The sequence below is a fragment of the Cornus florida genome, unplaced genomic scaffold (genome assembly GCF_030987335.1).
Source record: "Cornus florida cultivar Cherokee Brave unplaced genomic scaffold, ASM3098733v1 CherokeeBrave_3.0.0_Hap2_Chr10, whole genome shotgun sequence".
Classification (NCBI taxonomy): Eukaryota; Viridiplantae; Streptophyta; class Magnoliopsida; order Cornales; family Cornaceae; genus Cornus; species Cornus florida.
In genome coordinates, this window is record NW_026775580.1 from 79225073 (window position 1) to 79369251 (window position 144179).

The 144179-nt window shown below is 38.1% G+C and overlaps 2 protein-coding genes across 3 annotated transcripts; both read right to left on the reverse strand.

Moving 5' to 3' along the window:
- Positions 1-17460: 17460 nt before the first annotated feature.
- On the reverse strand, positions 17461-80953 carry LOC132278712 (uncharacterized). Of its 2 annotated transcripts, none has more exons than XM_059780570.1 (5): positions 80508-80953; positions 73773-73893; positions 18633-18691; positions 17955-18544; positions 17461-17866 (listed from the first exon to the last, which is right to left on the reverse strand). In XM_059780570.1, the coding sequence occupies exons 1-5, from the start codon at positions 80769-80771 to the stop codon at positions 17548-17550; spliced, it is 1353 nt and encodes a 450-aa protein (XP_059636553.1). In that variant the 5' UTR covers positions 80772-80953; the 3' UTR covers positions 17461-17547. The 2 variants fall into 2 exon arrangements, with proteins under 2 accessions (XP_059636553.1, XP_059636554.1); XM_059780571.1 differs by having other exon boundaries at positions 73773-73861; positions 80508-80715.
- Positions 80954-126135: 45182 nt separating this feature from the next.
- Positions 126136-132800, reverse strand: LOC132277927 (uncharacterized). The gene is made up of 4 exons (XM_059779768.1): positions 132325-132800; positions 132111-132209; positions 131856-132051; positions 126136-126291 (listed from the first exon to the last, which is right to left on the reverse strand). Exons 1-4 carry the CDS (start codon positions 132798-132800, stop codon positions 126136-126138), a joined length of 927 nt encoding a protein of 308 aa, XP_059635751.1.
- Positions 132801-144179: the final 11379 nt, after the last annotated feature.

Genomic DNA, 144179 nt, shown 5'->3' on the forward strand with positions numbered 1-144179 from the left:
TTCAGTCAAGGGCTTGTATGTTGCACAAGGCAGCATCTCTGGAGCTCCCACGGGCACCCGCCGCGCATCCGCGAGCGCCCGCGAAACCTGCCAGTGTACTCAGCCATCTGGCCCTGCCCGTGCTCTGTGTAGCACCGCGGGTGCCCGCGGATTCCCTCCATTGGATTTTAAATGGGCTTTCAAGCCCATTTATGCTCTTTTAACTCCTATTATCCCTCTTTACTCTCGCCCCCATCCCTCTCAAACCCTCAAAGCATCCCATTCTCTCTCCCAATTCCTCCCTAATCCTCTCATTCATTCATCTCACCCATCATCATCTTCCAATCTCCATCCTCATCATCCATCATTCAAGCTTGAGGGGATTGAGTCCTACACTTTGGGTAAGTGTTTCTACCTTTCTTTTTCTTTAAATTTTTGCACTAAGGAGGATGGGATTCTTGTTCTGAGGGATTGGTGATTGTTGGGTTGTGATTGAATGTCCATTACAGGTTAGAATTTTGGGGTTTTCGCATTACTAACCTTATTTTTGCTCTCTTCCCAATTTTGCTGCACACCAGGTGTTCGATAGAAGTCCTGAACTAATTTTCTTCCTTCTAATGGCTCCGAAAGTCGTTTCCAAGCGTGCTCGTTCATCTGTGGGCCTTTCTAATGTGCCTCCGACCCCAAATTGGGCTGAATGGCCAATTGAACCGAAGCAAGATTCAACATTGCAAATAATTTCAAGAACAATTCGGAGACCGCATGGTCCATCCATGAATTGAGGGCCCGTGGCCTCGCTTCTCTTTTCAAACCACGGGCGCATTCTTACTACCCGCGTGTGGTCCGTCTGTTCTACACCAACATGTTCCACTCATGTGCGGAACCGGACAAACTCAAAACCACCATTGATGGCTATGAATATGAATTCGACCTGGATGACCTTGCTATGGTTATGGATTACCCCTTGGTTTCATCTGTGGATGAGGCGGGCTTCCCCCTTTATGTTGAAGGTCCCGATCAGCTTACCTTGGCAGATATTGTGGGAGAAATTTGTCATGGTTTATTCACCGGCAACAGAACCACAAGCACCAATAAATCCTTCTTACCATGCCGGCTGTGGTTTCTTGATTCGGTCCTAGCCAAGAACGTCCTACCCGTGCCAGGCCATTCCGAGCGTAAGGGGGATTTTCTAAAAACACTCTACTATGCAGAAAAGGAGTATTGGTTTTGTGTCCCACAACTTGTCTGGGACCAATTGCTAAAAATCTACAATGAATTAGTCTTGGTTTGGTCGCGCACCACCACCACCTGGGCATTCCCATTTCCATACCTTATTATAAGGTTGCTAAAAAATGCGGGATTCCGAGCTTCCCATGGTGAGAAGAAAGAGAAAGATGTGTTGAACTTCAACCTTGGGGTCTGGAAGTCCAGCACAGTTTAGCTTCAGACGTCCCGTTAGGCCTGCATTGGTGGCGAGTTGGATTGGGGTGCTCTGGCTCCCCCTGTGGCTCCTGCCCTTCCTGCTCATGATGCCCCCGTTGCTCTAGCTGGCCCTTTTATACCGCCGCCGGATGTCATGACTCACGCCAACTATCTCGCCTTGAATGCTCATCTCGATGCATTTACCTTGCGTTTTGACGCCATAGAGGGTGCCGTCCAGAAAACTCAGGAGAATCAAGAGATTTTGCTGGCTATGCTCCAGTCATTGATTAACCGTGCGCCTGGCGCACCTGGTGCTTCCTCCTCTACTCCGATGGTGAAGTGATTTCATATTTTTCGTTTTATTTCCCTTTTCAGTAGTACTTTTTAGACTTATTTTGGGCCGCGTTTGGCATTTGCTTTTCAGTTTTTCTTTTGAACTTATAACTGCATCACTTTTGCTACTTTACATGGATTATAGTTTTTAGTCGAATAAATTGCAGTTATTTTTATTGAATTTGGATTTATATGATTCTTGCTTTGTATAGATGTTTTTTGACAGGTTTTTGAAACCAAGTTTGGGGGCATGCTCATGGAATTCACGAGGTGGCGTATTTTTGTACCACCACTCCAATCTTCTCAACTTGGTACTATTGTTTCTTTCCCCCTTTGTTCATTCTCTTTGCTTGTCCCTTGTCTTCTCATATTGAGGACAATGTGACATTTAAGTTTGGGGGTGCATGTGCATGCTATTACATTTTTGGTGCATGTGCATGCTATTACATTTTTGGTGCATGTGCATGTTATTGCAGTTTTGAAGATTTTTGCTCATTTTTTATGCTCGTAAGTTAGTAAAATCATATTGTTTAAAGTAATGATAGTGTAATCATGGAACTTTTTGAAGGTTGAAGCATGTGCTTAATACTTTGTGTATAGAAGCCAAGACAATTTTTTGAAAATAAAGAAACTTTTGAAATAAGCATGTTGATTCATAATCGGTTTGTATAAAGACTTCAATTAAATTTTCGTCGGATTTAATACTCTGTTATGCTTTACATTGCACATTTGCACACCGGAAACCTAATTGTGAGGCATGCAACCCAAATTGACCTTGATTGGGACTCAGTGATCTGAATTAATAACCCTAATGAATGGATATCCTTGGCAAAAAAAAATCAATGACCAGCTGAAGTTCGTAGCCTTTCCAACTCGAGTTATTAAGCCCTAGGAGTGTTTCTACACTTAGCACCCTAAAGTCATCTGGTTTGGGAGTTGTTGGCCTAACACTTGTTACATGGGTTGGTTAGAAAGCTTAAAGAACTTAGACATTGCACGGCTGTTCAAAAATAAATAAATCTGGTTCGTCAAAATTCGTAGCCTTTCCAACTTGAGTTATTAAGCCCTAGGAATGTTTCTACCTTTAGCACCCTAAAGCCATCTGGCTTGGGAGTTGTTGGCCTAACACTTGTTACATGGGTTGGTTAGAAAGCTTAAGGGATTTTCGACATTGCACAACCATAGTATGTTTCATTTTGAGCTAGAATAAAATTTTCAATAAACAACAAAAGTTGTATTGTGAATAAAGTTATGCCTTGGGGACCTCATTTAGAAGGAGATTTAATGATGTGAAAAGGTGTTCTTAGGATTGGAAAAAGAGGGTAAAAGCCGCATATTGGGAATTCGGCTCACTTTCACTGAAGTCAGAGTTTACATTATTCAAGAAATGACAATTGAAGTTTTTATATAGAACTTGATGATTGATGTTTTAAAGTTGATCTTATTTTGCCATTTTGTGTGTTAAGGCTTCATATATGCAAGGTAATCTGCTTAATGTCTATCTTCAAATTTTCTGTGTTCCAAATCATAGTTGAGCTTCTTCGATATTTTTGTTTCATGTTTGATGCATGTGTCAGTATTTCATTAGTCGTCAGTTTTATTAAGGTCTTTATTTTGTTTTGCTAAGGGACTAGCAAAATGTAAGTTTGGGGGTGTGATAAGTGCCGAATATTACATATTCAAGCGCCCTTTCTTGCATTAGTTAAGTCCATTATTAGAAGATAATGTACAGTTTTAATTCATTTGTGTATTTCTTTCTGATTTTAGGTATTTTGCCCGAGAATGATCAAAGAAGCGATTTTGACATCATTTGTGTTAAAATACGTGCGCCGTGTCAGGGAGTCATCTTTTGGATCAAACCTCTTCTGTTGCCGTTATTGTGAGGACATGGCTTAGTGTTTCAGAGTGGAAGTGTGTCTTCGCTCCAGCCTAAAGAGGCTTACAACAATAAAGCCTTGATGAAGTGCAGCTGCAAGCACCGCGGGCGCCCGCCGAATTCCACACCTCACTGCCAGGTTTCGTGGACCCTTGCTGAGCTCCTACAGAAGCCCCCGTGAACTCCCGCGGGCACCCGCCAGCACCTCGCGGGTGCCCGTAGAACTTCAGAAGGCAATTCAACTGCCCCTGATTTTCAGCTTTTTGGTCCCCTTATCTTTCTTTTGTGTGGTCTAGCTTCATGCAGGGGAGAGAGCTCGGGATTGTGAGTATGGGGAGTAGGTTTTGGATAGATAAAGGGGGGAAGGTGATCTCATATCATATATCTAACATTTTTGAGATCTAGGGAGGAGAGAAGTGTTCTTGGAGCAAGGGTGCAGAAATGGAAGGATATTCTTCTTCCTCTTCATTCCTTGTAGCATTAATGGGTAACTAAACCTCCATCTAGGGAGGTGATGAAACCCTTCCTTGTAAGCATGTTTAATTTTTGATTTATTTTGGGGAATGAAATGTATGTATGGCCAAGTTCCATAATCTAGAACATATTACAATTTGTAATGAATGTTTTTAATTATAAATGATCATGTTGAATCAAATGTTCTTGTCTTAGATTATTTATTCTCATGGTTATATGGCTGGTATTTTCATAGTGACAATGGAAACAAGATTATGGAATGGTTTTAATGGCATGGTTTTTGAGAAACTTGTTAATCCATAGCTTAAGACTTTCTTTTGATGGGTTAATCTTGCATCTTGATTCCATGTGCTTTTACCATTTAATTAAGGGTTTGATAATCTCTAGCTTAACGAGCATGTCTAAGGTTACACCATAGTCTAGGTAGCTCAAGCATGTGAAGCTTTGATAGGTTATTCTTACCTTGTGATTAAATGAATTTCTTAAAGATATTGTAGTAATTATGTGTTACTATGTATCATGGTCATGTATGTACATTAATTCCCCAAATCAATCATATACTTAGCATGTGTAAAAGGTAGGAGTGGATTCACTTCCCTAGACCTCTCTATCTAGATCTTCTCTTTCTAAACTCCTTGCAATTTACTGTTTTATACATTTCTCAATTCATAGCTCAAGTGACAAACGAACAAATCCTCGTAACCCCTTTATCATTCTAAAAATGATTGTAGACACCTAAGTTGCCATAAACTAGCAGTCCTAGTGATTCGACTTACCCGACCAATAGCCCTATTTTACAATGATTTTGTGCTATTGCAAAAGGGTTGAATTATAATTGATAGTCTAGCCTTCAATCAGGTTCCCTACATGGGCCCTTACTAGATGAATTCTCCTATCCAAGGAAGAACTTCGTGAAACAAGAATATATCTAAGGGATACGACAGATCCAAAGAGACAATGTCAAAACTTGACATAAAAGGAAATAGTTAGCATGCAACATAGCATTGGACTATCTACTCAAGGTGCCACATAAGCAAACAGACATGTTATCAAATCAAAACATGTTATCAAAGAAGACATGTTATCAAACAAAACATGTTTCCAAGAAGCATTTAAACACATAGAGCATGGCAACACAAACATGATATGCACCCAAAACCCGTCGTCCAAGGTATTCGAACCTGGACGCTCTAATACCACCTGTAACGACCCGGGTTTTGATTCAACCCGGTGGGTCAGTGATGAACCGAAGATTGACCCATTAACGGATCCAGATGCGAAAGCAAAAAAATGAAACAACAGTCTCCCAAGGCACAACACACCTTTGAGACCCTAAGATAACCTCCTATAAGGTCACAGAACCCAAATGAATAAAGTGTGGAAGCAAAACAAAGACAAGTCCTTAGAGATGTACGTCATCCCTAAGACATGGAAATGAACTTTGAAAGAGTTTTGAGGCTCAATGGAAACAAAACGAAGACAAGGGCATCAAAACCCTCCGAAAGAATGACCAAGGGTAAAATGGTCATTTTACCCAAGGAGGAAGGAAATTAACTTTCAACAAGTCAAATTAGATTAAAAAAAAACATTCAAAAATAACCTTTGGTAACTTCACATGAAGTCCCAAGGCCAAAGGAAGAGAAATCTCAAAAGAACCATATCCCGGTTCAAACTAAAACTAACACCCTCTCACTAAAATGAGGATATCTTGAGCTAGGAAAGGAATCTGAAACTAAAATTGGTACCATTGGAAAGCTGACTTCGACGCGGTCAGTTTAGACTCAAGAAGGGACCAATTCGGAGTTAAAACGAAGAAGTTACATCAGTTTGAAATTCGAAATCCAAAACTGAAAACTCTGGAAGACTTGAACCGGTTCAACTTTGGCAGTACGCCTAAGCTGAACCAAAATGAGACCTTGAACCGGTTCAACTATTCTTGAACCAGTTCAACTTGACCAGAGTTGAACTTAAACAACAGAAATAGTGTTTTAGCAGAAAAATAAGTTTGGAGCGCGGTTTTCGAGGTCAAGATGACATTTTTCAGGAAAATGTCGTGAAGAAACTCCCCTTAAAATCACATTTTCTATGTGACGAAATCAAAAACGGAATTTATTTCCCAAAAAAATCCCCAAAATGCCCTTGGGCTGAGTTTTTCAACAAAAAGGTGAAATGAGTCCATAGGAGGCTCAAACACACAAACAAAAGGGTTTTTCATGGAAACGATCATTCTCGCAAACGTAAATGATGATTTTGAGTGCGCGGGAATGGTCCGCGGCTCCCGAAAATGGCTGAGTTAAAATCCGACCTCCCAACGGCCAAAAAGGCAAAAATGAATTTGAAATGGAAAAATTTGAAAACCAAAATTAACAAATGACTTTAAATGACCATTTGGCCCTTGGCCATACTTCATACATGATTAATGAGACCCTATGAAAGAATGAAAATGGAATTCCCACACCCGATGCAAAAGTTATGACATAACAACACATGAATTTTCAATATTTCCATGTGAACTTTGAAAGCACAAGTGTATAGAATACGAGATACATGATATTGGCCTCCGGCCTCATCTTATACATGTTGAATACAATGAAAATGAGTGTACTTATGTACACTTTACTTATGTGGAATCAAAGAATACAAGTTTTGTCAAAATAAACAAAAGTAAACATGATACGCTAACATGTGCATATTCAATGTCATCAAAAATACTTCAAGACTTCTAGCATGTCTAAGAGTATTGTGTATCCCACAACAAAGCTCCTTTACTTGCAAAACACCCAGTAACTTCGAGGTGAATAAACAAGTCTAACAAGTTTATTCGTAGGGGATGAGCATGCATGACTCGATTTCTTTAAGATTTTTAAGACTAACATGATATAGTTCAAAGGGATCATGCCACCTAACGTCTATGTCAAAGTGAGACTCAGGGATCATCCTAAGTTATCATGGAGTATAAACAACAAGAATCATAATGCATATACATGTATGAAACAAGTCAAGGTTTGGGTAATCCAACGAACACGAGAAGTTTATAAGTTAACATGAATTACATTATCAATGTAGTTAAACAGGGTTTGGAATAATCCATACAACACAACAAGAAAGATGCTTGAAAATAGATTAACATGATATAGGTTCTTAAAGGTATCAACTTGCAATCTCGAATACAGAAACAACTAAGGTGATCATGCCACCTAACGTCTATGTTCTAAATAAGTCTAAGGAATCATCCTATGCCATGTTGAACAATCAAAACGCAAATTACAATTTCAATGCAATTTAACCACATAAAAGCATGTTATACAAAGCAACAAAATACAGATTCTTAAAGCTATCAGCTTGAAATCTAAAGCACGAAAACAACAGAAGTGGGTCATGCCACCTAACGTCTATGTTCCAATTGAATCTATAGGATTACTCTTAAACTACATTAGAACATCAAAACACAAATTACAATTTCAATGCCATCTAACCAACATTAGAACTTCTAATACAACGCGTAAAGCACAATTTCGCAAGGTTAACATCATGTAACTGAAAATGGAAAGACAAATAAGGAACAACAAGTTATAACATCATCTAGTTATCAACTTGAAAATGAAATGCGAAATCAAACAAAGTGGATACTCGAACATCAGTCGGATCAGGCCGACACCTTAGTTACTTTAGGGTTACTAGCCTATGGTAAACCTCCCTATGTGCGCACTAGACTATATAGAGGAACTATCCCCCGTACTAGAACCACGTCCTAGCCGTAGCCAAACAACGACATCCCCAAGTTTCCAAAATCAACAAATTGTGCAACAACGTATATATCAGTGTGTATATACAAGATAATCAACTATCCACCTTGCACAACCAAATTTGGAAACCTATACAATACATGCTCTAAGTCCACAACTAATATGATATGATGAATGTCGAATCTTCAGTGTGCAATTCGTTACACGCTATGCATGAAAGATGTTAAATACGAAATGTGCAAATCATTACACAAGGCAACAATATATTCAATAAGGAAAACATATTCTCATGAGTATGAACATAGTAACTATGTTATCCAATGCTCAAAACATAACCAAATGAATATACAACAACAAGATAGAGCTTTAATTAAATCATGCTAATTTAAATCCCAAGGTTCTAAAACAATTTCTAATAGTCCCAAATTAATATATGCTAGTAAACAAGTCATGATCAATACAATTATCAAGTTAAAATCTTAATTAAGCTAATGGGACCACAAAATAGATTTTTAATGAATTCTTTTAATTAGAATATCTAGATTTTCAAACTTAACCAAATGCTCTCAATTTAACATATCTTAGAGAACATGCCAATGACTAATGTAATATCACATTACAAGCTTATTTCATGCAAGTTACACCTATGTAAATTAAATTTTCACTAAAGTTAAATATAAAATAAAGGTTGCAATTCTCATGCAATTAATCCCAATTTAATATATGTGAACAACCATACCAAAGCTTAATTTTCTAGCATGCCACAATTCAATTCCAAGTTATATATCACCATGAGGATTAAATCTTAAACAAGGAAATTAATTAAATGAAAGGTTTCAAAACCTCACCGAATATTCTAAATCAAATATATGTGAAGCTATATGGCATGTAGATCAAGAATATTAAGTCGGAATTCAAATGGAGTGAATAGTGCACTCGGGACAAATTAATTAAAAATTACTAATTTTCAAAACACCTCCAATTACTTTCAAATTCAACTATGTTGAAGAGTATACTAAGGCCAAATATAATATGCTATCACACATTGATTTCAAGCTAGTTAAGGCCACATGAATTAATATTTTATTCAAGATAAATATTAAATAAAATCCTCATTTCTTATCCAAATGCTCCAATTTTAATATATGTTAATCAACATATCAAGGTGTAATATAATGTCAAGCCACAAGTTTGAAACATGCTATAACTCACCGGAAAAATTAAATTTCATACTAGAAAATAAATAATCAAAAATTCTAGATTTACTATCCAAGCATGCAATTGAGTTGAATAAGCATCACAAGCATGTAATAGAGCAAGAAAGTAAATTATAACACCCCCTACCTCAATTTGAGATGAAAATCCCAAATCCCCACCGAATTTAAATGGCTCCGAATCCGACGAAACTCCTAGGTTTTGTCGGGGACAACACGATCTATATGAATCCCCAAGAAACCCCATGAAAATCCAAACTTGACCTCAATCCTGAACTCAAAATTTGGTCAGAAATGGTTTCTAATAAGGGGTAATGGTAGAGCACGACGAGGGGAACAACAAATGCTAAGGCCGAAGGATTTCCACCAAGGAAAAGTGATCTAAAGGAGGAAAGAGAAGGTGGCAGCCATGGGAGGGAGCTTGGCCGGTCATGGGAGAGGAAGAAGAAGAGGAAAATTCTGATTTTTCTCTTTAAGTCCCATATTTATAGAAAAACCCTAAAAGTGCCCCGAAAGGGCCCCGCCGGATCTGGAAAAGTGAATTTTGAGCAAATGCGCTCAAACAGCAAAAATTCGTGAACAAAAAAATTCTAAATGAGAAAATATGAATAACGAAAGAAACAGTGTCAAAAACTGAGTCCCAAGCAGAAAGTTATGCCCCGAACAAGTTCGGAGGCAACCGGGTCCGGAAACTTTGAAACTGGAGAAAAATGACCAGAATGGAATTCTCCATGACTTGATGAAATGTGAAAATGAATCCCATACGAGGATCTAGGCTCCAGACGAGGCATTTTGTAATAACTTTCGTTAATTGCACAATGGCCCCTGTAAAAAGGGTTAACTGCGAAACTGTCCCATAATGAAAATATCTTCCAAAAGATATTTACTTAGATACCCCTAAAATAAAATATCTTCAAAAGATATTTATGAAAAACACCCCAAGAAATGAAAAAGATTCTGAAGAATTGTGCATCCATGCCCCTATGGACACCGGGAGCAATCAGAGTGCTTTCTTGCAAAAGTAAAGATAAGTATTTCGAAGAGAACACTCAAGATGAAGGCACGTGAAGTCAAAAACTAACTCTGAGCATGAAAAGTGAGGTTGTGCCAACAATGTGACAAATGGGGAAAAGACAGAATAGGGAAAAGGACGACAGACGCATAGTGTCCGAAAAGTGAAAATGCGAAAATGACTCGGTCCTCAAAGGAAGTTGTCAATTCACATGAAAGAGTCTCAGAAACCAATTCTGAGCACTCGAGATGACACTAAACGACACAAAATAGAGCTCAGAAAAGAAAATTAAACGAAAAAAATTCATTCGTAAAATTTTAAGAAAAAAGAAAAGGAAGCAAATGACCGGGTCGTTATATTATATATATATAGATATGTGCCATGATATAAGCTTGAGTCTTAGGATCGATGGCTAGGGTGCGTATATTGCATTGGGGTGGTATCTGGCTATAGTGGTTGTAGTGTGCCATAGTAAGCCTAAGTACTCATGCCCACTATATATGCGATTTACATGTTGCCTTCTATTCAGGTTGAGGCCACCCTATAGTCCAGTAGGAACCCTTTAGTGTGTATCTATATATATATGGACTATGTAGTTATTGTTGGATTGACTGGGGTGTATATGTTTATGATCTCTGCTTGGATTGTAGTATAGTACAACTTGTTTTTGGGTCTGACCCACCTTTATTTTTCAGGAGTTCGTCAGTTTCGGTCTTAGAGCTTGTTCGTGCTGGGCAGAGATATCATTCACTCTTCCGACTCTACGTAGGACTTTTCTTCATGTTTTAGCACAGGATTTCATTTCATTTAAGTTATTTTCAATTGAGATATTATTAGGGGTCCTCTAGATGGATTCCTGAATTGTAATGATATTAGAGGATTTTGCTATTTTTATTTTAGAGGATTATTTAATTATTAATTCAAGGATTTATTATTTAGTTTTCTTTCAGCTTTAATTATTTGTTCTTAAATTCATTTTGTATTATGTGCTTGTCTATATGCTTTAATTATTTGGTATCCATCGGACCTGTGCTCGGATGTCAATCCCTAAGTATCTCTATCCCTGATCTTCTCTTCATTTTAATTTAGTTTGTTTTACTTTGATGTTTGTAACAAACAATCAATCAAACACTTTTCCTCTCACTAAATCAAAATAATATTAATTGGACACCTGAATAATCACGACAGTCTCTGTGGTTCGACACCCTCTATAGAGCCCTATCCTGCAAGGATTCATGCTATTGCGAGTGGTTATTATTGTACACATCAATTTTTGGCACTGTTGCCGAGGACTGTGTAACGATTATTTAATTTAAAAATTAGTATTAGTTTAATTCTTAGTTTTTAGGACTTTCTGATATCCCATCTATTTCTTTTTCTTTTAAAGTGTAAGATTTCGCAGCGAGGACGAAGATGCTAAAAGGATTGAAGCTTCGGTTTTAGAACCTGTTGTGAGTTTTTGCTGTTTTTCTTTACTTGAAATTTTTCTTTTTGTTATTGTTTTTCATGCAATTGAATTTAGTGCATGGTTGGTCGTTGTTCATTGTTAGAACCAATAATTGAATACAACCCTAAATTAGAGAAAACTCTTAGGCAAATTAGAAAACTTAAACAGAATTCTAAATTGTTAGAAGAATCCTCTAGGACAGACATGACTAATGATACTAATGCACCAAATGGAGGTCGTGTGCCGCAAGCACCTATTCCTCCACCACCACCACAATTGATGGATCTCTTCATTCCCACATCATATACCACCCATTCGTGCTTTCAATTTCTGGACTCTAATGCAACCCACTTTGAGATCAAGCCTGCTATTATCCAAATGCTCTTACATTCCATGGGTTTGCAACTGAAGATCCCTATAAGCACATAGATGAATTTCTGGAATTGTGTTCAACCACCAGGTGGCTAAACAGTGCCTTAAGGTACTGTTCGGCAGATTTTTTAAAAAAAGGTTATTTTGAGCTCTTTTTAAAAAATAAAAAATAAATAAAATTAATTAAATAAAAATATATTGTTTAGGCATTGTTTGTCAAAAATAAATTTTATTTGGGCCAAAAATAAATTTAAAAAGCTTTTTTTGTTTTTCCCTTCAAATTTATTTTTTTGCTTTAAATTTTAAATGAGTACCACAAACAATGCATTTGGCTGTTAAGGCACTCTTTGGCTGACACAAATAGTGCATTAACGGTTATAATTTTTTTAAATATATATAAAAAAAAAAATTTAACTCTTTGTAAAAAAAATAATTAAAATTACAAAGTCATTAACTTATTCTCATAGGATTTTGTAATCCTTATTTTCTCATTCCAATTCATTATTTTTAATCTTAAAAAATCATTACATAATAAAAATTCTAGTACACGAAATGTCATAACATCTTAAAAGCAAACAAATCTGAAGTTGTCTCTCTGTTGTCGATCTGAAGTTGGCGAGAGAATATGTGTGCTGCTAAAACCGATGGGCATTGACTTAAAATGGGAATCGGGATTGCATCCTCCAGTGACGGAGTCCATCTTCCAACATTTGTGTGACGCTCATCTTTAATGATCATATTGTGAAGGATGCTGCACGTTTTCATTATGAGGCGCAAGTCATCTTTCTCCCAGTTGCGCACTGGTCCTTGCGTTATTGCCCACTTGATTTGCAATACCCCAAAATCCCGTTCCACATCTTTCCTGCATGCCTCTTGTTACTAAGCAAACAATTTTTCTTTTCCGGTGGTTGGGTGCGGGATGGTTTGCATCAAAGTTGCCCACTTAGGGTATATACCATCAGACAGGTAATATCCTACTCTATAGTGATGTTCATTCACTACATAATTAACCGGAGGTAATTGGCCATTGACGATACCGTTGAATATCGGGGAATGATCCAACACATTTATATCATTGTGTGAATCCAGCATTCCAAAGAATGCATGCCAGATCCACAAATCTTGTGAGGCAACTGTTTTCAATATGAGAGTATTCTTGCCAGATCGTCCCTTATGTGTTCCGTGCCACTCCATTGGGCAATTCTTCCACTCCCCGTGCATACAGTCGATAGAACCAAGCATACCCGGAAATCCTCTCTACTCCCCTTTTTCAAGCAGCCGTGCTATGTTGGCTTCGTTGGGTGGGCGTATATACTCCATTGCATACACAACAACAATAGCATAGTGATCGGCTGCACAACCATATGCGAGTATACGAACAACAGTTGTCATCTTCTATATAGAAGACAACCCCAGACGACCAGTCGCATCCTTTTTTTGGACAAAATAGTCATCATAAGCTTTAACATCATTAAGGATACGAAGAAAAAGTTCTCATCGCATCCCGAATCGCCTGTGAAAGTAGTCCGGTGGATATGTGCAATTCTCATCAAAGTAGTCTTTCATTAGCTGATAGTGGTTTCCCTCTCGGTCACGATGAATGTGCCGCTTCCTTTTACGGACTTGAAATACTTGCTCAAATAACTTTAGCCTCACTGAATTCATAATCTCATAGAATTCGTCTTGATCCTGTTGAATCAATGCCCCAAAAGGGTCATCTTCCGAAGAGGAGACGAGAAAGATGAAGAATTAGAGTCTGCCAAAGGAAAAGCTTGTTATGACAAAGCCATTGGATTTTCAAAATTGAAAAAGATGGATAATGATGTTTTGCAACATTAGAGAGAGATGAATGTAGTGATCATTTTTAAATGAGTAAATGAGTATTCATTATATAAGATGAAAAATATAGTTGTTACGAATATAGCCGTTAAAAATATAGCCGTTTAGAAAAAGTTAAAAAAATAATAATAATTAATTTTAATTTTTTATTAATTTTTTTTTTTTTTAGAGAGCGAAAATTCAGAGAGCCTGATGGAGTGCATGTTTGTGGAGAGCGAAAACTGCTGACGTGGCTCTTGAAATTATTGACGTGGCTCTTGGAAAAGCTGATGTGGCATTTTTAGAGAGCCAAAATTCGGAGATGCTGATGCAGATGGCCTTAAGAGAGTTTGTTTTTAGAGAAAGAGATAGGCGTCTTCATGTGAGTGTTGGGGGTTCTAGGTCGCGTGTGCTATTGTGGGATAATTTGCAGAACATGCCGTGGGAAGAAGAGAAAATAAATTGGGGGTAATAGAACCTAAGGGTAATATGGCCATTTTATAAAATTTGGTTAACGGTTCTAATGGATAGAAAACGGCAGGGCGGTGATTGAGCTCAAGTACTAAACCTTAGGGGAGATGAAAGTAATAAGTCTTAAACGCTCCATCCATGTAAGATTTGGCCAAACCTCACGGAATTTACCCTAAAAACAAAATACCTTTGGATAAATTAAAAACATTTGATAACTACGTATTTTTTAATTATAACTGAAACCTTTCATAAAACTATGGCTTAAATACTTAAAGATTGGGCTCAAAAGAACAATTAGATGTTGAAGTGGTTGACCCAAATCTTTCATAATGTTGTAAACTACAACGTATGATAGTACAAAATTATCAGAATTGTGCCATAAACATGTAAAAATACGATAAACAACAAAAACCTTTAGAAGTTGGCTCAAGCTAAGATTTCAGCAAAGTGAATGTGCAAAGAGTCTAGTTCGGTTCCAAGCTAAAATGCAACCGAACTGATCTCAATGATTCCTAAAATATTGGAACTGGAAGCATTGAGGCTTGGAATCAGTGTTATTAAAGGCCCAAGGTGCACCAAGACGTTAAAGGTCATTTGGAGTCTAAGCACGAGGTGCACGATAAGGCGCATGCTTGAGTGAAGTGAGGTGCACAATTTTGATAATTTAAACTGCCATAATAACATTCATATCTCATAAGTCGAATCATTATTCTAAAAATTAATATCAAGTATAAAAAGTAAATCCATCAACTATACAAGCATCCAACAACTATAAAACAGAGCACAAATTTGTTTTCTTAAAAGGAAAGCAAAATGTGTTTTTTTGAATGCCAAAATAAAGCACAAAAAGAAATAAATATGTTTCAAAAAAAATGTTAAAAAAAAAAAAAAAAAACAGAACCAAAAAAAAAAAAAAAAAAAAAGAAAAGAAAAGAAAAGAAAAGAGAAAGAACTGAGGTGGCTTCGTCGTTCATTTCCGCAACTAAGGCTTCGTTTTCGTCTCACAATCTCATTCTATCGCTGTTCGTCTTGGGCTTTCTTTTTTATTATTTTTTTTGATAAGTTAAATGTTAAATACGGTTTTTTTTTTAATTTTTTTTGTTAAGTTGCCAAAAGTACCATTTTTTGTTTAAGAAATATTAGTGAGGTGTTCCTCACAAACAGGACGAGGCGCAACCGAGGCACGCGCTTCACAAACAGGACGAGACGCAACCGAGGCGCGCGCCTAATAAACATCAGTGAGCCTGGGATAACAAAAAGCGCTAAACCTGAGCCTTGCGACTAGGCGCGCCAAGGCTCGAGCCTAGGCGCACCTTGAACAACATGCTTGGAACCGAACCAAACCGAACTCCGCGGTTCTCATTTGAAATAATTTTTATTATCATAGGAAAAATTGATAATTATTTTTATTATTTTTTAAGATAAATTTGTGCACTTGTGAATAGTCTTATCTTTGTGAAAATGTTATATCATTATATATTAATATTATAATATATATATATATATATATATATATATATATATATATATTTAGCCTATGGGTCGGTTCTAATGGACTTGGAAACAAAATCGTAAACTAACGGTTCCTTATTTTGGAACCGAAACCGAACCATAAAATAATCGAACTGAAGTGACAGTTCGGTTCGGTTCGTACCGCTGATTCCAGCGGTTTTTTTTTATTATTATTATTTTATATACACCTTAGAGTGAATAACTCATAATCATGTAAGGGGCTGTAGAAGTTTGGTTGAAGCTAAGATTTTGGCAAAAAGTGAATTACTCAAAACAAAAGGGGCTGGATGTGTTTGGGGGGAGGGGGGGGGGTGGGAGTTGGGGGAATCTCTTCAACTTTAAAAAATAAATAAAAAAAATGGGAGAAAGAAAAAAAAAAAAAAATACAACTCAACAATTAATATAAAAAGTTTTGCATCTAAGCACAATAGATTAATACATGTATAAATGCTACATTGATTTTTATATCGACAAATGAATTACTGGGCCGACATTCGGCTATTTTGTCATGATTTAGTAATTCAATTGTCCATATCTATTGGACTGAGTTAAACTAAAAAACGAAATCAGTAAATTTAAAGTTAACCAATTTTTTCCTATCAAACATGGATCAGCCTCATCTTGATTTTTAATCTTACGTAATGTTTTATCACAAAGTGCATTCAATCAAATGAACACAAGGAGTGCAACAATTATTAAATCATCTTTTTAGAAATATTTTTGATAAATTAGCTTCCAATATCATCCAATAGGGATCATCCTTCGTATGAGTCTCAATTAAGTTATAAATTAAAATTGTTAGCAAAAACCATAGATTCGTTGTGTGTGAAATTGTGAATCTCTAAAACCTTAGTGCTTTCAAAATTTTATTTTTATTAAAATTATTTCTTTGTGATCAAACAACCAATTTCCATCACACTTTTAATAATATTTCTTTGCTTTCCCTAATAATTGTTGTTTTCCACCTCGGACTCACCAAGTATATGTTACTTTGCTGCGTCCTGCACTTGGAAGCATTATTGAAGTCGTAGAGACAATGATTTTTTATTTACTACTACAATACGACTCTCGTTTTCTCAGAAAAATATTTACAGCTTTGCCCAATCGTATCCGGAAGCATCATGCCGTATCCTATTTTTTAACAAATATTTTAAATCCAGGATACTTTACAGCAGTGTCAGACATTTATCCACGGCGACCCGAGGAAGAATGTGTGCTTCCTAGATTGACACTCGAGTACTTCATTAGAAGAAATGGACTACAAGTGTAAGATGCATGAGACAACTTTTGTCAAAACAATCAATTCATGCTGTGACTACTTTAACAACAAAATTCAAAATTCCATAAGTCAATTGAGGTAATTTGCAACAGTTTGTAAATTGAGGATGTTTGTTGACAAAGAAAATAGTAGAGGGGGGTATTTTGCAATTTTTTGAAACTGCAAGGGGGTTTACAACCATTTGGTTTATTAAAAATTCAAATTCACCAACGGGCCAGTAACCTAGCGGTATCGGCCTCTTACTTCCCAAAGGGAAGTCAGGGGTTCTCTAATTTAATTATTAATAATTCCTTATAATTAAATTAACCCAAACATACATATATCTCCATAAATACATAAATATAAAATCATGAGTATTGGTGACTGTAAGCCCCAAGACCTCATTCCTATATTTTCTTCTACCTTTCTAGATTGCTTTCTACTTGTATTAATTTTAATTATGGACCAAGCTTGGGCCAATTAAATAATTTTCAGAAGTACCAACTAGGGAAGAAAAATTAATTAAAAAAAAAAAAAAATTCAAATTCAGATTACAAAACCTTTTCTCTCAAATTTTCCTACCCCTTTCTCACTCCTCAATCTCGTCCAACTCCTACCAGAGTGGTTCTCCATCAGCAAATTTCCGCAACAGATCTCCCGGAAAACCAATGCGACTCCTGTTCTCTCCCTCAATATCCTCATCGCACGATTCTTCAACTTCATTCCTTTTTTCCAGGGCGATCTCATATCGTGGAATCTTCCATTGATCACACTTGACTTGTGTTTCATAACCTTTGTCGCCTGTGGGAAAACTCTGTCCCATAGTCAGATGTGAAGCTATATAAGCAACTCTTTTAGCTAGCCCATTTCCTTGAGAATATCGAAACGAAATTTCATATTTGTCAAATTTTGACAACAAAGTAAAAATTTCCCTGCATAAAAATAATTTTTATATCAATATAATTGGAAACGGGAATATAAAATTAAAGTCTAAACTGAAACTTTATACTAAAAGCTTACAAATAAAGTTCCCTATGGTCAAAGCGTAGATGCTGAAAACGACTTAGCACGTTGAAAATTATTTTATGGTCAATCTCCAAAATAATGTTCTTTGCTTCCGATCTCCTTTGTAGAATTTCATATATCCCATGATGCACTCCAAGTATGAAAGCTTCATCTCTAGATGTCGCATCAGGAAGTGGCTTATGGAACCTTTCCAAAACCATTCCCCAAGAATCTCTGAGTACTTGTCCACAAGAAGCTTCTATGGTCCCATCAAGATTTTCCTTAAAAAACCCAGAAACATTTAACTTGTACCACCCGTCGAATGGTGGTTGCCAAGAACAGATGATTACTGGGTGTTCTAATACAGTAAAAGCACAATTCTCCAAAACATAAATTTGTTGCTTAAACATGTAATTATAAATCCCTTTGTTGTACTTTCCAGGAATCCTATAGAACCACCACATGAAGTCTTCTATTGAGATATATCTCAACTTGGAACCCCCAGCCACATTCCAATCAGTGTTGCCCTTTTTGTACAACCCATAATTTTCTAATATTATGTTGTGCTTCTCCACAAGAAAAAGATGTTTGAAACCACTTAAATCCTGTTGTTTAATGGTCAAACAATATATATAGTTAAAAGAATAATTATAATTATATAAAAAATAAAAATTATAAAGATGTTGAACTTACGGATTTTGGAGGCATTCCTTTCTTGATGCGAAGGGCAATCTCCGCATGTTCAAGAATTCCTAAGGAGACATAATATAAAAACATCACTAAAATATAGCAATGAATAGAAAAACTTTTTAAACACATGAAGCCAAAATCTTTCTTGATTGTTTTTATGTATCAAGCTCTGAACAATATGTTTTCATTACGGACTTCCATCTTCATTTTTCTAAACTAGCAACGGAACCAAAACAAGCATGGAATTTGATTTTTGGGAATGATAGCAATAAAAGCTTGTAATTTGACCTTTACAACTGGTCATTAGATGGAAATTCTCCAATAGATGTATTAATGCCTGCTCAAAATGTGAATCATAGTAATCAAGAGCGGAGCAAGAGTAAGAATAGGGCTGCAAATGAACCGAGCCGTTCATGGAAAACTTAAGCTCTGCTCGTTAAAAGCTCGGGCTCGTTCGTTCAGTAAATGAACCAAGCTCGAGCTCAATTTTCAGGCTCATTTAGTAAACAAGACAAGCTTGAACAATGTTAAGCTCGGCTCGTGAGCTCGTGAACAGGCTCGTTTACATAAATATATATAATTATATACATATATATGTATTGTATTTTAAAATAGCCAAAATATAGAAATCTAGCCAAATTCATATATATTTTTCGTTTGTCCATTCATTGGCCCAATTAGTATTTGGGCATTTAGAAACTCATTTAATTTAGTAGCCCACTGATTAAATCATAGATTCATCTCACCTGTTGGATTGACATTTTAATTTCTCAACGATTAGATAAAAAACAAACCCGAAAAACTAGCCGTAAGATGTTGCGACATGCTTCTCCAACCCCACTAGCGTATCTGCAACGGAAATCATGTTTGTGCACCACCCTTCTACTACTCAGGTGACTGTCTTCTACTCCTAGTGCGACATAAGGTTAGGTCTGTTTGTACCCCTTCCTCTCCTCCCTCTCTCTCTCACTTGATTTCCTCTGATAATATTGTTGATAAATATGATATATGGAACATTGATGAATTTAAAGTTGGTGAAGGAGAGTATATGAAGAATATGGAAGATGAGTGTTTAATATGGAACTGATGGTGGCGTATTTCTGTTCCAAAATGATTCCTCAATTCAGTTGATTGATATATATATATATACACACACACACACATACACACCCACATACAATCACAAGTCGAGCCGAGCTCGAGCCTGGCTAGGCCATGCTCAGCCGAGCCAAGGCCAAGCACCTCTTTGACTTGGGAGAGCCAAGCCTGAGCTGCCTAAAGCTCGGCTCGACTTGGCTCATTTGCAACCCTGAGTAAGAATTGACTTCGAAGCAAGCATTTCCCTTTTAGTCGGTAATGAATGAATACGCAGGAGTCCGTTGATGAGAAGAGGCTAGGGCTCGAGCTCAATTTTCAGGCTCATTTAGTAAACAAGACGAACTTGAACAATGTTAAGCTCGGCTCGTGAGCTCGTGAACAGGCTCGTTTACATAAATATATATAATTATATACATATATATGTATTGTATTTTAAAATAGCCAAAATATAGAAATCTAGCCAAATTCATATATATTTTTCGTTGGTCCATTCATTGGCCCAATTAGTATTTGGGCATTTAGAAACTCATTTAATTTAGTAGCCCACTGATTAAATCATAGATTCGTCTCACCTGTTGGATTGACATTTTAATTTCTCAACGATTAGATAAAAAACAAACCCGAAAAAAACTAGCCGTAAGATGTTGCAACATGCTTCTCCAACCCCACTAGCGTATCTGCAACGGAAATCATGTTTGTGCACCATCCTTCTACTACTCAGGTGACTGTCTTCTACTCCTAGTGCGACATAAGGTTAGGTCTGTTTGTACCCCTTTCTCTCCTCCCTCTCTCTCTCACTTGATTTCCTCTGATAATATTGTTGATAAATATGATATATGGAACATTGATGAATTTAATGTTGGTGAAGGAGAGACTATGAAGAATATGGAAGATGAGTGTTTAATATGGAACTGATGGTGGCGTATTTCTGTTCCAAAATGATTCCTCAATTCAGTTGATTGATATATATATATATATACACACACACACACATACACACCCACATACGATCACAAGTCGAGCCGAGCTAGGCCATGCTCAGCCGAGCCAAGGCCAAGCACCTCTTTGACTTGGGAGAGCCAAGCCTGAGCTGCCTAAAGCTCGGCTCGACTTGGCTCATTTGCAACCCTGAGTAAGAATTGACTTCGAAGCAAGCATTTCCCGTTTAGTCGGTAATGAATGAATACGCAGGAGTCCGTTGATGAGAAGAGGCTAGGGCTCGAGCTCAATTTTCAGGCTCATTTAGTAAACAAGACGAGCTTGAACAATGTTAAGCTCGGCTCGTGAGCTCGTGAACAGGCTCGTTTACATAAATATATATAATTATATACATATATATGTATTGTATTTTAAAATAGCCAAAATATAGAAATCTAGCCAAATTCATATATATTTTTCGTTGGTTCATTCATTGGCCCAATTAGTATTTGGGCATTTAGAAACTCATTTAATTTAGTAGCCCACTGATTAAATCATAGATTCATCTCACCTGTTGGATTGACATTTTAATTTCTCAACGATTAGATAAAAAACAAACCCGAAAAAAACTAGCCGTAAGATGTTGCAACATGCTTCTCCAACCCCACTAGCGTATCTGCAACGGAAATCATGTTTGTGCACCATCCTTCTACTACTTAGGTGACTGTCTTCTACTCCTAGTGCGACATAAGGTTAGGTATGTTTGTACCCCTTTCTCTCCTCCCTCTCTCTCTCACTTGATTTCCTCTGATAATATTGTTGATAAATATGATATATGGAACATTGATGAATTTAAAGTTGGTGAAGGAGAGACTATGAAGAATATGGAAGATGAGTGTTTAATATGGAATTGATGGTGGCGTATTTCTGTTCCAAAATGATTCCTCAATTCAGTTGATTGATATATATATATATATACACACACACACATACACACCCACATACGATCACAAGTCGAGCCGAGCTCGAGCCTGGCTAGGCCATGCTCAGCCGAGCCAAGGCCAAGCACCTCTTTGACTTGGGTGAGCCAAGCCTGAGCTGCCTAAAGCTCGGCTCAACTTGGCTCATTTGCAACCCTGAGTAAGAATTGACTTCGAAGCAAGCATTTCCCGTTTAGTCAATAATGAATCAATACGCAGGAGTCCGTTGATGAGAAGAGGCTAGGGAAAGCTTGAACCCAATTCTTACAGTGATGAATATGACTGCATCTCCTCAACAGGGCTCTAACTGCATCTCATGACAACCCAGCCTTCATCGCTCCTACCAAGATGGACTAAAGATGGACTAAGTTGGCCCTCACTTAGCCAACAGCCCTGGAGGGGTTTCCTCCACAACACTTTCAGACCATTTTTTTCATATGAACTCAACAAACTGGACCGAAGCCCAAGAAAACAACAAAGGAAAAGGAGCAGCTAGATTATGCTGACTCTGATGACGAGTATGAGCATGTACAGAAGGAGCAGGATCTGGTGCCAGTTCTGAAATTGACTCATTCTAGCAGTGGCCCAAGCCAGCCAACTGAGCAGGAAGTCAAATACGCACTTCTCATTCAAACTAACCAAAGACTTTTTGTATCATTAATTGGGGATTATACCTGATGACGTACTACTCCCTCAACTCTTCGATCTCTATCCCCAGGGTATATAATATGAGATTGCTACCTTATTTCCTAATGATTGACTTTCTTCTGCATCAATAGACATTATTGCGAAGGAAGTTCTCATTTGTGGAAGATGGGTCCGAGGCTTAGCAATGGAAATCTCCTTATTATGAGTAGAGTCACTGCTAGCTTCTTCCTAGAACTGTGGTCAAAGGTCAATGAGAAAGAGAAAGGCTTGCTGATTTTGATAGACCATCAGACGGCTGGAAGTGAGCTCGGCCGCTCTAAGCCGAAGTCACTCCATTCCTATTTTCTGATCTTTCTCTGCTTCAAATTTCAAATAGAGGATCCTTGTCAGTGGGAGTAAATCTGTCCAGAGATGCTTAAAACCCCCATGCCTCTCACTTTTGATCCGAGAGGTAGGAGGAACTTACACGCCAACAACTCACAATCACAAGTTTTTTGACATCTTTGTGTGCCGCCTCAGCGCTATCCTTAATTAAAAGCCCACCTACTGAGTCTGAGCATGTACAGAAGGAGCAGGATCTGGCGCCAGTTCTGAAATTGACTCATTCTAGCAGTGGCCCAAGCCAACCAACTGAGCAGGAAGTCAAATATGCACTTTTTCATTCAAACTAATCAAAGACTTTTTGTATCATTAATTGGGGACGATACCTGATGATGTACTACTCCCTTGGCTCTTCGATCTCTATCCCCAGGGTATATAATATGAGATTGCTACCTTATTTCCTAATGATTGACTTTCTTCTGCATCAATAGCCATTATTTCGAGGGAAGTTCTCATTTGTGGAAGATGGGTCCGAGACTTAGCAATGGAAATCTCCTTATTATGAATACAGTCACTGCTAGCTTCTTACTAGAACTGTGGTCAAAGGTCAATGAGAAAGAGAAAGGCTTGCTGATTTTGATAGACCATCTGACGGCTGGAAGTGAGCTTGGCCGCTCTAAGCCGAAATCACTCCATTCCTATTTTCTGATCTTTCTCTGCTTCAAATTTCAAATAGAGGATCCTTGTCATTGGGAGTAAATCTGTCCAGAGATGCTTAAAACCCCCATGCCTCTCACTTTTGATCCGAGAGGTAGGAGGAACTTACACACCAACTACTCCCATAGTCACGGGTTTTTTGACATCTTTGTGTGCCGCCTCAGCGCTATCCTTAATTAAAAGCCCGCCTAATCTAATTGTTCTAGCTAAGGAACGGAGTGAGGTCTCAACGAGCCTACTTTTTAAAAAGAGTTTGGTAGGGTCATTCAAGCTTGTAGTTTTGGGTGTGGATCATATCGAGCTCGAACCCATTCTGCTTCCACAAGCTTTTCTAGAGGAGAGATGTTCGCAATTACAATTCTTAGCCCCTTCTGGAGATGGGAATTACCTGCCCCACTGGGGAAGAGGAGAGGGGATATTCCGTTCATAAATCAATACATGAAAGTAAGGGATCCATGAAGCAGAAAAAAATGTGGCAAAAGGCAAGTCCCGAACCATTCAGCTCCTTCTTCAGGGCATCCCAAGTCTCGATCCGGAGGTTTATCGAAAAACTATCTTACCTATTGAAGACTTAATGGAGAAATAAGTGGAGGAAAATCTTTTAGTAATTGATGTTGTTTCCTATTATTGAAGATTTGATGTTATAGAGTAATCAGTGGAGAAAAATCCTTCTTGATTCCTATTTTCTATCTCTTTCCATTCTCATAACTTCTTCTCCTATATAAAGGAGCCTCCACCATTGTATTGTTTATGATTTGAGAGAGTATTATAAAAGTGATGTAGCCCTTTGGGCTCTTTGTACTGTGGATGTAAGCCCTAGTGACTGAACCACGTAATATCTGTGTGTTTTACTTATTTTATATATATCTTCGCTTTCGTTTTATGCTTTACAACATGGTACAAAGCCTAATTTCTCTTCCTAGGTCCGGACACATATTTTGAGGTATTTCCTTCGCATCTGAAATGTCGCTAAGGGTTTCTCGGTGCTTTGTGACTTGTTTGGGCTGCCTGAGTAATGTTATTTGCCTTTGCCATGTCTCCGGCAGTTTTTATTGACTTGTTTGGGCTGCCGGTGTGTTTGGTAGTATTGTCTTCGCCTTTGCTGTGTCTCCAGCAGTTTTTATCGACTTGTTTGGGCTATCGGTGTGTTCGGTAGCATTGTCCTCGCCTTAGCCATATCTCCGGCAGTTTTTTGTTCACTTGTTTGGGTTGTCGGTGTGTTCGGTAGCGTTGTTCTTCGTCTTCTCTCTTCATTATTCACACTTGTTACTCGTCATCTCAATAACATGTTGGGCATTAATGCTCCAACTTGAGGGGGAGTATTGAAGATTTAATAGAGAAATCGATGGAGGAAAATCTTTTTGTAATTGATGTTGTTTCCTATTATTGAAGATTTGATGTTATAGAGTAATCAGTGAAGAAAAATCCTCCTTGTTTCCTATTTTCTATCTTTTTCCATTCTCATTTCTTCTTCTCCTATATAAAGGAGCCTCCACTATTGTATTGTATATGATGTGAGAGAGTATTGTAAAAGTAATGTAGCCCTTTTGGGCTCTTTGTGTTATGGATGTAGGCTCTAGTGGCTGAACCACGTAATATCTGTGTGTTTTACTTATTTTATATCTCTCTTCGCTTCCGTTTTATACCTTACAACATTACCTCCTATATCAACGGCCAAGAAGTTTGCAATCAAAGACTGACTTCTTTAACAACACCTTTTGCATCTTTACGAAGGTTGATTCAGGCCAAGACCGTAGGAATAAAAAAAAAACTTCACATTCAGGAGCTCACTACAAGAAAAATGATTATTTACAACGAGGTATTTACAACATGCAAAATTACACCTTGTCAAAAGGAAATTTTACAACATGCTTCCATGTATGTTGTCAAATTGAAAAACATACAACGTTTTGAGCATGTTGTAAAGTAATTTGAAATTTTTCCGCACTAATTTTAATTCAATTTATCGCGCACATATGTCTGTCGCCAGCGTCTTAAGTATTTTTGTAATTGCACGACCCACGACTCTCTTTCATCTCTCTTCCTACTGCCTCGGCTCTCTTTGTATCCTTGACATACGCAGGGGCGGAGGGAGGGGAAAGGGGGGGGCCCTTAAAAAAAACATTTTTTTTTTACTATATATATATTTTTTTGATAAGTAAAAATATATTAAAAAAGCGTTCAAAGGGGAACGCGTCCCTAATACACAAAACAAAAAATGGACCTAAGGACCAATAGAGTCCAATAGATTAAATAAGTCATCAATTGAAGAGCAAGCGCTTCCTCTTACATAACAGAAAAGAGAATGAAGAATATGAATTTTTAAATTTGCTAGAGATGATTCCTTTCCTTTAAAATTTTTGTTATTTCTCTCTCTCCAAATACACCACCAAACACAGTGTGGAACTATCCTCCAATAATCACGGGCATGACCTTTGACTGGGCATCTTCTACATGCGTTAATCAATTGTATAGAGTGCTTAGGCATTACCCAATGAACGCCAAAAATGTTGAAGATGAGATTCCAACAATCGTACGCCACAAGATAGTGCATAAGAATGTTATCCACGGACTCACCGTCTTTTACATAGACAGCACCAGTTAACAATGGTGTTACCTCTCTTTCTCAAATTATCCAATGTCAAAATCTTTCCCCAGGTGGCAGTCCAAACAAAGAATACGACTCTAAGTGGAGCTTTAGAGTGCTATATAGACTTCCATGGAAAATCATGACCAACGAAACTGGACAAACACAAGAACATGGATCGGACACCATATCTACCATGGGTTGAAGGGAGCCACAAAATATCGTCACAACCTCTGCCAACACCCTTCTGTCTATACAACAGATCCAAAAAAACGCATGCTTCTTCCATCTCCCAATCGTGAAAAGAACGCCTAAAATGCACATCCCACTGCTATCAAGCCGATAACAGTTAATTACGTAAGCGTGCTTATTTTCGGCAATACTATAAAGTCTAGGAAAGGAATGAGACAACAACTGATCTCCACACCATAAATTTTCCCAAAATCGAACATGCCTACCATCACGAACCTTGAATTTTATTTTTTTTGATAAGTAAAGATGTATTAGAAAACATTCAAAAGGGGAACGCATCCCAAGAGCTATACAAAAGCCGAAAAGGCAGAAACAAAGAGAAAAAGGGACAACTTATAGACCCAAAGACCCAAAAAGTCCATGATTTTATCAATAGATGAACAATCTCTCACCATACCCTAACTAAAAAGAAAACAAATAATAGAGTACTTTAACGCCCCAATGGGTATCTCCTCCCTAACAAAGGATCATTTATTCCATTCTTTCCAGAGGCACCACCAAATACACAGAGGAGTCACCCTCCAGAAAACGCGAACACAAGCCCCCACCCTTTGGCCCCTCCAAATATCAATCAAGCCCCATGAGATTCGGGGCATAACCCACTAGACGCCAAAAAGACCCAACATAAGACTCCAACAGTCATGAGCCACTGGGCAGTGCAAGAGAAGGTAATCCACAGACTCTCCATCGATCATACACTGACAGCACCGATTACAATGATATGTCTTCTCTTCCTCAAATTGTTCAGGATCTTACCCCAAGCAGCAGTCCAGGCGAAGAAAGCCACCCTAAGAAGAGCCTTCGAGTGCCAAACCGTTTTCCACAGGAAGGAGGAGCCCTGAAAACTGGAAAGACAGAAAAAGAAGGACCGAACCTGAAAAGTCACCTGTGAAGAAGGCACCCAAGTCGAGAAATCCGACCCAGTGCCATTCACCTCCTGTGGATACAAAAAATCCAACAAGCCATTAACATCATCCAACTCCGAATCATAAAAGGCTCGTCGGAATTGAACATCCCAAGACAACCTACCGCTATCAATGCGATAGCAGTTAGCAACCAAAGCATGACTATCCACAACAATCTTAAACAACCTTGGGAACCGGCGAGACAAAGGAAGACCAAGCATCCTCCCAAAACCGGACATTCCGTCTTTCCCGAACTCTAAATCTAATATGCTTAGAGAACTCATCCCATCCCTTCCTAATGAAATGCCACACCCCCACGCTGACAGCAGATCTAGCCGGCCTAGCAGAACAACCCCCTCTCTCCTCCCTAAACCGACATGAAACAACCTTCCTTCATAATCTATGTCTTTCCCCGCCAAATTTCCAGAGCCACTTGCCAAGGAGAACCCTGTTGAAAGGGGCCAATCTCCGAATCCCAAGACCTCCCGACTTGAAGGCTTGTAAACCTCCTCTCACCGAACAAGATGATACTTAAACTCCTCCCCCCGACCGCCCCAAAGGAAGTTACGTTGAATCATCTCAAGTCTCCTAACAACAGAAGAGGGAATCACGAACAGCGAAAGGAAATAAGTTGGAAGGCTGGAAATAGTGCTCTTCACCAACGTAACTTTTCCTCCCTTCGAAAGATATTAATTTTTCCACCCAGCCAACCTTCTCTTGAAGCACTCAATCACCGGGTCCCAACTTCCCACCCTCCTTGACGAGACGCCCAAAGGCAAGCCCATCTCCTAAACCACCCCCACAGGGACAAGCACACTCTTGCCCACGTTATTCTCAAACCAGAAACAGCCTGAAAACAAACCTTCTAAATGAATTTGAATTTAATATGTGAGGAAAAAACATCCCAACTTTTCCGAATGAATTTCCATGGGCTAACGCCTCCCGTAACAGAGACTGGACGGGAGGATCAACCCCCTCTCTCTTCCCCAAAACGACACGAGACAACCCTTCTCCACTAGCAATGTCATTCTTTACCGAATCTCCATAACCACTTTCCTAATAAAGCTCTATTAAAAGGGACTAGCTTTCGAATGCCTAAACCGCCTATTTTCAAAGGTTTGCAAACTTGCTCCCAATTAACAAGATGATACTTGAACTCCTCTCCTCTCCCACCCCATAGAAAGTCCCTCTGAATTTTTTCAATCCTTTCAGGAGCAGATCATGGGATTTGAAACAAAGATAAAAAGTAGGTGGGAAGGAACGAGAGAGTACTCTTAATAAGAGTGACCTTCCCCCCCTTTGAAAGATACTGTTTTTTCCATCCTGCCAATCTCCTCATACCTATTAATCACCGGGTCCCCACCCTCCTAGAGGAAACTCCCAAAGGCAATCCCAAATAAGGAAGAGGAAAAACACCCACTCCACACCCTAGAACTGCAGCTAAGGAGGAAATATCTGGAACATCCCCCACTAAGACAACCAAACTCTTTCCAACATTGATCTTAAGCCCAGAAACCGCTTGGAAACAAACAAGAATGCACGTCAAATATCTGAATTGAGAGACATCGGCATCACAAAAAACCAAGGTATCATCCGCAAACAACAAATAGGAGATCTCTATCTGATGTGCAACATCTCTGTCGAATCTAAACCCCCTGATGTAACCCAAATCCTCTGCTCTTCTCATTAATTTGCTCAATCTCTCCTGACAATAAGGAATAAAAAAGACTACTTATCAAAAAATAAATAAAAAAAGACTATAAGGGGTCTCTTTGTCTTAAACCTTGCAAGTTCACAAAGAAACCAGTAGGAGATCCGTTCACTAGCGCAGATAACATAATAGACGAAATAAAAGTTTCGATCCATTTTATCCACCAATCTCTGAACCCCATCCTCCGAAGCAAGTAAAGCAGAAACTTCTAATTAACATAATCATAGGCTTTCTCGATGTCGAGTTTGCATAAGATGCCAGGAAACCCCCCCCCCCCCCTTCCTTCCACCTAGAGTCAACACATTCCCCTGCAATAAGAACAGAATCCAAGATTTATCGTCCTCCAACAAAAGCATTATGTAACTCTGAAATAATTCCATCCAAAACATTACTCATCCTAAGAACAAGAACCTTGGCAATAAGCTTGTACATGCATCCCACTAAGCTGATTAACCGAAAGTCCTTAATATTAGATGCACCGCCCTTCTTAGGAATAAGGGCAATAAAAGATGCGTTCAATGATTTCTCAAATATGCCATGAGAATGAAATTAGTGAAAGGTGCCCATCACCTCACTGCACACCACCTCCCAGCTCTCCTTGAGAAACCGCATAGTAAACCCATTTGGTCGTGGAGCTTTATCCCCATTACAACTTGATAACGCCTTAAGCACTTTTTCTTCAGTGAATGGAACCTCAAGCCTGTCACTATCTAGCGCAGAAATAGTATTAAATTGAAGACCATCAAGCTTAGGTCTCCATCCCAAAGTCTCAATGTAAAGCTGTTAATAGAAAGAAGCTATTCCCCCCCACATCTCATACTCTCTCCACAACTCTGAACCATTCACACAGATACGCCCGATGTGATTACATCTTCTGTGAGCGTTAGCAAGCCTATGAAAGAATTTTGTATCGCGGTTTCCTTTTAGCCACAATGCCCGAGATTTCTAACGCCACGAAATCTCCTCCATAGCAGCAATCTCAGCAAAAATCACCTAACAAGAGGCTTTCCTAAAGCGCCAAGACTCCACATCCTGCCCCAACTAATCAAGACGATCAAGCTCAGCTATATCAGTTAGAAATCTATTCTTCTTCCATTCAAGATTCCCAAACACCTCTTTGTTCCACCTCTTAAGCTCAGTTTTGAGAATCTGAAACTTCCTAGCTAACACAAAGCTAGCAGAGCTTGTAAAAGTTGCCTCCCCCCACCAAGACTTGACTTTCCTTTGGAAGTCCTCAGATCTCAGCCACATATTTTCAAAGCGGAATTGATCTCAACCCTCCGTAATCAAGAACTAAGGGCACATGATCAGATGTCACCCTAACCAGAGTTGCCTGAATAACATTCAGGAATTTCTCTTCCCACTCCCCAGAAATCAGGAATCTATCCAGCCTTAAAAAAAGTAACCGGATCCCTGCCATAAGACCAAGTAAAGGCTGCCCCTTCCAGTGGCAGATCAAATAGAAAGTGATGATCAATAAATTTTGAAAATTGGGTCATCTCCAAGGACCACCTACCCCCTATGGACCTCTCAAACGGAGACCTAACAGAATTAAAATCCTCGCCTAAACACCAAGGCAATGACCACAATCCCTTAACGTAGCAGAGCTCTTCCTAAAAGGCTGGTCTGTCACTATCAATGACTGGGCCATAAACTCCAGAAAAGACCCAACTTAAATTATCTTCCTTCGTCTGGAACACACATGACAAAGAGTAGATTTCATTCCAAATGTTCGTCCTTGACAACCACCTTCGATCCCACGTAAGTAGAATTCCGCCCAAGGTGCCGGAGGCATTTAATGCTTCCCATTCCATGAACCTTCCTCCCCAAAGGCTCCTAACCACCCCGCTGGTAATAGAGGCCATCTTAGTTTCTTGCAAGCATACAACATGGGCACTCCACTTCCTCACAGCTACCTTGACCACCATTCTTTTGTCCGGATCATTTAGACCACGAACGTTCCACGTAATAATTCGTAACTTCATTAAGAACCAAAAACGATCATCTCCCCTTCTCCCCATTTCCCACTTCTGGTCCTTCCCCTTTCTTTAGTCACCCCATCCTTCCCCTCATATTTAATATAGGAAATGAGGTTCTTGAACTCCTATTCGCCTTTCCGATACGTTAAATGTTTTCTATTTTTAACTTCTTTTGTGCCCTGAAAGGTCTCTGTATTATCATTTGCTACCACTATTGCATGAGGAATGGACAAAGTTCGATCATCATTACCCTCTGAAGAGACACCCAAGGCTTCACTGACCACGCTAATATTCTCAATCACCTATTCCATACCCAGATCATTAGTCGTCGCTAAACAATCGGGCCGCACAACTGCCAAAGGTTCCACTATGTCCACATCAGTTTGATCCATTTCCATCCAAGGATAAAAATCATTAGAACAGACCTGCTGAGAAGAAACCCAATCTCCATTCTCTTCCCCCTCACTCTCCTTGTCGTTCCTGTACGTATTCAACTGCATATCCAACTCTATTCCAGAATCATCTGGATTAACCGTCATCAAACTATGAACGTCATTCGCCTCAGAATTGGATGGTAAACTGTTTAAACCTTTCAAAGCAACAAAAAGCCTAAGCTCTTTGAGCAAAGCCACAGTTGAATCGTCTGTCAACTTGAAGTGAAGATCTCTTCCCACGCAAACTGTCAACCCATTAGAACAACCTACACTTCCAGACGTATCTTTTGAAACATCAATCACTGACTCATCAATCCGTAGAACAATAGACCCAGAAAAATCCCACTATTGAACAGAACCATCCTCCACGCCACCACCACTTCTCAACACCCCACATAAAGGAGTAGAAGAAGAAAAAGGAGCAGAAAGAGAGCTTTGAGGATGAGAAACTGAGGTCAAACCGGGATAATTGAAGGTATGAGAGCGTGCTACCCACTTCTGTTTTTTATTACGGATCCATCGAGAACCATAGCGACCGGCTATACTTGCACTCATCTTCCTCCACTTCGCTTTCTCATACGAAGACCAGTGTCTATTAACAGATGACAAAATCCTGGGCGAGTCTCGCTGTGAAGAAGAAAGAACCTGAGACTGGCCTGGACTTGGGCTTGTCCTTCAATACTTAGCCCCAATGAAACATTTGGACCAGGCTTATTATTTAAAAAAGAGATGGATAAGGAATTGGGCCCTCTCTGTACCCATCTTTTAGTGTGGGGGGTCCGAGGCCCAGACCTAGCCAATACTCTATTAGGCTTGGGCTTGATGATCCCATTATTCAAACTACGCCTATATTGGCTTAAAGACTCACCCTTGGCCTGCCTTAACACCTTCCAGCCCAAACTACCACCAACCTCAGCCCAATCAGAATCACAGTCCCTCCCAATCTTATCACCAACCCCAAAATGAAGATAAGGATAAGGAGAAGAATCTGGAGATGCACCCCTAGTACCTCCACTACACAGCCCTTTGAACCTCTCTCTCCTTCAGCCATTGTTGGATCTCAAGCACCCCTTTCTCCCTTTTACTAAGGATCTTAGTCCATTCTTACTCCGTCATTAGATGTAACCCATCGCTACCTTCTAAACTCTCCGTTGAGAGAACAAGCTCCGGCAAGATTTTTTCCCAAATCGCGACCTTGTAGCAGAAGGTGTTATCATGAATGAACACAAACTTCGGACAAGCTGAACCATTTCTCACTGTGACCCGAATGCTTTCGGCATCCCTTGTCTCATCTGCATCAACTCTCACATATCCACCACATAACTCCCCCACTTCAACAAAAAAGGCTTGACACCATAGATGCAGAGGAAGTCCGAACAACCGAATCTGTTTGGGACCTCTGTCTCTAAGAACACCACAACAACCGACCCTGAAAGACCACTCGTCGATCCTCAAAGTTGCAGAACACCACTATCGTCGGCCTTCCTTCAACACCTGTTGAGCCTCTACCTAAGAAGGAAACCTGAAAACAAACAGCGAGTTGGATAAGGGCATTACCCCCACCCCACATGACGTATTCTATGCCCACGCCGCCCATTCCTCCACTCGACCACACCCCCCAACCTCCTTGTCGAATCGTCCAACCAGGCAAGATGAAAGCACCGTCTTTCTTCCTTCCACAAACTCCCCGTTGATATACAACGACAGCCCTCGGTGAGGAATCGCTGTCTTCACATCCACTCCAAGCGAGATCCTTGGTATCCTTGTAATCTCAAGGAAAGATTTCATCTCTAACCTAAAATTTCTGCAGTCGCCCCAATATCACCCCTAGTATGGTGAAATCGCCCCTAGTGACGTCATCCAAGCGAGAAAGTTACCATATATAAAAAATATATAATTAATTTAGACTATATAGTTGGGCCCCCAAACAAATTAAGGCAGCCGCAAATAGCCTCACTTTCCTCATTTAGACTCGAAGAGCAAAGAGGGTTTCAAGCCTTCAACTTCAAGGTGACTCTCAGACTCAGAACCATCGAATCATTGATCGTGATAGGCTGATAGCCTTGGCCCTTGGGTGATGAATGATGATTGCGAACCTCTGGTGCACCTCGGGTTCTTCTTTTCTCTCCCTTCATCTGCATGATTACATCTCATTTTTTTTTTTTTTTTTTTTGGGTGTCAACGTTTGCATTTAAGTTATAAACTGAATGCTAGCTTTAGAATTTCTTATTTAAAGATTCAATCATTCAAGACTTTCAAGTCAGTGGTGGATCAGTGGTAAAAGATTGAAGGGAAAAGTGGAAAACTAGCAAATTAGGTGGTTTTGGATTCAAAACCATGATGAAGCTATGAACTTGTAAAGTGAATTACACAACATTTAATGGGTGTTATACATGTTCTGTTGTTAATTCTTAGTACGTAGTAAGTCAGAGCTGAAATTCTTATTTTTTCCCCTTTTCTCTTTTCTTTTTTTTTTTTGGGTGTCAATTTTTGCATTTAAGTTATAAACCGAATGCTAGCTTTAGAATTTCTTATTTAGAGATTCAATCATTCAAGACTTTCAAGTCAGTGGTGGACTGGTGGTAAAAGATTGAAGGGGAAAGTGGAAAACTAGCAAATTAGGTGGTTTTGGATTCAAAAGCATGATGAAGCTATGAACTTGTAAAGTGAATTACACAACATTTAATGGGTGCTATACATGTTCTGTAGTTAATTCTTACTACGAAGTAAGTCAGAGCTGGAGCAAATTCAGTTTACAAATTAATGACATATATTTTTTCACCTCTAGGATGAATGGACTGAAGTTATTAAGGCCATGTTTAGTGTGCAAGAATGGAACGGAAATGATGTAGGAATGGAATAACCATTCTCATTCCACTGTTTGGATGCAAATAGAGAATGGAATAACCATTCTCATTCCTATGTTTGGTTAGATCAAATAAAAAGTTAGAATGGAATGATTTGTTAATTAGTTTCTCTAAAATATCCTTGATATTAATATATCAGTTATATTAAAACTGAACAACATATTCTTATTATATAATAAAATTAGAGAGCGATGTCCGTTTTGGATTGAACTTTGTGATAATGTTACAAATCAAGGCTGACCATCACGTCAAATTCACCCCACGCATCTGGTTATTTGCCTTGCTCTTTCTGAGCCACACGCTCTGAAACAACATCTCCACCCACACCAATCCATAAACAAGATTCACATAGGGTACACACCTGCCAGACACAAGTCTCCTTCAGGTTTGTCTCGAGCTGTCCTCATTGCTACTTTCTATATCAATTGTTTGATGGACATGGTCAGTGGCCAACAAGTCTAAGGCATAAGGATTGGCTGCAAAACTATTGGATCATGTGGCAGTGCAGTGTGAAGAGAGAAAGAGAAGAGAGAGAGAGGGTGTACCGTCACATAGTGAGAGAGGAGAGATGGAGAGAGCTAGATCTGTATGAGAAGAATGCCTATGGGTTTTTTTGTCTTTTCATTTTATTATTTTAATTTAATGGGAATGGAATCGCCATTCCACAAGTCCAGAAGAGGAATGGTCATTCTATCTAAAAGCTGGAATGAGCATTCCAGGGAATGGCCATTCCACTTTTAATGTGACACACCAAACAAGAGAAAGGGAATGAGAAAGTGGAATGGTCATTCCATTCCATCACACCAAACTAGGCCTAAGAGAAAACTGACTATGAATAGTGAATTTTTTTAGAACTTCCAATTAAGTTTATATATCTCACACTAAGAACTTAATAGGCCTTATGTGGGAAACTTTAAGCCTAACACTATTTTCTATTAATTGGGTCTTAATTTCATAAAGATTAATAAAGTTGGATAAATAAATTAAGTTATTTACTGAAGAAATTCAAACTCCATATCTTGGTGCTCCTCTTATATAAAATAACTAAAATTGTCTCTATTAATGAGCAAAGTTATTACAAGACCCAATGCATATATATAAAACAACTAAAATTATCTATTCCTTTTATTATTGCTTCTTTAATGCTTAAATTCAAACTCAATAATATATATATATATATATATATATATATATATTTACACATAGAAGTGTATCGTTGGCAATCTTTACCTATGCAAATAAATTCACATGGTTGAGAATAGTCAGAGTTAAAACAAAAGCATATTAGAAGCCCAAATGAAGGATAAGAAGTAAAACTACTACATTTTGGCTCTCTTAGAGTAATTTTTGTTATTATTTATATGCGACTTTTTGTTATTTTATTCAATACAAATTTATTTTGTGTCAGTGCATGCGAAAAAGATGTTTGATTCATTAAGAGTTATTACGACTATTAAATTGTTGCCATGAGTATAAAATTGTTGTTCTCCATAAAGGTATGCCTTAGGTATTTGGAAAGTGCATTCTCAAATTTTGCCATGAAGGATGGAATTTATTTTTTTGGAGAGAGTTTAGATCAAGGCCACACCGATGAAAAATCCCAAACGGGTTATTGCACTTTTCTTTTTTTGGTTTTATGTGTTGTTGCTTTCATTTAGGGTTGATTTACTGGGAATGATAATTTTTGGCTGAAATCAATCTTGAATTCAATTGGAATTAGTTAGCATGATGGGATTGTTCAATTTCATTTCTTGAAGATTGTTGATTGTTAAATTTAAATTCTTGAAGATTGTGTTTTTGTTGCAAATATGAAATGGGGATTGTTTCATTAATTTTTTAGGGTTTTGAAAGCTTTGATTGTTTACTTGAATTTGGAATATAGTTTTTGACAAAAACTAATTTTGTCTTTATTTCCTGTATTTGTTTCTTGATACAGAATATTAGGTTGTGGGATGGTAGAGGGATTATTATAGGACTAACATTTTGTTAATATCAGCAAATGAAGAAAGAGAGATTGGTGAGCATATACCCAAGGCAATGGAGAAAGTTGGCGAAGGTCTTATTACAATTGTTGTTGGTGAGCTTTTCATTTATTCATATTTTACGCCTAAAGTGTTAATGGTTATGCTTTTAAATTGTTCAATAGCTATAGGTATAGATTACCTTGCATTTAATATTATTATTATTTTGATTTTTCATCAGTTAAGTTGCTTTTTTCAGCTTACTATGATGTTCTTTCTTTCTGATCTCTTTCTTAGCAAAACAATTTTCCAGCTTTTACTTGGGTGTGATTCAACTTTGTGCAAAACTAATTAAATTTTTTTATGACTGACTAAATGTAGAGGTTAAACATTAATGAAACTAACCTTTTTTTTTTTTTTTTTTTTCATTTTTTTTTTTCATTTTCGCATTTTAGAGTTGAGTGGAAAGACCATTGTAGTTATCGTAAAGTTCATGAGACAGTTTGTTTTTCAGATTGTATGGAAACCACTGGCTAAGTGATTGCTTGCAAGTTGAAATTGCTGGTATTTTATGTATTTGCACTAGGCCATTAGAAATCACCATAATTGAAATTACAAGTTATTCGTCTTCCTTTAAATTGCTCAGATACATGCATTCATAGAAAATAATGTTGATTGGATGGCCTTCAATTGTGGTTTGTAAACTTTGTTGCAGTATATGATTGAGGAAATCTATTGCAATATTAATAATATGTTGATTATAGACATATATGTTGACAATAGTATATCAAGTTGATCGAACTTCTTTGGATACTTTTTTATATTATATCAAGTTGATTTAATTATTATATATCATTCCTTTTGCATGAACAAGATCACCCATTTTAAAGCTCTTGAAGGATCGTGGTTGCATAAGAAGCTCCGCTAATAAGTTCCAGAATCACTCGACATAATTTTAGCTGACTATCTACAGTTAATATATATATATATATATATATATATTTTGTTGTAGTTTGAGATATTGATTTTCATTGCAATTGATCTTGAACTAAAATTTGAATTGTTAATTGTTTGCATTAATGTGAAGTGCATGTTTAAGAATTTTTTGTAGTATATCATGTATTTTGCAGTTTGTTATGCTTGTATATAGTTATTTGATTGGTTTTCTAAATTATTATTAGCGTGTTAAGGGTTAAAGTATGTACAGGAAGATAATGGACGAAATTATTTTATTTATTATTTTTTTTTTTTAAAAAAAAAAATTACAACATGTAAGTGAGCCTTGTAAATATCCAACAATTAAGATAATTACAACGTGAAATAAGACCTTGTGAATATGTGCAATTATAACAAACATATAACCCTTGTAATTGTTTGTTGGGCTATTTACAACAGGCTTGAAACCTTGTTCAAAAAATTATTTACAACATGTAAAACACCTTGTGACTACAAACACCATTAACAATCCACTATGGAATGTTGTAGATAATACTTTTACAAGGGGTATCCTTCTTCTTTTACAAAGTATCTCACATCTTGTAAAAATGGGATACTTTTTACAAGATGTGAGATACTTTGTAAAAGAAGAAAGATACCCCTTGTTTCAAGAACACACTATTTGTACGTTGTAAATTACTTTTTACAACGCAAATGGCTTTTTGTAAAAAGTCAATTTCTTGTAGTGGTGGGAAGGGAGAGCTATCTCCGACCCAAATCCAAAGCAATAGCAACTGATACAGCTCTAAGATTAGTAGGTAGATCATGAGTAGTGGAGTCGTGACCCTTTCGCTGCAATTGATTTGGTTTTAGCTAATGCCCTTAGAATTGAACACCAATTCAATATTTCTTCAAAGAAGGCTTTAGTCACGCACCAAAATGATGACAAGCGAAAGTGAGTGGGTGATTTGGCTAAAGCTCACTAGAGTTGGCTGAATCCCATTCCCAGCATTTCTACGTGAAGAGGACTTTCTCAGTGGAAATTTAACTCATCACGAGACATACTGGGAAAAGAGCAATAGAGAAAAAGAAGCTGGCTAGCTATCGGAGTCGAACCGCAACACAAAGTCAATCTCTTGGGGAGCAAATGAACAAACCAGAAATCTTTCCAAAAACATTAATAAAACATTCACATTCAAAACTTCTAAGCAGAGATGACAACGACAACGAGGATGACGAGGAGGATGATGGCTTGGCTCTAACGCTCTGAGCCTGTATCCTATTTCGTTATGTAATTTCTCTCGATAACCCGTGGATACCCTTGCCCAGATGTTCTAGTCTTCCTTCTGCTGAATCCCGAAGGTTTCTACTTTCTGAGAACCCTGCCTGACATTCTTATGTAGATCTCCAAAGTAAGGAATGGAGTTTGATACCACATTGGAGAACGATTTGTGCTCGTTTGGATAGAGGTTTTTAGCTTGCAAGAAGCGGTTACTTCTATTGTTTTTTGTGCCAGGTGATCCTATCTTCGAGGGCTTCAGAAGTAGCTCTTCTCAGAGAATAATTCGCTGGGAAAGGCGTCGATCCGTCATCTTGCTTGTGATATAAGGGAAAACGGGCGTGCTAGGTCACTGACATATCCCTTTTGTCTTTATTTGACCCCCTTCTTGCCAATTCAGTTATTAAGAGGACACGGGATGGCCCTCAAAATTGAAGAGCTGAGGGTCGGTGATCAGATAGTCCAAATACCAGTATTTAGATAAGGCAAGAGTCAAAATGAGACTTTACATGAGTGGGTTAAGCTTTCTTTGTTAATAATAGTGATGGTTCGAGATACATATGAACAAAGCGCCTTCCTATACAAGACAGTTTTTGCTTCACTTGCCCCTGTGAGTGGGATATGGCATATGCGAATTCCTTCGCAAGACCTCTCGCTCAGTTCGGAAACAGGGGTAGCATTATAACTGGTACATCCATTTGGCAATCGCTACCATGAACATTAATAATCATGGACTCAGGGAGGAACTTTGTAGCTCAAGGAAGGGTATAGTAGTGTCTTTTTAAGCATTGTCTATGAGTAGTGTTCTATCGTACTACACCGGTCCATTCCTTTCAAGCTTGATCCCGCCCTTAGATTCGTTACGTTGTTCAACTGAACTCATTGGCTCCGCGCTCCATTCGGTTAGAACCTGGTTTGAGAAGGGCAATCAATTTGTCATTGATTGACACTAGAAACATTATTTGAGGTTTACTTGGGTACTAAAGAAGATCCTTGGCCTTTCATAACTTTATCCGCCATTCCATTTTGCATCACTTTATCCAGATAGAGGTGGAATCACTAAGCGTCTTGCATCCAACCCGTTGAAGCACCTGCCAACCCCAATAATAAGTGGAAAGCCACTGTCGTTGGTTAAAGAGTTAGGGACAAGATTGATCCTTAATCCTTAAATGGTCTTCTTGACCAGATGCTTACCAAATTTGGCACGGGAGGACAGACGAACCCATAAAATAGAGAATTTTTTGCTCAGCTACGCTACGTGGATGACTTGGGCCCGTTATGCTATGTGTGTCTTTCTTGGTTATGGTGAGACTGTCAGCCCTTAATGCTTGGCTTTTGCCTGCCGAAAGAAGCGGTGGAATGATTGAGAACAAACAGAGGGTTTAGTGGGAGAAGGCAGACACAGTAGCAGAAGGTGCTCGATCCAGTTCTCAGGTGCACCAAGCCCGGACCCACAAGGAAGATGCCAAGCAACACAAGACTACATAAGAAAGTTCTTAGAAGAGAGAAAAAGTCCATGACGAGACGGCACCTGGAACCACACGAAATGCACTTAACACCACCTTCACTCTGCCAACTAGGATAGGAATGTACTTTTCAATATCAGGCGTGATCTGCCTACTTTTGTCTTTGTGGAAGCCATATGAGAGCAATTTCTTCCTAGTGAATAGGCGGCTAATGCCGATGACTTTGATACTTTTTGGTTGTACAGCTTAGCTTGCCTAGAACACTAGAGAGTAGACACCAACCCAATCCCTAAAAAAAAAAAAGAAAAAAAAAAGAAGAAGATTCCACATCATTCTTTTCTCAATCCCTATCTCTTCTTCCATAAGGGGTGAGCACGAAGCCCCGTAAAGGAACAATAAAGGATAGAGTCAAAATGATAGGTTTGTTTTGGGAATTGCACTTTCCATCTGCGAAATGTTTACCCCCTTTCTCCGAAAGATAGACTTGGTCGCGGTTTGATGAGGCGGGCGTGCCAGAACCTATAACTAGGTTCAAAATAGTGTAGATGTGGTCGAACTGAGTGCATCCCTGAGTTCCTTTAATCGTGTAACCAGTGATCATGGCTTTATCAGGTAAAAAGGGGAACGTCCTAGAAGGAGGGCGCAGCGCTTGCCCTCCATCCCCATAGTTCCTTAACTTCTGTCTTAAAACGTAGAAAGGGTCTTCGTTAGGTAGATGTCACCTTATTTACAGATTCAAAAAGGATTCTGGTAGAACTAAATAGATTTTCTTCCTTAATCTCAGTTTAGTAGGAATTTGTCCGCCATCCTCAGGCCACAGGCATAGCTTTATATATATATATATATATATATATATATATAGGATTTTATAAAAAGCGCTCAAAAGGGGAGCGAATCCCAAAGAAACAAAAAGGCCAAAAAAACGTCTCAAGCCTTCAAAGAGGCCAAAAATGCCCCAAGCCTTCAAAGAGGCCAAAAAAAAATAACAATCTCCTCTACAGATCGATAATCTCTCCCTGAGACCCAACAAAAAAGAGTGAAAATAATGGAGAACTTAAGCATAGAAATAGGCTTCTCCTTTTCATCGAAATATCTCCGATTTCTCTCGAGCCAAATGCACCACCAAATACAGAGAGGCGTAGCCCTCCAAGCATCCTAAATGAGAGCCCTAACCGAGAAACCTCTTTAAGCCTCAATCAACCCTCTAGAGGAACAGGGCATAACCCAAGGGACCCCAAATAACCCAATCATCAAATCCCAACAGTCTCTAGCCATGCTGCAATGCAACAGAAGGTGATCAACTGTTTCCTCATCGTGCAGGCACAAGTAACAACGATTAACCACCACCTAATTCCTCCTCAAATTATCCTGGGTTAAAATCCTACCCAAGATAGAAGTCCAAGCAAAGAAGACCACCTTAAGGGGTACTTTAGAGCGCCAAATAGACTTCCAAGGGAAACCACAAGCACAGCTTAAAGGTCCTGGACCTCCACGTTGCTACTAAGCCCATGCTGATTGCAATATTTGAATGTTTCTGTCAAATCAATACCTTTCCTTCACTTGCCCTGAGATGTCAAGACGAAATTAACAACCAAAAACGGCTAGTAGGTAGGCAAACCTTTGGGATATCCAGAGCGGAAAGATGTTACTGCAGGGATCAGGATCATAAATTTTTCGCAATCATTGTTGGATTGTAAACCCTCCTCTGAGGTACGCAGAAAGTTGGCGCTCAGTTCTAATGTGTAATGCAAAGTGTCAAAAAGGAGAGGAGGACCCTTTTGCGAACGCGAGCTTGGGGCTTATCAGCAGTTCCATGGAAGCCATTTCAGTTCAAGTCGAATATCCCATTGCCAGTGGTCGATACGTTCCTTGATTCTTAGCTGACAGGGTTCGCACTCTTTTCTTCCTAGTTCGAAAGGGAAGCTTTGCTTTCCACTTTCCCAATTTAACACTGTGAGGGGACAACTAATAAGATGCTCTATCTTTTGGTATCCCATGCCTTAGATTTGATGATTCGAACCAACGTCTGTATTCTCCCACACAACCAGATACTCTCACCTATTATTATACGATATATCTTTGAAATAGATGATGAAGCTCAATTGATGAGATTTAGTTGAAGTTTTGAACTTCCCTCTCCCCTTTCCTGCTCGTAGGTTTGTCGATCAAAACTATCTGACTTGCACAACTTGCTTGAAATTTTCACCTTTTACGGTTGAGAAGCGGCCAGGGATTCCTCCAACCAATTCCTCGATGAGATGCTGGAAGACTTTAGAATAGAAATTCGAGGTGAAAATCACCCTATGTTAGGGAGTAAGCAGTGGCAAAGTAGCCAATTGGAATAGCTTTTGGAACAACTTAAACTGGTTCGAAAGGGAAGCTTTGCTTTCCTCTCTCACTATTTAACACTGTGAGGGGACATAGTTGTAGGATGCTCTATCTTTCAAATATTCCATTGCCAATGGTCGATATGTTCACTGATTCTTAGCCGACCGGGTTTACGCTCTTTTCTTCCTTAGTGTTATCAGTTCAGGCCAACAACTCCAAAACGAAAGGCAAAAAGAAGAACAAAAGAATGCCAACAATCAACAAAGGATTGAACGAACCAAGACTCGGAGCCCCTAAAGCCCCAACAAGTTATTTAAACCATGGATCATTGATTCTGGAACATCTAATCATATGATTGTAGTAAACTTTTGACGTCCTTGTGGTGCGGATCGCTAACAACTCAAGCAGAGAGAGCTGTGGATGGGCTTGACGTATCGGTGGATACCGCCAGTAATACTGGATGTGAGTGCGGCGGGAAAAAAAACTGTATGCATGAGCAGGGCTTAATCACTCCTTCTAGGGGATTGAGGCAGGTCTATACGAGCCTTATTTATTCTTACAATGCTATGAAGGTTTGTCCATCGTTCCCAAGGAGTGGTTCAGCATAGCTTCTTTCTTATGTTGGCAAATATGACGAAGCCGTAATGGCAATAATTTCAATGGACGCAAGTTGCAGTTGGGGAATCGGCCACCAATTCAATAATTGGCCTTCTCCGTCCCGTTGAAATTTCCTATTTGATCCCCCTCCTTAAAATCTCTTTAGCCGTATGAATGCCCGCGGCCAATGTGGCGTGAAGCACCACGTCATCTGTGTTGTGAATATGGTTGATTTCACTTGCCTCGCTTGTACGTCGGCCAATCATCCTTGTTGGCCCACAACATCTGGTTCGTACAGCCACAAGAATACAAGACAGCAGGCAGATCCAACCGAAACCCAGCAACATGAAGTTCACATTGCACGTTATGTATTTAACTCGTCCTCATGTTGTACACAGTCAAAGCATTGAATTGAGGCCTGGGCCTTTTGAACTGTGGAAGTGCCAACTCAGTCACTAAACTTGATTCTCTAAAGGAATGTTAGGGTGGCAATTGTTAGAATGTTTTATATATATATATATATATATATATGTTGGGTCATTATATAATTACATATAGTTGGTAGGGCCCTTGTGTTATTAAATAAGACTTGTATCCTTTATATAAGCCTACATAGGCTTATTAGGGCTTATGTCGACTATACAAGTTAATTGTCTGCTCTCTCTCTCTCTTTCTCTCTCTCATGATTTTGAACAAGGTATCGAGCAACACGAATTCATGGGTGTGAGAGACTGTAATTGTGTTGTTCTTGTATAAGATCGGAATCGCGATCGGAATCGCGTTTGTGGTGTTGGTGTCTTTGCCTCGTTCGTTGTCGCCGGCAGCTCATCGTTCACCGTCGTCAGATCTGAAGCCTCGTTCGTCGTCGTCAGATCTGAAGCTTGTTCGTCGTCGTCTCTGCCTCGTTTGTCGTCAGCGAGCTCGCCGACATCTACCGTCTTGATTTACAGAGGTGAGGTTCATCGATTCGCGTTTTTTGGCCGGAAGTTGTAGAGGTCGCTGACTATTGATTCGGCCGTTGCTTGTGACTGGGACGAGGTAGAGGTCTTGGTACTCATCTAACTAAAGATAAACTCAAGGAAACTGATGCTTCTTTTTATGCATGGGAAAAGGAAGATGCCCAGATCATCTCGGTGATGTTAAACAGTATTGAACCCCAAATCAGTTCAACTTTACTTTATTTGGATACTGCCAAGGAGATATGGGACAGATTGCAACAATTGTATTCTGGGACAGATAATATCAGTCGTGTTTATGAGCTCTGTAAGCAGTACTTCAATCTTGAACAAGGTAATCACAGTATAGAAGAGTATTATTCCTAAGTTATGAGAGTCTGTGAGGAGCTGAATATGTATCAGCCCCTTACTGCTGATGTTCGAAGTATGTAACAACAACGTGAGGACTTTAATGTTGTCCCTTTTTTATTGGTTTGTCATCAGCATATGAGTCTTTTCGTGCACAGATTATAGGCAGTCCCACACTTCCATCTCTTGCTGATGTGTTTTCTCGACTTTAGCGCGCTACACTTGCAAGTGACACCTCAAATTTGAATACTGGGCAGTGTGTTGAGCGTTCGGCATTGGTAGTTTCAAAGGGTGAACATAATGCTTACCGTGGAGGTCGTAGGGGACACTCCACATGTGGTGGTCGTGATTCACGGGGAGGACGTGGTCGTGGCAGGGAATTACGAAAATGTACTCATTGTGGTCTTTCTAATCATACTGTGAATTTTTGTTGGGACCTTCATAGCAAACCATCTAGTTATGCAAATCAAGTTTCCTCCTCTCTGAATAATGTTGCTTCTGGATCTCACAACGTAGTTGAATCAGATACGGTCCTTGTTCCACGTGATAAGTATACTCAGTTTTTATCTTATAAGCAAGCATCTAATTCATCTTCCACAGCTACCTTTACCCAGTCAGGTATTGCACACACATGTCTATTGTCTTCCACTCGCACTCCTTGGATCATAGACACTGGAGCATCCGATCATATGACGATGTTCTTCTCTTCTATCTGATTTTAATTCTGTACCTCCTTCTCAAAGTGTTACTCTTGATAATGGTTCATCCACTAAGGTTTCAGGTTTGGGGACAACTCAACTTAGTGATTCCTTGTCTCTCTCGTCTGTTTTATATGTTCCTCAGTTTCCCTTTAATTTAATGTCTATCAGTAAGCTTACTAAATCTCTCCGGTACATTTTATCCTACTTCTTGTGTGTTTCAGGATCTCAAGATGAAGAAGAAGATTGGTACGGGGCATAAAGCTGGTGGCTTATATTACTTTGATTTGGAGCCTTATCCTGTGACTCTTCAGTCTTCTCTGTCTCCATTCTAGTGGCACTGTCGTCTTGGTCATCCGTCACTTCAAGTTTTGCAGCGTCAAGTTCCTAGTCTTAGTCATTTGAAATTCTTGTCATGTGAAGTTTGTCAACTTAGTAAGCACCATCGCGTGTCTTTCAAGTCTAGGGTTAATAATCGTGTCTCTAGTCCTTTTCATTTGGTTCATTCAGATGTACAGGGTCCAATAAAGCATTCTTCAATCAATAAATTTCATTATTTTGAAACATTTGTGGATGATTATTCTCGCCTGACTTGGTTGTTTCTAATGAAAGATCATACTGAGTTATTTTTAATTTTTCAAATATTTCGAAAAGAAATCAAAACTTAGTTTGGATGCCCAATTCGTATTCTACGTTTTAATAATGCTAAGGATTATTCTTCAACCCCCTTTGATACATATCTTAGTGATAAAGGAATTATACATCAAAATTCATATGTTTATACTCCTTAACAAAATGGAGTTGCAGAACGTAAGAATCGACACCTCTTAGAAGTAACCCGTGCTCTTTTGTTTCATATGTGTATGCCTAAACGGTTTTGGGGTGATGCTGTTCTTACTGCCTGTCATCTTATTAACCGTATGCCGTCATCTGTATTAGATGGCAAATCTCCACATTCTATATACAGATGACAAATCTCCACATTCTATTTTATTTCCTGATTCTCCCTTGCTTTCTCTTACTCCTAGAGTTTTTAGATGTGTATGTTATGTCCACAATCTTGGTCTTGGTTTTGATAAACTAGACCCACGTGCCACAAAGTGTGTATTTCTATGATACTCTTGTTCTCACAAAGGTTATCGTTGTTATAGTCCTATTTCTCAATGGTACTTTATTAGCGCGGATGTAACCTTTTGTGAGTCCATCCCATATTTTTCAGATACTGATTCACTTTTTGATATCACTCCTGAGTCGCCTCTTCCTGCGGTTCCTCTTCCCTCACTTTCTCTTCAACCTAGATCTCCTTCGCCTGCCCCGTTATAGGTGTACACTCGAAGACTAAAGCCATCAGCTGTCGTGTCTCCTCTATCGTCTTCAGAGTCTTTGGATCCAACACAATCCACTGTGTCTGATTCCTTGCCTATTGCACTTCGTAAAGGTACTCGCTCGTGTGTCACTAATCATCCCATTGCTCATTATGTCTCTTATAATTCCTTATCGCCATCCTTCTCATGTTTTTCCTCTCAGTTGTCTACTACATTTGTTCCTAAGACTGTGCAGGATGCTTTGTTTGATTCGGGCTGGAAGAAAGCAATGCAAGATGAAATGGATGCTTTGCATCAGAATGGCACTTGGAATCTTGTTCCATTACCTCCAGGTGCCAACCCTGTTGGTTGTCGCTGGGTATATACTATGAAGTCCAGATGGGTCCGTTGAGCGTTTAAAAGCAAGTCTTATTGCCAAAGGTTATACCCAGACTTATGGTATTGACTATGATGAGACATTTGCCCCTATTGCTAAGATTTCTTCTATTCGTGTTTTGATTTCTCTTACTGCTAATAAACATTGGCCTTTGTTTTAGTTAGACGTTAAAAATGCCTTTTTGCACGGTGACTTAGCAGAAGAGGTTTATATGGAGTAACCACCTGGGTTTGTTGCTCAGGGGGGGTATCTTCACACTGTTTGTCGCCTTAAAAAGGCCCTGTATGGATTGAAACAATCTTCACGGGCTTGGTTTGGAAAATTCTCTGAGGCAGCATTAAAATTTGGTCTTACCAGATGTCAGACCGACCATTCGATATTTCACCACCGCACTAAAGTTGGCTTCATATTTCTTATGGTGTATGTAGATGATATTGTGATCACAGGTGATGATTCTGAAGGCATTGCTAAGTTGAAGTTTTTTCTACAATATCGATTCCACACTAAAGGCTTAGGTAAACTTAAGTATTTCTTGGGTTTTAAAGTTGCTAGATCCAAGAAGGGTATAAGTTTATCCAAACGAAAATAAGTGTTAGACTTATTATAAGAAACAGGTATGTTGAGTGGTTGTCCGGTTGATGCTCCTATCGATTCAAATACAAAACTTGTGTCAGATGAGGGTGATCTATTTAATGACCCAGGCAGATTTTGTCTCCTTGTTGGGAAATTAATTTATCTCACTATCACTCGACCTGATATTTCATATGCAATTAGTGTTGTAAGTCAGTTCATGGGAGCCCCTAGAATGCCACATTGGATTGTTGTTCTTCGGATTATCCGATATCTCAAGCAAGCTCCAGGTTTTGGGTTACTATATAAACCAAATGGTCATCTCAGAGTGGAAGGTTTTACAGATGCCGACTGGGCTAGTTCTCCTTCAGATAGGAGATCTACTACAAGCTACTGCACATTTGTAGGAGGAAATCTTGTTACATAGCGAAGTAAAAAGCAAACGGCAGTAGCTCGATCTAGTGCTGAAGCTGAATATAGGGCAATGGCCCATACCACTAGTGAGTTGACATGGACACAACATTTTCTAAAAGAACTTGGGTTAACAATTAAAGCTCCTACTCCATTGTTCTGTGATAATCAAACAACAGTTCACATTGCATCAAATCCTGTGTTTCATTTTTTTCTTTGATAAGTAAAAATAATCAAATCCTGTGTTTCATGAGAGGACCAAACATATTGAAGTTGATTGTCACTTCATTCGAGAAAAAAAATTACGTGAGAGCATCTCTACTCCATTCGTCAAGTCTGAAGATCAATTAGCTGATATGTTTACCAAAGCATTGGGTCATAACCGGTTAAGAACTATCTGTTCCAAGTTGAGATTATTTGATATATATTCTCCAGCTTGAGGAAGAGTGTTAGAATGTTTTATATATATATATATATATATATATATATATATATATATATATGTTGGGTCATTATGTAATTACATATAGTTGGAAGGTAGGGCCCTTGTGTTATTAAGTAAGACTTGTATCCTTTATATAACCTACATAGGCTTATTAGGGTTTGTGTTGAATATACAAGTTAAATGTCTGCGCTCTCTCTCTCTCTCTCTCTCTCTCATGATTTTGAATAGCAACGAATACCAATAAAGGATAATATTAGACAATCGTGTGGAAATTGGCCTAAGAACCGAAAGAACATCGGATGGAACAGCCAGAAATTCTAGCCCCTTTGAGATATTGTACCGCAGTATACTGAACACCAACCCAATACTCTAATGTAACCCTTTTTGTTGGTAGGTGATGTAATGTTACTTATAAAGAGTAAAGAGTGAGCATTAGCACTTCAAAATATCTTAAGCGATAGAGTTACATTATATTCTCTGCGCGAAAAAGAGGGCAAGGATAATTGTTGACATATCTTATGCGTAATTTTGTGTTAGCAACAAGTTGGTATGAAGAGGAGAAGCTTTTTGGAGGTAGCAAGACTACCATGCATTCCCACCACCTGCAAGGTTTCGAGGCTGCCGTCGGACAGAGGGCACAAGTTCAAAGTGGACGATGGCAGGGTTGAGAGAAGGAAAGAGACTCTTCTGCAATCATGCCTTTTGGTGATTTCCACAAAAGTGGGAAGCCTAGAGAAGACAGAAGAGTGGGTTATGAAGGTATGGAAGGTGACGAGTGGGGTGGGTGACTCCATTGTCGGACTCAGTGCTTCTATTCAGGATACCTTCTTGCATTGAGGCAAATAGAATTTTCAAAGAGGGATAACCAGAGTGGGGGAGAGGCTTTTTTAAAACTTGATGTATGGTTGCACAGAGTGGGATGCTCATATGGAAGAGCAAGGAACGAGGAATTCTATCGCATGGTCTGCAGCTCCATCTATGCTGGCATCCATAATTCATGATGATTGGAAATTTGTGTGGTGATTTTGAAGGTGTAAAAGCTGATGAAATGCTGAAACACAGAAAGAATAATCATTTCAGACGCAGACGGAGGGGAGATACCGACTTTTGTGATGGTGGAGGATGGGAAGTTGAATTATCAAGTGGTTGTGTCTGAAGAACCATGTCGAAACTGACTCAATGGCTAGCATCGGTCATAGATTGAGATGAGAAGTTCTTAATTCAAGAGGAGGATTGGTGGCAAGAGAAGGATGATGCCCAGCATGCAGAGGTAGTATGCCAGAAAGTGACGTCTCAGAAGTAGACGACGAGGGACCAGAGAGGCAAGGGACGAGGGTCTTCGCAAGCGCCTGGGCGGGAATCAAAACTTTCCTCTCAGAGGTGGAATGCACATCCCTTGGGTCTTAGGTTGGAAAAGCAATTGAAAGTGGATGAACTAGGTACTCAAAGGACTCTGATCTATGGTATGCTTCACCTAATCTCTGCCAAGCAATCCCGCACGAACCCCCAGAATTTGGAACGGGGTATCTGGAGTGTCGGTTAATAAGGTTCTTCACCATCGTAATGGCATTAAACTTTACAATGTTAAACAGTTTATAGATTTTTTGAATCCACAGAGCAAGCATATTCGACGAATTCCCATGGAACAGGGTCTTCGTTGGGTTTCGAGTCTTTCGACCTGTAAATCATTTGTGATTCAATGCAAATGGAAGAGAACTTTCTTCAAACAGTTGAAGATCCTAAGAAGACTAGACCGAGATCGCATTAATAGGGGCAGCATTGTTTATTGGGTTTAAGTCATTTAGTTATGTTGTAAATTTGTCTTCATTTTCTGTTTTATGTTTGACTTGAGCTTTAGTTGGGATATTTTTGTCATTTGCTTCTATTTAATGAGTCATGCGCCTATTGAGTGAATCATGTGACCATTTAAGGGCAGTTTTGTCTTTTATTTTGCTGGACAGAATAGTAGCCGTTAGATTATATTTATACGAAGGGTTAGGATTAAATATTTGTTAGGGCATCCCTTGTGGCTTATAAAAGGGTTGTTTCAAGTTGTATTCAGCAACCTTTTAGTATTATCAAAATATTCAGCATGTGTACCATCTTTCTACCTCTCCCTTTCTTTTGGGATTGGGTGTTTAAGATATTTTTTTAGCTTGAACTAGTTCTGTTTTCCCTTCTTACAGATTTTATTTATCTTTCATAGTTGATTGCATTACATTGCCTAATCAACATTTGGAAGGAATTCAAGCCTAGCCTGCTTTTAGGTCCCGGCCCTCCCCGCCATCATCATATTGGGTCGGATAACTTGTCAATGGGGCAAAAGGTGCAGAGGTCAACTAATCAAAAGGGATTGTACCAAGCCCAAACTAAAAGCAAAACCCATAATAGAAGAATATAGACACTAGCGGAGAGAGAGAAACGGCCTTCAACAAATGGGTCCCCAACGTAGCCCAACACTCAACTATGTTAAGAGATTTTTCCAATTGACCCATTGGAAGTAAGCCAAGCTGTGGTGGTGAGAGAGGAAGCTGAAGGCAACGAGATCAGGCTGTTCCAATCTTTAGCAGTCATGGGACCTGATTGGGAGGCTGAGAAGTTGTCCATTAAGGTAGCGGATGAGAGGGAAGACAGTTACTTGATGGGAAATTGGGAGGTCAAGAAGTTGCCCATTAAGACTGAGGAAAGAGGGAAGATAGTTAATTGATGGAATATATTGGGTCAGTTAGTAAGCGTTTGGGGTTATCTTTTGATGGGGAAGAAGAGAGGGCAATGGAGATTTTCCACACCATCGATGAAGAGTGGCGTCAATAGGAGGGAAAAATTAGCACGGTTTGGGGAGAAGGAATTGTATAGCCTAATTACATATGTCAACTATGACACGAGGAGTGGAACGGACACAAAGTAGGGGAAGGGGGGGAGAAAGTGGGAAAACTTCATTTACATATGAAGGTTCTCATTGTGCTTGGTATGTTCGGGGATAAAATGACCCAGACAAGAAAAAAATGGGTCAATTTGTTGCGAAAGTGGAATGCCCCAAGTTGTTTGTGAAGAAGAGTCAAAGTTGGCATCCACTTCCGAGAGGATAGTAAGGAGTCTTTTGGGTGGCTGGTTTGTAGAGTGGGAGGCACTTGATGTTGAGGATTCTGCATGAGGCATTTTGGTGTTGTGGAAGATGAGATGGGTATCCAAAGTGGAAACTTGGGAGGGGAGATTATTGGTTTCTTACTTATTCTCTCTTGAAGAGGATGGGTCCTTGTTGGCTCTCTCCATGGGTTTATAGGTTGGCGGAGGATGGGGTACAGGCTCTTTTGTGAGAGGAATTAGCTTTTGTTTATGGGTGAGGGAATTTTCCGTGGTGTGTTCGGTGGGGGCTTCAATGTGGTTAGATAAATTTCAATAGATCTACTAGGGAGAGGTGGACTTCAACTTTGGAGCAATTTTCGGAGTTTATCAACACACAGCAGTTGATAGATCCTACATTAAAGGGTTCTTCATTTACTTGATCTAGTGGAAGGGAGATCCCTACATTAAATCAGTTGGATATATTTTTTATTTGGGGGATGTGGCAGAAGTTTCAGATGTTGTTCAGGTGGCATTGGCTAGACCAATTTCGGATCACATCCCTTTGTTATTGAAAATACGTGGGCTTAGGTTGAAGAGTTAAAGGAGAGAGTGAAGCATTGGCACGAAGGGTATGAAGTAGAAGGTAGCTCGAGCTTTGTCCTTGTTAGCAAGCTTCACCTTCTAAAAGAGTATGTTAAGAAAAGGAATAAGGGTGTTTGGGAACCTTGAGTGGAGGAAGAACAAAATATTGATGGAGATTGTTGTCTTTGATGGTATGGAGGGAGCAAGAGGTTTAGAGAGGTGCAGGAGAGAGGAATGCAAACCATAGCACAAGAAAACTGCTATTTCATAACAGATTTCGTTGTGACAAAATTCTATGGCCATTCAGGCTTAAGGGGATCGAAACACAAAATCTTTGATAGGTTGGCCAATGCCCATTGAAGGAGTACGCATATTGGAGAAATCCGAGTGTGCGGTCTTGTGTGGAGCGAGGAGGATGTTAGTAGGGAGATTGTATCGTTCTATCAGCACTTGTATAAGGAGCGCATCGAGTAACAACCACTGATGGATGGTTTGGAATTTTATGTGATCTCAATGGAGGTCCTGGAGGATAGAGATGAGATAAAGAGACCACTCACGAAAGAGGAGAGAAATAAGGCATTGGGATGTGGTGAGGAGAGAGGTAATAAGGGCGGTCAACTCATTAGTTTAGTTAGTAGTGTGTACAAACAAATAGCTAAAGTCCTAGCCTTAAGGATAAATGAAGCGGTGATGGTGTAATTTCAAAGACCTAGAATGCTTTTGTTGGAGGGAGGCAGATATTAGATTCGGCTTTGAATGCCAGCGAGTGTGTGGAATCCATGCTAAGGAATAGGGCGTCGGGTATGATACGTAAGCATGATGTAGAGAAGGCTTACAATGCTGGACTTTATGTTGGAAGGTGTATTTAGCTCCTTTATTTTAGGAATTAGATTGATTGCTTATTGTTGTAAATTAGAAGCAGATTGTAGGACAAATAGATTGCTGTAAATTAGAAGCAGATTGTAGGGCAGATTGATTGCTGTAAATTAGGAGCAGATTGTAGGGCAAATTGATTGTTGTACATTAGGAGCAGATTATAAGGAGTTTTTTTACTTTTCCTTTTATAGCTTTCCCTCTTTCCCATATATAGAAATATACAAAGAACTTCTATCTAAAATTTTAACATGGCATTAGAGCAATAGTGTGAGAAAGGGAGAAAAGTTTCCCAGGTTTGAGCGATTCCCGCTGACCTATTCTCGTTGTCCTCCTATTCTTGGTGTCTTGGTCTGCAATTGCCTTGGACAACATCCTAGCCTCGATTCTTCACACCATATACACCGAAACATGTCTGCACTTACCTCTAAATCTACTGGTTCTGGTACAAGTCCCAATTTGTGAAGATGTACATCACGGAAAAGGGAAAGTTGGGGTACTCGACAGGAGAGAAGAAACAGCTAATATTGATCCTTCCTTCTCTACTAGGTTGAGAAGAATGCCATGTCGATGTCATGGCTTCTTAACTCGATGACTCCGGATATTAGTGATAGTTTTCCTCGACTTCCCACAGCTCATGCTATTTGGGAAGTTGTGGCTCAAATCTATTTCGATGGCAGTGATTCTTCTCAAATGTATGAAATGAGGAGCAAGGCAAATGAGACTCGACAGCAAAGGAAGACATTAGCTAGCTATTTTTCTGCTTTGCAGACTATTTGACAGGAGCTGGATTTTCTCCATCTGGGGGTACATCAAAGCTAAAGAAGAATATTAAGAATTAGAGGGCCTACGATTTTCTAGCCGACCTCGACCCAAGTTTTGATCAGATCATAGTTCAGGTTTTAGGGTACGATACTCTTCCCAATCGTCACAGTGCATATGACTATGTTTGGCGTGAGGAGCTCCGTTAGGCTACCATGCTTCCAGGTGTCTCACAGGAGAGTTCAGCCTTGACTACTGTCCAAACTCCAAGGACTCCTTCTACTGTCCAAACTCCAAGGAATCTTTGTTCTGTACACACTGTAATAAGGCTGGACATAATCAATAGACTTGTTTTGAGCTGAAAGGTTATCCAGGATAATCTGTTCCGTAAGAAGTGGGGGTGGAAACAAGGGAGATAACTCATATTCTAAAAGCACATCATACAACCTCAGATGCACAATCTTCTTTTGCAACCCAGCCACAATATTATTAGGCCCAAGTATATCAGATGATGAAAGAGTAGGATCTGAAGCTATCCTCAAAAGATGCTTCATGCAGCTCGGCCAATGCATGTAACTTTGGATTAGCCTTGAGCACATCTAGTCGTGTTGGGTCATCTTGGACTTATTATAGATTCGGGGACTACTAATCATATGACACATGAATCTAGATTTTTTTCTTCTTATAACACTCATCATAGTACAAAGAGTGTCAAAACAACAAATGAGTCTACTTCTATTGTGTCTGGGGAAGGTTCCACCTCCAACTTCTTCTATGTCTCTCTCTAATGTCTTACATATTCCATTATTATCTGATTAGTATTACTAAGGCTCTTAAATGTTTTGTAACATTCTTGATACTCATTGTGCTTTTCAGGGAGTGAAGATTGGTCTTAGTAGAGAAATAGTGGTCTGTGCTACATGGATATTGTTAGCATTTATGATACCGCGATTTATGGTATGACTTACCATAATAACAGAGATTTGACTATGCATATAATAGCATATATGATACCACGATTTATGGTATGACTTACCATAATAGCAAAGATTTGATTATGCTATAAAATATGCCATAGAATATGCTTTAGAATAAGTTGTGATTTGATTTTGATTTGATTTAGTTTCCTTTCTTGTAATATGAGCATGTGCTCATTTTATCTATAAATACTAGAGCTGTGAATGAGTAATCTCATTCAAGCCTTTACACAATTCTCTCATTTTTCTTCTTTTTATATTTCTACTTGGTATCAGAGCCAAGGTGGTCCGACTGCAATGAGGGCATTATAAATTCGGCACCACCCATTCGGGAATGGTCTAATGGCCATTCGGGAGATGTCGAGTAGGCAGGGCAGTCCGACCTCAATAAGGGCATTGCGAATTTGGCACCACCCATTTAGAAATAGTCTGAAGAGAGATAGTTGTTTCTTTTTTATGGTCTGAGGATACATTACTGATTCTTCCATCTGTATTGTTTAAACATATGTATGAAGGGAAATGGTTTGATTCTTCCATCTACATGTTTTAAACATGTGAAGGGAAATGGTCTGAGGAGACATTATTGGTTATTTACGGTCTGAGCAGACATGATTGGTTGTTTATGGTCTGAGGAGACATTGTTGGTTGTTTATGGTCTGAGCAGACATGATTGGTTGTTTATGATCTGAGCAGACATTGTTAATTGTTTATGGTCTGAAAAGACATTTTTGATTTGTTGATCGTCACTTCATTCGAGAGAAGATCATCTCTGATCAAATTTGCACTCCATTTGTCACAAGCTCTCAGCAGCATGCAGACATTCTTACAAAGGGCGTCAGCAAAATTGTGTTTGAGAATGCATTGTCCAAGTTGGGCGTTTCAGATATCCACACACCAACTTGAGGGAAAGTGTTAGCATTTATGATACCACGATTTATGGTATGCCTTACTAAAATAGCAGAGATTTGACTATGCATATAATAGCATATATGATACCACGATTTATGGTATGACTTACCATAATAGCAAAGATTTGATTATGCTATAGAATATGCCATAGAATATGCTTTAGAATAAGTTGTGATTTGATTTTGATTTGATTTAGTTTCCTTTCTTGTAATATGAGCATGTGCTCATTTTATCTATAAATACTAGAGCTGTGAATGAGTAATCTCATTCAAGCCTTTACACAATTCTCTCATTTTTCTTCTTTTTATATTTCTACTTGGTATCAGAGCCAAGGTGGTCCGACTGCAATGAGGGCATTGTAAATTCGGCACCACCCATTCGGGAATGGTCTAATGGCCATTCGGGAGGTGTCGAGTAGGCAGGGCAGTCCGACCTCAATAAGGGCATTGCGAATTTGGCACCACCCATTTAGAAACAGTCTGAAGAGAGATAGTTGTTTCTTTTTTATGGTCTGAGGATACATTACTGATTCTTCCATCTGTATTGTTTAAACATATGTATGAAGGGAAATGGTTTGATTCTTCCATCTACATGTTTTAAACATGTGAAGGGAAATGGTCTGAGGAGACATTATTGGTTATTTACGGTCTGAGCAGACATGATTGGTTGTTTATGGTCTGAGGAGACATTGTTGGTTGTTTATGGTCTGAGCAGACATGATTGGTTGTTTATGATCTGAGCAGACATTGTTAATTGTTTATGGTCTGAAAAGACATTTTTGATTTGTTGATCGTCACTTCATTCGAGAGAAGATCATCTCTGATCAAATTTGCACTCCATTTGTCACAAGCTCTCAGCAGCATGCAGACATTCTTACAAAGGGCGTCAGCAAAATTGTGTTTGAGAATGCATTGTCCAAGTTGGGCGTTTCAGATATCCACACACCAACTTGAGGGAAAGTGTTAGCATTTATGATACCACGATTTATGGTATGACTTACTAAAATAGCAGAGATTTGACTATGCATATAATAGCATATATGATACCACGATTTATGGTATGACTTACCATAATAGCAAAGATTTGATTATGCTATAGAATATGCCATAGAATATGCTTTAGAATAAGTTGTGATTTGATTTTGATTTGATTTAGTTTCCTTTCTTGTAATATGAGCATGTGCTCATTTTATCTATAAATACTAGAGCTGTGAATGAGTAATCTCATTCAAGCCTTTACACAATTCTCTCATTTTTCTTCTTTTTATATTTCTACTTGGTATCAGAGCCAAGGTGGTCCGACTGTAATGAGGGCATTGTAAATTCGGCACCACCCATTCGGGAATGGTCTAATGGCCATTCGGGAGGTGTCGAGTAGGCAGGGCAGTCCGACCTCAATAAGGGCATTGCGAATTTGGCACCACCCATTTAGAAACAGTCTGAAGAGAGATAGTTGTTTCTTTTTTATGGTCTGAGGATACATTACTGATTCTTCCATCTGTATTGTTTAAACATATGTATGAAGGGAAATGGTTTGATTCTTCCATCTACATGTTTTAAACATGTGAAGGGAAATGGTCTGAGGAGACATTATTGGTTATTTACGGTCTGAGCAGACATGATTGGTTGTTTATGGTCTGAGGAGACATTGTTGGTTGTTTATGGTCTGAGCAGACATGATTGGTTGTTTATGATCTGAGCAGACATTGTTAATTGTTTATGGTCTGAAAAGACATTTTTGATTTGTTGATCGTCACTTCATTCGAGAGAAGATCATCTCTGATCAAATTTGCACTCCATTTGTCACAAGCTCTCAGCAGCATGCAGACATTCTTACAAAGGGCGTCAGCAAAATTGTGTTTGAGAATGCATTGTCCAAGTTGGGCGTTTCAGATATCCACACACCAACTTGAGGGAAAGTGTTAGCATTTATGATACCACGATTTATGGTATGACTTACTAAAATAGCAGAGATTTGACTATGCATATAATAGCATATATGATACCACGATTTATGGTATGACTTACCATAATAGCAAAGATTTGATTATGCTATAGAATATGCTTTAGAATAAGTTGTGATTTGATTTTGATTTGATTTAGTTTCCTTTCTTGTAATATGAGCATGTGCTCATTTTATCTATAACTAGAGCTGTGAATGAGTAATCTCATTCAAGCCTTTACACAATTCTCTCATTTTTCTTCTTTTTATATTTCTACTGATATAAATTGGGCTTCGGATGGAAAAGCAAATCAAGTAGTTGGCAAGTCAACATCGGAAGAACAAATTTGGTTATGGCAAAAAAGATTAGGACACCCCTCATTTAGCTATTTGCATTAGTTGTTCCCGTCTTTATTTTTTCTAATTTTCATTGTGACAGTTGTGTGTTAGCCAAACACCGTCAAACTTCTTTTCCTTTAAGTTTTAATAAAAATCATGTGCCTTTCTCTATTATCTAAAGTGATTTGTGGTGGTCATCACGTGTTTAGTTTCTAAATGGTTTGTTTCCTTCATTGGTGACAGCACTCGTGTTTCATGGATCTATCTGAAAGAAAAGAGTGATGTTTTTCCACCTTCGTCTCCTTTCACCGAAGGGTTCTTACCCAGTTTCACACAAGTACAGGTTTTACGATCAGATAATGGAAGGGAGTATTTTAAGAAAGGTCTTATGCTGCGTTTGGTGTACAGGAATGGAATGGAATGTAAGTGGGAATGGAATGGGAATGAGAATGGAATGGAATGGGAATGAGAATGGAATGGTCATTCTCATTCTATTATTTGGTTGTAAATATGAAATGTGTAGGAATGGAAAGATAATAATCATTCTAGTGTTTGGTTAAACCAATATAAAATTTAGAATGGAATAAATTTCAAATTAAATTCTCCAATATATTCCTCTTAGTAACAAATAAATTAAATTAACAAAATGACATTCTCTAATAATTTTTTTAAAGGAAATGGTGGCAGTGGTGGTGGTGGATGGTGTTGACGATGGTGGTGGAGGTGGAAAGTGGTAGTGGTGTAGATGGTGGTGTTGGAAGGCGGCAGTGGTGGCAATGGTGAGAAGGCGACGGTGGTGGCAATGGTGGTAGGCAACGGCGCCGGTGGTGGTGGAAGGCGGCAGTGGTGTTGGTGGAAAGCAGTGTCAGTAGTGTTGTGGTGGTGGTGGTGGTGGTGGAAGGTGATAGTGGTGTAGGTGGAGGTGGAGGAAGCCAATGAGGTGACTGTGGCAGTGGTGGAAGATAGTGGAGGAAGCAGTGGTGGAAAGCGGTGGCGGCGGTGGTGGTGGTGGTGAAAGGCGGTGGCGGTGGTAGAAGGCGGTAATGGTGGTAGAAGGTGGTAGCGGTGGAGGGCGGTGGTAGGCAGTGGCGGTGGTGGAAGGCGATGGCAGTGGTGGAAGGCGGTGGCAGTGGCGATGCTAAAAGGCGGCGGTGGTAGAGGAAGGCGGTGGTGGTGAAAGGTGGTGGCGGTGGTAGAAGGCGGAGGCAGTGGCGGTGGTGGTGATAGAAGGTGGTGGAAGACGGTAGCAGTGGTAGTGGTGGTGGAAGGCGGTGGTGGCGAAATTGGTGTAAGGCGGTGGTGGCATTGGAAGGAAGTGGCGATCGAAGGCGGTGGCGGTGGCGGTGGCGGTGAAAGGAGGTGGTAGTGGTGGTGAAAGGCGGTGGTAGTGGTGGTGGAAAGTGGTGGCTATAATGAAAGACGGTGGCAATGGTGGTGGCGGGGGTGGAAGGTGGTGGAGGTGGAGAAAGGCAATGGCGGTGGTGGTGGTGGAAGGCAGTGGCGGTGGCGGTGGCGGTGGCGGTGGCTGTGGCTGTGGAAGGTGGTGGATGTGGAGAAAGGCAATGGCGGTGGTGGTGGTGGAAGGTGGTGGCGGTAGCGATAGCGGTGGTGAAAGGCGGTGGTGGTGGTGGAAGGTGGTAGCGGTAGCGATAGCGGTGGTGAAAGGCAGTGGTGGTTGCGACAAAGGAAGGCGGTGGAAAGCGGTGGACAATGGTGAAAATCAGTGGCGGTGGTGGTGGTGGAAGGCGGTGGTAGTGGTGAAAGGCAGAGGTGGTTGTGGTAGAGGTAGTGGTGGTTTTTAGACTTGGAATATGAGGGTTTTTTGGGAAGTTGATTTTTTTAAAAATAATTTACTTCAGAATGGAATGGCCATTCCATAGGTTTAGTTGTGGAATGGATTTTCATTCCAATGGAATGGTCATTCCCATTTTAATTTGCATACCAAATAAAGGAATAGTTGAAAAGGGTATTCCATTCCATTCCATTCCTGCACGCCAAACGCAGCATTAGTGTCTATTTTCAAGTTCATGGCATCATTCATCAAACTTCATGTGTTGATACACCCCAGCAGAATGGTGTAGCGGAGCGTAACTATAGAGGTTGCTAGATCATTACTCTTTGCTACGAATGTTCATAAATCTGTCTGGGGAGATGTTATCCTTACAGCAGCATCTCATTAATAGAATGCCTTCAAAAGTCCTTCAGTTCCAAACCTCCCTTCAGTCCCTATCCAAAACACACTCTTTTCCAACTCTTCTTCACATCCCGCCCAAATTATTTGGTTGTGTCTGCTTTACTTATATTCACAAACAACTTTGGAGAAAGCTGGATCCGAGAGCACTCAAGTGCATTTTTTGGGGGTACTCTGCCACACAAAAGGAATACAAATGCTATTACCCTCTTTCAGCAAAGATGATTATTTCCACAGATGTTACTTTTGTTGAATATGAGGTTTTACTGTTCAGGGGGAGATTTAGACGCTTCTCTTCATAGGGAGAATTTGGGAAATGAAGAGAAATCTTGGGATGTGATGCCACTACCTTTAACCAACGTATCATCATGTGCTAGAACTTCTGCACCGACTTCGAAGGAATTCCTTGAGCCACACCGACTGGTATACTCAAGAAAGGAGAAGACAAACAACTCAGCCACCTCTTGATCAACACAATAACCAATTAGGCGCTCCTATGACGGGCAATTCTGAGGTAATTCCTTCTTTTGAACTCTCTATTGATAATCCTATTGATGAGTCAAGTCAGTTACCTATTGATCAACTTGATCAATCACATATGATACTCATTAGTTCTTGAGAATCAAGCTCATTATCCCACTCGGGAAAGAAAACCTACCACTCGTTATGGCTTTCCAATTGTAAAATATCACATCACTCATTATGTGTCTTCATCTTATAAAATATTTGCAAACCAGTTGTCCTACGTGTTTGTCCCTCATAAGTTACATGAAGCGCTTGATAACCCGAATTGGAAAGCTGCCATGATTGAAGATATGTAAGGTTTTCAAAAAAAAATTTACAAGGGAACTAATTGAGCTGCCAGAGGGAAAGAAGACAACCGGTTACAAGTGGATATTCACAGTGAAGCAACGCAGATGGTTCAGTGGAGAGGTTCAAGGCAAGATGGATAGGTAAAGGTTATACCCAACACTAGGGGATAGATTATCAGGAAACATTTTCACTGGTGGGGAAGATAAATACTATCAAGCCCTCTTATCCTTGGCAGCAAATCTGGAGTGGCCTCTTCAGCAGTTTGACATGAAGAATGCATTTCTTCACGGACATGGACTTTCCTCCTGGCTTTGCTAATCCCTCTAAAAGAGGTAATGTATGCATTGAGGAAATCCTAGTGTGGGCTCAAGCAAATTGCTCTGGCCACGAAGAAGTATAGATACCACCAAAGCTAGTCTGATGACACTATTTTCTCATTCACTTGGGGGTAAGATTATCATCTTGATCGTATATGTGGATGATATTGCGGTGACGAGGAGATGGGTAAGCTGAAAGCAAATCTGGCAAAAGAATTTGAGATAAAATACCTTGGTTCTCTACGATATTTTCTAGTAGTGAAGTTCTTACGTTGAAGCAGGGAATCTTTGTTCCCCAAAGAAAATATGTTGCGGACTTACTGGCTGAGACTGAAATGTTGGCTTGCAAACTGTTGATACAACTGAGCAGAATCACAGATTAGGTGAAGGGACAATGATACACCTGTAGAAAGTTAGTTGAGAAGCGAATATATTTGTCTCATACTCGCCTTGACATAGCCTATGTCGTGAGTGTGGTAAGTCAGTTTATGCATTCTCCTTGCGAAACACATATGTTGGTTGTACACACGGTGGTATTTAAAATCTGCTCCAGGGAAAGGTCTGCAATTCTCCAACCATGGCCATCTCAAAGTGGAAGGATATACAGATGTTGATTGGGTAAGATCTGTAATAGATATAAGATTAACTTCAGGATACTGCACGATTATGGGAGGGAATCTAGTCACTTGGCGTTGCAAGAAACAATCTGTTGTGGACAAATCTAGTGCTGAAGCAGAATTCAGAGCCATGGCTCATTGTATATGCGAGATGTTGTGGCTGAAGGCTTTGTTAAAGGGGCTGGGCTTTAGTTTTAAGGATCCGATGAAGCTTTTCTATGATACAAAACTGTCATTAGCATTGCTCATAATCCAATTCAATATGATTGTACGAAACTTGTTGAAATGGATAGACACTTTACCAAGGAGAAGTTGACAGGAGAATTAATTTGCACTCCATTTGGATAGAACATCAGCTTGCAGATATTTTGACAAAGGGAGTGTCAAGTAGGACTTTCAATTTGGCACTTGACAAACTCGGCCTTCGAGACACCTATGCTCCAGCTTAAGGTGTAGTGTTGGAAGATGTACTTAACTCCTTTATTTTAGGGATTGGATTGATTGTTGATTGCTGTAAATTAGGAGCAGATTGTACAACACGTTGATTGCTGTAAATTAGGAGCAGATTGTAGGGCAGATTGATTGCTGTAAACTAGGATCAGATTATAGGAGTTTTCTTTTTTTTTGATAGGTTAGATTATAGGGAGTTTTTTATTCTTCCTTGTATAGCTTTCCCTCTTTCCTTTATATACTTGTACAACAAGATGTAAACATATTAAGGAGATATAAATAGAGAACTTCTGTCTAAAATTTTATCACTTTATTGCTTCATATGCTAGAGAGGATGGGCTTCAAAGCAAGGTGGAGGTGGTGGATTCGATTTTGCATCTCTTTAATGAGGTCCTCAATTTCAGAGAATGGGGTCTCATCTTGATTCTATGGTAGTTTTTGAGGGTTGAAGCAGAGGGACCCCTTATCCCCTTTACTACTCATTAATGTGATGGAGACATTCAGCAAGCTGATGAGGAGACCGGTGGGTTTGGACAATATTACAGGTTTTAGAGTGGGCAGGGATACATCTTCACAGTTGAAGATATCCCATCTTTTGTTTGTTGATGGCATAGTCATCTTCTGTGAGGCGGGTGAGGCTCAGTTGAGGTACGTTGGAAGTGTTTTTGTATGCTTTTCGGCTCTGGCCTAAAGGTCAATCTGGGAAAGTGTGTCATTGTATCGATGGGGGAAGACAAGACTCTTTGTTGTTATTCTGGGGTGTGCATTGGGGGCTCCACTGACGAGGGTGCTTCGTGGGATACACTCATTAGATCGGTTCAAGAAGAAACTTGCAGGGTGAAGAACCAATAACTATTGAAGGGGTGTTACTCTCTTGAAGAGTACCCTTTCGAGTCTTCGAACCTACTTTCTCTCCCTGTTTCAGACTCCAACCACCTTTGTTCAGAGAATGGAGAGATTACTGAGGAAAATATTGTGGGGACGCAAGGGGGACAGTTCAAGTAACACACTTTCAATTAGGGGCAGATTTGCAGGCCCATTCAAGTAGGTGGTATGGGGATTAGAAGGTTGGACTTGTTCAACAAAACCTTGTTAGGGAAGTTGCTTTGGAGATTCAACAGTTTAAGGAGGGTCAATAGTTGTAAGATCGGGGAAGGGAGAGGTGACTGGTACTCCTTGAAGGTGTGTGTTTCGGCAGAGTTGGGGTGTTGAAGTCATCAAGAAGGGTTTGGATGAATTCTCAACACATGTTAGATTTTGAGTGAACAGTGAGTATATGGTTTTGGGTGGATGACGGGGGTGGAGAGAGACCGTTAGCGGCATTTTTGATAAGACTGTTTTGGATTGCATCCCATAGACTTCCTACAATACCCGAAAGCTAACGTCTTCATCACTGGAGGCCGATTAGGTATATACAATGCATGAGACCAATTCAAGATTGGAATGTGGAGGACTTTGTTGATCTCCTGGGGATGTTGTACAATCTGCACACCTGTGGGGAGGAGGATGAGTGGGCATGGGGGGCGGATTATCATTGAAGATTTGGGGATTGCCCTTCTATAATAAATTATTAAACATGGAGGGGTTGTCTTTTTCTTGGAAAGCTATTTGGAGCACCAAAGCCCCTTTAAAGGTAACTTTCTTTGGGTTGACAACAACTTTATGGAGGATTCTGACAATTGATAGCCTCTAGAGAAGGCGTTAGCTAATCGTCAACTGGAGTTGCATGTGTAAAATGGATGAGGAATCAGCGAACCATCTACTCCTGCATTGCCCATTGACTGGGGATGGATGGAGTTTTATTCTTGCCTGGTTTGGTGTTTCTTTGGTCATTTCGTGTTCTACAAAGAGCATGCTTGGAGCTTAGAGAGGATGTAGAGAGGGGAAGCAAGCTCGAGATGCTTGGATGGTTGCTCCTCTCTCCTTGTGGTGGGGTATTTGGCAGAGAGAGGAATGGGAGATCTTGTGATGGGGAGAAGACTACTATTTGGGCACTCAAATTCTCTATTCTTATTTTGTTACTTTTTACAATAAATTGTCAAAATTGAAAATTTGTAGAAAATATGATGATTTTTTTTTTTTTTGACAAGTAAACATATATTAGCAAGGGCGCTCAAAGAGGAGCGAACCCTTAACAAAGCAAACAAAAGACGCCAAAGGCGCCATTACAATGAAAAGTTGTCAACAAAATCCAAAAAACTGTCCAAAGACGAACAATTTTTCCCAATAACCCAAAAATAAAGAGAATGCAAAATATTCGACTGAATAACCCACGCCAACGATTCCTTTCCATCAAAAGATCTCCTATTCCGCTTGTGCCACAACCCCCACCATACACAAAGAGGGGCTACCGTACAAGCTTTTCTAACACGGCTACCCATTGGTCTCGCTCTCCAAGCCTCTAACATATCCATCGCGGTCCTTGACACAACCCAATCTACCCTAAAAACGTTTAGGACCATACTCCAAACATCCGCTGCCACTTGGCAATGCAGCAAGAGATGGTTAACCAATTCGCCCGTCTTCTTACACATGCAACACCAATTAACAGTAATTTGCCTGTCTTCTTGTAAGATTATCGAGAGTAAGAATGCTGCCAAGCACCACTGTCCACGTGAAAAAAGACAACTTCAGTGGAGCTGAAGTCCTCCACACAGCCTTCCAAGGGAAAACATTGCTTATCGAATCCATAAGGCTTTGGTAAAACAACCTCACCTCAAACACCCCTCTAGAACCCCCTCATCCACACCATCTCATCACTTCCTTCCCCCTCCACCGCTTAACTATAAATTAATCCCATTAAATCTGTAAATTCCAGCAGCTTCCAATCATTGAAATTTCTACGGAATCTCACATCCCAACTAGCTCTCCCATTTTCAAGCCGAAGATAATCTGCAACCACAGCATACTTATCCTCAACCATCCTAAAGAGACTAGGGAACCTACAAGCCAACACCACATCCCCACACCATAAATCCTTCCAAAACCTCACATGACGACCATTCCTAACCTTAAACCGTATCCGCTTAGAGAACTCATCCCAACCCCTCCTAACAACTTTCCATGAGCCTATGCCTGCTGATGAAGACACACCTCTAGACATCTAACCTCCCTCCTCTTCCCCAAACCGACAAGCAATAACACGCCTCCAAAGCACGGACCTTTCACACCCAAATCTCCACAACCATTTCCCTAACAAAGCTTTATTAAACATTTCCAACCCGCGAATTCCCAAACCAGTGTTATTAAAGGCTCAAGGCGCACCAAGGCGCTAGAGGTCCTTTAGAGCCTAGGCGTGAGGTGCACGGCGAGACGCACGCCTGAGTGAAGTGAGGCGCACAATTGAAATTCTAAACTACCATAAAAGCATTCATATCTCATAAGTCGTATCAATATTCTAAAAATTAATATCAAATATAAAAAAGAAAATCCATCAACCATATAAACATGAACCATACAACAAAGCACAAATTTGTTTTCTTGAAAGGCAAAACATAATTTGTTTTTTTGAATGGAAAAACAAAGCACAAAAAGAAAGAAATCTATTAACAAAAAAAAAAAAAGATGCAAAGACAAAAGAAGTAGATGAAGTGAGAGAAGTAGATGAGAAGAGAGAGAAAGTGTGAAGAAAACGGTAGGAAAAACAGAGCCCAAAAAAAGAAAAAGACAGAGAGAGAAGAGAAGTAGATGAAGAGAGAGAAGTAAGCAAAGATGAGAGGAAAGAGAAGTAGAGGAGAAGAGAGAGAAGAAAGAACTGACATGGCCTCATCGTTTTCTCTGCAACTAGGGCTTCGTCGTTGGTTTTACAGTCTCACTCTTTCTATGTTCACACTTTAACTCTTGTGCTTTCTTATTCGTTTATTCTTTTGAACAAAAGTTCCTTTTTTCATAAGCTTAGGCTTTCTTATTAGTTTATTAAGTTTCCAAAAGTACCCTTTTTGGCTTAAGAAATAGAATAATTATTTTTTTTTTATAAAAACAATGAGACGCGCCTAAGCGCAACCTAACAAATAGAACGAGGCGCAATTGAGGCGCGTGCCTAGTAAACATCAGTGAGCCTGGGATGACAAAAGGCATTAGACCTGCACCTCTCGCCTAGGCGCACGCTCAGGCGCGCCTTTAACAACACTGTCCCAAACCTCCTCTTTTAATAGGGGTGCAGACTTTCTCCCATTTCACAAGATGGTACTTGAACTCCTCCTCTAAACGTCCCCACAAAAAGTTCCCCTAAATCTTGTTAAGTCTACTGATCACTGTTCTAGGGATCGGAAACAAAGACATTAAATATGTAGGAACATTAGAGAGGGTGCTTTTCAACAATGGGGTTTTCACGGGAGTCTGTGGACCAATTGTTGATTTAATCGGCCTTTTTTCTGGGAGGAGTTTGATCATGCTCAAGAAATGTGGTCTCTTCCTTGGTGTTTAGGTGGGGATTTTAATTCTGTTAGATTCCCATTAGAGAGGTCCACAGGAGGTAGGAGGTCTTCTGAAATTGATCAGTTTTCTGATTTCATTGATGAGCATCTTCTCATTGATTTACTAATGGAAGGCGCAGCCTATACATGGTCAAATGGCAGGGACCCAATCACTTTTTCAAGGCTGGATTGTTTCTTGATTTCTGGGGAGTGGGAAGAGAAATTCCCGGATGTCGTTCAAGCAGTTTTAGCACGACATATCTGATCATGTTCCTTTGGTTTTAGATTGTGGAGGTTAGAGTTCTCAAAGGTCTCCGTTTCGATTTGAGAATATGTGGCTAAGAGCGGAGGACTTCCAAGGGAAAGTTCAGTCTTGGTGGGATGGAGTTGACGTCGTAGGCTCATCTAGCTTCATGTTAACTACAAAGTTGAAGGCTCTCAAATTCGATCTTAACTACAAAGTTGAAGGCTCTCAAATTTGGGGAATCTTGAATGGAGGAAGAGTAGAGTCCTTGCTGATTTTTATGAGATTTATCGCCTAGAAGAGGCGGGTGGGGATAAGGAGTTTTTGCGTTCTAGAAAAGCTTCTTGTCAGGCAGCTTTTGCTGAGATTGCTAGTATGGAGGAGATATCTTGGCGACAAAAATCCCGGGCTCTTTGGCTAAAAGAGGGAGATCGCAATACAAAATTTTTTCACAGACTCGCTAACGCTCATAGAAGAAGTAATCATATAGGACGTATTCGGGCGGAAGGTGTAGAGATGTGGAGGGAGGAAGATGTGCTTAATGGGATTGCTTCTTTTTATCAAAAGCTTTATACCGAACCGCTTGCTTGGAGACCTAAACTTAGTGGTCTTCATTTCTGAGATCGATAAGGAAGGGCTTGAGATTCCTTTTATTGAAGAAGTTCTAAGGGCCTTATCTATTTGTAATGGGGACAAAGCTCCGGGGCCAAATGGGTTCACTATGCGGTTTGTTTTGGAAAGTTGGGCAGTTGTGAAAAACGATGTGATGGGCACTTTTCAGGAGTTTTATTCTACTGGTGCCTTTGAGAAGTTGCTTAATGCAACTTTCATTACCCTTATTCCTAAGAAGGGAGGTGCTTCTGACATTAAAGACTTCCATCTTGTCAGCTTAGTGGGATGTATCTACAAGCTTATGGCTAAGGTCCTTGCTCTTAGGTTGAGAGGAGTGATGGATGGGATTATTTCAGACTCCCATAATGCTTTTGTTGGAGGAAGACAAATTCTTGATTCAGTTCTTATTGCAGGTGAATGTGTGGACTCCAGATTGAGAAGTGGTGTTCCCGGAGTCTTGTGCAAACTTGACATTGAGAAAGCGTATGATCATGTGAATTGGAATTTCCTGCTTTATTTGCTTCAGAGAATGGGCTTTGGAAGTAAATGCAGGAAATGGATTGAGACATGCCTTTCGTCTGTCAAATTCTCTATTCTTGTGAACGGGTCTTGTGCTGGTTTCTTTAGGAGTTCTCGGGGTTTAAGACAAGGAGATCCCTTATCATCTTTCCTCTTTCTTATTGTTATGAAGGGATTAAGCAGACTTATGCGAAGGGCAGAGGATCTTGATCTTATCAAGGACTTTATGGTGGGAAGAGATCCTGTCCATCAGATGGAGGTCTCTCATTTACTTTTTGCAAATGACACCCTAGTTTTCTGTGATGTTAATGTGTCTCAGCTTAGATATCTGAGGTGCATTTTGGCTTGTTTTCAGGCTGTCTCTGGTCTGAAAGTTAATGTGGCTAAAAGTGTGCTTGTTTCGGTTGGAGATGTTCAGGATATTTCATCTTTAACAAAAGTCCTTGGGTGTAGGGTGAGTTCTTTTCCAATTCTGTATTTGGGCTTGCCTTTAGGGGGTTTCCTCTAGAACGGTGGGGAGTTGGGACCTTGTGATTGATAGGTATGTGAAGAGATTAGCAGGATGGAAAAAGCAATACTTGTCTAAGGGAGGGAAAGTTACGCTTATAAAGAGCACTTTATCAAGCCTTCCCACATATTTTTTATCTATGTTCCAAATTCCATGCTCTGTTGTTGATAGGATTGAAAAAATTCAAAGGGATTTCCTTTGGGGTGGAAGAGGTGATGAATTTAAGTATCACCTTGTCAATTGGGAAAAAGTTTGCAAGCCAATGAAGTTTGGTGGTCTTGGTATTAGAAGAAGATTGGTCCCCTTTAACCAAGCTCTTCTGGGAAAATGGCTGTGGAGGTACGGAAGGGAAAGACATCGCCCTTGGCGAAGGCTTGTTTCATGCCGATATGGGGAAGAGAGTGGTGGTAGGTCTACTCATCCGGTTTCTCTCGTGGGAGGAGTTAGGGCGTGGAAATTCATAAGGAAGGGATGGGACGCTTTTTCTACTCATATCAGATTCAAAGTTCGTGATGGCAAATGTGTACGCTTTTGGGAGACCGGCCTTTATCTTGTTTATTTCCCAGGTTATACAGTATTGCAGTTGATAGAAATGCCTACATAGCCAACTTTTATCAACTTGATAGCAGAGGGATTACGTGCGACGTGCATTATCGATGCTCTTTTCAGGATTGGGAGGTGGACGAGGTATGTGTTTTCCTGGATTTGTTGTACCAACAGGAGGCAATTGGCAGAGGTTGTGATGATATGACATGGATTCCCTCTTCCCATGGTCGCTTTGAAGTTCGTTCCTTATTCTTATGTCTTTCTGATTTAGATATTGTTGATTTTCCTTGGAAGACTATTTGGCGTTCTATTGCTCCAACTAGAGTGTCATTCTTTGTTTGGATCGTTGTTTAGGGTAAGATCCTTACGATTGATAATCTAAGAAAAAGGGGCAATTGTCTTGTTAACTGGTGTTGCCTGTGCAAACAAGATGGTGAGTCAGTTGCTCACATTCTCATACATTGTCCTATGGCGAGGGATTGTTGGAATCTTATCTTTTGTCTGTTTGGTATGTGTTGGGTTATGCCTCGTTATCCTAAGCATTTGATTCGTATATGGAGAGGATGCCGTGTGAGTAGCGCTGTTCGCGATTATTGGAGAGTTATATCACATTATGTTTGGTGGTGCATTTGGAAGGAGAGGAATAGTAGAATGTTCGAAGGGAAAGAATAGTCCACGACGATTTTGAAACTTCACATCATACGCTCTCTCTTTTTTTTTTGATAAGTAAGATTTTATTAAAAACGCTCAAAAAGGGAGCGGAACCCAAAGAAACAAAAGGGCCAAAGGGCGCCTTAGACCTTCAAAGAGGCCAAAAAAACAATAATTTCCTCCGTAGATCTATAATCTCTCCCTGAAACCCAACAAAAAAGAGTAGAAATAACTGAGAACTTAAGCATAGAAACAGACTTCTCTTTTCCATCAAAATATCTCCTATTTCTCTCAAGCCAAATACACCACCAGATACAGAGCGGCGTAGACCTCCAAGCATCCTGAATGGAAGCCCCAACTGAGACGCCTCTCCAAGCCTCAATCAACCCTCTAGAGGAACACAGCATAGCCCAATGGACCCCAAATAAACCAAGCATCAAATCCCAACAATCTCTGGCCATGCTGCAATGTAAAAGGAGGTGATCAACTGACTCCTCATTGCATAAGCACATATAACAATGATTGACTACCACCTGATTCCTCCTCCTCAAATTATCCTAAGTTAAAATCTTACCCAGGACGGAGGTCCATGCAAAAAAAGCGACCTTGCGGGGAGCCTTGGAACGCCAAATAGACTTCCAGGGGAAGGGGTCTCCGCGACCAAACGAAAGGCATCTGAAAAAAGACCTAAACTCAAAACGGCCTTGCGAGTTAGGAACCCAGAACCAACGATCCAACTCCCCAAACGATATCACCTGGCTATACAGAAGCTCCAGAAAGCGAGAAACATCCTCGATCTCCCAATCATGAAAATGCCTCCTGAACTGAACATTCCAAGTCAGTCTCCCGTTATCAAGATGATAACAGTCAACAACCATGGCCTGTCGGTGAGAAGCAATCCTGTAGAGCCGTGGGACAGCGAGAGCAATAGGGAGTTCCCCACACCAGAGATCCTTCCAAAAACTGATCCTTCTTCCATCTTTAATTTGAAAACGAACATGCTTGCAGAAATCATCCCAACCCCTCCGAATGAAATTCCAAACTCCCACCCCCCTTGGACCACGCCTCGCAAGAGAGCACCACCCACAGCTACTTTCCCCAAATTTGCTCGCAATAACTCTCCTCCATAGCCAATGCCTCTCTATCCCAAACCTCCAGAGCCATTTACCAAGGAGAGCCTTGTTAAAAGTTAATAACCTCCTTAACCCTAAGCCTCCAAACCGAATTGGATGGCACACTTGATCCCACCGAACCAGGTGCCCCCCCCAAACACACACACAAAGGAAATTGCATTGCAATCTTTCAATTCTCTCAGCCACTGAAGAAGGAATCTGAAACAGAGTGATGAAGTAAGTAGGAAGGCTAGAAAGGGTGCTCTTAATCAAGGTAACCCAACCCCCCTTGGACAGGTACTGCTTTTTCCAACCAGCCAACCTCCTCTCGAATCTATCCACAACCAGATCCCAACTCCCCACACATCTTGAAGGGACTCCCAGCGGCAATCCTAAGTAAGAAATGGGAAAAGAGCCAGTGCAACATCCAAGGATCTGAGCAAACATCTCAATCTCAGGAACATCCCCAACAAGCACAAGAAGACTCTTGCCCACATCAACTTTAAGGCCAGAGACAACTTGAAACCTAATCAAAACGCATCTCAAATACCTCAATTGGGACGCATCCGCATCACAAAACACAATAGTGTCATCCGCAAACATCAAATGGGAGACCTCCAATTTGCTAGCAACATCCCTGCCCACTCGAAAACCTCTCAAAAAACCCAGCTCCACAGCCCTCTTCAGCAATCTGCTAAGAGCCTCCATCACAAAAAGGAACAAGAAAGGGGAAAGCGGATCCCCTTATCTCAAGCCCCTTGAGCTAGAGAAAAAACCCGTCGGAGCTCCATTCACAAGGACAGAGAACCGAGCGCTTTTAATGCAGAAAAGAATCCATCTCCTCCACCGTTCACCAAAACCCATCCTCTCCAACAGGTAGATAAGGAAACTCCAGCTCACATGGTCGTACGCCTTTTCAATATCCAGCTTACAAAGAACACCCGGAACACCGCTGCTCAAACGAGAATCAACACATTCACTAGCAATAAGAACTGAATCCAAAATCTGACGACCTCCCACAAAGGCATTCTGAGAGTCAGAAATGACGCCGTCCATCACCTTTTTCAATCTAGAGGCCAAAACTTTCGCTATCAACTTGTAAAGACATCCCACCAAACTAATAGGGCGGAAATCTCGAACATCCATTGCCTCTCCCTTCTTCGGAATAAGAGCGATAAAAGTTGCATTCAAACTTTTCTCAAAAGAGCCCTGAACATGGAAAGCATGAAAAGAGCCCATCACCTCCTCACGAACCACCTCCCAACACTCCAAAAGGAACCTCATAGTAAAACCATCCGGTCCAGGGGCTTTATCCCCATTACAACTTTTCAGAGCAGAGAGAACTTCCTCTTCTGAAAAAGGCTCTTCCAATACAGAGCACTCCTCTCCCGAAACAGAGTCAAAGTGAAGCCCTTCAAGCAAAGGACGCCAACCTGTTGATTTAGTGAACAACTTCGAAAAGTACTCAGAAAAACTATTACAAATCTCCTCCTCTTTACTAATCAACACCCCATCCACCCGAATCCTCCCAATGTGGTTGCTCCTTCTATGAGCATTTGCAAGTCTATGAAAGAATTTAGTGTTATTATCACCTTCCTGATGCCACAGAGCTCTAGATTTCTGTCTCCATGAGATCTCCTCCATAACAGCAATCTCAGCAAACTCTGCTTAACACTCCACCCTCCTACGCTTCAAAGGAACCGTCAAAAGACCCAGGCTCTCCATCTTATCAATATCAGCAATCTCATAAAGAACTCGATTCTTTCTCCAAGCTAAATTACCAAAAACCTCTTTATTCCAAACTTTGAGATCATTCTTCAAAAAACGCAACTTGCCTGCCAAAGAATGACTAGGAGTGCCAGCCACTCCATACCCCGCCCACCAGGATTGGACTTGCTCCAGAAAACCATCAGCCCGGAGCCACATATTCTCAAATCTAAAAGGAGATCTTCTGCTATGCAGCCCGCCGCAATCCAACAACAACGGAACATGGTCAGACAAAGGACGGGCCAAAGTGGCCTAAACAACATCAGAAAATTTCTCCTCCCAATCACTCGACACCAAGAATCTATCAGGGCGAGAAAGAGACGGAGGAAAATGACCACTGGACCAAGTGAAAGGCCCACCTACCAAAGACAAATCAAGCAAACAGAAAGCATCAATAAACTCTGAGAAAGCCATCGTAACAGCTGTCCACCTACCCCCTGTCGACCTCTCAAAAGGGGAACGCACCACATTGAAATCCCCCCCGATACACCAAGGCATCGACCATTGCCTACGAATCTCCCCCAGCTCCTCCAAGAGCAAATGGCAATCACTATCCTCCGTAGGCCCATAGACTCTAGAAAAAACCCAGCGAAAGCCATCCTCCACCATGGACAGAACACAAGACGCCAAGAAAAGCCCAACCTGAGAGTACGACAAAGAGATCCAACGGATATCCCACATGATCAGAATACCACCCGAAGAGCCAATCGCATCCAAGGCAAACCACTCCACGAATCTCCCACCCCACAAACTTCGAACAATCACATCCGACATCGAGGCAATCTTTGTTTCTTGAAGACACACAAGATGACCGCCCGCTTTTCGAATCACCGATTTCACCACTTTCCTTCTAGCCGGGTCGTTAAGACCCCGGACATTCCATGAAAGAATTTGAAGCTTCATAAGGAAACAGTAGTGTTGACCGACTCATCCTTCCTTCCACTGGCCTTCTCCCTAACCCCCTTCCTCCTCCTTTCATAAGTAACAATGGTCGAAGGACTTAGACTCTCTTCCTCCTCTCTCTCCACTGGAACACTCCCCCTCTTTTGGAAACGTTCCACCACTGTATCCCAAATAGCAATTCTCCTCGTACAAGAACCCAAGGGCAGCCCCAAATATGAAAACGGTAAAGACTCAACTCTGCAACCCAAAATAGCTGCCAGATCATGAATGTGATCCACCTCCCCCACTGGAACAATCACACTCTTGCCAATGTTAATCTTCAGCCCAAAGACAACTTGAAAACAGCCCAGTACACACCTCAAATGCCTCAAATGAGTCACACTCGCATCGCATTGAAAATATGATGATTTTTGTGGATAGTTTGAGGATATAGCATATTGTTTTGTTTGTGAGAATTGTATTTAGGATCAACTCCCCATTTGAATGTTTTTTTATGATATGTTACTTATCACAAAACAAAAACAACTAACACACACACACACACACACACACACACAAACACAAAAAAAAAAAAAAAAAAGAAAGACATTTGCTATACTCCCTTGATTTTTGTATACAATGATCACCTCTACTTATAAGTGAAATGAGAAAGACTTGTAACTAAAGAATAGAAAATACTTGCTCTACAAGTATTCTTCCTTTACAAGTATTTTTAATAAAGGAATTACACAGAAAGTCAAATACAATTATGGTAACAAGTGTCATAGCAATATTTTGCCAAGGAGTAATTTAAGTAAGGATTCTTATAATAATATTATCCAACATAGAGCCTTTAGATCACATAACTTGCACTAAAATTATCATTCGAATGAAAAGTAGTAAAAAATGAGGACACATGCATCATAGACACACTTACCTGGACGCCCGACAAGAATAGGTTCATCAGTAGAAAAGGCATTACTCTCAACATCGGTTGCATCAATGCAATTCGTAAACCATTGCGACCTGTCGCAAATGTTCCTCATCATCATTTGTCGCTAACAATAAAGATATTCAGTCAGCCAAATTTAACATATGAAGATGTAATTTTCACTTAAATTTGGTCTCCTACAAAAGATCCAAATTCAAGCCCAAACCAAGGAAAAATGAAAGTCTTGGACAAATAGATGGAAAAAAATTGCTAAACATATGAAGAACGTAGTAAAAGGCAACTTATTCAAGACAAATAGTCACATTGATCGAGTTGGGATCATCATCATTTTATTTTATTTTATTTTTATAACTTTGGGATCATCATCATTATCCTTCCCTTTATCCCATATAAATGGAATTGGTCATACCTATTCTCTTATTTCATTCTTTGCTATTGAAATCCATTTTGCCCATTATATTTATTTTTTCAATGAAGTCTAATTATTCTATCCCATATTGATTAGCCTAGCTATTTCTCTTTTCTTAAGACAAATGAAAACACAAAAAATCATCACCTCTTTAAAATGGAAGACTATGAACGAAGTCTAGTTCACATGAACATCTTTTCTTGTTTACCACTAAAAACCTCTCGTAAGGAATGAATAACAAGAGAAGTACGTTCTCCTTCATAGTATTATAAATCCTTGAAGATTCAAGAATAAAAAATATTACTTTGTCATTATTTGTTTAATCATTTCCACACTTCTAATCCAAACAAATCCTAGTCTCCCCCAACCCAAAAATAAATAAATAATAAAAATAAAAAAAAAATTAAAACACGGTCCAATTATAATCGATTAGAGTGGAGCATTCCTTATCTAATTGAATAACTCTATTGATTTTAATAATGGTCATTTTTTTAGGTCACACAAGTTAACAGTTGTAAACTTGTTATAATGTGTTTTGAATTTGAGTAGGCAACCGTAAATTCTTCTAAAGTTCACCTGATGCTAAAGTATGCACCATTTGCCTATTTCGTGTTGCTATCTAAAATTCCATCAAAATAATATCTATTCTAACTTGGATTCTTCATCAAACTTCCAAGAAAGTGGAAAGAAAGCAAAGAGACTTAACTCCAATATGAAATCAAATCTATAATTCCAATTATTATACCACAAAAGAAGTCTTGGTAGTTGCTGGATATCATATTTACAAAGAATGAATGTGGTTTACATTTCAAGTCTTAACAACTATCCCAGATGATTCACATCCAAATAAAACCCCTTACATTAATTGAGCTACAATAAAGATGGCACACCAGATTGTGCCTTGCAAAAGGTCCTGAATATAGAAGAAATATAAAAAGAAGAAGAATGAGAGAATTGTGTAAAGACTTGAATGAGATAAATCACTCATTCACAGCTCTAATATTTATAGATAAAAGAGCACATGCTCATATAATAAGAAAGAAAATTAAATCAAATCACAGCATATTTTATAGCATATTCAATGGCATATTCTATAGCATAATTAAATCTCTACTAATATGGTAAGTCATTCCATAAATCGTGGCTATCATATCTGCTAACACTCCCCCTCAAGTTGGTACGTGGATTTTTGAAACGCTCAACTTGAACAATGCATTCTCAAACACAGTCTTTGTAAGAATGTCTACAAGCTGCTGAGAGCTTGTGAAAGCTGGTGACAAATGGAGTGCAAATTTGACCAGAGATGATCTTTTCTCGAATGAAGTGACGGTCCACCTCTATATGCTTAGTCCTGTCATGTTGAACGGGATTTGTTGATATGCTAATGGCAGAGTTGTTGTCACAGTAAAGTGAGAATGGAAGTGACACTGGAAGGCACAAGTTTGTCGTTAAGGTTTTCAGCCATAGCAACTCACATACCCTAAGAGCCATAGCCCTATACTCTTCCTCTGCATTAGATCAAGAGACAACATCCTGCTTCTTACTGTGCGAAGTAACCAAATTGCCACCAATAGTGGTACAATAGCACAAAGTGGACCTCCCATCTAAAACTGATCCTGCATAATCAGCATCTTTCCAAGCCTCAACACATAAGTGACCATGATTGGAAAACAAAATACCACCGCCTGGACACCCCTTTAACTAACGAAGAATCCGAATAGTTGTATCAAGGTGAGGGGCACGAGGAAGTGCATGAATCGACTCATAACACTCAGCATAAGCAATATAAGGTCAAGTCATGGATAAATAGATAAGCTTCCTAACAAGTCATTGTTACTGACCAACATCCGACAACAACTCCCCCTCAGAATCAGCCAACATGATTCTATTCAATCAGAATGTCAGTAGGACAAGCGCTAAGCTAACCAGAAGCAGAAAGCAAGTCAAGAACATACTTGCATTGAGAGATTAAAATGCCAGCTTTGAAGCGAGCCACCTCAATGCCCAAGAAGTATTGAAGGGGGGACCGAGATCTTTAATCTCAAACTAATGGCCAAGATAGCTCTTAACCTCAGCAATTCCGGCAGTATCATCTCCAATAAGAACAATATCATCGACATACACAATGAGAGCAATAGTCTTACCGCCTGAATGACATAAGAACAATGTATGATATGTTGCACTCTGATGGAAACCAAACTAAAGCATGGCAGTGTTAAAGCAATTAAACCAAGCTCGAGGAGATTGCTTGAGGACATACAGGGAGCGACGAAGACGACAAACCATACCAGAATGAGCAGGAGAACGAAAGCCCAGAGGGGGAACGATATACGCCTCCTCCTGCAAATCACCATTGAGAAAGGCATTCTTGACATCTAACTGAAATAGAGTCCAAGATCGAATTGCAGCAAACGGAAAATAATACACGAATGGTATTCATCTTGGCAATAGGGGCAAAAGGCTCCTAATAATCTATGCCATAAGTCTGAGTAAGGATGGCAATGGGACTGAGTTGGGACGGGCTTGGTTAAACCGTACTCTGCCCCGTTAGAAAATCTATCACACCAACTCCGCCCCTACTCCGGAATGGGTTTGTAATTGTTATACCATCTCCGCCCCTATTCCGATAGACAAAGTACCAACTCTACCCCATATACTCCGTTTAATTGCGGGGCGCGGCGGGGGCGGGCCGGGTTATGCCACTTTATTACGTAGTAAAAAAAAACTAGCCCAATGTGCTCAAATTGGACTGAAAAATAAGCTAACCCAACTTTTAAATTACTAACTAGTGAATATTAATATATTAACGGACACTTCCAACAAAGTAACAAGAGTCTTAAAAATATAAAATATATATTTTATATATAAACAAAAATAAATAAATAAATAATTAATTAATTAAATTAAAGGTACATATATAATCGGGACGAGGCCATTACTAAATCCGCCCCCGCCCCAAACTCGCTTCGGGTTTTCAATTATTTTACCATACCCGTCGCAAATCCATTTAGGGGCCACTAAATCCGCCCCTGCCGGGTCGGAGGAAATTGCCAGCCCTAAGTCTGAGCATAACCATTGGCAACCAACCGAGCCTTGTAACGAGCAACTGACCCATCTAGATTATGCTTAACTACAAACACCCAAAGACAACCCACAGCCTTTTGTCCATAAGAAGCGGAACCATGTCCCAAGTCTCATTTTTCACAAGTGCTTATAGTTCTTCTATCATAGCATCACGCCATTTAGGTTTTGCTAGTGCATTTGCAACACTAAAAGGAAGAGAAACAGAGGCAACAGAAACAAGAAATTATAAATAGGGTAAGTAAAAGAACGTTTACCCTTCTAAAGAGCAATGGGGCGATTAAGGCAGTAATCTTACCTCCTTACCATCACTACTGGTCACCACAATATCATCCACGTACACGATCAATGCAGTAATCTTACCTCAAAGAAAATGTTTGAGAAATAGAGTGTGATCCGACTGGCTATGGTGGTATCCATATTTCTTCATGGGCTAAGTAAACTTGCCAAACCAAGTTCTAGGTGACTGCTTGAGTCTATACAAGGATTTTCTCAATCTGCATACCTTACCTCTTTTAAAGGGATTAACAAAGCCAAGAGAAAATTCCATGCATACTTCTTCCTCTAGATCTCCGTGAAGAAATGCATTCTTCACATCAAACTGTTGAAGAGGCCACTCTAAATTTGCAGCCAAGGATAAGGGGACCCTTATTGTATTTATCTTCGCCACCGGTGCAAATGTTTCCTAATAATCTATCCAATAGGTTTGGGTATAACCTTTACCTACCAATCTTGCTTTGAAACTCTCCACTGAACCATTTGTCTTATGCTTCACTGTGAATACCCATTTGCAACCAACTGTCTTCTTTCCCTCTGGTTGCTCAACAAGTTCCCATGTAGAATTTTTCTATAAAGCTTCCATTTCTTCAATCATGGCAACTTTCCACTTGGGGTTGTCAAGAGCTTCCTGTAACTTATTAGTGACAGACACGGATGATAATTGGTCTGCAAATATTTTATAAGATGAAAATAAACGATGTGAAGACACATAATGAAAGATGAGATATTTTACAACAGAAAAACCAAAATCAGAGGGAGGTTTTTTCTCGAGTGGGATAACGTGTCTGATTCTCAATAACTAATTTAGTAGCATCATGTGGTTGATCAAGTTGATCAATAGGTAAATGAGCTGACTCGTTAATAGAAGTATCAATAAAGATGGATCTAAATATAATATTATATATATAGCTCAATCTTCACATTCTTACTCGTGAAATTCGATTCATTACATATTTAAATACACATAGCAATTCTTAACAACTATCCCAGATGAACCAACAGGCCAGTGGCCAAGCGGTACCAAGCCTCTACTTCCTAAAGGGAGGTCAAGGGTTCGAGGGGTTTGAACCACGGTGGAGGCATGTGTGTGAGTACACCAACTAAGAAAAAAAAAAACCATCCCAGATGATTTACATCCAAAATCCTCACATTAATTGAGCAACAATACAGATGCCAAACCAGATTGTGCTTTGCAAAAGGTCCCGAATTTACAGCATTAGTAGCACAGGCCAATCAGCATTTCTATTTTAATTTTTTACTTCCTGCAAAGTATAACAACTTTCTCTATCAGTTTAGTGCATGATAAACACAACTTGATGTTTAAATTATGGAGGCAAAAATTGTCGGCACCGCTAAGAAAGAAGTTTGCAAAATGAATGTTTCTTTTGATGGAAGTTTTAAGGCTCTAAAACTTGGGATCAAATAAAACAAATCCTTTTAGCCACTATCATTCATCAAGGATATAATTTCCCCTATATAATATACCATCAAATATTACTGAACACCTCAACCAGCATTCTTTTTGGCCTACTTAATGTCCCCACTGTACCTCCAACTCAAAACATGTCACTCCTTGAAGAATTCATTCTTTATGTTGCACATGATGAAGAAATTTTAGATCACTCGTAGTTATAGACAGTTATCCTTAATTGGTATCACCTTTAGTTTCTAATAGACTTGCGCATTCTAATACTATCCTATACTGTATTATGCAAATGCATGAAATTATGAACATGTTGCTGCTCATCTATTTAATATCACCATTTTAGTAGTATTTATCTACTGACTATTGCTACCTGAGAATCCACAAACTATTCCATGGAGCAGATTCCATAGCGAAAGTTGATACTTCTTGGACATGAATAAACAAATATTGAATGGCTTACCCGCTTACCCACCTGACATGTGACTGAATAATATTTGACATTGAGATATACCCTTTTAGCATGAATTATATGTATAGCTCACCCTTCGGATTTTTACTAGTGAAATTAGATTCATTACACATTTAAATACTTATAGCAAGTCTTAATAACTATCCCGGATGAATCACATCCAAATTCCTCACATTTGTTGAGCTACAATAGTGATACCACACCAGATTGTGCCGTGCAAAAGGTCCCGAATTTATATCACATTACTAGCACAGACCAATCAGCACTTCCATGTTAAATTTTCACTTCCTACACAAGTTTAACAGCTGTTTTCTATCAGTTTAGTGCATGTTAAACACAATATGATGTTTAAATTATGGAAGCAAAAATTGTCAGCAGCACTAAGAAAGGAGTTTTCAGAATGAATGTTTATTTTCATTGAAGTTTTAATGCTCTAAATCTTAGGGATCAACTATGCAAATCCTTTTAGCTGCTATCGTTCATCAAGGACTATATTGACCCCCTTATATAATATACCCTCAGAGATTACTGAATACCTCAACCTGCATTCCTTTTGTTGAATTCATTCTCCATAATGCACATGATAAAGAAATTTTAGATCAATCACAGTAATCCAGTTACCCTTAATTTGTATCACCTTTAATTTTTGATAGACTCATGCATTCTAATACTATACTATACATGTGTATGTATATGTTCTAATACTATACTATACATGTGTATGTAAATGTTGCCGCTCGTCTATTTAATATTGCCTTTTCAGTGGCATTTATCTATTGACTATTGCTATCGGAGAACCCACAGACCATTCCTTGGAGAAGATTCCATAAGGAAAGTTCATACTTTTTACTTATCACAAAAAAAAAAAAAAAAAAAAAAAAAAAAAAAAAAAAAAAAAATTCATACTTTTTAGACATGCATTGACAAATATTGAATGTCTTACCTGCCTGACATGTGACTGAATAACATTTGTCATTGAGTTATAACCTTTAAGAATGAATTATATGTATAGCTTACCGTTCATATTTTTACTCGTCAAATTTAAATACCACTTACTGGGTCGCTTTCGTCGTAGTAATTCCCCGGGTACTTCTCCTCATCCACCTCTTCTTCATGTTTCACCTTGCAGGGGGATGCTGGCCCTTCTTCCAGAAAACAATTGAATGCTCCGTTTTTCTTACCTTCAGAGTCCAAATCCGAACCGTTAGTTTGAATACCTGACTCGAAATTGGAGCAGAAAGTAACGAAGGTGCGGAGGGAACGAATAGCCATTCGAGAGAGGAGCTTCGAGTAGGTTGTGTCGACAGTTCTTAATGCCATTGTTGCAATGTCTAGGGTTTTTGGGTGTGTGTGAGAGAGAGGGGAAGCGTTATTTTTTCCTTTTGGGCAGGTGAAGTAAAGTAGGTGATCCGGCTAGCGAAATCTCGTTTGAGCAGCTCCAACGCAGGCCTTTAAGGCGATTTTGGGCTGACTTTAGCGATCGCAGGCCTGCCATGCGGGTTCGCATCTGTTTTCTATTGTTTTTTTGCTTTTGACCCAGAATAGTGTTTTAGCTCAAAATACTATTCCTAAGGCCGTGTTTGGCTGGAAAAAAAAAAAAAAAAGCTAAAAAACAGATTTTTGGATTATTTTGGTCTCTCTTTTTTTTCATTTATTAAAAAATTTATATGCACATACTAAATGGTAAGGGTGTTTTTTGCACTTTTTTTTTTTTCTTTTTTTTTTTTTTTTTGGCAGTTTAAACATTTTTTTTACTAAAAATTTATTTTATCATATGCTAGTATCCCCAAACTAAATTTCTGATTCCTCTGTGTATATATACATTCATTGTATCACAGTCTGATCTCATTATAAAAATTTCTTCAAATAATTTCTCTATAAGTGATTTAATATACAAATAAAACACTCTGTATATCTATATACCCATTAAGCTTAGTGCAAATAACGCATCACTAGGCAATCTTACAACCTTAATCTTCCTCTCTATTTCAATCTAAAATTAATCTTTGGAATAAGTTACAATTCTATTCAGAGAGCTCTCTCTTTTTCTTCATATATAATTACACACATATATATATTAGATGGGGCTGAAAAGTCTCTTCAATCCAAATATTGATTAATGCTAAGAATTGTTATTTTTATTTTTTGAGTAATGTTAATAATGATAAATAAACTTATATTATGTTAATGTTTAAACTGCAAAAAAAGTTAAAAATAAAAATTTTAAAAATATTAAATATTAATATTTTTGGAGAGCGAAAATGCACTATTGGAATACATGTGGTAGCTAAAATTTGGAGACTCTAAAACGCTGACGTGGCTATGGGAAATACTGAAGTGGCTATCGAAAAATGCCAATGTGACAAATTCAGAAAGCCAATTGAAGATGCTCTTAGATGCCACAAATTTTGACCGCCACAATTTATTTATTTATTTGTTTGTTTTGGAAGTTAAAAGCAATTGACGGCTTGATGCCTCCACTGGTCCAAATCCCAAACCTCCCATTCGAAGAGGAAGGATGGTACCGCTCGACCACTTGATCATTTGGCCACAAATTTTTTAGGACTAATTGCACTAGCACTTTTTGAGATTTCGGTCAATTTTACTAAAACGGTTAATCAATGCTATTTTGGACAATGACACCCCTCGAGGTTTCAAATGACATATTTGTTCCTTAATATTTTATTTGATTAACTCAAAAAATATCAGGCTTGTTAAATTGCTAAACTACCCCTCATCAATTTCCTCTCTCAACGTGTCTCCCCCTTTTTGATCATTCTCTCTTTGCCATCCCAAAACACCACTGCTGCCGCCGCCACCACAAAAAAAAAAAAAAAAAAAAAAAAAAAAAAAAAAATCAAAAATCAAAATAGACCAAAACACCATCACAGCCCCCACCACAACTGCCGCCACCACCACCACCACAATTAGACAATACCACCACCACTACGAGACACCACCTTAATAGAAAAAATTTATATAAACAACCCCAAACACCACCACCACCACCATAGAAAAAACAAATAAGAATAGCCATGGCTAACCCAATAACACCACGACCTCCCGCCCCAAGCGTGAGAAGAATCTGAAGAAGCGTGTTCATTTTCAACAGCGAGGTCGATGTCGATGCCAACTACAACAAGCTCCTCTCCGGCAAAAGTGGTATCACGCCCATCGACCTATTTAATGTGTCCAAATTCCACACCCGATTCAATAAGTCTAATGGAACCATTATGGGGTTCAACCAAGCAATTGAGAACCAAAAAGCCCTAGCAATTGAGAACCAGAAACAGGTTGCGGTAGCACCGCCACCAGCGTTGCCGCCATTAAGCATTTACTACTCCGCTACCGCGAAAGCTAAGATCCCAGTTTGCTGCCACCCTCACCACGAGGAATCCCAAATCGAACCCAATTCGTATACATATACATATACGTACATTACCTTCACATATATATATATATATATCACCACCGGTGATACCCTTTAATTTTAGAGACATGGGTTGATCAAGTCCACATTCAGAAATTAGGGGATATCAAAACAATTAAGTATTTAAACAAGCACATATTACAAAGTGAAATAAAAGAATAAATAATACGCTGAAGAAAAACTAATAAATAATAATTTTATTAATTAATAATCCTCCAAAAGTTACAACTTAGGAATCCTGTAACTCAAAGACCCCTTGACCAAAATCCACTGTCCAGAAATCCATAAATAAAAATTATAGTGAAATGACATACTAATATCCTACTTTGAAATAAACAAGAGTAAATGATAAATAAGCCTCTAAGTTGCGGATCCTCAACCTCGATACTTGAACCTCTAAGAACCTGAAAGATAAAAATAATGGTGGATCAAAACCCACGAGCAAACTCCCTTTACTAAGCCTCTAAAAACCGATAAATAGTCCATCTCTAACCAAAATCAATCACAATAAAGTTTTATCTTTACAATATACAACATCAAACGTAATAAATAAATAAATTCCCCAAGTCCCAAAACATAAATAACAATATATATATATATATAACATTGGACAAATTAACCTCTTTTAGAAGTTTATCTTGTAAAGCTTAATTTAATTAAAATGTCTTATACTCTTATGAACCATAATAAATAAATTACTCTTATAATGGAATATATTTCTCCTAATTATAATTAAATTATCACTGGTAACTCTACCATTCCTTAAAGAGTATGTTTATGTCTATACAATTTAAATAGTAATTTATCTATTCATTGGCAACTCAGTCATGCCTCCACCAGTATAATTTTGTCCATACTATATAATAGCAAATTCTCCATACTATTAATGTGTGTATTTTGTTCACACAATTAAATGGTAGTCTGTTTATGCCATGACAACTCATCCATGCCTCCGAATAAACCACCATCAACATTTTTTTAGTAAATACAACATGCATGCAATAGATAACATATGCTTTATATATATATATATATATATATATATATATATATATATATATATATATATATACATAAAAATTACTTCCATATTTTACATGCCAATGTATCAAATCATCATTACCATATATAGCCATGATACATTATGTAAATACAATCATAGACATGCCTTATAGATCATAAATTTCAATAAACATCATTTCATTCCTCAATTAGTTACTTACGAAAGAGAGAGAACAGGAGGAGAGAGAAAAAGGGAGATGAGAGACAATAGGAGGAGAGAAAAAAAAAAAAAAGATAAAAGGGAGGAGAGATAAAAACAAGAATAGTGAGATATTAATATTAATAAGAGTTAAGGGCAAAAAATACTTCTGTTGTTCAATAAACTCCTTTACATTTTTTTAATTTGTGCAAATAAGGACTTTTGATGAAATTAAACAATGAATTGACTAATGTACTCTTATAACAAAATAAAAGAAATAAAATAGATTTTGTATATAGATATATATGTTTAACACACACATATCTCTCTCTCTCTCTCTATATATATATATATATATATATATATACGCCTCTGAATTACCGTCTTCTTCAATGCCACCATTAGTCGAACCATCGCCGCTGGGGTCAATATTGCCATCATCGAATCTTCGTTGCTACTCCTACAACTTCATTGCATGCATTGTTCTAGTTTTTATTCAATCACAACTCCATCGCACAGCCGATGACTATATCGCAAGTTCTCATCAACGTTGTTGCAACTCCATCACAGAGCCGGCGACTCTTGGTCGCGTGCACTTCAGACAACTCCAACAAGCTAATCATGCAACTCGTATCGGGTCTCGATTTGAGTTCAATCGACGATCAAAAGCAAGCTCCGATTACAAGGAATTTTGGATCACCGGAATTGGGTATGTGAAACTCCACATATGCATATTCGATCACATATATGAAAAGATTTTCTTTGAAATGGTTGAAGGAAGTGTTGTCTTTGATTGATGATATTGTACAAATATATATATGGAACAAATTGAAAAAACACACCGCAATTATAGCACACTAATGGAGAAATTCTATAAGCTATTTTTGCACAATAAATCATACGTGCTAGTTGTGTGAAATAATGGAAGGTTGAGAAAAATCTTGCTAGCTGTATGGAATAATGGAAAGTTGACAAAGATCTTGTTTTTGGGAACTTATAGAACCGCGTCCAGGATTATAGGGATGTAATACTTGGTTAAGCATTGAATTGATCTTGTGGCTGTTAGCTTCCATATCTGCACCTATATTAATATCCTTATTTTCCTTAATATGCCCCCTCAAGCTGGCGTGATAATTTTGATGAACACCCAGCTTGCGTCAAAATAACGAAAACACATCATTTGACAGAGGCTTTGTGAAGATGTCCGTCAGCTGTAAAACAGTAGAAATAAATTGAGTAACAAGAGTTCCCATAGCAACTTTTTCACGAACAAAGTGGTAATCAAATTCAATGTGCTTGGACCGAGCATAGAACATAGGATTTGCAGACATATGTAAGTCACTAATGTTATCACAAAATGATTGAGGTGGTTTAACTAAAGACACACCAATATCTCTTAAAAGAAAGGTTAGCCAAGTTAATTCAGCAGCCACAAAAGCCATGGACAGATATTCGGCTTCGATACTAGATCGGGCTATGGTCAGTTGCTTCTTGGAACACCAAGAAATATAGTTGGCTTCGAGAAAAACATAATAACCCGCTATACTCTTTTTTGTTGGGGGACAACCTGCCCAATCGGCATCACTAAAATCATACAATGAGATAAGACTTATAGAAAGATAGAGGAGGCCGTAATGTTGAATATCCTTTAAATATCATAGTATCCGTTTAATAGCTTTCAAATTGGCCATTGTTAGATGACTAAAGTGTTGACAGGCCCGATTTACAGCATGAACAATATCAGGCCTAGTGAACATCAAATATTGTAAAGCACCCACAATACTGCAAAAATTAGTGGCCTCTATAGCAACATTATCGGATGAACTTGAGTGATCCTTGAGAGCTTGTGGTGTGGTAATGGATTTACTTTCTAGCATGTGTGTCTGTTGAAGCAAATTGTTGGTGTATTTTTGTTGACAAAGATAGAGCCCTCCATCAAATCGTTTGATCTCCACGCCAAGAAAATAGTGCAACGGGCCTAAATCTTTAATAGTAAATTCTTTGCAAAGTTGTTCAAGAAGCATCGAACTGCATTGATTATCATTACTAGCAACAAGAATATCATTAACATAAATTAAGAGAATTGTAATTATGTGGCTGGTACGATAAATAAAGAGTGAAGATTCGGCTTTGCAATAATAAAAGCCAAGTTGAAGAAGAAATTGTGATAACCGGTCAAACCAAGCATGTGGAGCCTGCTTTAGTCCGTATAGAGATTTCTTTAACAGGCAAACATTATTGGGTCGGTGTGCATCAATGAAGCCCGGAGGTTGCTCCATGTAGACTTTCTCTTTGAAATTCCCATGCAAGAAGGCATTTTTAACATCAAGTTGCCTCAGGTGCCATTTGAACGAAAGAGAAAGGGCTATGACAAGGCGTATGGTAGTCGGTTTTACAACCGGGCTAAAAGTTTTGTCATAGTCCACTCCTGAGACTTGAGTAAATCCTTTAGTGACTAAACAAGCCTTGTAGCAAGCAATAATGCCATCTTCTTTGTATTTAATTTTATACACCCATTTTGAGCCCACAATATTGATGTTAGAGGGTTGAGGAACGAGTTCCCATGTTACATTGTCATTGAGAGCTTTAATCTCATATTTCATTGCATTAATCCAACGATCATATTTTAAAGCTATCTTTAAGGTCTTGGGCTCCAAAGAAGCTCGATCAGGTACGGGATTGAAATTGGTAAAAGTTGCAATTGTAGCATAATCATGTAAATATGGAGGAGGGTGTCTTTCACGTATTGGACGAGTTGTCTACATGGGGTCTGCGTCTATTGGCATGGGTTGCATTTGAGTTAATTGCATGGAGGAAGTTACAGTACCTTAAAAGGCATTTAGATAAATCAACGACCATATCTCCATGTAATTCTGAGGATTGACCAGTAGGTGAATTTTCAGTTGGTGAAGGAAAATCTGAAATAGGTGTGAATGCAGGAGAAGATTCAATTGAAAAATCGTTGGCAGGCGTGATATTTTCAGAGAGTGGAAAGGTGTCTTCAATGTCCAAAATGGAAGAAGAAACAGAATTTTTTATGTTCCTGATCTTCAGCACAATTTATAGTATTATTTTGAGAAGATCCTGTATCAAAATCATTATCACAACAATTAATAAAGTCAGAAATTAAAGGGATCGATGATTTTTGTGTGGAATTGGTCAAATGTTCCAAAGTTTGGTCTGCCGCTTTAGAGAGACTTTCCTTAGATATTTTGTCGAGCCAGTCATCCAAAGAAGGATATTCAAATAGTGATAAATAGGGTAATTCTGACTCTGAAACTTGTGGCTGAAATGGAAAATTTTCTTCATTAAACACCACATGTCGCGATATGTAAACTTTCTTTGTTTTTGGTTCTACACATCTATAGCATTTGTGACTGGGACTATAGCCAAGGAACACACATGGATAAGTCTTCTTGGAGAATTTTGATTGATTTTGGTATCGCAGAGAGGGAAAGCACTGACATCCAAACACCCGTAAGCCATTATAGTTGGGATGTCGATTGTAGAGCTAATAATAGGGACTAACGTTTTTTAGAACCGAGGATGGCAACTTATTTATAAGATACACAACAGTGAGAAAACTTTCAACCCAAAATGATAAGGGCAATTTTGCATGAAATAACATAGTTAACCCAGTTTCTACAATGTGTCGATGCTTGCGTTCGGCTACTCCATTTTGTTCAGGAGTTCCAGGGTAAGAAATATGTTATTCAATGCCACAATTTGCAAGATGATTAATAGAATCAGTAGAACTGAATTCTCCTCCACCATCACATTGAAAGATTTTAATTCGGTGATCAAACTGATTCTCCATTAGTTTTTAGAACTTGAAGAAGCAGGCTAAGAAATCAGACTTTCGTTTTAAAGTATATATCCAGGTAAACCTTGAAAAATGATCAACAAAAATGACATAGAATCGAAAATTCTGATTAGAACTCAAAGGGGCTGGCCCCAAAGATCAGAATGTATTTTTTCTAGAGGAAACTTAGACACTTTATTTGATTTGTTAAAGGGTAATTTACAATTTTTACCCATTTAGCAACTAATACATAAGGAAGGTTTAGTTTCCCAGTGAGTGACATCAATGACTTTTCTTTCTTTCAATAAGGACAAAGTCTTCGAATTCGGATATCCAAGTCGCTGGTGCCAAATAATGGAGGAAGTATCACCCTTTTTTATTGTCGTTAGTGCCTCTTGACAGTTTCCATCCAAAGCATATAACTGTCCCCTTTTATGCCCCCTCGTGATTGTCCTTCGATTCCGATCTGTTAACTGCTAATTGACTCTAGAGGGGGGTGAATAGAGTCAATGGCCAATTTTCGTAATTTATAAATTTGCAAATTCTATTCTACCATTCAAACAATTATGCAACATATAAGATATGAAAGTAAACAATTAATAGCACAATTGTAAAAGAGATAAGAGAAGAGAAATTTCAAACAATGACTCGGTAATTTTAGCGAGGTTCGGAAACTCCTACTCCTCGGCTCAAGGTCCCTCTTGAGACTTCTCGATGCACTATGGCTTCTCCTTACGAGTGGAGAGCAAACCTTTACATGAAGCAAACACTTGCTTCTCTTCTTTGCTAGAAGAACACCCTTCTTCTAAGCTTCTTTGGGTTACACCAACCCTTACAAGTTTGTAGAAGAAATTGTAGTTGTGATACAAGAATGAATCTCTCTCAAGATAGATGTACAAATGTAAGCTCACAAGGCTAAAGTAATAGATGAATTAAAATGAAGCTCAAGTTGGTATGGTTGAGTGAAATGAATGCTTGAGTAAATGCTTTGAATGATATTTTTGAATTCTCTCAACCGCTGATCGGTTGATCAACTAAACATCAACCTTCACAATAGCACGAATCATTGTAAAATAGGGCTATTGGTCGGGTAAGTCGAACCACTGGGACTGCGCTAGTCTAAGGCAACCTAAGTGTCTAGAGTCATTTTTAGGATGATGAAGGGGTGTTCATAGAGGTTTTGTTTGTTTGTCACTGAAACTATGAATTCAGAATGCATAAAACGATAAATTGAAGGAGATTAAAAGGAGTGAAACTTAGGTGGAGAGGACTAGGGAAATGAATCCACCACACACCTCATAAACATGCTAGCTTGCAATTAACTTGGGGAACTACTTATGTAAATGACCATGATATATAGAGATGCATGATAACTACACTGTCTTCAAGAAGTTCATACAATCAGAGCTAAGTATAAACCATCTAAGTATAATCCCCTAGGAATGGCCTATCAAATCCCTTACTTTGTATGGTAAATGCACATGTAATCAAAGACTAAGTATAATCCATCCACGGTTGGTATGAACCATCTACCTAACTACATTAAACTAGGGGTGTAGTATGGTTCATCGTTCATAGGAATGGACTATCAAAACCTTCACAAGACATGCCAAGAAAACCATTTCATATTCTCATCTCCATTCTCACTATGAAGATATAAGCCCTATAATCATGAAAACATACAATCTAAGATAAGATGATACATTTAACACAATCATTTATTGAATTGAAGAACATTTACAACATGTGTAAGTCTCTAGAATATGAAAAGATCACAAATACACTTCATTCCCCAAATTAAAACAAGATTATAGCATACTTACAAAGGAGGCTTCATCACCTCCCTAGATGGAGGTTTAGTTACCCATTGATGCACTAGAGGAAGGAGGAAGCAAAGCCTTGACCTCCATTTTCGAGCTCCCCTCTTCTAGCTCCAAGAACACACCTTTCTTGCTCTCTTCTCTCTCCTTTATCTTGTAAAAATGAAGCTTCTCATGTAAATGTGTGGCTCTCCCCTCTTTATCTAGATAAGAAATCCACCCAAAAAGCCCTCTCTCTCCTCCAAGAAACATCCCCCACCAACTCATAAAGGAGAGCTTCCAAAGTAGGTAAAATCTGAGCACAAGTGGGCTGAGTCGTGTAGAATTCTGCCCTAATTTTGAGTGCTCGAAATAGGGCCTCGAGCACTCGAAAATTGGGCAGAATGCCCTATGCTTGGTTTGCTCCGCCCGGACCTACTTTGGTAAAATGGCCATAACTTGGCGCTCTGAACTTCGAATGATGAACCATTTGAAGATTTAGAAAGCTGATTCAGAGTTCTAAAAACTTAATGTTTTGGTGGAGATCCAAATCTCAAGGATGGTTGGTCGAAAATAAAGATCAAGGCAGAATTTCATTGCTACTAGGCAGTTCTGCGCACCTCTGGTAACAAGGCCATAACTTTCTGCTCCGAGCTCCGAATGACAAACCGTTTAAAGATTTGGAAAGCTGATTCAGAGCTCTAAATCTTTCATGTTATGAGAGAAGTCCAGTTCTTAAGTTTTCTAGGTCGAAATGGCGAGCAAAGTCCTGACTCCACTGCTGCCAGAAATTCAGCCTTGTGCCTTTTGATGGTCTAAAATCCACAAAGTCTTATTTGTACTCCTTTTTTGCAAAAGGACCTGAAAATATATACAAACACACAAATGGGGATAATCTACATAAAATAAGCAAACAATGGACTTAAATAATGCAATTAAGGGCGCTTGAATATGCAATATTCGGCGCTTATCACACCCCCAAGCTTACATTTTGCTAGTCCCTTAGCAAAACTAGAATGAAAAACTTAATAAAAAGACAACCATGGGCATGCTATTACAAAAATATCATCCATGGTAAAATGAGATATATATATAGCTCAAAAATAACTTGAAACAGAAAAAGAGCTGGAGATGGGGTCATTGGGAAGACTACCTTGCATATATGAAGCATTGATACTAAACACATTTCAACATGCATGCATCAACATCATAGTCCATATAAATAACTCAATTGTCATCTCTTAAATGGAAATCAACTCTAACTTCAGTGAAAGTGGATTGGATTCTCAACATACGGCTTTTACTTTCTTTTCCAATTTCCAAGCACAAGTTTTCAAATCATTGAATTCCCCTTTAAATGAGGTCCCTAAGGCATGATTTTACTTACAAGACAACTTTTGTTGCTTGTTGACAATTTATTGCAACTCATAAGCGAAACATAGAATGGTTGTGCAATGCTGAAGTCCCTTAAGCTTTCTAACCAACTTATGTAGCAAGCGTTAGGCCAACAACTCCCAAACCAGATGGCTTTAGGGTGCTAAGTGTAGAGACACTCCATTGGGCTTAATAGCTCAAGTTGGAAAGGTTACGAACTCCAACGAACCATGTTTATTACTAATTTAATTTTTTGAATGACCGTGCAATGTTTAAGTCCCTCAAGTTTTCTAACCAACCCTTGTAGCAAGCGTTAGGCCAACAACTCCCAAACCAGACGGCTTTAGGGTGCTAAGTGTAGAGACACTCCTAGGGCTTAATAGCTCGAGTTGGAAAGGCTACGAACGTCAACTGGTCATCAATTTTTTTTTTTTTCTTTCTGTCTCAGTTTTTTTTTTTTTTTTTTTTTTTTTTAGGTCCAACTTAAATCATGCCAAAGATATTCATATATCAGGTTCATTAAATCAAATTAACTAGGCCAAGGTCAAGGTCAATCAAGTTGCATGCCTCACAGTTAAGTTTCCAATGTGCATCTGTGCATCTGTGCACTGTGAAGCTTATAAGAGTGTAAATCCAGCAAGAATCTAATTGAGGCATTTATACAGACTACATTGTATTTGCATGATTACTTTAAATTCAAATTTCTTTATTTTCAAAAATTTCTCAATTACTTCTATACACAAGGTATTAAACATATGCTTTGTCTCCGACAAGTGTCAAGTTATACTATCATTGCTTAGCAAAAATGCAAAACCAAAAATGTCCTAATGCACCCCCAAACTTGAATGTCACATTGTCCTCAATGTGTGAAGACAAGGGAAACAAAATAAGAGCAAAGAAGGTAAAAGAACAATAATACCAAGTGGAGTGACGAAGACAAAAGATATCCATCGATGTGAATGCGCAGAAGCGTCCCCCAAACTTGGACATGAAGACCTATCCAAACACAACTAATGTACACAGGTAAAAGCACAGGTCTCGTAAGAAAAACCAAAACATAAATTAAAACACTAACCTAAATTTTAGTGTAAGATAAAAAATCCAAACAAAAGACAAATGCAGACATTAGCCACAAGCGTAAAATGCAAAACAAAATAATGCCAAAAAATTTATTTATTTATTTAGTATTATTATTATTATTAGTACTATTAATTTCTGTAGGAAGACAAATGGTGGAAGATGCCGAGAGATGTGTGCATGCAGGAGGGGTGCCCGAGCATGGTGGTGTTGGGTTGTGGTTTGGTTGGTTGATGTTGGGGTTGAGAGGAAGGATGGTGGAAGAGAGAGAAGTTGGTTTGCATGGTTGGCTGCGAGAGGTTGGTTTGTGGTTGATGGGGTGGTGTTGAAATGCATGCATGGTTTATGGAGATGAGGTTGTGGGGTTGGTGTTTTGGGTTGCAGAGAGATATGCCGAGAGTGGTTGGTTTGGGGAATGGAGGTTGATGCAGGGAAGGAAGTTGGTTTGGTGTTGAGAAGATGGGCTGCAGAGATGCCGAGAGTGGTTGGTTTGGGGAATGGAGGTTGATGCAGGGAAGGAAGTTGGTTTGGTGTTGAAAAGATGGGCTGCAGAGATGCCGAGAGGGTGGGGAAGGTTTGCGGGTTATGGGAGTTGGTTGCTTGGGGGTGGTGTGTGCTTGGTGTTGAGGGGGTGGTTGTGCTATGGAGAGAGAGAAATGAGATGAGGAAGGTTGGTTGGGTGTTTGATGCCGAGGGAGTGAAGGGAATGGAGAGAAGCCGAGAGGAAGGAGATGCATGAGGTTGGGAGGTTGGTTGCGAGGGCTCGGAATATGAGGATGGTGTATTGTGCTTCACACTTCGAGCACTCAAAATGGGACTTCGAGTGCTCGAAGTCTTGGCAGTGAGTGAGGGAAAGGTTGAAGGGGTGTAGATTGGTGATGGTGGGTTGTGGAATGAGAGAGAGTTGATGAGAGATGGTGGTGGCTTGCATGGTGTGCATGCATGGAGGTGTGCATGGGTGTGGGTGGTGTGCTTGAGGGCATGCATGGTGAGAGGTTGGTGGGTTGGAGTTGAGGTGGCCGAGAGTGAGAAGCCGAGAGTGGTAAGATGGGTTGTTTGGTTGGAGCCGAGAGGAGAGGGTAGGTTGCTGAGAGAGGGTGTTGGTGCATGGAAGTGGGTTGGAGGAGGAAGTGAGATATATGGAGTGGGTGGTTGATTGGTTTGCATGGTTTGTGATTTTGGAGGATGGTGGAGTTGAAGTTTTGAGAGCACTCGGCATGCATGGTGAGAGTGGGCTAGTAGCTGCGAGCACTCAAAGCTTGGCCTTCGAGTGCTCGAATTGGAGACAGTGGCTGCGGGATGTTGGGCTGAAAATTTAGAGCAATCCAAATGGAATTTAGAGCGCTCTAAAATTAGGCAGTGGTGCATGCAAGATTGGTTCACAATTAAAGCACTCTAAAATGGAGCTAGATTGCTCGAAATGAAGGCAGTGACTTCGGCAAGTTGGTGTGGTAATTTGGAGCAATCCAAATGGAAGCTAGAGTGCTCCAAAAATGGGCAGTGAGCTTGGGATTGATGGTGAAGACATTTGGAGCAATCCAAATGGAATTTAGAGTGCTCCAAAATGGGTAGTAGCTCATGGAATTTTGGTTAGATCATTCGAGCATTAGAATCTTGGCCCAGTGAGCATTTTGAGTGGATGCAATTGCTGAAACAAATGTGTCAAACTTTGCAACATCTTGTTAATGCATGAATATAATTGGAAAAATTTTCAAAATGTAACACATTTCCAATGTATGGATGAATTTTAAACTTTGCAAATTCATTCCATTCCAATGTATGAATGGAAAATTTTTAAACTTGGCATGCCATTCCCATGCATGGAAAGATTTTTAAAGCTTTGCATGGTAGTTGGAAAAATATTTGAAAACTTTGCATGCCATTCCATGCATCGAAAATTTTTCATGTCATTCCCATGCATTGAAAAATCATTGCAAGCTGCAGCTTCAATTAAAGCCATGCATGGAAAATTTTAAAACTTTGCACATTATTCCAATCTAATGCATGGATGGATTTTTGAAGCTTTGCATGCATGGAAAGAAATTGAAATTTTGCATGGGACAATGCATGGGGAATTTTGAAAAATTTTCAAACATTGCAAATGCATGGAAAAATTTTAAACAGTGCAAGAATTTCAATGCATGGATGATTTTGCGAAAATTTTCAAGAATGTATTACAAATGAGACATTATGCACATGAGTAGCATTCCCAAGATCCGATGAAATTGCTAGGAAGCGATGGAAATTTCCGGGAATGAAAATTAGAGTTGAGAAGGTCTAAGAAAAATCAAATTTTTGGCTTTTCTAAACCGTTTCCCAGAAAATTTTGCAAGGCACGAGCAATTTCAAAGAGAAGGAAGCTTGGAAATTGAAAGAATTGCTTCCCTTGCTTTGCTAAATTTAATGTCGATAGCTAGACGAAGTTAGAGCAGGTACTAATCCTCAAAAATCTCGATAGCTAGACACACCGAGATCAGGTTAGTCCTCCTTACCCTATACCATGTCTCTCAAGAGATTCAAGCTTCCCCAAATAGGATAATTCTTTTAAAAGCGAAGGAGGAAGAGCTTGAAGACAAAAGTGGAAAAGAGGTAGCGGAAAGACCTCAACCCACTCTTCATCCTCAATGAAGAACTTTGGATTATGGGGCTTATTTGGATTATGGGAAGATGGATTAGGTGAAGGTGCACTAAGCAACGACTTATGAAGGGTCATATTGAGCACGGGAATACTCAACAAGTTATCCTTCAGACTTTTAACATCCTCCTCACACTTATCCGGCGGTTCGGGCTCAACAACTTGAGACAACTCAAATGAGGGAATTGGATGAGATGCAAGCTCCCAAGAAAGAGATACATTTGATGTTGACCAAGGAAGAGAATGAATAGGTGGATGAATATTAAGCAAAGAATTCACCTCCGAAATGGAATTGTCAACATTAAAATCCTCACAATTGAAATGAGCCAAACAAGCTTTTAGAGGATCCTCCATTGAAGGAGGTGCATCAAGCAAAGGACTATTTAGGGGTTGTTTTGGAGTTTTAAAGGATGCAATCTCATCATCTTTTTCCTCATTTTTAACCACAAATTCTTCCATTTTATGAGTGGCAACAATTTGATCTTCAACCACCATTTCATCATTTTCACATGTAATAACCACTTGATCATTCTCATGATGAAAGTTACTAGGAGTAATCTCATCATTCATAGAATTTTCTTTTGGATTGGCCATAAATTCAAATGAAAATGTTTCCTCCTCTTCATGATTTTTAGCATTAATCCTTTGTTGAATTTGAGATATTTGGTCATCTATCATTGCACTAACTTGGGACTGGTGATATGGTACCACTTGATTGATAGACTCTACTGTGGATTGCATGCTAGCAAGGGAGGCCAATAGTTGATTGTTGGAGTCCATCATTTGTGTGTGCATAGACTCCATCATTTGTTTGTTAGCAACAATTAGCTCATCCAATGGAGACGGTGGAAAAGAAGAAGAGGGCTGGAAATAATGATCATTGGGTTGAAAATTGGCTTGAAAATGTTGCCCATGAGATTGTGGGGCTGAATTTTCCATGTCATGCCGCAAGAAATTTTGGTGATCTCCCCTACCCGAGTCATAACCATTGAAGTATGGATCACTACCCGGTTCAGAGAAATTTGCATTTGGTTGCTCTAGATAAAAATCCGAGAATTGTCTCGTTGGAAGACAATCTCTTGTATGATGTGTATTACTAGAGCAAAAAGCACAAAACGCATGTGGTGTGTAGAATTGAGTTGGAAGATAACTACCCTCCATCTAGGACTTAAACATCAACAACACACAACATAATCAACACAAAATTCTTTATCATCAACTCCACATACAATGATCCCTTTCTCCTCAATTATTAACAAGATAGGAAATAAATGGCCACGACAAGGACCGATGCTTTGCAATATAGTAAAACAAAAATAGCCTCGACAAGGGCTTCACAAATAAATTAACTACTTCTAAGCTTAACACATGCACAATATCCACAATTCGAAACTAGAAGTCACGAGACTTACCTGGGGTCCTCTAGACTCACAATTTGCTAGCGTTCCCACGGCGAGTTTCGAGTCCCTAGAATCTCACAAACACGAAGATGATAAAAAATACACAAGGAGTATTCACAAGACACAATATTCACAATCAAACTAAAATTAACCCTAGAACTTTGGTCGCTAAACCGTTTGCAGTCCCCGGCAACGGCGCCAAAAATTGATCGGTTGATCAACTAAACATCAACCTTCGCAATAGCACGAATCATTGTAAAATAGGGCTATTGGTCGGGTAAGTCGAACCACTGGGACTGCGCTAGTCTAAGGTAACCTAAGTGTCTAGAGTCATTTTTAGGATGATGAAGGGGTGTTCATAGAGGTTTTGTTTGTTTGTCACTGAAACTACGAATTCAGAATGCATCAAACGATAAATTGAAGGAGATTAAAAGGAGTGAAACTTAGGTGGAGAGGATTAGGGAAATGAATCCACCACACACCTCATAAACATGCTAGCTTGCAATTAACTTGGGGAACTACTTATGTAAATGACCATGATATACAGAGATGCATGATAACTACACTATCTTCAAGAAGTTCATACAATCAGAGCTAAGTATAAACCATCTAAGTATAATCCCCTAGGAATGGCCTATCAAATCCCTTACTTTGTATGGTAAATGCACATGTAATCAAAGACTAAGTATAATCCATCCACGGTTGGTATGAACCATCTACCTAACTACATTAAACTAGGGGTGTAGTATGGTTCATCATTCCTAGGAATGGACTATCAAAACCTTCACAAGACATGCCAAGAAAACCATTTCATATTCTCATCTCCATTCTCACTATGAAGATATAAGCCCTATAATCATGAAAACATACAATCTAAGACAAGATGATACATTTAACACAATCATTTATTGAATTGAAGAACATTTACAACATGTGTAAGTTTCTAGAATATGAAAAGATCACAAATACACTTCATTCCCTAAATTAAAACAAGATTATAGCATGCTTACAAAGGAGGCTTCATCACCTCCCTAGATGGAGGTTTAGTTATCCATTGATGCACTAGAGGAAGGAGGAAGCAAAGCCTTGACCTCCATTTTCGAGCTCCCCTCTTCTAGCTCCAAGAACACACCTTTCTTGCTCTCTTCTCTCTCCTCTATCTTGTAAAAATGAAGCTTCTCATGTAAATGTGTGGCTCTCCCCTCTTTATTTAGATAAGAAATCCACCCAAAAAGCCCTCTCTCTCCTCCAAGAAACATCCCCCACCAACTCATAAAGGAGAGCTTCCAAAGTAGGTAAAATCTGAGCACAAGTGGGCTGAGTCGTGTAGAATTCTGCCCTAATTTCGAGTGCTCGAAATAGGGCCTCGAGCACTCGAAAATTGGGCAGAATGCCCTATGCTTGGTTTGCTCCGCCCGGACCTACTTTGGTAAAATGGCCATAACTTGGCGCTCCGAACTCCGAATGATGAACTGTTTGAAGATTTAGAAAGATAATTCAGAGCTCTAAAAACTTAATGTTTTGGTGGAGATCCAAATCTCAAGGATGGTTGGTCGAAAATAAAGATCAAGGCAGAATTTCATTGCTGCCAGGCAGTTCTGCACACCTCTGGTAACAAGGCCATAACTCTCTGCTCTGAGCTCCGAATGACAAACCGTTTGAATATTTGGAAAGTTGATTCAGAGCTCTAAATCTTTCATGTTATGAGGGAAGTCCAGTTCTTGAGTTTCCTAGGTCGAAATGGCGAGCAAATTCCTGACTCCACTGCTGCCAGAAATTCAGCCTTGTGCCTTTTGATGGTCTAAAATCCACAAAGTCTTATTTGTACTCCTTTTTGGCAAAAGGACCTGAAAATATATACAAACACACAAATGGGGATAATCTACATAAAATAAGCAAACAATGGACTTAAATAATGCAATTAAGGGCGCTTGAATATGCAATATTCGGCGCTTATCAACTGCGCCCTAGCCTTCTTCAATGCTTGTCTTTTTATAGAGTTGAAGAAAAATGAAATGCATTAATTGCTCAAATATATCTGTTGTGGTAGGTTGAAGAGCATTAAATGTTGGTGTGACCATTAGAGCAATAAATATATCAACTTCAGATCTGCTTCAGTTTCTAAAAATTAGAAGAAGTGAGATTGGATCTCATCTAACCGGTTAGAGGATTTTTCCTAACCGGTTACATCTACTGAGGGACTTCTTTAGTTAAGGCCAACTATTCAAACACAAGAGGCTTCCTAACCGGTTACATTAAAGGTCAAGATAAGTATCGTTCTGTTAACGTATATCTAACCGATTATATAACTTCTTCTAACCGGTTACATCAATGGCAAAGAAAAGTTTCATTCTGTTAAAGCATGTCTAACCGGTTATCTAGCTTCTTCTAACCGGTTACATCATTGGCTAAAAAAAATCGTATTCTATTTAAGTACATGTAAACGGTTACTTGAGTTCTCTTAACCGGTTACGAGAAGGTAGATACAATGTTTTTGTATGTTGATCTAAATGGTTAGAACAATTCTTCTAACCGGTTACAAGGTGCGGATAAGAAAATCAAGCTTTCTATTTTGTTCATCTAAACGGTTAGATGAAAATTCCTAACCGGTTATGAGATACCTTCGATCATGTGTTGCTTTCTGTTTTAGCTCATCTAAATGGTTAGATGAAACTTCCTAACCGGTTATGAGATTCTAAGGAGAATTTTTATTTTTCTTTTTAAGTGCAGAATCTTGAAAGATGTGAATGAAAATGCATGAGCCAATAAATTTGAGCTTCAAATTAATTCATAGATTACTTTGACAGAAAATCTTATTCACTCACCGATCTATCTACCCATTGTCTTCAAGTCAATCATGATTGCATTATTCTCGGAGTAGATTTGATTTCTTTTGAAATGATTTCTTTGTCTCAGTTGCTTGGTATATTTTATTTCCTTTGCTCTGCAAGCTCAATGCAAACATTAGATCGAGAACACTTCATAATGTTTTGTAATCATCAAAATTATTAGACGATCTTTGAATGACCTTTAGGGTCAACAATCTCCCCTTTTTTGATGATGGCAAAACATTGATGTGTTCATACATAAGGAAAATAATTATATAATATCCATGTTTGAATTTTCTCCCCCTATCTTTGTGCATAGGATGAATAAGGCTTAAAAATGCATTAAGTATATACTCCTGCCAAAATAAGTTATCATGTTAATTTCATATTCAAAAGTAAGTATATACTCCTGCCAAAATAAGTCATCATGTTAATTTCATATTCAAAAGTAAGTGATAGTGACAGCACATCAAAACACATCAAGTTATTCTCCCCTTTTGACATCTCAAAAAGGTATGGGAGGGGGGATTTCAGATAAGACAAGATAAGAATCAAAATAAAACTGTCTAGGATTAATCACATCAATCATTAATTTCAACCATGGGGTTACGGGGCTTGGGACGAGGAGGTGGAGGAGGAGGTGGGACATCAGATTGACGATGCTGTTCCGGAAACACAAATCCCGGAGGAATGATTTGAATGCGCTCGGCCACCAATTTTAGAAAATCCTTCATAATTTCGGCATTAGCATTGTGGACGGCCAGCCGGCGATCTATGAGATCATAGGTCTCTATAGCGCGCTGAATGACAATATTGAGATCGGATGACTGATCATGGGAGCGAGAGATGAGGGACTTCCCAACACTGTCAGTGCGAGTCTCAAGAGTAGTGACTCTGTCACCTAGGGCTTGGATAACCGCCATAGTCTCAGCATGCTAATCACTAAGTAGCTGAGTCACCTTTGGAGGAATGGGAGGCTGAGGCTGAGGCTGAGGCACTGTGGGACCCTCTGCAAATAAGTCATCAAAATTGTCAAAGTCCAATACCTGGTGTTGAAAAGGATAGGCCTCAGAAGCAGGAGCATCAGGTGCGGGAGCTGCATGAAGTCTTTCCCAGACTCCATTGACTTTGCAACACTGCATATTTTTAAAATTTTTTAAGGATAGCTTGTTTTCACGAGTGGGGTCCTTTTTGTGGAATTCTGAGTCAAGAGGAATGTTAAAGTGTTTAAATACTCGAGTCAGAAACATGCCGTAGGGCAATGTGGCAAGTTTGCCAGTTTTCCAGGGAGTGGAGGCAGTGTCATCCTGGTCTGCAATGAACTGAAGGAGGTGCTGAAAAATAATATAGCCCAGATTGAGCTGAATGCCCAAAGTAATGCACCAAATCAAGAATAGATCCAAATGAGATACATGAGTTCTGCCGCTGCCTTGAGGGATGACACAATAGAACAGATCATTATGAATTAGATAGGCTTCAACGGTGAAATCCGTAGAGGTGAGAGGCAAAATCTTTGTCCGGAAAAAATTCTGAGTGAGATGCATCACTGCCATCATCTCACTATACCAATCAACCTCAATCTCAGATCTGTGAGCATAAATCTTCTTTCCCTTGTTTTCAATGCCCAAGATGGAATTTAGGGTTTTATAGTTAAACTTGATGTTCGCACATTTGACCTGTGAGTGAAGGTAGCCGTCTTTGAGTTTGAGATGGGTGTAGAAGACTTGAATGAGAGTGGGATAGTAGGGTTCCTCAATTCCTATGAATGAATCCCACCCCAAGGCCCGAAATTTGTCGTAGAACGATAGATTTTCTTGTATGCAGAAATCGGCATAAAAAATTCGACCTTGAGACACACCCCTGTTGCGAAACCGAGTGTTGAATAGCAATTCCATCTCTCGTGAGAGATATGAAGCAGCAAGGACTGGATTTTCATCTTGAGAGGTTTCTTCTTGATTTTCAGTTCGCTTGCGCTTTCGTATTTGAGCAGTGGAGGAGGATGGATTTGTACTCTTTTCATGAGGAAGGATCTTCGACGAAGAAGGAAGAAGATGATTCAGGATTGCCTCTACCGGAGCCACGACCACTGTGACCACCGCGAATGGGGACGTTTTTAGGACAAAGACTTCCTCAAGTGCGAACCATGGTGACTAGATTGAGGGTTGAGGAAGAAGATGATGAAGTGATCGAATAGAGAAAGAGATGTGTTCTATTAGGACTGGTGAAAGTGACGTATGGTTTTTATATTAAATGAACAACTAACCGGTTAGATTGAGGGAAGTACTCAAGTACTTCAGATTTGTATCTAAAGTAACCGGTTAGATCCCTTGTGGTAACCGTTTAGATGACTGAGAATCTTTATGATTTTAATGAATGTAACCGGTTAGATGATGAGATCTGATCGATTAGTTTAGATCTAGATCTTTAAGTAACCGGTTATGTTACTTTATCTAACTGATTAGAAGAGATTTGCAGGACTATGTAACCGGTTAAATGTGGTTTGGTAACCGGTTAGAAGGGAATTTGGTAACCGGTTAGATGAAAAGTGAATGAGAATGCGAGGCTATTGGTCTTTGCTTATCTTACCAGTTAGAAGGAAATTTGGTAACCGGTTAGATGAATAGAGAGTTTAAGTGTCAATCACTGGATTTAGTTCATCTTACTAGTTAGGAAGAATTATGTAACCGGTTAGATAACTTATCACAGAATAGTCAAATTTCAGAGATATTTGTCATTCCTAATTCTCTTCGAATTGTAAGAAAATTGTCTTCTTGAAGAGGTTTGGTGAATATATCAGCCCATTGTTTATTGGAATTTACAAACACAAGTTCAATGTCTCCTTTTGCCACATGGTCTCTGAGAAAGTGATAACGGATTTCTATATGCTTGGTTCGAGAATGATGAATTGGATTTTTGGAAATACAAATTGCACTAGTATTATCACACATAATTGGAATGTGGTCAAAGAAAATACCGTAGTCCTCAAGTTGCCATTTGATGTAAAGAGCTTGAGCACAACTGCTCCCTGTGGCAATATACTCGGCCTCTGCTGTGGATAGAGCAACGGAGTTCTATTTCTTCTATGACCATGAGACAAGTGAATGACCAAGGAAGTGACAAGTGCCACTGGTACTTTTCTGTCAATTTTGCATCCAGCAAAGTCGGCATCCGAATAACTTATAAATCGAACGTAGTATGACTAGGAAACCAAAAACCCAGATTAATAGTTCCACATAAGTAATGAAAGATTCTTTTAATAGCATATAGATGTGATTCTTTAGGACAAGATTGGAATCGAGCATATAAGCATACACTAAACATTATGTCCGGTCTACTTGCAGTCAAATATAGAAGACTACCAATCATGCCTCTATATTTTTTTATATCAACATCTTTTCCTTTCTCGTCTTTGTCTAGTTTTACCGAGGAGCTCATGGGAGTTTTGACATGTTTGACATCCTCCATGCCAAATTTCTTTAGCAAATCTTTGACATACTTGGATTGACAAATAAAGATGCCGTCAAGTTCTTGTTTGATTTGCAACCCTAGGAAAAACGTAAGTTCGCCCATCATACTCATCTCAAACTCATTTTGCATGCTTGAGGCAAACTTTTCACAAAGAACTTTATTCGATGATCCAAAGATGATATCATCAACATAAATTTGAATAATTAAAAGATTGCCATTAATGGTCTTAGTAAAAAGAGTGTTATCAATTTTCCCTCTATTGAAATTGTTATCAAGAAGGAAACCACTTAATCTTTCATACCAAGCTCTTGGAGCTTGTTTTAATCCATATAGAGCTTTTGACAATTTGTAAACATGGTTGGGATGATCATAACTTTCAAAACCCGGTGGTTGTTCCACATGCACTTCTTCCTTAATGAAGCCATTTAGAAAGGCACTTTTTACATCCATTTAATAAAGCTTGAAATTTTTATGTGAAGCAAATACAAAAAGCATTCTAATAGCTTCAAGTCTTGCTACGGGAGCGAAGGTTTCATCATAGTCAATTCCCTCTTCTTGATTAAACCCTTGAGTAACAAGTTTAGCCTTATTCCTTACGATTGAACCTGATTCATCCTTTTTGTTTCTAAAAACCCATTTTGTGCCAATGATTGTCTTATTTTTAGGTCTAGGAACCAATTTCCAAACTTCATTTCTTTCAAATTGATTAAGCTCTTCTTGCATAGCCATAACCCAAGACTCATCTTTTTCAGCTTCAAGGATATTTTTAGGTTCAAGTTGAGAAACAAAAGCTACATAGTTGCATATGTTGCTAATTTGAGTCTTGCGCGAACACCTTTGGATGGATTACCAATGATTTGATTTATTGGATGATTTGGCACTTGCTTCCAATCCTTGGAAAGAGTGACTTTATGAGGATGACATTCTTTTGAATTGTCTATGGAGAGATCATCAAAAGGTGAATTGCTTATGTCAAGAGTTGCAATACTCTTTTCAATTTCCATTATATCCTCATTATCATCCAAAGAACCTCTAGAAGGAGACAGGGGTGATTCATCAAATACAACGTGTATGGACTCGACAACCACACGTGTCCTTTTCTTGAATATTCTAAAGGCTTTACTTCGAGATGAGTATCCTAAGAAAATTCCTTCATCCGACTTAGGTTCAAATTTTCCTAGGTTATCCCTGTCATTTAGTACAAAACACTTACACCCGAAAACTTTAAAATAACCAATGTTTGGCTTCCTTTTGTTCCAAAGTTCATAAGGAGTTTTATTAAGAAGTTTTCTAATGATGACTCTATTAATGACATAACATGCAGTATTAACGACCTCGGCCCATAAAGATCTAGGAGATGAATGCTTATTTAACATAGTTCTAGCCATTTCTTGGAGAGATCTATTCTTTTTCTCAACAACTCCATTTTGTTGAGGAGTTCTAGGAGCCGATAGATTATGATTGTAACCATTTTCATCACAAAAACTTTCAACATCTTGATTATCAAACTCTCTTCCTCTGTCACTTCTGATGGTCTTAATTTTGTATTCCTTTTCGTTCTCAACTCTTTCACAAAATTTTGAGAATATAACATAAGTTTCATTTTTATGAGAAAGAAAAAATACCCAAGTGAATCTAGAAAAATCATCAACAATAACAAAAACATATAGTTTACCACTAAGGCTAGCTACTCTTTCTGGACCAAATAAATCCATATGAATTAGTTCAAGAGGTCTTGATGATGTTATATCCTTTTTCCTTTTGAATGATGACTTAACTTGTTTGCCCTTTAGACAAGCATTGCAGGTTTTATCCTTAGAGAAATTAGTCTTTGGGAGGCCTTTGACTAATTCTTGTTTAGATAATTTTGAAATTAGATCCATGCTAGCATGACCAAGTCTTCTATGCCATAACCAACTATTCTCATTTAAAGACACAAGGCATTTAACATCTTGATCATATAATTCATATATAAGTAAGGTATACACATTTCCATTTCTACGAGCATGAAATATATCATTATTATCCTTTTTTACCATGCACTTATCTGATTTAAATAGTACATCATAGCCTTTATCACATAATTGACTAATGCTAAGCAAATTATGTTTTAAACCTTTAACAAGCAACACATCATCAATAGATAGGGAATAGGAAATACCGATAGATCCAATACCAATAACCTTGCCTTTTGAGTTGTCTCCAAAGGTGACGCTTCCTCCTTTGTGGGGCTTGATAGAGATGAAATTTGATTGATCTCTCGTCATGTGTCTAGAGCATCCACTGTCCAGAAACCACTTATCCTTGAATGAGGATGAAGCCTTCAAGCAACCCTACAAAAATAATTTAGATAATCTTCTTTTGGTACCCACCTTTTCTTGGGTCCATGGGAGTTAGGAAGAAGCTCATAAGTTCCTTTAATTACCCAAATTTCTTTTGTCTTGCATGGCCTAGTGGGATAATGATTAATTTTATGTCATATATTCTTGCAGTAATTACATTTTGAACTTTGAGATGTATTTCTAACAAAATAATCACTTAAAGGTTTTCTTTCTTTTATCAAGCAAGATTCTTTGTTATAAAGGTCATATCCAAGTCCATCCTTAGCATAAGCATTTCTTTGTTTACCAAGCTTAAGATTTAAGTTTTCTCTACCTTTTATGAACTTAGCTAGAGTCTCGATTTGATCCTTAATTATAATCTTTAAGGACTCATTTTTAGAGGCCAAATCAATAGAAGCTAATTCTTTTGCAAGCTCATATTCTTTTTCCTTTTTTAAAGCTTCATTTTCAGAAAGAGATTTTTCAAGCTTTTAAGAAATAATGTGTTTTTCTCTCTTAAGACTAGCACACTTTTGAACCATCTTGCCTACTTCATCATGCAATTCTTTGAAAGCATCAAGCAAATAATTGTGAGCATCTACTAATTCATCATAAGTATTTTCTAAATCAAGTGAGTCATGATTCGAATTTACCTCATCTTCATTGGCCATGAGACAAAGATTGACCAACTCATTGATTTCATCATCACTTTCGGATCCATTTGAATCATCATCCTCCTATGTAGCTTGCAAGGCTTGGGCCTTCTTTTTTCGTTCCTTTTCATTTTTATATGCATAGCAATCTGATTTAAAGTGCCCCGTTTTTCTGTAATAAAAGCAAGTAGGTGCTTCTCTTTTTCCATGCTCACTTGTCGAACCACTTCTTTTGAGATTGTTGCTCTTTTGAAACTTCTTCATTTGAAGAACTCTTCTCACGGTCTTGGTGATGAGAGCAATTTCTTCTTCTTCTTCATTGTCAATAGCTTTCTCAACTTCAACTTCTTTCTTAGTGGCTGGAAGAGCTAGATCCTTCTTATGGACTTCTTTGTTATCATCCCCATCATTTATCTCTAGCTCATATGCCATTAAGGAACCAATGAGTTCATCAATAGGAAGCGTGTTGAGATTTTTGGCTTTTTGAATAACAGTTTTCTTGGCATCCAAACTCTTAGGCAAATACCTGAGAATTTTTCTCACATTTTCAGAAGTTGTATATGACTTTCCAAGAGCTTTCAAAGTATTGACAATGTTAGTAAAATGAGAGTACATTTCACTTATTGTTTCTTTATTATTCATGGTAAATAGTTCATATTTATGGATAAGCATATTCATTTTAGATTCCTTGACATGACTAGTGCCAACATATGTAATTTCAAGTTTATCCCAAATCTCTTTGGCCGTCTCACAATCTGAAATTCTATTGAATTCGTCTTTACTAAGAGCACAATAAAGATTTGTAATAGCCATGACATTACATTGTAGAAGCCTACGCTCATTTGGAGTCCACTCATCATCTGTTTTGGGGATTATTTTCCCTTCAACAGTTTTGGTCGGAATATGATCACCTAGTTCAGTGGCTTTCCAAGCATCAATATCTAAGCCTCTTAGAAATGTTCTCATTTTGATTTTCCAATAATTATAATCATTACCATTAAACCAAGGAGGTCTATTGTTAGATTGACCTTCTTGATGAAAATTGGCCATAATCGTTCTCTAAGATGGTTAGATCTTTAACTAGAGATTAGGCTCTGATACCAATTGTTAACCACTAATTGACTCTAGAGGGGGGTGGTGAATAGAGTCAATGGCCAATTTTCGTAATTTATAAATTTGCAAATTCTATTCTACCATTCAAATAATTATGCAACATATAAGATATGAAAGTAAACAATTAATAGCACAATTGTAAAAGAGATAAGAGAAGAGAAATTTCAAACAATGACTCGGCAATTTTAGCGAGGTTCGGAAACTCCTACTCCTCAGCTCAAGATCCCTCTTGAGACTTCCCGATGCACTATGGCTTCTCCTTACGGGTGGAGAGCAAACCTTTACATAAAGCAAACACTTGCTTCTCTTCATTGCTAGAAGAACACCTTTCTTCTAAGCTTCTTTGGGTTACACCAACCCTTAAAAGTTTGTAGAAGAAATTGTAGTTGTGATACAAGAATGAATCTCTCTCAAGATAGATGTACAAATGTAAGTTCAGAAGGTTAAAGTAATAGATGAATTAAAATGAAGCTCAAGTTGGTATAGTTGAGTGAAATGAATGCTTGTGTAAATGCTTTGAATGATATTTTTGAACTCTCTCAACCGTGCCCTCGCCTTCTTCAATGCTTGTCTTTTTATAGAGTTGAAGAAAAATGAAATGCATTAATTGCTCAAATATATCTGTTGTGGTAGGTTGAAGAGCATTAAATGTTTGTGTGACCGTTAGAGCAATAAATATATTAACTTCAGATCTGCTTCAGTTTCTAAAAATTAGAAGAAGTGAGATTGGATCTCATCTAACCGGTTAGAGGATTTTTCCTAACCGGTTACATCTGCTGAGGGACTTCTTTAGTTAAGGCCAACTATTCGAACACAAGAGGCTTCCTAACCGGTTACATCAAAGGTCAAGATAAGTATCGTTCTGTTAACGCATATCTAACCGGTTATATAACTTTTTCTAACCGGTTACATCAATGGCCAAGAAAAGTTTCATTCTGTTAAAGCACGTCTAACCGGTTATATAGCTTCTTCTAACCAGTTACATCATTGGCTAAAAAAAATCGTATTCTGTTTAAGTACATGTAAACGGTTACTTGAGTTCTCCTAACCGGTTACGAGAAGGTAGATACAATGTTTTTGTATATTAATCTAAACGGTTAGAACAATTCTTCTAACCGGTTACAAGGTGCGGATAAGAAGATCAAGCTTTCTGTTTTGTTCATCTGAACAGTTAGATGAAAATTCCTAACCGGTTATGAGATACATTCGATCATGTGTTGCTTTCTGTTTTAGTTCATCTAAACGGTTAGATTAAACTTCCTAACCGGTTATGAGATTCTAAGGAGATTTTTGATTTTTCTTTTTAAGTGCAGAATCTTGAATGATGTGAATGAAAATGCATGAGCCAATAGATTTGAGCTTCAAATTAATTCATAGATTACTTTAACAGAAAATCCTAATCACTCACCGATCTATCTACCCATTGTCTTCAAGTCAATCATGATTGCATTATTCTCAGAGTAGATTTGATTTCTCTTGAAATGATTTCTTTGTCTCAGTTGCTTGGTATATTTTATTTCCTTTGCCCTGCAAGCTCAATGCAAACATTAGACCGAGAACACTTTATAATGTTTTATAATCATCAAAATTATTAGACGATCTTTGAATGACCTTTAGGGTCAACCCGATCCTTAACAACAAAACTACAAGAGGTGAATTCAAAAGTGCATAGATTATCTGAAGTAAATATTTAAATTTTTCTTTAATTCTGGAACTACCAAAACATCTTTTAAATCCAACTTTCCTTTATTTGTCACAATGCAAACATCGCTGGTATGAGATATAGGTAAACAATTTACATCCCCAATATAGATCACATCACCACCACTATAGGGTTTAATGCAAGATAATTTACCTGCATCATTTGTCATATGTGATGTAGCTCCATAATCAATAATGAAGGATTGGTCATTGGAATCATTTATGGCAAGTGCGGCAAGAGCTTGAGGAAATTCTTCAGATTGATACGAGTAATCAAAATGATACCAACAATCAATTGTATGATGATTTGGTTTACCACAAATTTGGCAGGATACTTTACCATTGTTATTTGCCTCATTGGAGTGTTATTGCTGGTTTCCATCGTTAGCTTGTCCAGTGTTGTTATTCGAATGCTTATTGCTGGCTTGAGTATTTTGGCCTCCACTTTGAGCATTGTAACACTTGGCTGGTATTAAGCCTCTGCCACGCGAATTAAAATATCCTCTGTCTCCTCTGTTGTTTCGACCATGACCGCATTGTCCAACAAAAGCCTATGCATGCTCTATTAATTGTTTTTCTTCCTTCTTTTGGGTAGAAAACGATTGTTCATATCCTTGTAGGGCTAGCACAAACTCACTAAAAGTAGGGTAAGGAGCCTTAGAAAGCATTGCAACATGAAAGTTTTTATTCCTTAGGCCTAAGCTACGGGAAAATTGAAAGACTTTGTCGAGGTTGCAAATGAGCTTTTTGATCGCCGCGAGATTGTAGTAGATGGATTTGAAGTCTCTTAGATATTCTTTTAAGGACTGAGAACCCCTCTTGAGAGTCATCAGCATATTTTAAAGATGTTCTTAGGGTTGCAAATGAATCGAGCCATTCATGAACAGCTCAGGCTCGGCTCATTAAAAGCTCGGTTCGGGCTCGTTCGTGAAGTAAACGAGCTGAACTTCAACACATTTTTTAGGCTCGTTTAGTAAACGAGCCGAACTTAAGCAACACTAAGCTTTGCTCGTTAGGCTCGTGAACACGCTCGTTTAGCAAAATGATTAATTTTTATTTTATTTTATTTTATACTAATATACAATTGTGTGGCCCATTTAATATAAAGCCAATCTAAATACATATCATTAGCCCAATTTCATTTTACTTTAAGCCCAAATCATCTTAAGCCCAACTTTACTTAACCTATTACCCTATCATCATTATATATATATATATATATATATATATATATATATATATATATATCAGGCGTTGGTTTTTCTGACTAATTTCATTACAGCAGTCGCAACATCGCTTCTTCCTCTTTAGCATGCCATCGTAACATTGTTTCTTCCTCTCTAGCACGTCGTCGACTGTCTCCAACAAATCTTTGTAATATTTGCTATGAAACCCTAAACAAATCTTGCAACATCACTCTTTTAATCACATCCCTTTCAACATCGATACAGCATTGAGGAGGGTTTCCAATAGATCTCTCTCTCAAATCTCTCTTTAGGTCTCAATGTTTCAATCCCATTTTAGTATTGGGGAGATCAGAAGAATGATCGAAGAGCTCTTTTAATCCATTGTCAAAATAGTGTTAGATCTAAAGTTTTTTGTTTTTTTTTTTTTTTTTGCTTGAAGGTGAGCTCGAGCCGAGCCAAGCCCGAGCTTGCCAAAATATTGGCGAGCTGAGCCAGAGCCTAGTTTGGCTAAGCTCAGCCGAGCCGAGCCAAGCCTGAGCACCCTCCTGAAACTGACGAGCCGAGCCTGACCAAGGTAAAGCTCAGCTTGTCTCGGCTCATTTGCAGCCCTAAATGCCCTTCCTTTTCTATAATAATGGGAATGAGTTGTTGTTGCAAAGACTTCCAAACTTCAAAGGCTATTGCAGTTTCTGTTTCGAAGATCAGACTGAGGACATCTTGCTTCATGGTTCCAAACAGCCATGAAGTAAGAAGCCCATCATTATTGACCCACACTGTGTGCTGCGGATTTGGAGTCATATTGCCCTTGTCATCTTTGATCTCTTCTTCTGGTTTTTCTTCACAAATGAGATGGTGAAGAACACCGAGGCTGCGGACGAAGGGAAGGATTTATGAACGCCGTAAAAGAAAATTTGTACTCTCTAACTTCACTAATATTAAACTTGAACATTGGTGGAACAATTGAATGCTCAATTCAAATTCAGTTTTTGGAATTAAAGAGGAGGATGAAGACATAGTTTCTGGCTTGCAGGTTTTAGGCTTTGATACCACGAGAAGATTTTCTTTGAAATGGTTGAAGGAAATGTTGTCTTTGATTGATGATATTGTACAAATATATATGGACCAAATTGAAAAACACCCGGCAATTACAACACACTAATGGAGAAATTCTAGGAGTTATTTTTGCATAATAAATCATACGTGCTAATTGTGTGAAATAATGAAAAGTTGAGAAAGATCTTGCTAGCTATGTGGAATAATGGAAAGTTGACAAAGATCTTGTTTTTGGGAACTTGTAGAGCCGCATCCAGGATTATAGGGATGTAATACTTGGTTAGGCATTGAATTAATATTATGGTTGTTAGCTTCTATATCTGCACCTGTATTAGTATCCTTATTTTTCTTAATAATATATACACACACAAAATAATTTTTCTACCATTTGTTCAGATTGAAGGAATTATGGGTAGCCAAAATTAGGTGGGGATGTTATTTATGTTTTGGCCTTTTACGTTTCAAGGAAAAGGAATTGCGATTGCTGCTAAAACTACTCTTCTATTTTTTTCAAAATTGTTGGTTAGAATTTTATACATGTCGGTGTTTAATTCGAGGTTGCTTTTATTTGATGAGGTGGTTCTCTTGCTTTGTTTTAGTTTCTCTCCAAAAAAAAAAGTCATCATATTACTACTTTCGATGATGGACGACCAAAGATGAGCAACATCGCTTTTGTTTTGTCTGTTGATTTGTTATTCAATTTCTTAATTTTTTTTAGATTTTTCTTATATTCCATAGCAAGAAGCCACTATTTACCTTGTTATAATGTTTTTTTTTTTTGGCCTGGCAAAAGAAATGCCCTACGGCATCTACAAGCAACAAAACAAATTATACACAAACCACACCCAAAGAAAACAAACGGAACAAACCAACAACAAAGGACCACAAGACCCGCAAAAAGAAAGAGTCCACCTATAAACATTGCCTAGCTGAGGTGACATACACAATGCAACACAGGGATGAGGAGGCACAAAGAATAAGAGTGGGTGTAAAATGTGGGTGAACAGATCATTAGGCCCAGGCGACTGCCCCACCAACCCATCCATAGAGTGGACATCAACAGTGGAAACCAAAAAGGAGGAGCCGAACGCGCGATAACATACTGGATAAGCACCCATCCCACGCACCAATACCGGCTAACACCATGAGAACACCATGATCGGAGAACATCTTAAATGGAGAACACCGTGAGAGTGATACAGCAGCCCCAACGACCAAGACTGCAACAAGTGATAAATATCCCATAAAGGGATTTGATAGGTAATTGCATGGCCTAAAGAAAGCCAGTGAGGAGCATATGTGTCCTTGAAGGAAGTATTCATAGGGCTCCCAATATTGATAGCATCATGGCTAGGAATAAACAGAAAACAGGTTGGTACACACCTTGTTATAATGTGTGTACCAATGAATTCTAGAAATTTGTGGCTCTCTGATTTTATTAATTGGAAACTGATGAGTCCAGAATGATCAATCCTGTGTTCCATCAATTTGAAGAAAAAAATGTGAATACATTTATTATATTTGTTGTGATTTAATTATTCATGGTGTACTAGTGGACAGTGGGGTAGAGCTGGGCTGTGGGTAGTGTTCATGGTGGTGGTGGAAATGGTGGGGGAGGTGGCGGCGGGGAGAGAGAATTGTTGAGATGGATGAAGCTATATATATATATATATATAATAGAGACAGAGTAAATTGAGGCCTATGATTATTTAATTATATTTCTTATTGTATTTTGGAATTTTTATAAAAAATTTGGTCAAAACAGACCATCAAGGGGCAATTTGTACCAAACTTTAAAAATACAGATATTTATATGTACACTTTCAGGAATATTATTACTATTATGATTGTTGAATAACAAAATATATATATATATATATATATATATGTATATATTTTACATTAATTTTTTGAATTTTTTGATATAAAGCATTACAATTTTCTTTTAAAATTTTTTATGACAGAAAAAGGAGAGAGAAGAGAGGAGAGAAAAAAAATAAAATTTTGTTTGAATGGATTAAGATGGGTATCATTTTTAACCCACCATTGACTCTTGAATTGAATGGGGTACCTACTTTTTATTCCTTATTGACCCACTCACTTAAATTTGAGTATCCAAATAATTTAATTTTAGTGGGCAAATTTGATTGATTTAATGAGTTTGGACTTAAATTGCCACCCCTACTAAAACCTAATATGCAATACAATTATGATTTTTTAATTTTTTTTCTTTCTCACCTAGTTGAATTCATATGAAAATGAATATGTTTTAAATTCCTTGTTTAACCGGTCTTTCCTTCTTATTTATTTAGAATTTCTTTTGAGGTATTCTTTGCAGGAAGGAGATTCTTCAAAGAAACGTTACTTAAGCCCCTCGGGGTTGCAACACAATTATGAAATTCTCATTAAAAAGAAAAATTAATAATTTTAAAAAAAGGAATATTAAAGTTACAAAAAATGTGGCATAACAAAAAATTGCTTACAAGTTTATAGTAACAAAAAAAAAAAAAAAAAAAAAAAAGTTACACACCTGGTTAGCCAATATGTACAATATCAGATTATATGCAGCCCCTGCCCAAACTAATTTGTGAGAATCCAGTTGTTTTTAATAAGTTGTAAAAATTAAATAGTCAATGGACTGGAGTAGAATTGTCAGCAAAGGGGAATTGTCATTGTGATCAGCTCTTGGGGGCTTCTTGTTGCTAGTATAATGAAACACATGACAATCTGCATAAAACATATTCAGCCAATAATTCTTCTCCCACTTAGTGAACCTTATTTATTTATTTATTTTTCTTTCAAAAGCTCTTAGCGTACTTTATAATATACTATAATAAATGTGAATAAAATTACAGAATCCCCTTTACAACCCACCACACTTGCCCCCTTTCTTTTTTTTATTATTTTAATTAATTAATTATTTTTATACTGCGGTGAACAACAGATAGGCTAATTACTTTCTCCTTTCACGAATTTAATATACATTTTTAACTAAAAAAACAGTAAAAAAAATGATTTCTTTTCTTTGTAGTATGTTTTTATGTAGAAAAGGAGAAAGGGAAGTAAGAGTACCTGACTTTAAATATCCTCATCGGATGATTCTTCTTCATCCAGGAAGACCTCATATCGTGGAATCTCCAATTGATCACACTTGACTTGTGTCTCAAAACATTTGTCGAATATGGGGAAACGCTATCCTACGGTCAGATGTGAAGCTATAGATGCAACTCTATTAGCTAGACTGCTTCCTTGAGGATATTGAAACTTTATTTCATATATGTCAAACTTTGACAACATGTAAAAAATGTTACTGCAAAACAATAAATTTTATATCAATGTTATTGGAAACTGGAATCTATATTTAAAGAATGAACTCAAACTGTATAATTAAAGCTTATCAATAAAATTCATAAAGTTCATCATCTACCATTCGTGAGGGTGCATAATGACTTAGCAACTTGTGATGAGCGCTGAAAAGTACACATTTAAACCCCTTAAGCTTGAGTATTCTAGAACCTTTATCTATCTTATTTTCCCGTTTTAGTACTTATTTGGGTTTTTGTATATTTCAGGTCAATAATGTTAAAATGGGCTAAAAATGGTTTCTTAAGGCCTTTTTGGAGTCAAACTAAGTCTTAGTGAGGATCCGGAGCAAAAGGAGGCTGATTTGGAGCAAAAAGAGGTTGATGCTGAAAAACTGCCAAGTTGGATCGATCGAAAATCAAAGTTGGATCGATCGAACATTTGCTGGCAGTGAGCTGTCTTATTCCCGTGCGCGCCCAAAAGTCCACCTAACACATAGTACGGGATTAGATATTTTTGGGGCTATATTCCAGACTTAATGGCTAAGAAAATGACTTTTTATATAAAGGGAAGTGACCCATTTGTAAAGTAGCTTTTTCTCATTTTATTTTTACATTGTAATTTTTATTTCTCTCTCTAGAAAAGTTAGAGATTAGGGTTAGAAGAAAAGAGGGAAGTGGAGGCACATCTCAAGAACCCATCTCTAGACCCACTCTCTCTCCATCTCTAGAGCTTCAAAAAAGAAGAAGAAGAAGAGAAAGAAGAAGATGGAGCCATGTTTGGAGCTTGCTCTTGAGGGGTCCATGACCACATCCACCTCCTCCATGATTGGCTAAATCTACACTTAGGGCTTGGATGAGCCCTAAGTCTTATGTAATCTAAACCCTTGTATTTCTATTTTTGGGGATCTATGTATATTATTGTGATTAGTGTTTAAACCTTGTGAATTTCATGAATCTTGGTATATTTCTATGATTTCTATGGTTTAATTCTTCCTATTAATTCTCTAGTTTATTTACATGTCTATGTGTGATTAAATTGGAAATTATGTCTCACATGATTCATATGATTTAATTATTCCTATTGATTCTCTTTGTAATTATATGTTGTCTTATGTGTGATTATTTGGGAATTGATCTCTACATTAGTTTTTCTATATTAATTGCATGTCTATGTGTGGTTGATTGAGAATCTAGTGATGGCTAGACATGGGTTTTTCATTGAATGAGTTTGTCAATTAATTTGATGGTTTATACTTATGCTTGATGGGTTGTTCTACAATTTAATTCATGTTTGTAGGTAGGTAGCCAATCTATACTTGATTTGATATTTCATGGCTTATTATTGCAAATTCTATGATTCTCTAAATTAATGTGTGCTACAGTTGTGACTAGTTTGATGGGTCATGCTTAGAATTGATGGGTTGTGCTACACTTAGTTTAAGTAGACAATTCATTCTTTAATTTGATGTTCCATGCTTAATATTGCAATTGGTAGTCGCATTTTGTTCACAACAATGCATTCCCCATTAATGGAAAGCAAGTGGTTAATTACATGAGCTTAGTGGTGATTCCAACACCCTAAGTCATCTCTTCATATATCTTAAATCCTTATCTCTACTTAGTTTTATTTTAATTGCATTTTAATTAATTCAAACAATCAATCTCTTTCTTTTGCAATTTTGTGATACGCTAGAGTTAAAGTTAAATTACAACACGAATAATCCCTTGGGACGATCCTTACTCACTCTTGCTATGTTAGTAGTAGTGTTAGTAGTGGTTTTTATAAATTTAAATTTAACATAAAAGGTTTTTCTTGAACCACACATTCACTACATTATTTTGACGTATTCAAAGCGGCCTCGTCAATTTTTGGCATCGTTGCCAGGGATTAATGGTTTTGTTGGAATTAAACTAGACAATAGTGTTCATTTGATTGCTTTTATTTTTATTTTATTTTTCATTGTATATTCTTTTCTCTTATTCTCATTATTATTTGTTCAATTAAGTACTTGACTACAAGGAAGGTGAACTTTGGAACTTAAAGCAATCATTGGAGCTTAAAGTTAACATTAAAATTTGAAGACCATTGTGAGCAATTCTTGGAACTCTTGTATTTTAATTGTTTCACTTCTTTGCATGCTTATGATAGACCTTGTTGAGGCTCATTTTATTGCTTAAATTTTTGTCCAAGCATCGGCCCATGTGGAGGCCATTATTTTTTGTTACATTTGGATTTTGAATGTAGATGGAGCCATTGTTTGATCCAAGTTTGGGGGAAAGTTACTTCCTCTCACCTTATGTCCTTCCACCATATTTTGATCCTTATGAGGTTGAGTCCAATTCATTTATGCACCATCTTATTATGAACTTGATCACTCATTTAATCCTTCTTGTGACTATTACCCTCCCCCACCATTTTATGATGAACCAACTCCACCACCTTCTAGGTATTCACCCGAATTTGAAGAAAAAGTGTTAGCTTTATTTGATGTACATGTTTCACAAACTTCACTTATTAATTCTCATTCTCAAACTTTAGCCAATCTTGAAGCTCAAGTTGAGCAAATTGCAAGTACTCTTTCTTGTCAAGAGGAGGAGGAAGAGGCAAATGAAAAAATGGCAAGAACTTCAATGTATATAGATGAGGATGATGAGAGTGAAGAGAAGAATGAAACAAGTGAGCTAATGCCTAACACTCTATCTTGTATAGAGGAGGAAGTGGCAAGTGAGTTAGTGGCTAATCCAATAGAACAAAATATGATTAATGAGGACTTTCCTTGTTTTAATTATGATTTTATCTCGGACATTGCTACTTTAGAGAGTGAGGAGATGTTGACCACACTTGAGGTAGGAAAGAAGGAGGAGGAACTTGTAAAAGAGGGTTTTCCTTCTATTATCTCCAATGACCCTCTTGAGGAATGCCTCTTGGAAATGTATGAAAATTGTGGTTTTGACTTTGAAAGCTCCAAAAATGAAGTGAAATTTTTAATGGACTCCTTAGATAACTTGGAAGGTAAGGAGATGATTATTTTTGAGGAAGAGAAAAAGGATAAAGAGAAGGTGTTCCTTGATATTCCAAATGAGTCTTTGAAAGACAATGCCTCACCAATTTTCAAAGTGAATGATCATTTGAATGTGTTTCAAGAACACAACAAAGAGGCAAGCCCAACCATGATTGATTTTGTTTTCAAGACCGTGGATGAAAGGAATAATATCATCTCTTTTAATTCTTTTCAAGTCATTCTTTTGAAGCATGATTTTATTGTCATAAGTGGGACATTAAATGAGAAAATGGAAAAGAGGATCAACAAGGATGTTTCATATCCGGTTTTTGATTCTTTTGATTAGTGAGCCCAACATCTTGCTAGAGACGTTAAAGTCTAGCAAAAGCATTTCGTAGGGTGTCAAAACCCTATTCCTCCCTCATTTCTATCTTAAATTTCATTTCTTGCGAAGTCTAGATATTGGTTTTAGGTTCATATGTATTGCTAAGGACTGTGATTAGGATTGCATGCACTTTCATATTGAATTGAGCATTTTGCATAAGTTCGATCGATCTCAAATGAGAGTTCGATCAATCGAACTTCATTCTGTAGCAAACCTGCATCCAAATCACCTCTCTGTCTCATCGATCTAAGAAAATCCATGGATCTCAGTTCTTTGTTAGATCGATCAGAAGACTTTCGATCGATCTAAACATTAAGTTCGATCGATCTTGAGTTTCAACAATTAGAAAAATTTTGGACTTGCATAAACCTATATATTCTTGCTCTCTGTCAGATCGATCGAACATTTGTTCAGATCGATCTTAACTTTGAAATTTATCATTTTGACTTTGCTTTGACTTTATTTTGAATTTTGAATTTTAAAATTTGAAAAATTCCAAAAAATTTTATTTCATTTTATTTTAATTAAAAAAAAATCCCAAAAAGATTTTATTTTAGTTATTTTATTTTATTTTATTTCTTTTATTTTATTTTTCAAAAATCTAAAAATATTTTTAAATTTTTATTTTTATTTTTAATTTTTCAAAATTTTTTAAAAATTCTAAAAAAAAAAAAAAAAAAAAAATGTTTTGCATCCTTTATTTCTTTACATGTTTATTTGTTTTATTTTTGTGTATGTGTATATACTTGTTATGAAAAAAAAAATAAATAAAAAATTTTTTAATTTCATTTTTCTTTATTTTGTTCTTGTATTCTTTCATACTTTTTGTTTTTCATTTCTTGCATTGTACATATTCTTTCATCACATTTTACTTTCTTTATTTTTATTTTTTCATTTTGTTCATACATTTTATTCTTTATTTTTCTTGCATTTTGTATATACTTGCTCTCATAAAAAGAAAAATATAAAAAGATTCACCATTGTGCCCTTATGTGTAGTCATGCATACTTTCATGCTTTAGTTAGGGCTTGATCTCATATCTCTCTTCAATCTTGTGCTATATTGCCTTAGATTGCATGATTTGATTATTCTTATCCCATTTGATATTTGATGTGAGTTTGCTAGTATGGTTATTCAAGTAGGTTGTTGATTCCAAGTTTGGGGGAGACGTCTTTCGAATTGGATCACTACCGGGTTTCATGTTTTCACCACCATGGTATACTCTTTACATCTTTTCCATTGTTCTCATTGCACATTGAGGACAATGTGCGGTTTAAGTTTGGGAGTAAGGTGTCTTTGTTGCATTCTACTTAGATTTGAGTTTTAAATGTATGATTGAGATTTGAGATCCATGTTAGCTATGAATTTGATCTTTTGAGGACTATATTGCTTAAAATTTAAAAATTTCTTGACTTTAGAGTCCAATACTCCTTGTATGCCTTGTGGATGCCATTTAGGGATAAATTTTTCGAAAGATTGATATCATGCTTGCATTTGTGGTCCACATCATCTTGATTTTGTAATTGCTTTGAGATTCATTCTAGGATTCTACATTAGCACAGGCGCACACTAGCATTCATTTGTGGGGTACATGCTTTGTTAATTATTGAATTGGTTATATCCCAATTGAGCTAGTAGTGCATTGAAAGCTTTCATTCTTGACAAAGGTGGATAACAACCCCTTTTCACTAAGTAGCCGAGATTCTAGCCTCATTAAGCATTGAACTTCTTACGCCGAAAGGTGGAGGGCCTAAACTCTAAGTTAATAACTAAAAAAAAAAAAAGAAAAAGAAAAAGAAAAAGTTGCAAAAGCAATAAAAAAGTGAGGACTTCTTCCAAAAGGTGAGTAGTGGGAAATGATTAGATGGAGGTTGTCTTGATTTGTAGCCTAGTTGATTGGAGCTTGTAAGTTCGTAGGGGTGTTTGAACACCTAGTGCCCTAAAGCCGTCTGGTTTGGGAGTCATTGACCAAACGCTCGACCTCATGAATCGCTAGAAAGCTTAAGAGATCAACACATTGCACCATACTTCCTTCTTTGATCCTCAAGAAAAAAAAAAAATCGAGTGAAAAGAATAAGCGCACCTAGAACAATAAAGCTTTAATACAAGGTCCACTATTTGTCTTGATGATCGGTACTAGATTTGTGTGCTAGTTTGAGGGTAAGGATGTGATTAATTCTTTAGTTAGCTAAGATAGCAACGCATTTGATACTGGTCCACTTAAAATGATTCTAGAGTTGTTTTGATTTACTTGATCATTTTCTTAATGTGTGGAGGACCATATTTGCTTGCTTGATGTTGAGATTTTGGGAGATTGCTTGGAAATGGTTGAAAAATTGCATACTTGAGGTAATTTTCTTCTAATGCTTGTTTGCAATATTGGTACCTCTTTTGAAAAAACGAGCTTAATGTTTTTGGGTATTATTTCTGAAAACCCTTACGAGACTTCACTCGTCCACTAGGGGTAACCTAGGGGTTTAAAAGGCTTGTTGCATATGCTAAATGCAATCGTGTTCCCTGCGAAAGTGGCGTTATCCATTTATTGCTTTCTAATTCATATTTGTTTAGTTGTTCATTTCATTTATTTACTTTGTAGTTCATTGCTAGGGACTAGCAATAATTAAGTTTGGGGGTGTGATGAGTGCTGAAAAGTACACATTTAAACCCCTTAAGCTTGAGTATTCTAGAACCTTTATCTATCTTATTTTCCCGTTTTAGTACTTATTTGTGTTTTTGTATATTTCAGGTCAATAATGTTAAAATGGGCTAAAAATGGTTTCTTAAGGCCTTTTTGGAGTTAAACTAAGTCTTAGTGAGGATCCGGAGCAAAAGAAAGCTGATTTGGAGCAAAAAGAGGCTAATGCTGAAAAACTGCCAAGTTGGATCGATCGAAAATCAAAGTTGGATCGATCGAACATTTGCTGGCAGCGAGCTGTCTTATTCCTGTGCGCGCCCAAAAGTCCATCTACCACATACTACGGGATTAGATATTTTTGGGGCTATATTCTAGACTTAGTGGCTAAGAAAATGACCTTTTATATAAAGGAAAGTGACCCATTTGTAAAGTAGCTTTTTCTCATTTTATTTTTACATTGTAATTTTTATTTCTCTCTCTAGAAAAGTTAGAGATTAGGGTTAGAAGATAAGAGGGAAGTGGAGGCACTTCTCAAGAACCCATCTCTAGACCCACTCTCTCTCCATCTCTAGAGCTTCAAAGAAGAAGAAGAAGAAGAGAAAGAAGAAGATGGAGCCATATTTGGAGCTTGCTCTTGAGGGTTCCATGACCACATCCACCTCCTCCATGATTGGCTAGATCTACACTTAGGGCTTGGATGAGCCCTAAGTCTTGTGTAATCTAAACCATTGTATTTCTATTTTTGGGGATCTATGTATATTGTTGTGATTAATGTTCTAGCCTTGTGAATTTCATAAATCTTGGTATATTTCTATAATTTCTATGGTTTAATTCTTCCTATTAATTCTCTAGTTTATATACATGTCTATGTATGATTAAATTGGAAATTATGTCTCACATGATTCATATGATTTAATTATTTCTATTGATTCTCTTTGTAATTACATGTTGTCTTATGTGTGATTATTTGGGAATTGATCTCTACACTAGTTTTTTTATATTAATTGCATGTCTATGTGTGATTGATTGAGAATCTAGTGATGGCTAGACATGGGTTTTTCATTGAATGGGTTTGTCAATTAATTTGATGGTTTATACTTATAAATGATGGGTTGTTCTACAATTTAGTTCATGTTTGTAGGTACGTAGACAATCTATACTCGATTTGATATTCCATGGCTTATTATTGCAAATTCTATAATTCTCTAAATTGATGTGTGCTACAGTTGTGACTAGTTTGATGGGTCATGCTTAGAATTGATGGGTTGTGCTACACTTAGTTTAAGTAGACAATTCATTCTTTAATTTGATTTTCCATGCTTAATATTGCAATTGGTAGTCGCATTTTGTTCACAACAATGTATTCCCCATTAATGGAAAGCAAATGGTTAATTACATGAGCTTAGTGGTGTTTCCAACACCCTAAGTTCTCTTTTCATATATTTTAAATTCCTATCTCTACTTAGTTTTATTTTAGTTGCATTTTAATTAATTCAAACAATTAATCTCTTTCTTTTGCAATCTTATGATACGCTACAGTTAAAGTTAAATTACAACACGAATAATCCCTTGGGACGATCCCTACTTACTCTTGTTACGTTAGTAGTAGTGTTGGTAGTGGTTTTTATAAAATTGAATTTGACATAAAAGGTTTTTCTTGAACCACATATTCACTACATTATTTTGACGTATTCAAAGCGGCCTCGTCAACTTGAAATTTTTTTTATGGTCAATCTCCAATATTATTCTCTTAACTTTCGATCTCCTTCAGAGAGTTTCATATATCCCATGATAGACTCCAAGTAAAAATAGTTCATCTCTGGATTCTGTATCAGGAAATGGCTTATGGAAAATTTCCAAATTCCCAGCCCTAGAATATCCTAATACTTCATCGATAAATGTCGTTTCCAAAATCCTACCCCTAGAATCTCTCAATACTTCATCTCCATATGTTGTATCAGGAAATGGCTTATGGAAAATTTCCAAAATCCTTCCCCTAGAATCTCTCAATACTGCTCCACAACCAGCTTCTTTGGTCCCTCCAAGATCTATCTTACAAAACCCAGCGACGTTTAACTTGTACCACCCACTAGGTGGCGCTTTCCAAAAATAGACGATTGCGTCTAATGTCCCCCGATAATTATCCAAAACATAAATTTGCTGCTTGAACATGTAATTATAAATCCTTTTTCAGTACTTTTCATGAATCATGAGGAAGAACCACATGAAGTCTTCTACCGAAAGATATCTCATCAACTTGGAACCCCCATCCGCATGCAAATCCGTGTATTCCATTTTGTACAACCCATAATATTCTAATATTATGTTGTGCTTTTATTCAAAAAAATGATCTTGGTATCTATAAAAAGCCTGTTGTTGAATGATCAAACAATACATTAGTTAAAAGACTAATCTGAATTATATAAAAATGAAAAATTATAAAGATATTGAACTTACGACTAAACTTTTGAACTCTGAAGAGTCCATTTCCTTGATAGAATTGGCAAAAAAACACCTTAGAATGAAGGGTTCCTAAGGAGGCAAAATATAAAATCACAATTAAAGGCAAAAATACAGTAATGAATATATGTCAGCGATGCAACTTGTATATTTTAAGTCCATGGTACCGGTCGAGCATATGCTGCGCGTACTAGGGGGTGACCCCATGCGTGCATGCGCTTGGGGTGAGGTCCCTTCCATGTATGAGCACTGGGCGTGCCTTGTGCATGAGCGCACGCTTGGGGCGTGCCAATGTGCGCATGCGTGTGTCGTGGTGCATATTCCCTTCATCTGTGCGTGCGCTGGTGTGTGGCCCCTTGCACGCGTGCACTGGGGGGTAACTCTTTGCGTGCATGCGCTTGAGGCGAAACCCCTTCCATGTGTGAGCACTGGGGCATGCCCCATGCATGAGCGCGCGTTTGGGGTGTGCCAATGTGCGCATGGTGGTGCATGTTCCCTTCATCTGCGCAAGCGCTTGTGTGTGGTCCCTTGCAAGCGCGCACTTGGGGCACGCCCCTGCGCTCTACGTCACTAACGAGAAACATTTCTTTTTTTATTTTGCCAGCACTTAAAATGGCAAAACAAAACAAAACAAAAAAATCGTGTTTAAAAAAATATTTTTTTCTATAATAGAAAGTAGATTCCATTTTTGTGAAGGAAAGAAGAAACATTAAAAATGTATTTCTTGGCAGTGTAGCGCAAAACGCATCACTATTGTTACATTGTCAAGGGCCTATTTGTATTACTTATATAATGTTGGGGCTCGTGTGTAATTTTTGAAACTTATTATTATAAATATAATGTGGTGGAAGAATGAAAGTATTTTTCTCTTTCCCCATCTCTCCCTCTTTTTCCCTTATCCTCTTTCTTTTTTTTTTTTCTTCTTCTTGTACTTTACTCTTTGATTTGATTATCTCTTAAAGTCAACATGGTATCAGAGCATGGTTTGTAAAGCTCTAGGCGCGTAGTTAAAACCCAAGAGTTAGATCACTAGCAAGACTATATACCTGTGTGTGCAGCTGATGTTAAAACATTTAGTGCTATTGTAGAAAGGAATCAAATCTATGAGTTCTTGGGTAGTTTGAATTCGAGATACGAGCATGCCAAGGTACAAGTGTTGGTAGGTATCCAACCTCTACTTCTGTTAGAGAAGTGTTTTCGTATATCCAGGCTGAAGAGAGTAGAATGATTGCTATTTCTGCACCTGTACACACTAAGCCTGAGTTAGAAGTACCATTGTCCAAGAGTTCTGCTCTTGCCACATAACAATGGAACAAGCCCAATCCTCCAAAAGGAGGGAAGTAGGATGACAAGAGCAAGTTGAGGTGTGATCACTATGGGTGTACGCGCCACTAAGGAAACATGCTGGAATCTACACAGTCGCCCTACTCCAGCTCCTGCACATGCAAATGCTAGGCCAAGGCCTGGTCCATTTAGGGGGTTATCAATGACACATACTGTAGAGAATACTTCTACTGGTCATGTCTCCTCAGGGCACCAATGGGTTAGTGGCCTAGCGGTATTAGGCTCCTACTTCTCAAAGGGAGGTCAGGGATTCAAACCTTAGTGGAGGCACGTATGTGTGATAACTAACTAAGAAAAAAAAAAATGCCTCCTTAGGCCCACCGAGTTCTTAGTCCGGGGCTGAACTAGATGCTCTTTGATATTTACTAGCTCAAAATGCCTCCATTTCCACCTCTAACTTCGTTCAAACATGTAACTCTTATTCGGCATATCAGGTTTCCATATTATCTATTGGCCACCTGGATCATTGATTCAGGAGCCACTGATCACATGACTGGTATAACATCTGATTTTTCTTTGTACAGTTTATGTTCTGGTAAGGATAAGGTTAGAGTGGCTGATGGCACCTCCATTGCGGGGAAGGGCACTGTTTTTGCCTTTCCTAATCTTACTTTATCCTCTGTTCTTCATGTCCCAAAATTTACCTATAACCTCCTTCGTCAGTCATATTACAAAAGACTTGAATTGTACTATAACCTATTTTCCATCTCACTGCGTGTTTCAAGACTTGGATACGCGGAAGACGATTGGAAGTACATGTGAGGACAATGGCTTGTATTTGCTGAACGTGATGCCAACTTCTTATTATGTTGCAAATCAATCTAGTATTAGGAATAGTAATGTCAATAAAGATCTGTTAAATAACCGTTGTCGCCATTGCAGCACTCACTGGAAAACAACGATTCATTATTCAGACTCCCCGCCCTCCAGCAAGACTGCCTCTCCGACATCGCTGTTGTCGATTGGTTTGGTGCCTCTGCTCTGCTAGAGAACATCGCGAGAGGGCATGATTCCAGTGATGTGGTGGTGGTTATGGGGGTGGAAATGGTGGTGGTGCCGTTGTTATTGTGTTGGTGGTTGTTGGGTGGCAGGGCCAGCCCTGAGATTCCAAAAATTTTGAGAGACCCTAGGCGAATTTTCAAATGTGAGGCCCTTTATACATAAAGTTTCATACATACAAGCAAAAAAATTACATGATTGCAAATTTACATTAACATCAGATGACAAGCACATGAAATATATTAAGGTTAAAAACACACAACAAAAATCGGTCTGGGTGCTTTATAAAGAGAACCATCCAATTTACATTAAAAAATTTAAAAATATTCAACACAACTTAGTCACAAAAATCAAAATTCAACTTCAAAACAAAGTAAATGTGACCGTCTTACATTTTGAGATGCAAAATTATAAATTAAAGTACTCTGTCATAATTTTGTTGTTTGAATAGGGTTGAGTTAAAAATTTGACAGTTGATTGCATCGATGAGTTAAAAATTTGGTTGTTTGAACTGGGTTTAACTATCATGCATGCACGTGAGCCCAAAACTAATATAATAATAATATAAATCAGTTTCTTGTTTAAATATAAAAAATCCTTTATTCTCTTGAAGGAAAGGGATTGAAACAAATTATTTTTATCATATAAATTATTGTATTACATATCAGAATTTGTTTTTGAAAGTTATTTATTGCCATAAATTTACATGATATATGATTGTGTGTTGTTTTTCAATTATGGAATTTTTTTTTTTTTTTTTTTTTTTTTTTTTTTTTTTTTTTTTTTTTAAGTATGTTGTCTTTTAATAATGGAAATTATGGCTTGAATAGATGTCTTTAAATTGATTAAAAGACTAGTTACGTGCAATTATGAGAAGTAGTGATATTTCACACATATACTACTAAACTACATTATGGTACTAAATTTGAGGCTCTTCCAAATTGGTCACCTTGCCCCAGGACCGGCCTTGCTGGGTGGGGATGGTGGTGGCAGTTATGGGAATAGTGGGAGTAGCACCACCACGGCTGTTTTGATGGTTGTGCCATCGCTTCTGGTTCAGAGGAGAGAGGCTAGGGCACGGACAAAAGATTTTGAGAGATAGTGAAAAAGAGAAGATAAGGATAATAGGTTTCTAAATTACTTAAATATCCATACTTTTAATAATGTGGTGGTATACAATGAAGATATTTTTGTCCAAAAATAATAGGGGCAAGCTTATCCCGCCCATGAAAAAGGTGATGTTAGCTTTCCCCATATCTATTGTAACTATAGGGTATCAATCTGTAGGAAGCTCCCACCCAAATTCAAATTGAATTTTTACAAATGAAAAAAAAAAAAAACTGCAACATATTATGAGGATAATTGAAAAGGTCACAGAAGTACAGGTTAAAACAATGAAAATATATAGCAGCAACAGGCTCTAAGCTCATAAGCTATAAATTGAGCTTTTGGATCACATAACTTGTACTAAAATTATCATTAGATGAAAAGTAATGAAACATGACACATCCATTACAAACACTTACGTGGATCCTCAACGTTGTTTGCATCACCAGCTGCATTAGAAGAAAAAACATTACTCTCAACGTCAGTTGTATTACTAACTGCATCAGTAGTACGACTCGTAAACCATCGCCGCCTGTCGCAAGTGTTCCTCACCATCATTTGCTGCAAACAATACAAATATTCAGTCAGCCAAGTTTGATAAATGATGTAATTTTCTTTTGAATTTGATCTCCTATAGAATATCCAAATTCAGGCCCAAACCAAATTTAAGGTAAACCAAAAGTCTTCGACAACAATATGAAAAATAAAAAATAATAATAATAAAATAACTGTTATGCTGTATGGAAAACATAGTAAAAGGCAATCTTATCCAACCCAAATACTCGCATTGATCAAATTGGGATCACCATCATTTTATTTAGGGTAAAGTTCAAAAAAAAACCTTGAACTATGACCTTTTTAGCAAATAAGGTCCCTAAACTACAAATGAGGCAGAAAACCCCTGAACTAACCACTTTGGTTGCATTGCCCAGTCTGGCGAGCTTCCATTCGAAACTTACCATGAAACGACCACGTGGCTATCACGTGACACACAAAATATAATTCAATTGCCATAATGCCCTTATAAGTATGAAAAGACTCTAATGCCTTTTATTGTTACCATTACAACCAAACACCTCTTAACTGAGAGTTACATCCAAACACACCTAAACCTAATTTCCCAAAATCCCCAAATTCATATAATTATAATATATATATATATATACACACATATATTTTGATAAGTAATATATATATATATATATATATATATATATATATATATATATATATTGTAAGATTTGATGTATATATGGTGTATGGTGTCAGCACGAAGGGGATGTTAACCGTGAAAGAGAAGCAAAGCGAGTCCTTTACAACGCCAACACGGATCAATCTGGGGTGCGCCTATAACACCAACACCGATTAAATCAACACCAATTGGACTATGGGTTCAGGCATACAATTTGAGGATGCTAAAATTTATACATGTTGAGAGTGGCACTAAGCCAATAATTTTTTATTTTATTTTTATTATTGTTATTATTTTTTTTGTGGTTCGAGTGTGAAGAGGAAGTGTTATGGCGCTAGTGTTTTTTCTTTTTTTTTTCGATAAGTAAAATTGTATAAAAGCGCTTAAAAGGGGATCGAAGCCCAAGAAAACTACACAAGGCCAAATAGGGCCTCCAAACTTTCAAAGAGTCCTAAAAATCAACAATCCCCTCTAAAGGTCTATAATTTCTACCTACAACCCAACAAAAAAGAGTGTAGATAATAGAGAACTTAAGCATAAAAATAGGATTCTCCTTTCCTTCGAAAGATCTCCTATTCGTCTCTAGCCAAATACACCACCAAACTCCGTCATATTCAAGATTACCACTTTAATAAAGAGAACAAATCTTTTTCTATATCTAGCAATTAAGGTCTAGATAAGGAACAAGCAATGCCGGCCTTACAAAACAGTAAATTAACAACTTGAACATCACCCGGACTGATAGAATGGTAGAAATAGCAAGCAAAAGTTATGTTTTAGTGAAAATATTGTAATTAGTACATTGATCACAAACCTAATCTCAATGAAAGTGAGAACTTATTATTCGAATTCTAACTTGTCTTACCCCGTCACTTGTGCATCAACCCCATCAGGTGGTAAAACGAGGGATGAGAATGGGGGCTCCTTGATGATTTTTGGAGTTCAATTCCCTCTCAGTCTCATATACTGCCTATTTTTGGGCCGTGTTGCCTAAAGCATCTGATTCTGCAATTTGGAAATAGCTCTTAGAGGTCAGAGAATTTCTGTTGGCAAAGGCATAACCCTCCAAGCATCTCGGACTTGGGTCCCCACTGTCGAACCTCTCTAAGCCTCAATGATGCAGAGCATAGATAGGCCTGCAAACCTATAGGTGACTATCCTACAGGTTGTATCCAGCTCATGAGAAGGCTGGATTCAATGTTCTACAAAGGCTGCATCCAAGATATGGCTGAATGCAAGCTGGATTCTGTCTTTGTAGATAAAGGCTGCATTCAATGTTCTTACAGAGATATGTTTTATGTATTTGATTGAAATATTTTATGTTTTCTTGGTGATCAAGGCGTCTTAGATATTTTGTGTTTCCTTAGTCATTAAGGAATCGTGTTTTCTTGGTCATTAATGCTCCGTTCGGTAGGAAAGAAAAAAATTAGATGGCAGGGAGAGAATAAATGATGAATGAAACATCCCTAAGGAAGAGATTGTGTATTTCCTTCTTTTTGTTCGGTTGTATAGAAGAGAATAGAATAAGGTCATAATTTACTATGTTGGTTAAGGGTGAAGGAAATATAAAGTTTTAATTGTTTTTATCATTATATCCAATAATATTTATAATATTGTAATTTATAGAGGATAATACTGTAATTTAAAACTTGTATAATTTAGGATAAAATTTAATTTAAAACTTCTATAATAGTCCACTTGTCTTCCCTCCTTTCTTCCGCCCATTTTTGGGTGGATGAAAATTTGTAAAGGAGGACTATTCTCCTTTCTTTCCTTGAATCATCTCTACCGAACAAAGGAATTTTGTTCCTTCCTTTCTATTTTCTCACCACACCTCTTCCTTCCTTCCCACCATTAGTTACCAAACCTCACAACCATCAGTTTCCAAACCCAACAAAACTTCTGTTACTTTCAGCCTTAACCCATCCTTACTGGTCGTCATCAAAACCTATCAAAACACCTTATTGAAAACCTGATATTGACTCTTCTGTTACCACCTAAACAGAAACTATCAACCAGCCATCAACATGTAGCACTTAGTGCTGCTGCTTCCATTAACTAGCCATCAACACACACCCTTCAGTTATCGTATCAGTCATAAATGATAGTGTTCAGTTTATATTTCTATCACAAGACTATATTCAAAGTCGTAACAAATTCTTCAACCATTTTCACATTTTGACAAAGAAATTTAAGAACTTACACTTATGTTTTACAGGTGAAGAATCAACCGTCTAAAATTTCTAAGTTTTTTTTAATCAATTTAGAACAACATTTAAATTATTATTATTTTTTTTTAAAGTGTAGATTTGTTTCTTTTAATCATACATCACGCATACCTAGTTATGATGAAATGATGAATAGTTGAGTATTGATACTACTGTTGTTGTAGCCAGATTCTCAAACCTAAAGGTAGGACGACTAGGGCTGAAGATTCATCAGTGGAGAGGCTGTGTTTGAGTGTACTGAATACTGTAGACAGATAAAAAGAGATATAAAGATCTTCAAAGGACTGAAGATCAACTAGTGTTTGATATCTTACTGTGTTTAGGTTGTATCACTCTTTCTTCACAGTGAATTAATTTGTCAGACTAGGTCCCGAGGTTTTTTGACTAGTCGTGGAGGGAGTTTATCAAAAAAAAAAAAAAAAAAATCCGGTGTGCATCTCGTACTTTATTTTACTTCACTTTAAATTGCTATAAGATAATTAGGTTTATTTCTACCAAGCATGATTTAATAAATGGATGATGATTTACATGTTAGTTAATCTCAATCAAGTTTGTTTATTTGTTTGAAGCAATTACCAGGATAGTTAAACTGAATTATCAGTTAGTATTAAGGGTATATATATCTACTCATTCTTCTTGTTACGTTTGGTACGCGGGAACCATTCCATCATTTTTGACCTTTTCTTTTACTTGGAATGAAAAATTTAAGTTGGAATGACCATTACCACTCCTTAATGACCATTCCATTCCCTAGTAAAAAAATTTTTAAAAAATAAATAAATACATTGCTCGAACTTCCGAATACAACCGCCATGGTCACCACTGCCGCCGCCTTCAACCACCGCCTTCCTCTACTACCACCGCTGCCGCCATCTTCCACCACCACCACTGCCACAGCCAACTTCAACCACCACCGCTACTGCCAAAATCCCTGCCTTCCACCACTGTTACCACTACCGCCACCACTAGCTCGATCATTCTAACCACGGTTACCCAAATAAACCTGAATATATCTTAAAGGAACCTTTACCAATTTTCACCAATTTAATTTTCAATTAAAAAACTATTTAAGCTCTGATACATTAATGATTCAATTGGGGTACTTTGCCTTGATATCAATTAACAATGAGTAGATATACCCTTAAGACTAACTAATGATTCAGTTAAACTATACTGGTAATTGCTTCAAACAGACAAACTTGACTGAGATTAACTAATCATGTAAATTATCATCCATTTATCAATCATACTTGGTAAAAACATAATTATCTTACAGTGTTGAAAGATATAAAAGTTGAAGAGAATAACTAAAACATGAAGAACACAAGAATATAACGTGGTTCAGCTACTAGGGCTTACATCCCTGACACACAAAGCCCAATGGGCTAAATATCTTTATTATACTCTCTTAATTTTGTTTACAATAACCACCTCTATTTATAGGTGAAATGGGGAAGACTTGTAGCTAGAGAATATAAATTTCTTGCTCTACAAGTAGTTTATAATAAAGGAATTACACAGAAAGTCAAATACAAATATGACGACAACTTGTTACCCAAGTATAGAAACTAACATTCTGTCAACGCTTAAATCACTCTTATAATTATTCTCCAACTAGGAGCGGAGCAAGGATTTTATTTCAGGGGGAGCACAATGCACTTATTGAAAGAAAAAAAAAAAATCAACAAGTACGACAAATGAAAAATTTTTTTAAATCAAAAGGCAAAAGAAAAAAAAAAAAAAAATAGCTGTAAAATAACATGCTAAATAAGTATTGTAAAAAAATACTTGACAAATACTTTGTTTTGATAAGTAAAATATATTAGAAAAATGTTCAAGAACACGTCCCTAATACAGGAAAACAAAAACCCTAAGGACCAATAGAATCCAAAAGGTCAAAAAGATCAGCAATCGAGGAGCAAGCGCTTCCTCTAAAATAACAGAAAAGGGAACGGAGAATATAAGATTTTAAGTTAGCAATAGTTGATTCATTCCCTTCAAAAGTTCTGTTGTTTCTCTCTCGCTAGATACACCACCAAATACAATGTGGGACAATCCTCCAATAAGCACGTGAATGACCTTTAACTGGACATTTTCTCTATGCGTTGATTAATTGAAAAGCGTGTTCAGGCATCACCCACTAAACACCGAAAATGCTGAAAATTAAATTCCAACAATCAAACGTGACAGGACAATGCATGAGAATGTGATCCACGGACTCTCCATTTATTTTGCATAAACAACACCAATTCACAATGGTATTACCCTTCTTTCTAAAATTATCCAATGTAAAAATCTTTCCCTAGGTGGCACAGTCCAAACAAAAAATGCAACTCTAAAAGGAGCTTTAGAGCGCCAAATAGACTTCCAAGGGAATTCATAGCCATTAAAGTTGGACAAACACATGAACATGGATCGTACTCTATATTTACCATGAGGAGAAGGCACCCACAAAATATCATCACAACCTCTGCCAACATCCTTCTGTCTATACAACAAGGCCAAAAAAGCACAAACTTCTGTCAACTCCTAGCCATGAAAATAGCGCCTAAAACGCGCATCCCACGTAACCCCACTGTTTTCAAGATGATAACAATTAACTATGTAAGAATGCTTGTTTTCGGCAATACTGAAGAGGCGAGGAAAAGAAAGAGACAGCAGCTGATCACCATACCCCAAATCTTTCCAAAAGCGAACGTGCCTACCATTGCGAACTTTGAATCTGATGTGGGTGGAAAACACATCTTCCGAATGAATTTCCACACTCCAACGTCTCCCATGACAAAAATAGGACGAGAGGACCAACCCCCACTCTCCTCCCCAAATCGACACGAGACAACTCTTCTCCACTGACGATGACGCTCTTTACCAAATCTCCATAGCCACTTACCCAATAAAGCTCTGTTGAAAGGGACCAACTTCCGAATGCCTAATCCACTAAATTTCTACGGTTTGCAAACTTGGTCCCAATTAACATGATATTTGAATTCCTCTCTTCTTCCACCGCAAAGAAAGTGACGCTGAATTTTTTCAATCCGTTTAACGACAGAGCATGGAATCTGAAACAGAGATAAAAAATAAGTGGGAAGGGACGAGAGGGTACTCTTAATAAGAGTGACCTTCCCCCCTTTCGAGAGATACTATTTTTTCCATCCTGTCAATCTCTTTTCATACCTATTGATCACCGGATCCCAATTCCCCATTATCCTAGAGGAAACCCCCAAAGGCAGTCCCAAATAAGGAAGTGGAAAAGCGCCCACTCCACATCCAAGAACAGCAGCTAAAGAAGAGATATCTAGAACATCCCCCACTAGAATAATCACTCTCTTTCCCACATTGATCTGAAGACCGGACACCGCTTGGAAACAAGTAAGAATGCACCCTAAGTATCTCAATTGAGAGACGTTAGTATCACAAAAAACCAAGGTATCGTCCGCGAATAACAAATGGGAAATCTCTATCTGATTGGCAGCTTCTCTACCAACTCTGAAACCCCTGATAAAACCCAGATCCTCAGCTCTTTTCATTAATCTACTCAACCTCTCAATGACAATAAGAAATAAGAAGGACGATAGGGGGTCTCCTTGTCTCAAACCACGCGAACTCGCAAAAAAACCAGTGGGAGATCCGTTCACAAACACCGAGAACATAACCGACGAGATACAAAGTTTCTATCCATTTAATCCTCCTATCTCCGAACCCCATCCTCCGAAGCAGGTAAAGAAGAAAATTCCAATTCACGTGATCATAGGTTTTCTTAATATCAAGTTTGCATAAGATACCAGGAACACCACTCTTCAACCTAGAGTCAACACATTCCCCTACAATAAGGACAGAATCTAAGATCTGCCGTCCCCCAACAAAAGTATTTTGTGATTCTGAAATAATTCGGTCCAATGCACTCCGCATTCTTTGAACGAGAACTTTGACGATAAGCTTATACATGCAACCCACTAAACTGATTGGTCTAAAATCCTTAATATCAGAGGCGTTACCCTTCTTAGGAATAAGGGCAATTAAAGAAGCGTTCAAAGATTTTTCAAAAGTGCCATGAGAATGAAAAACTTGAAAGGTGTTCATCACCTCACTGCGCACCACCTCCCAGCTCTCCTTAAGAAATTGCATAGTAAAACCATCTAGCGAGGAGCTTTATCCCCGTTACAACTAGATAACGCCTTAAAAACTTCCTCTTTAGTAAAAAGAACCTCAAGCCCGTCACTATCTAGCGAAGAAATTGAATTAAAATGCAACCCATCAAGTTTAGGTTTCCATTCTAAAGACTTGGTATAAAGCTGCTTATAAAAAGAAACAATTCCCCCATGCACCTCATCTTCTCTCCACAACTTTATACCATTCACACAAATACGCTCGATGTGATTACATCTTTTATGGGCGTTAGTAAGTCTATGAAAGAATTTTGTATTACGGTCACCTTCTTTAAGACACAGTGCCCGAGATTTCTGATGCCACGAAATCTCCTCCATAACAGCAATCTTCGCAAAAATCTCTTGACAAGACGCTCTTCTAGAGCATAAGGACTCCATGTCTTGCCCCAGCTCGTCAAGATGGTCAAGTTCAGCAATATCAGCCAAAACTCTATTCTTCTTCCATTCCAGATTCTTGAACACCTCCTAGCTAAGACACAACTAGGGAAACCTATAAAAAATGCTTCCCCCTACCAAGACTGAACTTTCCTTTGAAAATCCTCATATCTTAACCACATATTTTCAAAGCGGAAAGGCACAAGTCTGGATCTCATCTCTCCACAATCAAGAACTAAGGGTGTATGATTGGATGTTGCCTTAACCAAAGCTGCCTGAGTAACATTCGGGAACTTTTCTTCCCAATCCCCATAAATCAGGAACCGATCCAACCCTGAGAAAGTGATACCATTGGACCAAGTAAAAGTAGCCCCTTCCAATGGCAAATCAATAAGGAAATGGCCATCGATGAAATCAGAAAACTGGGTCATCTCCAAAGACCACCTACCCCTAATAGATCTCTTAAACGGAGGCCTAACAGAATTAAAAATTCTGCCTAAACACCAAGGCAATGACCATAATTCCTTGACAAAGCTGAGCTCTTCCCAAAAGACTGGTCTATCACAATCAATAACAGGTCCATAAACTCCAGAAAAGACCATTTTAAATTATCATCCTCCATCTGAAACACACATGACAAAGAATAGTGCCTTTTCTAGATATTCGTTATGGACAACCATCTTCGATCCCACAAAATAAGAATTCCTCCTGATGTGCCAGAAGCATTTAAAGCTTCCTATTCAACAAACCTTCCTCCCCAAATACTCCTTACCACCTCGTCAGACATAGCAGCCATCTTAGTTTGTTGCAAGCATATAACATGAGCGTTCCACTGCCTCAAAGCAACCTTAACCACCTTTCTTTTATCCGGGTCATTTAAACCACGGACGTTCCATATAATTTGATCCTTATATTTGTCAAGTATAGTAAAAAATACTTGACAAATATAAGGATCAAATTATTGATTAATAATATTTTAATTAAATACAATCACAAATATCATTAATAAAAAGAAAGAAGAGGAAAAAAATGGTACAATACATAATTATACACAAGTAAAAAAAGATTTTTTTTTGAAAAAGGAAACAAAAATTAGAAAAGGAAAAATATATGATGTACTTTTTTTTTTCAAAAGGAAATTAGAGGAATTTAAAAATTTTAGAGGGGGCACTACTTAAAATTACCATATGAGTATATGTATATAGCAAAAATATGTACCTATGCATAGTAGGTTGGAGCAAGGGCAGGGGGGGCACGTGCCCCCTTTGGTCCTTAATTGGCTCCGCCCCTATCTTCAACACCCTCCTCAAGTTGTACGCGGAGATTTAACTCGAGTGTCCAACTTGAAATTAAATACGAAGTTGTCGAGTGTGCGAGGCGAGTTGCAAAGATACGAGATGAGTAGAGTATAAAGTAGGGTATGCTAAACCTGATACCATGTTAAAAGATATAAAAGTTAAAGTAAGTAACTAAAACATGAAGAACATAAGAATACAACGTGGTTCAGCCACTAGGGCTTACATTCACGACACACAAAGCCCAGAAGGCTACTTATCTTTATTATACTCTCATAGTTTTTTTTACAATAACCACCTCTATTTATAAGTGAATTGGGAAAAACTTGTAGCTAGAGATTAGAAATTTCTTGCTCTACAAGTATTTTATAATAAAGGAATTACACAGAAACTCAAATACAAATATGGCAACAACTTGTTACCCAAGTATAGCAGCTTTTACATTATGTCAACGCTTAAATCGCTCCTACAATTATTTTTCCAATATATAACAATTTAAAGTGCAGTAAAATAAAGTATGAGATGCACACCAGATTTTTATGTGAAAAAACTCCCTCAACGACTAGTCAACAAACCACAGGACCTAGTCTGACAAATTAATTCACTATGAAGAAAGAGAGATACAACCTAGACCCAGTAAGAAATTAAACACTAGTTGATCTTTAGTCCTTCAAAGATCTTTCGGTCTCTCTTTATTTGTCTACAGCATTCACTACGCTCATACACAGCCTCTCATCTGATGAATCTTCAGCCCTAGTCGTCCAACCTTTAGGTTTGAGAATCTGGCTTCAACAGCAGTAGTATCAATACTCAATAGTTTATCATTTCACCATAACTTAGATATGCCTAATGTATGAAAAAATGAAACAAAATCTACACTCTTCTTTTTCCAATTCACAAAGAAATACTCTTATGTGAACAAGTATATGAAACTTTAAAAAAATCTAATCTTGCGGTCAAAGAAATGAACAAATAAAAGTTTTATGAAAGGTGTGATTTCATAAACTAAAGCTTCCAATGCATATACTAATCTTTGTGTGTATATGTGTCCATCTCTCTTTATTCACACACTTTTTAGAGTTCACAGAATATCTATATTTATAGACAACCCTAGGAAAACATCCCAAAATGATCAATAAGAATATTACTTTGAAATGAATAGGTTAATGGCCTAGTGGTATTTGGCCCTTACTTCCTAAAACGAGGTTAGAGGTTCAAGCCCCAGTGGAGGCATGTGTGTGTGAGTACCAACTAAGAAAGAAAAAAAAATTACTTGAAAGCACAATTTGGAAAATTTCAGCTTTTGCATTTGTCCATCGATACCTGTGTGAGGGTCGATTGATCGAAGATTTAGGGGACTTCTTGATCGATATACTCTAAGGCTCCATCAGTCGATGCATTAAAACACTAAGATCGACAGTTCAATTCTAAGTATCCTCGATCAATGAGTGCATATCAGTTAAATAAGCTGTAAAACTGATTTTAGAATTGAACATGCATATTTAGAAAAATATTTATCGATACTTAAATTTTTTTATAAAACTTTGAAACTTGATTATATAAACATGTATGCATGAGCTTAATATGGTGAAGATAATTATTGGAGTACATTTACCTTTATACCCTTGTTTGATGAAGTTGACGATATGTCCATTGAGGAAACCTAAGCTTCACCCAAAGACTCACTAATCACCTAACCATTACTCTAGACAACTCATAAGAACTGAACATAGTCTAAATTACATAGCACGAGTTTTATTTTATGAAATTTGCTAACCTAGGTCTGTAAGAATTCTTCTTTTCTTTTATTCTATGTTAAAGGGATGGTGTTTAGTTCTGCAAGACCTAAAATTAGTTCATTGCATGACAAACACAATGTGATATTTAAATTATGGAGGCAGAAATTGACAGCTAAAAGGAGGTTTCAGCACGACTATTTCTTTTGATAGAAGTTTTAAAGCCATAAAACTTAGGATCAACTACAAAAATACTTTTAGCCGCTATCATTCATCAAGGGCTATAATTTCCCCTGTATAATATACCATCAAATATGATAGAACAACACAACCTGTAAATTTTGTTTTTTTGGGGGCATTTTTGTTGTCCTTACAGTACATCCAACTCAATCCATGACACTCCTTGATGAATTCATTATCTATATTGCACATTTAGCAAGCAATTTAGATCACTTTCAGTTATCTAGTTATCCTTAATTGGTGTCACCTTTAATTCTAATAGACTAATGCATCCTAATAATAAACTCTACCATAAATATATAAATGTATACATATAAATATTTAATAGTAATAATTCATTAAAGGCGCCCAAGAGGAGAGCTTTCCTAAGAGAATACAGAAAGGTATAATTTCAAGCTATCAACAAAATAAACAAAATCTCCCACAAATTTATAATTTCGCCCATTAATCCAAAAGAATATAAAACCAAGAATGATGTAATAATACCCAATAGGATCTAATATTCCTCTCGCGTCAAAAGCCCCACCATAAAGAAAGGTGTTAGGATAGTGAAAACGGGCGAACATAAAGATCCAATGAAAGCCAGCAAAGCAATTACAATGTAGTTCAACACAAACCGGCTTACATCCGCAGATGAGAAGAGATTCCACTATGAATTCCGTAGAGATATTACAACAATAGAATACAACCATCACGTGCATGTCTCCACAAGCCTATCTCCTTGCTAGCGGCACCGCTGGTGTTTTTCCTACTCTACCAACGCATAAACTACTTCTACTGTGACGGCCCAAGTTTTTCACCCCGGTGCGTCAGTGATGAACCGAAAGATGACCCGATAATGGATCCGAAATATAGAAGCAAAAGACAAACAACGGTCTCTAGAGATACAACATGACTCTAAGACACCATTGTGACCCTCAACGAGGTCACGGGACACAAATAAATCAAATGCAGAAACAACATTTCAAAAACGGACAAGAATGCACCTAGGGGCAAAATTGTTATTTTCAACCAAAAAGTGGGTGCCACCAAGCACACCATTGGAAAGACAATGAAAAATCAATGAACTTAGACTCAAAAATCGCTTGATTCGGAGTCCGGATGAAGAAGATATGGCTAACGGAAGAAGAAAGGGCAAAACGGTCCAAAAGAGGACAACCAAGAACATCTAACCGGTTAGATGGCCTATCTAACCGGTTAGAAGGCCAAAAACAGTGACAAAAACGCTGCCCACACTCATCTAACCGGTTATGAAACCCCTTGTAACCGTTTAGATGTGAAGGGGCAGTAAGGGTGCGACGTAAAAACCTGGCAGCAGGGGTTTTTCGGGAAAAAATGGAAATTTGAGGGCCTATATGACATTTTCTGGAAAAACACAAAGAAGAAACCCCCCTCAAAATCGAGTTTTCTATGTGACTATTAAGAAAAATCGAAAAACACTCACTGTGAAATGCCCAAAATGCCCTCCCAAGAAAACTGGTCCAGAGAGTCCAAAAAGCTGCTAAATTTAAAAACTGAAAGCTGAACTTCGGATGCGATTTCCGATGCCAAGATGGCATTTTCTGGAAAAACACGAAGAAGAAACCCCCCCTAAAATCACATTTTCTAAGGGACCATGTGAAGAACAGAATTTATTTCCCAAAAGAAATTGCCAAACTACCCTTAGGTCAGAATATGCAACAAAAGTGAAAAATGAGTCCGTAGGAGGGTCATTTCACCAAAGAAGAAGCTTTGCCCGGAAACGGTTATGCACGCAAACGTAACTTACCTAGTAAGATGTGCTACAATGGTCCATGGCCCAAAAATATGGCCGATGCAAAATATGACCCCCCAACGGCCAAAATGCCAAAAATGTAATTTGGAATGAAAACTTGGAATTCAAAACTATGAAATGGTTTCAAAATACCATTTGGCTCTTGGCCATACTTCATACATGATTAATGAGACCCTATGGAAGAATCAAAATAGAATTCCCACACCCAATGCAAACATGGTGAAGCAAAAACTCAATATTTTTCAATACTTTCTTAATATTCCATGAAGTCAAAATTTACATAGGATACAAATTACATGTCATTGGCCTCCGGCCTCATCTTGTACATGTCAAATACATTGTAAAGAGTGTACTCATGTACACATTACATATAGGGAATCAAATGTACACATGTTGATATATAAGACTACAATTGGCATTCCAAGCCAACCTTCACAAAAAATGGAAGTCTCCAAGTCCGCAAACCATCCAAGCATAATGAAGACCTCAACTTTAATTTTTGTACCTGAAATATGCCCCAGTATTGTAGGGGTGAGTAACATAAAGCTACTCTTAGGAAATGAGCATGCATCGACCTATGTTTTACAAGTTTGCATGATTTAATTATTGTGGTTCATTCCACCTAACGTCTATGTCAAAGGTGAGACTCAAGGAGCATCCTAGCTACCTAAGATCATTTCTAGCATCAATCACCTCATTCATGCAATTTTAGCAACATAGGTTCATGCTTACACAAAGCAACAACATAGGAGCATGCTTACACAAAGCAACAACATAGGAGCATGCTTACACAAAGCAACAACATATAGATTCTCAAGGTTATCAACTTGAAGTCTAAAATGCAACATCAACTAAATATAACAATTTAGCATGATTAGAATATCTAATACCACACATCAAGACATAGATTCTCTAGGTTATTAACTAGAAATCTAAAAGTGTGAAATCAACTAAATATATCAATTTAGTATGGATGTACTTAACAATATCAAAATCGCCAATAGCCAAAACCACAAGTTAACAAGGTAAACATGATTGTCAACTTGGAATTGAATGCGAAAACAAACAGTGGAAGACTTGGACATCACGCTCGGAATTTTGCCGATACCTCAATGGTTATTCCAAGCACTAACCCGCAGGGAAGACCACCCTAAGTGCGCACTATCTCAATGACTTAGAGGACTCACGTCCCCGTACTAGAGCCAAACCCTAGCCATCTCAACTCAACAATGTTTCAAGATTTCAAAATAAGCCAAATAAGTTCATAACTTATATATATTACTACTACATAGTAACAAGTTAGCAATATAACTCTCAATTGTGTATAATAAGCATTTCATATCCATAATGCTACGAAATCACAAACCAATAATACATTCATATTAGAAACATACTCTCATGAATATAAACTTAACAATAATGCTCTTCAATGCATATAACACAATCTAGTGAATACATCACAAGTCTAAATCCATGCTCTTAAAATAGAAACAACTTCTAAAACATGATTAGATCCATGGATACACAAGATAGAATTTAATTACATCAAAATAATTAAACTCTCTAGATTTCAAATCATTTTCAATTGGCCCCAATTTAATATATGTTAATAGACATATCATGGTCATTACATATATTCACACACAAGCTTAATTAGGCCCATGAAACCACCAAAAATAGATTTTAATTAATTCCCTTAATTAAAGTCTCTAGATTTCCAAACTCAACCAAATGCTCTCAAATTAAAGTATGTTAACAAACATGCCAAAACTTAATTAGAAGCATAACACAACTCAATTCCATGCAAGGTATGGCCATGAACTTAAATCTTTCACAAAAGATAAATATTAATTAAAAAGAGCAGTTCTTATTTAATTAATCCCAAATTAATATATGTTAACCAACATATTGAAATAAGAGTTTCTACCATGCCATAATTCAAATCAAAGTTATATATCATCATGAATTTTAAATCTTATACAAAGAAATAAAAATTACAAACTTTCTAGATTTGATACAAGGCACATGTATAAGTTGTATAATTATGCTAAACACTCAATATAACACACACAAAAGCTTAAAACATTCCCTACCTCCATTTGAGATGAAATCTCAAATCCCCACCAAAATAAATCGGCTTCGAATCCGACGAAACTCCTAGGTTTTGTTGGGACAACACCACGAATATGGATCCCAAGGAAGCCCCATCAAAAACATAACTTGAATTCAAACCCGAACTCAAGAAATGACCAAAACGAGATTCCAATTGGTTGGAATCGAAGGCCTCGCCGAGGGGAACAATAAATACAAAGGCATCACCACTTTTTAATAAAAGGAAGAAGTCCAAAAGAGGAGAGAGAAGATGGCAGCCATGGATGGAGCTTGGACTGGCCATAAGAGAGGGGAGAGAGAGAAAAATCTGATTTTTCTTTCTAAGACCTCATATTTATAGAAAAACTCAAAAAGTGCCCCGAACGGGCCCCTCCGGGTTCGGAAAAGTGGAATTCGCGCAGACGCGCTCAAATGGCAAAACTCTGTGAATGAAAAAGATTCAAAATAAGATAATATGAATAAAGGAAGAAATAACGTCGAAAATTGAGTCCTGAGCAGAGAGTTATGCCCAAAACAAGTTTGGCGCAAATCGGGGCCAGAAACCCTGAAACTGGAAAATATCGTCCAGGAGGAAATTCTAAGAGTCCATGACTCGACGAAATGTGAAAATGAATCCCATACGAGAATTCAGGCTCAAAACAAGGTATTGAGGCATTGAGCAATAACTTTCATTAATTGCACAATGGCCCCATAAGAAAGTGAAAACTGCGAAACTGTCCTAGAATGAAAATATCTTCCAAAAGATATTTTCTTAGATACCCCTGAAATAAACTATCTTCAAAAGATATTTATGAAAAATACCCCAAGAAAAGAAAAAGTTTCCAAAGAACTTTACACTTATGCCCCTATGGGCACCGGGAGCAACCAGAGTACTTTCTCACGAAAGTAAAGATACGTATCTCATAGAAATCATTGGGAATGAAGATACGCGAAGTCAGAAACCAACTCCGAACACAAGAAGTGTGGTTACGAAAACAAAGTGACAAACGGGGAAAAGACGAAATAGGGAAGAAGACGAAATAACGTATAGTGTCAAAAAATGAAAAATGTGGAAACGAATCGGTCCTCAAAGGAAGTTGTCAATCCACAGAAAAGAGTCTTGGAAATCACTCCAGAGCACTCGAGACGACACTAAGCGACGTGAAATTGAATTCAGAAAGGAAAAGATCAACGGAAAAAAATTTATCCGAAAAATCCGGGTCATTACATCTACCCATCAACTCCCTCACGAGACTACATCTCTCTCAATCTCATTAGTCTCAACCCAAACCCGAGATATCTATTGATGGACAATTCCTTATTGAACAAGGATTACAATTCCTTGGAGCCCAAAACTTGCCTAACCAAAAATTTCCTAACAGAATCCACTCTAAAATAGACATCTAATTAGAATTGGAATTTGAGACACAATTTCTAACAAAAGGGGATAGCCCTACAGGTATTTATGGCTCACCACTATACACCCTCTCCAAGCCTCAATTATGTCCACCATGGGGGCCCACCAAATGCATACCAAAATTAGCCAAAAACGTAGACCAAATATCCCTCGCTACTAGGAAATGAAGAAGAATTTGATTCACCTACTCCTCTGCCTTCTTACATATGTAAGACTAGTTCACCCCATCAAATGCCTTCTAAGATTTGTCTAAGGTGAGAATCCTTCCAAGGGTTGTTAACCAAGCCAAAAAAAAAGCACCTTCAAGGGGAATTCCAATGTCCAGATGGCATTCCAAGGGAAGGAGGGAACCACAATCTTTAAAAGGCTATGGCAGAAAGAGCTAACTCCAAAAACCCCTCTCAGGGAGCCAAACCAAACCATCTCATCTTCCCCCACCACCTGGTTATACAATAATGCTAAAAATTCTGCAAACTCCGTAAGCTCCTAATCATAGAACTCTTCGAAACAGCATATCATAAGTCATCCTACCGTTATTAAGCCATAACAACATCCCACACCAGAGATCCTCTGAAACATTATGTGCCTTACCACCTTGACCCTGAAGCGGATGCATTTGGGAAACTCATCCCAACCCTTCCAAATAAGCTTTCAGATCCCCATTCCTACAAGAGAATTCGCCTCTCTACACAACTACCCTCTATCCTTCCAATTCTGACAATCAATGACTCTCTTCCACGTCTCCAAAGCCACTTGTCCCAGAACAAATAAGGGTAAGAACGGTCGAAAGGGCATTTTGGTGCAAATGCTCCTTTAGAAAGAGCAAATCAACAAAGACTTATTGAACAAATCTAACCTCAGATACCCTACCCCCTATCTTAATTGTGCCTTGAAGAGTGTTTAGTCAAAGTTTATTAAGTAGTAATTATGGTATGGGAAATCTAAAACTGTCCTAGGAATAGAAGTTGTTATTAATGCTATGTGGGCAGTCAAAAAGTCAGTCTAGAGAATTAAAGTGTCATTAATAGTCTTATTATAAAGAGGACAGACCTCTATACGTGCTGTAACGAAGACATAATCCATATCAATTTGAGTTATTATCAGTTTATTAACTTCTCTACAGGTTTTCCCAGATTTCCCTAGGCTCCAACGGTGATTGGGGAATTTCTAGTCTTCCTTGCTATTATAAGAAGACTTCTTTTTCATTTTTGTTCGCTTCAAGTGATCAGAGCCCTGATATAATCTGTAATTTTTCCAGATCTATGGTTAGGCAAGGAAGCAAGATAGCCACAAGAGAAGAGGTTCATAAACTTTCACATCAAATTTGTCGGCTGAGTACTCTATTAGAAGAATATGGAATCATTTCTCTTATGAATCTGGACACAGAAAGGAATGTGAAGAAAAAACAGAAGGCAAAAGAGGATAAGTCTGAAGAAGAAGTCAACAACATGTCAGAAGCTAAGATTGAAGAGGGCAATGAAGCAAGTAAGAGAACAGAGAAGAAATCTAAGGAAGAAATCAGTAATTTGTCTAAAGTTGAAGAATTTGTCACTGTTCAACCTGCTTCTCATAGATTTGTCAGCAATTTCCCTATTAACATCTTACTTATAAATCCTGGTAAGAGACATACTCATTCTCATAGTTGTTAAAGGCGCCGGAGGCACAAAGCGCCTACAGGCGCTAGCTTGTTGCCTAGAAAGGCTTAAGGCGCTTGGGTTGAACAGGGCACGCGCCTTTGTGGAATTGGCGCAAGGCCACAAGCACATAACAGGCGCGCTTGATTGAAAAAAGGCATTTTTTTAAAATTATTTTGTTATTATCATTATTATTTTTGTATTATTTATTATTACTTTTTTATTTGCTTATAAACTTCACAAAACTTACAAGTTACAAAGTAAACCAAAAAAAGAAAAAGAAAACTAAAGCGAAAAGAAG

Excerpts from the sequence above, each read along its gene's own strand:
- LOC132277927 (XM_059779768.1), bottom strand. The coding sequence starts at position 132,800 with ATGTTCTCGGTGTTTGTGAACGGATCTCCCACTGGTTTTTTTGCGAGT. Across the intron at positions 132,210-132,324 it reads TGGGATCCGGTGATCAATAG|ATTCCATGCTCTGTCGTTAA; the intron begins GTATGAAAAGAG and ends TCTCTGTTTCAG. Across the intron at positions 132,052-132,110 it reads ATCATGTTAATTGGGACCAA|AGCTTTATTGGGTAAGTGGC; the intron begins GTTTGCAAACCG and ends CCCTTTCAACAG.
- LOC132278712 (XM_059780570.1), bottom strand. The coding sequence starts at position 80,771 with ATGGCATTAAGAACTGTCGACACAACCTACTCGAAGCTCCTCTCTCGA. Across the intron at positions 73,894-80,507 it reads ACTACGACGAAAGCGACCCA|CGACAAATGATGATGAGGAA; the intron begins GTAAGTGGTATT and ends CTTTATTGTTAG. Across the intron at positions 18,692-73,772 it reads TATTCTTGTCGGGCGTCCAG|GAATTCTTGAACATGCGGAG; the intron begins GTAAGTGTGTCT and ends ATGTCTCCTTAG.